Source organism: Dreissena polymorpha, chromosome 9, assembly GCF_020536995.1.
Source record: "Dreissena polymorpha isolate Duluth1 chromosome 9, UMN_Dpol_1.0, whole genome shotgun sequence".
Taxonomy (NCBI): domain Eukaryota; kingdom Metazoa; phylum Mollusca; class Bivalvia; order Myida; family Dreissenidae; genus Dreissena; species Dreissena polymorpha.
Genome location: NC_068363.1, coordinates 14,577,348 through 14,721,526, shown reverse-complemented (window position 1 = coordinate 14,721,526; position 144,179 = coordinate 14,577,348). Strand labels below are relative to the sequence as shown.

General features: G+C 34.5%; 5 protein-coding genes and 2 long non-coding RNA genes across 8 annotated transcripts; 2 read left to right on the top strand and 5 right to left on the bottom strand.

Annotated features, from left to right (window-relative positions):
- The first annotated feature begins 7,664 nt into the window (after nucleotides 1-7,664).
- LOC127846642 (15-hydroxyprostaglandin dehydrogenase [NAD(+)]-like) lies at nucleotides 7,665-32,139 on the top strand. Its single transcript, XM_052378078.1, has 8 exons — nucleotides 7,665-7,731; nucleotides 11,251-11,441; nucleotides 16,681-16,804; nucleotides 17,075-17,187; nucleotides 17,674-17,770; nucleotides 20,842-20,918; nucleotides 30,801-30,964; nucleotides 31,378-32,139. Exons 2-8 carry the CDS (start codon nucleotides 11,349-11,351, stop codon nucleotides 31,499-31,501), a joined length of 792 nt encoding a protein of 263 aa, XP_052234038.1. The 5' UTR covers nucleotides 7,665-7,731; nucleotides 11,251-11,348; the 3' UTR covers nucleotides 31,502-32,139.
- Nucleotides 11,228-40,929, bottom strand: LOC127846643 (uncharacterized). Its single transcript, XR_008033592.1, has 3 exons — nucleotides 40,712-40,929; nucleotides 40,298-40,440; nucleotides 11,228-11,455 (listed from the first exon to the last, which is right to left on the bottom strand). It is a non-coding gene; the product is annotated as an uncharacterized LOC127846643 (long non-coding RNA).
- An 8,518-nt stretch (nucleotides 40,930-49,447) lies between these two features.
- LOC127845460 (low-density lipoprotein receptor-related protein 5-like) lies at nucleotides 49,448-53,233 on the bottom strand. Its single transcript, XM_052376386.1, has 4 exons — nucleotides 52,977-53,233; nucleotides 52,339-52,596; nucleotides 52,031-52,174; nucleotides 49,448-50,252 (listed from the first exon to the last, which is right to left on the bottom strand). Exons 1-4 carry the CDS (start codon nucleotides 53,086-53,088, stop codon nucleotides 49,870-49,872), a joined length of 897 nt encoding a protein of 298 aa, XP_052232346.1. The 5' UTR covers nucleotides 53,089-53,233; the 3' UTR covers nucleotides 49,448-49,869.
- Nucleotides 53,234-61,133: 7,900 nt separating this feature from the next.
- Nucleotides 61,134-125,235, top strand: LOC127845458 (cytochrome b5-like). 2 transcript variants are annotated; one of them, XM_052376383.1, is made up of 3 exons: nucleotides 61,134-61,276; nucleotides 124,420-124,569; nucleotides 124,974-125,235. In XM_052376383.1, exons 1-3 carry the CDS (start codon nucleotides 61,199-61,201, stop codon nucleotides 125,169-125,171), a joined length of 426 nt encoding a protein of 141 aa, XP_052232343.1. In that variant the 5' UTR covers nucleotides 61,134-61,198; the 3' UTR covers nucleotides 125,172-125,235. The 2 variants fall into 2 exon arrangements, with proteins under 2 accessions (XP_052232343.1, XP_052232344.1); XM_052376384.1 differs by lacking the exon at nucleotides 61,134-61,276 and adding an exon at nucleotides 122,067-122,258.
- Nucleotides 91,030-103,871, bottom strand: LOC127845459 (uncharacterized). The gene is made up of 6 exons (XR_008033229.1): nucleotides 103,670-103,871; nucleotides 97,846-98,124; nucleotides 93,673-93,770; nucleotides 92,729-92,805; nucleotides 92,212-92,374; nucleotides 91,030-91,807 (listed from the first exon to the last, which is right to left on the bottom strand). It is a non-coding gene; the product is annotated as an uncharacterized LOC127845459 (long non-coding RNA).
- On the bottom strand, nucleotides 112,614-114,610 carry LOC127845457 (suppressor of tumorigenicity 14 protein-like). Its single transcript, XM_052376382.1, has 4 exons — nucleotides 114,480-114,610; nucleotides 114,038-114,300; nucleotides 113,629-113,772; nucleotides 112,614-113,034 (listed from the first exon to the last, which is right to left on the bottom strand). Exons 2-4 carry the CDS (start codon nucleotides 114,207-114,209, stop codon nucleotides 112,820-112,822), a joined length of 531 nt encoding a protein of 176 aa, XP_052232342.1. The 5' UTR covers nucleotides 114,210-114,300; nucleotides 114,480-114,610; the 3' UTR covers nucleotides 112,614-112,819.
- Nucleotides 117,750-119,317, bottom strand: LOC127845456 (sortilin-related receptor-like). Its single transcript, XM_052376381.1, has 3 exons — nucleotides 119,036-119,317; nucleotides 118,611-118,754; nucleotides 117,750-118,165 (listed from the first exon to the last, which is right to left on the bottom strand). Exons 1-3 carry the CDS (start codon nucleotides 119,286-119,288, stop codon nucleotides 117,783-117,785), a joined length of 780 nt encoding a protein of 259 aa, XP_052232341.1. The 5' UTR covers nucleotides 119,289-119,317; the 3' UTR covers nucleotides 117,750-117,782.
- Nucleotides 125,236-144,179: the final 18,944 nt, after the last annotated feature.

Sequence of the window (144,179 nt, the reverse complement as noted above, 5' to 3'; positions counted from 1 at the left end):
ACAATGTTTAAGTAGTGGTATCAATTCGTATCACTTCCGCCTCATCAAAAATAAAAATACATGTGTATCAAAAGTTTGAAATCAATAAAAGTAACACTAACCTTTTTTTAGGAAGACATTTACGCTATAATAATGGATTATTTCTTGCAACCATTCTAGCAAAATATCTCCATTGTTCCTTAGACACCTTTTAAGAAACGTGTGTTGTTAGTTGCTCTACTAATTATAAAGTTACTTCGATTGCAATGTATAACATATAATGTCCTCAAAATCTGTGTGAAAACACCTTCGAGAATTATGCATTACTGAACCCCCATTGTGCACATTATATATCATGTGCAAATAAAATAAATGTGCCCGTTGTCGCTGTTGGTGAAGTTTTAATATAATTTGCGTACGTGATTATGATGCGTATTCCATGCATCCGTGTCCGCGCTCCGCGTCCGCGTTCCGTGTCCGCGTTCCGTATACGAACACGGAGGATGTATTCCATGCACCCGCTTATTATTTCAGCCTTTCCGTGTAAAAAGCATATTCCGAACGAGGTGGTACTTGAACTTAGATGTCGATATTAGAAGAGCACACATTTTTTATGATGACTGCTGCAGCAGTACTGCATGTTAGTAGACGGAAACGCAGACATATGTACTGGACACGTGCCCATACATTTCTTATATATTTGACAATAGTTTTTTTATTATTTAATTGAAATGAAGTATGAAATTAAAATAGTTAAATATATATATAGTCACTATTCATTTAGATTCCAAAAACCTTATAATTATAATGATAAACATTACTGATTTATTCGTATTAGACAAACTTCAAAACATATATGTGAACTCGCATATACAAAAAAGAGCATAAGTTAAATAGCGACTTCTTTTAGCGTTATATCTTGTTTGAAATATATACTGCATCTTTTGAAAAGCGATTATAGAGTGTACAATATGCAGACGATATATATTCGCATATTACTATTTTCACTTACCTGAAACATCATCAATTGACATTTGTTTGGCTATTCTTTGCCAGATATTTGATGCAATGTCTTTGTCTATGTATTCTTTCATACGTTGGTTGTATATTTCAGGGTGATCCCTGACTAAAGTTTTAAATTTTTCACTAATATCTATGCTTGAAAGTCGACCTTTCATGTTGACTGCCGTCCACGTACTGAATACGTGGACGAAAATGCGGACGCGGAACGCGGAAACATGGAATATCTCCAACACATTTCAACCAGTTCTTTTTTTGCGGAGACGGACACCGAACGCGGACACATGGAAACCCGGCCAACATGTCAAATTTATATTAAACGTATTAGCTGCCCTTACATTTTTAATTGATGATTTGTAGAAGTGTGAGTATTGAACATTTCCTAAGTTGTACCTCTTTGAATTTTTTGTTTCATAAAATCTAGAAAAGCATCGGTAAAAAAAGTATAAATATTAAACTGAAACATCTTTTGGTCCTTTTTGAATACCATCGTCTTCTGTTAGTCCTGTATACCATGCCTTTATAATTTTACTTCAATTAAAGTTAACCCTTCTAGTTCGCATGTAACCTTGTTTTATTTCAATATCAACGCGGGATAGTTATAAGTATATATTTATAAATCGTTTTCAAATGTGTGCACTAATCATGAATGTAAATAACATGCATGCATGCTGAATGTAAATGATGCATAATTTCTGATCAACTTGATGTCAGTTCAAAACAATAATAGTCTCATACATGAACTAAAATAAATGTTTACACAATCTAAGGAAATCACTCATGGACATTTTATAGATACAATCAGAATTGACGCATATTTTGTTGGTCGTGAAAAGCGATGTTAACAGCTTTTAAGTTTTACCGAATATAATTTTGCCATTTTGTGTTTTTATCAGAACTGAACACACACATTTAATGTTTTAATATCTATTTGATGTTATGCATTAAACTAATTTATTAAACTGAGAACATAACGGTACTAAAGTATGACCACAAATGTAAAATTCGATAGTATATATTGATTATAGCGGAAATAATTTATATGCTATTAATGCATTGCATAATATTGAAGTCATTTTATAAATGAATTATAACTGAAGTGCTCATTTAATGTAACACATATACATTGTCGCCATCCAAGTATGTTAAAATTATTGTGTTATTTATAGAGAAAAAATACGGACAATTAAAACGTTAGATTGCGCTGTCTAGCACGATATTCAAATTAATTGCCCGCAGATCCTTTGAAAGAACTCACAGACATTGTCCTCTAAAATCTTTAAATATTATTAAAACACTCTGCTTACCATTTCCTTTTTTATATTAAGAATATGCGGATTATATACTGTTTCATCATCAATAAAAATTAGCGTTGAATATGTATTTATTTTACATGGAAATCTATACAACTTAGTGTTTTTTTATATAAAAATATTATACATTTAAAGAATTTAGTAAATGAAGTGTTAATCTTTTTTTATTGCTAATCGCAAGTGATCGCTTTAAGAAGTATTTGCAAAAAGGTTTTCTAGCATTGGACATATTTGACTACCAACCAAATGGCATCAATGAAACCTATTAAATAAGTTTATGAGTCCTAACTTTGTTTATCTTTCTAATACCTCGTACCAAATTGAACAACAGTAGACGCTTCAGGTTAACAAAGTATTGTGTAGTTCATATAATCATTTCATGCAAAATCAATGCATGCTACTTAGCATCTCGATCTATCTTTTATTTTTACTATTCATAATATTTTACTGCTTGGTCGAATTAAAATGTTAAAATATACACAAATAAAAACATCCTGCTTGAAATTAACTGTATTTATTACTCTCATTTCATTTACTTGTTATTTATCGCATGTAACAAATATACATCTGTGAATTTTGATATTATCATATATGCGAATTTTAAAAAGCAAATGGTACAAACTTGCATTTTATTCAAATATCAACTCTAGTTTTAATGTACTGCATGAACTGAGGTAGAAATAAAATAAAAATGTGGGAACGAAATTGATGTAAAACAGATTCCAAATGACACAGCGAACAATACAAGCTACGGTGTGATTAATTGCATCACATCATAATTCATGAATTTCATATTTCATATCACATGTAAAATCTCCAGGTATATCAGATTGGATGCATGTAATATTAAACGCTAATGTTTGTAAAGTGTTTTTTCTTACTTCATGCATGTCATTAGTTCATTTATGTTTCAAAAGTTGAAAACTTGATTTACGCATCTGTTTAAAAACCATCAAGATATACTGATAAACTGAGTTGGTAGATTGCATTACTGACAGTCATCCAATTATAACATTCTTATTTATGATAGATGCGTCCCATTGCTTGAAAATTACGATATTTACACCAAGCGCAGAATAACAACAATCAGCACACGTTAGTGAATGTATGTCTACAATCCAATTATGGCCTACTGAATAGTATCCTGACTTCAACGACGGTCATAACTGAAGTATTACCTTGCTTTTTTATAAATCGTCTGAACACTTTTTCTGATTGAATCGTATGTGATTGAACTGTATTACCACGTGGAGCTCCGTAAATAAGAAATCTATTTGAATTTTGTATTGCCGTCTTAATCGCATTCAGAATAAATGCACACAATAAGAACTCGGTTGAATGCACGAGTAATGTGTTTGTACCCAATTAATCATATATATTTAATGTCTTTTCTATTGCACAATCTCATGATTTGACATTCCGGAACATTATCAAATGATAGTTGTCAGTATTTGAAATATGCTCATAACAATTAAAAACACATACCAAACAATCAAATAGAAACTAATAACTATTACGCCAAATATATTCAATATAATTAAGACGTATGTGTAAAAGGTGACAACATGAAGTTGCGTTGTTTGCTATAAATCTTTCAGAATAAAAGAAGAAATTGGATGTTTACTGACGTTAAAAACATATTCAACATTAAAGGACCGGATGTGCGAAAAACTAAAGAATGTATCTTGCGATTAACATTCACACCATTGTCAATTGAATGTTAAATGATGTTTCAAATGTTTTTGTTATCAAAATTTTGATTATCATAACATTGGTGTGGAATACATTTTCCCATTTAGGATTATATTTCTAATTGAACGTCCCGCTCTTAAGCCGTATGTTTTTTTCTTAATAATTTGGCTATTTAAATATTCTGAGGATTCCATTGAACATTTTCATAGTCAACCTCCTAAACTGATCTAGTCACCTTTGAGCATAAAACATTGTAATATATATAATGGATAAAAATGTACCAGAAACTTAATTCAACATATAATATATTATTACAGTAATGTCCCAATATCGTCATTACATACTGTGTATGGTCATTTTTATCGATACACCCATGTTATAGTCTATTTTGCAAAACATAGTATCGTGTCGTGGTATATGTCACAGCGAATTCCTGTAAATGATGTAACAAAGCAGTTAGCATGGTAATTACCTTGTAGCTATACAAAGCAGAATGTTAAAATTTTTCGTTGATGTTAGTAATTTCATGCAGACAACAAATGACATGAAAATCGCATACATGGATTAAACAAGTTTTGATACTGTCTTGAATATCTGCACCGTTCGGAAAGCTGTTTCATTATATTCCGAAGTCTTATTGGGATCGCATATTCGAGTTATGGTTTAATGTGTTGATAGTTAATGTTCTTATTTGTTGCACTTAAAAATGTAAATATTTCGAACGGTTTTCTGCAGTAAGATAAAGGGTCGTTTATGAAGTTAGAACTGAAAAGATCGTAGTTAAAAGCAAAGTGCAGATTTTTTAGTATCGCATTAACAATATTGGAATGTTTACTGCCTTCATTTTAGTACATTGGACACACTTAAATGTGTGGAGTATTTGCAGATTCAAAATTCGATTATGTAGGCTGTTCGAGAATGCTTTACTCCAGTGAATTTCATAGTCTAAAGATATTGTGCTTATTCTCGGATGAAGATTAGAATCGTCTTGGTTAACAAAGTTAAAATTTGAAATACTGCTTACTCTCAATGGGAGCATGTGAGATAATAAGATGGAGTATGATGAGTGTGAATTTTGTAAAGAAAAGAGTAAGCAAATGTTTTCGCCTTTTCCTGCATGCTAATGGTCTTTGTCCAATTCGAGCGACTTATTTACCGCATTCAGCGCAGACAAACTACAGCTTGCATGCGTATTGGGAGAATAAGTAAACTTGTTACAAGAATAGCGCATCGGATAGAAAGTAAGATATTAAAATCAATTAAGTTAAAAAGAAACTTGTCATTGCTCGTACCGATAATAAACAGGATGTTTAAAGCACTTCATTTTTCTGTTCAGGAAATGACGTTTCCCGATACGTGGTTATCGCAGAGTCTTAGATAACTTAGAGAGAAGGTTTATAGCACCATTAGAGATACACATGCGTGTTGCGAATGGCCCCTGTACACAATTCCACCGGGCCTAGGTCTTAACTCTCGTTGTGAGGCTTGTTTTCTGAGAACACTACCGAAATATAGTGCTGTACCGTACATTACATAAAGCTCATAGCAATAGAATCAGAGCAGGTTTAAATATATAACAATACAGGATACTAAGAACTTGCTTGTTAGATGCGGGTTATCACTTTCCGACAAGTGGATCTTTTTCGATTATTTGTGTACGGTTAAGGTTAAATTAGCAAAAAGGGATTTTCATCATGAAAATAATTGTTTTAAATCAACAAGGTTTGTACAACATTAATACCGTGACCTTAAGTAATGGCATCAAACGCATATGTATATATGTTATTCCTTAGTTAACTAAAAAAAATATAACTATATTATTGTGTATCAGTATTATTATTTCTAGATGTAATAATTAGATTTATTTTGTTGCTTGCACGTTTTTGTATCTTCGTTACTATTTTTCGTATAAATCGAGGTATTGTTCATTAGGAAATGTTAATGAAAGGCAACAGGAATAATGTACTTTTTGTATATAATATTGTAATATGGCCCGCTTAGGTAAATAATTAAGCTAGTTAAAATGTAAATGACAAAAAAAGAAGAATATCGGTTAACTGAATAAATTCGGGCAAATAATTGTCGACATTGGTATTGAATCAATAACGCTAGCTAAACACCATGAATGATAACCTACCTTTTATTATGGAAACAATGCACTTTGTTTACACAACAGGGTCTTGCCAACGGCATTCAGACAGCTGCCATAATTACTGCAGTTGTTTCCAATAGTACTTTTATCGCTGGCACTATCTTGAAAATTATCCGATGACGATGGTTTCAAAACCTCTTTGTGTACCTAATTCACACATCATAAACGGTAGTTTGCTAGGATATGACGATTCACTTTAAATACGTGTGCTGAGAGAGCAGCACCATAGATGTGTTAGATCTGCAATTGGAATAAACAGACACATCGGTAAAGCGATATTGCTACATTTGATATTGGGAATTCTATTGGTGTTATGAAAGACGACAGAACTTACGAGAACCGTAATATTTTATTTGCATCGGAATTTTGAAAACTTTTCTTATTGCAATTTAAATCCATCGCATACAGAGTTCTTTGCTAATTTTTCATGTGCCAACGACTAACGATGAAACTCCAGACACATTATAATGAGAGAAATCATTGATTACTACTTTCGCAACAGAACACTAACTATATGCATAAAATGATAAAAACTAGAATCGCCGCTTTGGAACAGTCAGTTCAACGCATTGGTTGGTAAACCTGATTTAGAGCGTGTCGAGCCTAAGAAACTTATCCCAGACAGAATAACAAACTAAACGCCTGTATAAAACGATCTCAACCGCAGGTACTACTCCAAACAGACCATGAAAACCCGAACACCAAAACGTAACGCGTGATTCGAATACTAAAACTTTGTGTTAGTACAGCCAGGTCGTAATCTATCGGAAATCTATTAAGCGATTAGAGGGTAGGTTTTAAACTGAATAGTATACAAACAAATATGGTCAATCTAACGAAGACATTAAACTACCAAGCCTTAGTTCATAACTATTGAAGTGATTTAAAGGGATTTGAATGAAACTTCCTCTTTGATAGAAAACTTTAACACGAAGTGCGGAGCATACAAACCATAACAATTTTTTATAAGTATGAAGTTATTGCCGTTTGTATAATGTTATCGTGCTAAGAATAACTATTAGAATACCATTCATGTAAAGAGCATTCCTGAATTAATTGAGGATATGTATTGATATGTTTGTGTGTTTCAATAATAACAAACTTGTTTGTTCTCCCCATCTCTGTACGTCAAGGTCACAGCAATACTTCGGAAGTGTCCTTGTTTCTTGATACAATCCGGAATACCCTTTTGAGCAACAATATAAATAGCTTAATACTGTAAAAACTCTAAAAGACCCCCCCTTATTAGGAATTTAAAATTGTGTTTAAGTCGATACTAAATTAAATACATGTTTTTTTATACTGTTTTGCTGAGTCAAACTTAGATTTTACTAATGCCATTGGGCGCAAATAGTTGTTTGACAGGGATATAGCAAGGAATTGACTGTGCGGTTAATAAGCTGGTTTTTCAAATTATTGGATTTAAACGAAGCGTTTAAATGTGTACGATATAGATAATGTCATAAACTTCCGGACTGCAAATAAAATACCATCCGAGTTCAATCTCAATTTCATAACACCGTCAGTTGTACGGATAAGCGTTTTAAATACAGGTGGTATCGGGATATTGTTTCAGTGAGTGTGTACATTTTCCGTATTTTAATATAGAATAATTTTTTGAGAGTTGTTAAAATAACGTGCTAGATTTTCTACTTCAACTTTTAACTGTTTTAATATATTTTTAATTACCTTTTGTTTATATTCGGATGTTTTAAAAGGTTATACAGATTTTGTGTATGCATGTACAATTTGCTTATTAACATACGACTTAATGTGTTTAGTCTTTGCAGGAGTATTTAAATTGCACGTTTTTGTTCAGAAGTGAACAACAGCAAATAATAATAAGGTCTGTGTTTCAAGATCAATACATTACATGCATCTTAAACATACGAACAGTATGAATGTTTGAAACAAAACGAATTGAACCACGTTATTGTTAGCACTTTTAAATTCTTGCGTTCCTCCTTATTGCAAGGAACAAGAACAATCAGACTGACAAAACAAACGCCGAGTTTGTGAAACTAATAATACTTGTGTTTATGTCTTCACATCGGTAAATGCGTTTCGTTTGATAGAAACGACTATAAGAGATGCCCCTGGTGAGCGCGTTCATTAGACCCTTTACACAATACGCCAAAATTAATAAGAGGGTGAAGTCACGTTACTCGCAGAATTCCAGAACGAGGCTGAACGTGTATCAAATGCTAATAGTGTCACACAACGCCGCATTTGATTTTCAATCATTCATTCTTTAAAACATTCGGCGACGTTATATTATTGTCAACTGAAGATGACATTGTCTGACTTGGAATTAATATATAGTTCCCATTTTAATTGTTTATGCATTAAATAAATGTTTATAATAGATATACTTGTTTTATTTATTTAATTGTTGGTACACAATTAAACACTCTTCGCTTGAGCATTTTTATCGCGGTGTTTTATCAAAGATCAATCAACAATCTTGTTTATTGATAGATCGGTGGTTTTATTGCCACTAGGTCCACTACAATCGAATTATCTCGTTGTGGTCAGATACTGTGCCGTCAAATTCTCAATAACAACAACTTGTCATAAACCACACGTAAAAGATGTATGGTCAATAAACACAATATATAATACCTACATGTCTTCTCCTGATAAAAGTATTGCGAAGTCATTTCTAGGGCTAATTAAACACCAAATATTCAAATTGAAAGTAAGTTTTCCTTACAGATTGCCAGAAACACTAAAAACTGTATAGATATAAGCCTGTTTAATCATAATTAAAAAATGAATGACGGACATTCGTTCCTACGATAATGTTGACACAGATGGACGTTCGTTCCTACGTTGGTTTGACAACACGGAAAATCGTTCGTACGTTATTTTGACGATCCGATCCTACATTATTTTGGCAACCCAGACATCTTTAATGTGTCATTATTAAAATAGTGTGCTATTTTTCATATTTATTTATTATTCTTATTCAGTTCTAAAAATATTTCGTGAGCATGTGCATGATAACGTTTACAATTGTTCGAATATCGACACCACTGATATCTGTAATATGCGAAACCTTGCGGAAATCGGAAAGATTTTAACTGCATGGTCACCGTTTTGTAGACTTAGACTGATATTTCTTGGCGTACGAGTGACCCTCGAGGCATAACACATGCAGGCCGATCGCGTTCGTTCGTCTGAAGTTCCATTTAGTATTTGAATTTGAATGGATGGCGCTTTACTATATATACATGTACGTATTGTTTTCACACTTAAGGTATTGCCTTTAATTGTAGGAATTAATGTCCGGATGTAAAATTATGTAAAAGCGAATGTCCGGGTTGTGAAAATTATGTAGTAAAGAATATTCGTACTGTCAGAATAATGTTAGACCGAGTGTTCGGGTTGTCAGAATAATGTTAGACCGAGTGTTCGGGTTGTCAGAATAATGTTAGACCGAGTGTTCGGGTTGTCAGAATAATGTTAGACCGAGTGTTCGGGTTGTCAGAATAATGTTAGACCGAGTGTTCGGGTTGTCAGAATAATGTTAGACCGAGTGTTCGGGTTGTCAGAATAATGTTAGACCGAGTGTTCGGGTTGTCAGAATAATGTTAGACCGAGTGTTCGGGTTGTCAGAATAATGTTAGACCGAGTGTTCGGGTTGTCAGAATAATGTTAGACCGAGTGTTCGGGTTGTCAGAATAATGTTAGACCGAGTGTTCGGGTTGTCAGAATAATGTTAGACCGAGTGTTCGGGTTGTCAGAATAATGTTAGACCGAGTGTTCGGGTTGTCAGAATAACGTTAGACCGAGTGTTCGGGTTGTCAGAATGATGTTAGACCGAGTGTTCGGGTTGTCAGAATAACGTTTGAACGAATGTCCTGGTAGTCAAAACAACGTAGGAACAAATTAGTGCATTGTCAAAATTAGCTTAAGAACAATTATCCGTGGGAAAGAAAGTCCGGATACCCATTAAAGCGCTTTATTACTGTTCGTTTTAAATATTTAAAAAATGTACTGCTAAACATGAATCGTTGTTAGCGGGTTTCGGTAAAAAAAAAATCCGTCATTAAGTAGGGCCTAGTCCTATAAAGAGTGTACGGTAGCGTACGAAACAACATTTTAATATCAATAATACAAGCACTATCGTTGACTACAACGGGGGTTAATAATGTTTCCGAAAATTAAAACATTAGAGATTGATTATATATGTGTCACTTATATAAACGTATAAAGAGTTATCAATATGCATGCATCGACAGTTAAGTCTGAATCAGGTCCGTTTGTTTTCACTTGTCTATAGAATTCTTCAATATTGTCATTCACTGCAAAGGAAAATTTATTCAATTAAAAACAAACATGTATATAGTGTCATGCACTTCGCCTTTCATAGTGCGTTGTGTTTTTATAATTATTCAACACACCCCTTACACGTTCGATCGATCATACAAAAATATCACACATCAACACACCCATACCGTTGACAAATATAGTTATATACATGTAATGTTATGTATTGTATTGTAACGTAATACATGGTTTATAATGGATCGACGCTTACGGCAAACTGTTCAAATGTTCAGACTTCAAATGTAAAGACAGTTTTGCATGATTAAATTAAACCCCATTGTCGGTATTAAAAAGATCATACGTAAGAGTGCAAGGTACAGTAAAGAAAATCAAATAAAGCTAAAAACCAAACTTTATAACACAATGTTACGATATTGTAGGTCTTTTCCATTATCAACAAGTTTATTGTAGCTACCTTATCCATAGGCAACCATTTAGTATAAAAAGAGAGTCAGATTTTCATTTGTGATATAGATCATAATCCAAAAGAACGCTTGTTTCACCTCCACGTGCCTGCCGTCTGGATTATCGAAGTGCTTTACTGTTTAATATTGATTGAGATTGTGGTTTTAATGTGATTCCTGTGAAAGAGTACTATTACTTTTAATTAATTCGGTTTTTCATTATAATCAATGATTCAATTACCACCGTTCTAAATCATTTTCAGCACAAAAACGAAAAAAGAAGAAACGAAAGGTTATACAACGAGGACACATTCATTATAGGATTGATTGTTTTATTCGTGCTGTCGTCTGCTTGCAGAACCAGGTTAAAACTGTCTCAGAGCGCCTTAATACTGGGTCTGAGACACGAACGTCGTGTGCGGGATCACGTCGTCTGATCTTCAGGTGGACCGCAGAATGCACCTGGTGGGCAAGGTGGCGTTGGTGACGGGCGGTGCCTCGGGAATGGGACGTGGCTTCGCTGAGGCGCTTCTGAAAGCTGCAGCTAAGGTTGACTTTTTTCTCTACAACGTATGCAACGAAACTCATTGAAATTAAGTAACTGTGTTCTGTTCAATCACATGAGTTACATATTAACATGGCATAAATGTTCGGGTTTGTGTTTGTTATTCAGACTAAGTTGACCTAAAATCCATTGAAAAGATGCGAGTAAACGTGTGACATAATGGCATGGCAATAAAGAGTTATGTAAACTCTGGTCTCAGTTAAGTTCGAATTAAATCCATAAAAATATAACTATTAATGCAAAGCTATTCGTGTAGTGTACAAATAAAACGGAATCTTTAATGAAGAATTAAAGCGAGTTCAGATTTTGACCGAAGTTAAGTGAAATTTATGTCGTAGATGTAAAGTTTATAAATATATGTTCATCTTTATTATTATTGTTGACAATTAGTGACTTTGACAAGTGTTACCGCTTCTGTTTAACATAATTATACATATGTAGTGGCATACCGAATTTCTAAACGGGGTTTTTACTTTTGGAAAAATAAGCAAAGTACAAAATTGGTTTGCCTGACATAACATCAGTGAAAACTGCATAGCTTTAACAATATTATCCTATCTGTCAAGGCATTTGAGGTCAGCGTTTTGTATACGTACCACAATATTTTTATTTTTAAGGATAATCTTTTTTCTAATTAAAATAATTTTCTTTAAACAATCGCAGGCCTGGGTCCCCGGAGCTGGCTGTCAAGTTAGGAATGTTCTAATAATGGGCCTACTGCAAATTGTTCTCCCATTAAAGGGCCCACAGTACACATAAGGGTTGATGTGTTTTTTATGTCCCTGATAAACAACGGGATTGGCGCTCGCAAGTGGAGATAGCCCCTATGCAATGTTTTCTTATCGCATTGTTCACACATCCCCAATCACCCGTTGTGATCCTGAATCTATCGATTGTTAATGTAACGCGTCTTTTGATTGGCTAAGGACAGAGAAGCAGCTTATGGAAGCAACTGATACAGGAGGTCGTAAAACACATAATGTTCAAAGTGGAGATGATATTTATAATTGTCATTTTTGAACCGGTAAGATTCTTTGCTCAAGTCCAAGGCCCATAACTTTGCCAAAAATCAATGGACCGGAACGAAACTCATACTCCATCTGTAAGTTATATATGTAGACGTACACACCAAATAGCAGATCAATATCTTAAAGCGTTTTGAGAATAAGTCTGGAAAATGAAATTCCACACAGACGGACGAACAGTCCGACCGCTATATGCCATCCTACCGGGGTCATCAAACTCCAGCTCAATATCGGAAAGAGTTGCGTAAAAAATCTCCGGAAAACGGTTATTATATTAAAACAATAAGTACAAGGCCCATAACTTCGGCAAAAATCAATGGACCGGAACGAATTTCACACTTCTGTAGGTCATGCACGTAGACTCTCATACCAAATTCATCTCAATTTAAAACTTTTGAGGAGGTTTGAATTCAAAGAGAAAAAACGATTATGGTTATATGTCATTCATACTTGATGATACATTTCTGCATAAAATTTTTTGATTGTTAAAATTTGCTTTCCTTATTTACCAAACATAATACCTTTATGAAATCTAAAGCTTTTCACACCAATGTCTAAAGCGTAAGACTTCAGTAAGGTGCTTATTTGCTTGGTATATTACATAAGTTTATATCACAAAATAGGTTTTTAAGCAATACAATTCATATTGAGAAGTGCCAAAACAAAACTCGGGCGGGGAGACAACTCCCGCACCCTTCCCGGAGGAAAATTCCTGCGATCGGCCCTGAATCGTCTGTACATCTTAACTCTTACATTTATTTACAAAATATTGATTGGTCATTTTTGAAAGTATATAAATATGTAAGTAATCGATACCTGATAAACGATAGGACTTAACTCCTATTGACTTTTTATCTGCTGTATTACTTTTAAATAAACATTAAAAGTTGATGAATATTCCTTTAAAGTACGAACATCCAATATTCAATTATAAGCAAAATAAACCCTGAGCACCGTTCCTTTAATCCGATTGAAATTATCGCTGAGTGGGTATTACTGCATACTTAGTACTTTTGCGTATACAAAATTGTGTGTTTCCATTAAACCGAACGACCCTACATTTGATCATAGTCGCACATTTAAGTTTTACATGTAAGGAAGAAACTTAGCATGGACATTTGGAAAGCTTTGTCATTTAACATCCTTATTAAAGTGGGAAATAACTTGCTTACAGAAAATATATATAAATATATATAAATATATAAATATATATATATATATATATATATATATATATATATATATATATATATATATATATATATATATATATTCACACATATGGCCAGTTACGGGGTCTCTGATTTAGAAATAGGTTATGGGGTTCCCACTTTAAATACATGTATCTCCATACCCTTTTTTATCCGATATAAACACGAATTAAGGTATATAGGGGTACCTACTATTATTATTGTATATAAATACGTCATTTATTTAACGTCTTATACAAGGAAATATATAGCGAACTTATTTGCGAGGTATATACAATTTCAATTTCAGACCTGATTGTGGTTTTCGATTTAAGACCTTATTGTGAGATTTGATTGCATTACCTCCCCTACACCCCCCTCATAGTAATTAAAGGAGCCTAGATTGCGGGGTTGTATATAGACCCCGTTTTTTATATTGACCTCGTAAGTACAGTCTGAAAACTACAGAGACCGCGTAACTGGCACTATGTATTGGTATATATATATATATATATATATATATATATATATAAATATATATATATATATATATATATATATATTTTTATATTTTTATATTTATATATATATATATATATATATATATATTCATATATATGCTGAATATTATTTTTTTAGGAATCTACCATGATCAGAAATTCGAAGAATTACACAAGTATGTCCCTATCTATGGTCGACATGTGCTCCTTATTGATTCGCTCAACTCACATGATATTAAAACGAGCGGATAGTTCTGTATATATAACATTACAAATCATATTAACTTCTCTGCTCGATGATCATCATGAATTTGCGGAAGAATATCAATATACTACATGTAAGTGTATCCATGCAAGGCACAGTCAAATATTGAGCGGTGAATGTTGTGAATAGCATTGTTAGTGTGTATCCATGCAAGGCACAGTAAAATATTGAGCGATGAATGTTGTGAATAGCATTGTTAGTGTGTATTCATGCAAGGCACAGTAAAATATTGAGCGATGAATGTTGTGAATAGCATTGTTAGTGTGTATCCATGCAAGGCACAGTAAAATATTGAGCGATGAATGTTGTGAATAGCATTGTTAGTGTGTATGCATGCAAGGCACAGTAAAATATTGAGCGATGAATGTTGTGAATAGCATTGTTAGTGTGTATCCATGCAAGGCACAGTAAAATATTGAGCGATGAATGTTGTGAATAGAATTGTTAGTGTGTATCCATGCAAGGCACAGTAAAATATTGAGCGATGAATGTTGTGAATAGCATTATTAGTGTGTATTCATGCAAGGCACAGTAAAATATTGAGCGATGAATGTTGTGAATAGCATTGTCGGTGTATTCATGCAAGGCACAGTAAAATATTGAGCGATGAATGTTGTGAATAGCATTGTTAGTGTGTATCCATGCAAGGCACAGTAAAATATTGAGCGATGAATGTTGTGAATAGCATTGTTAGTGTGTATCCATGCAAGGCACAGTAAAATATTGAGCGATGAATGTTGTGAATAGCATTGTTAGTGTGTATCCATGCAAGGCACAGTAAAATATTGAGCGATGAATGTTGTGAATAGCATTGTTAGTGTGTATCCATGCAAGGCACAGTAAAATATTGAGCGATGAATGTTGTGAATAGAATTGTAAGTGTGTATCCATGCAAGGCACAGTAAAATATTGAGCGATGAATGTTGTGAATAGCATTGTTAGTGTGTATCCATGCAAGGCACAGTAAAATATTGAGCGATGAATGTTGTGAATAGCATTGTTAGTGTGTATCCATGCAAGGCACAGTAAAATATTGAGCGATGAATGTTGTGAATAGCATTGTCAGTGTGTTTTCATGCAAGGCACAGTAAAATATTGAGCGATAAATGTTGTGAATAGCATTGTTAGTGTGTATCCATGCAATGCACAGTAAAATATTGAGCGATGAATGTTGTGAATAGCATTGTTAGTGTGTATCCATGCAAGGCACAGTAAAATATTGAGCGATGAATGTTGTTAATAGCATTGTTAGTGTGTATCCATGCAAGGCACAGTAAAATATTGAGCGATGAATGTTGTGAATAGCATTGTTAGTGTGTATCCATGCAAGGCACAGTGAAATATTGAGCGATGAATGTTGTGAATAGCATTGTTAGTGTGTATCCATGCAAGGCACAGTAAAATATTGAGCGATGAATGTTTTGAATAGCATTGTTAGTGTGTATCCATGCAAGGCACAGTAAAATATTGAGCGATGAATGTTGTGAATAGCATTGCTAGTGTGTATCCATGCAAGGCACAGTAAAATATTGAGCGATGAATGTTGTGAATAGCATTGTTAGTGTGTATCCATGCAAGGCACAGTAAAATATTGAGCGATGAATGTTGTGAATAGCATTGTTAGTGTGTATCCATGCAAGGCACAGTAAAATATTGAGCGATGAATGTTGTGAATAGCATTGTTAGTGTGTATCCATGCAAGGCACAGTAAAATATTGAGCGATGAATGTTGTGAATAGCATTGTTAGTGTGTATCCATGCAAGGCACAGTAAAATATTGAGCGATGAATGTTGTGAATAGCATTGTTAGTGTATTTTTGTAAATATGTAGAAATGTATTTTCTATTTCATATTTTAACGTCACGGTACTTCATGCTAACGTGTAATGACAAAAACAGGTCATAAATAACCGAGAAAAGTTGTTCTGACCCCGATTCGATCCCGGGGCCTTATAATTAAACGTATATTGCCGTAATCAGTCGACAATTGCATCTGTATCTTGTATCTTGCATAATTGAGGCTTGAGTTAAACAGCATACAAGAAATTCACATGTGGTCATCAAATTGAAAGGAAAAAATAAACAAAAGATAATTTTAAACATTTACATCGGTAACGTCTTTGATGCAGGTCTGTTCCAACATATGTCACCCATTTTACTCAGATATGTTTCCACACGACACGCATTGATAAAGGTCTGTTCCAACATGTCCCGCACTAATACAGGTCTGTTCTATGATCTTAGGTCTGTATTGCTGACATCAACGTCAAGACGGGTGTTGCCACAGAGTCGAATCTCAGACAACAGTACGGACACGAGAACGTCATGTTCTCTAAGTGTAACATCACGTCTGCGACGGAGTTTCAGGGTTTGTCGTGCGTCTATGTTTGCGTAAAAAAAACTGTGTCTATGTAACATTGTTTAACGGGAATGTCAAACGTTACCAGTTCGCATGCATGTTTATTTACATGATAACAACTGCATGCTATGCTGTTGAGGTTGTTTTGCAATTCGTTACAACAAGCTATTTGAACTTTGCCGACATTATCTTCATGTTATTTAACCGAAGAATAATTGAACACAAAAAGACAGACCGTCCCTGTTCTGTATTACTATCGCTGTCTTTCTTATGTTAAAGCTGTGTTCAAACGGACAAAAGAGGCGTTCGGTGGGATCGATATAGTCGTCAATAACGCTGGGATAGGAGGGGAAACGGACGAGAATTGGGAACAAACTGTGGATGTTAAAATGGTGAGATGTTGGGATAGGTTAACTGTTGATTTATCGTTAACTAAATATGCCCCTATACGATGGTGTTTGAAATGTTTTATTAGTATCCTTATATATGTCGGTTGGATCGTGTGAACACAATTTTCTATCTCGCCTTCACGTGGTTTAGCGTATAAACTCATCTGGGATAGCTGGATAACCAGTACAAAGTGCACAAACTAATGTCGGTAACAGACAAGTGCCCTTCTTGAATCAGATGATGGGGAAAAGGGTCTTACATAGGATGTCATGACTTATCCCTCTATAAGTTATATGGCCGGGCCGCGGATCGAGCCCGCAATTCTCGGTTTTGTAGTCCAGCTTAACATAATATGAGCTAGCCAGATAAGTCGAAATGTAATAAATTCTATTTTTGTTATTGGCTAATTGCTTTTGAGCTGTTTCGTGTTGGTAATGCATATGAAACATGACTGATACCAAACTGATTACTCCTTGTACATTCGACAGAAGGGGACCCTACGTGGACTGCGACTCGCCATGTACTACCTCAGTGTGGAGCACGGAGGCCGCGGGGGCTGCATTGTCAACGTGGCCAGTATGGCGGGTAAGCGTGGCCAGAATGGCGGGAAAGCGTGGACTAAGTGGCGGGTATGCGTGGCCAGTATTGCGGGTAGGCATGGCCAGTATTGCAGGTAATGTGACCAGTATGGTGATTAAGCATGGCCAGAATGGCGGGTAAGCATGGCCGGTATGGCGAGTTATCGTGGCCAATATGGCAGGTAAGCGTGGCCAGTATGGCTGGTAAGCATGGCCAGTATGACGGGTAAACGTGATCAATATTGCGGGTAAGCATGCTCAGTTTGGCGGGTAAGCATGGTCAGTATGGCGGGTAGGCGTGGCCAGTATGGCGGGTAAACGTGATCAATATTGCGGGTAAGCATGCTCAGTTTAGCGGGTAAGCATGGTCAGTATGGCGGGTAGGCGTGGCCAGTATGGCGGGTAAACGTGATCAATATTGCGGGTAAGCATGGTCAGTATGGCGGGTAAGCGAAGCCAGTATGGCGGGTAAGCATGGTCAGTATGGCGGGTAAGCGTGGCCAATATGGCGGGTAAGCATGGCCAGTATGGCGGGTAAACGTGACCGATATGGCGGGTAAGCATGGCCAGTATGGCGGGTAAGCATGGTCAGTATGGCGGGTAAGCGTGGTCAGTATGGCGGGTAAGCGTGGCCAGTATGGCGGGTAAGCATGGCCAGTATGGCGGGTAAACGTGACCAATATGGCGGGTAAGCATGGTCAGTATGGCGGGTAAGCGTGGCCAATATGGCGGGTAAGCGTGGTCAGTATGGCGGGTAAACGTGACCAATATGGCGGGTAAGCATGGTCAGTATGGCGGGTAAGCGTGGCCGGTATGGCGGGTAAACGTGGCCAGTAGGGCGGGTAAGCGTGGCCAATATGACGGTTAAGCGTCATAGACATGGCCAGTATTGCGGGTAAGCATGGCAAGTTTGGCGGGAAAGCGTGGCCAGTATGGCGGTTAAGCGTCGTAGACGTGGTCAGTATGGCGGGTAAGCGTGACAAGTATGGTGGATAAACGTTGCAAGTATGGCGGGTAAGCGTCGTCGACATGGCCAGTAGGGCGGGTAAGCGTCGTCAACGTGGCCAGTATGGCGGGTGTGCGTCAAGTTTGCAAGTATGGCGGGTAAGCGCCCAGTATGGCGGTAAGCGCCCGTCAGAACGGGAAGTTATAGAATTGTGATTTACGGCACTTTATGACTTCATTATTCAACAATTTACTTCTCTTGAAGATTTCTCCTTGGTCAAATAATACATAACGAGAGGAAAGTTATTATTTCGTGTATTACGAGTAAATGGATACAGTATCAAAGGTGGCACGAAGGTGAAATATTTCAGAAATGTTCCGTATGTCATTTCAATTCAACCGTAGTACACCTGGGCCCGTATTCACCAACCACCTAAGGGAAAAAAATTACCTAAGGTTGTCATTTTGCCTTAGGTTTTTGCTGTTTTTCCCTTAAATTTAAGGAAATGCCTTAAGTCATATTCACAAACTTCCTAACCTTAGAAATACGCCTACTGCGCCACTTAAAGCCATAAATGTGACCTTAGACATTATGTGATTACATTGACCTTTCACTACTCAAAATGTACAGCTTCTCGAGATATACATGCATGCCAAAATATCAAGTTGCTATTGTCAATATCGCAAAAGTTATGACCAAGGTTAAAGTTGTGGGACAGAATGACAGATAGACAGGCAAACATTTTGAAAAAACAATATACCCCCGATCATTCAATCCGGGGGTATAAAAATCAAATTAGATACAGGGTAATATACTTTATTTTGTGAAACGCATTGCAAGCAAACATTCTAATTGTTAGTTATTGTGCACTCAATGATATTAAAACAATTGTATCAAATGCAATTAGACATTGATAATATTAATGAACTTTCATAAATTGAATAACAACAATGGCTTAATAGTTAATACATAAACGTCAATACAGCCATTTGTCTTCCCCAATTAGGAAAAGTACCTTACCCATTTGGAGAAATTAGTGCGAAAAATCCTGAAATTGGGAAATTTCGCTTCATGAAATCTTCCAATTGGGAATGATAGGGTTTTTTAATTGCTCAATGGTATCAAAAGCAAAGTAATAATTTATTTGTTAACTTGCAGATAATGCTCTTTTATGGAACAAAATTGATGGCATTTGCCTTCCTTTTGGGAAATTTTCAGACAGCAATTGTAGTTTTTCTTCATTTGGGAAAGTACCTTTTACGGGTACATTATAAAGCAGGGGAATAATCGCTGCCATAAAATACTTAATTATGTTCATACTTTAAAAGGCAGTCATATAAAATATCTGCAATTAAAGTGTTTGGATGTTTAGGAATAAACTTATCGAAAGTAATTAATATACCGGTACGATAAAAAAATATAATAACACTTACGGCTGGTAAACCTATGTCTGTCCAGTTTATGCCTGGACATACCGAAGTTCATGTACTCTTCACCCATCAAATGAGCGAGGAGGGTGTTTTCTTGTAATGTAAAGTTGGGCGCTCGTTGTTTCGCCATTTTTTTCCAACTATCGTCTGCATTCACTTCCGTGTTTTTTCCAAATGTGTGTACATGTTTGTTGTTGATTAAGAGATTGACGACAACAGCATAAAATCGATACAGATATGTTGTGACAGCTGTTTCGACAGATGCCGGAAGCGTAAACCTCTTACATTATGCACTTTTTATATTATTTATTCATCATCTACACGCACTATTAAGATTTTTCTTATCAACACCTTTGTGCGCTAATAACATTCCGCCATTTTGCGAGCACTTTTCAACGTCATGTTCTAAATATAGTAATATTTTTGGCTTGACGATTCCAGTTATAAAATTATTTTTAAACGAAAACGCATTTATTTTTCCTAAGTATTTAAGGACAAATCTTACCTTAGGTTCTACCTAAGGGACTTACTTAGTAAGAAAGTTAAGGAAATTTTTGCCTTAGGTAAATTCTTAGATAATTAAGGAAATTTTAGCCTTAATACTTAGGTGGTTGGTGAATACGGGCCCAGAACTGTCAACATGTTCTAGCCATTAAACTGAAAATAGATGGCTGCTTTAATATGTGTACTTTCTGGATACAGGTTTGAATCCGAACCCGTTATCGCCTGTCTACGGCTGCACGAAGGCGGGAATCATTCACGCTACACGATGTTATGCAGTAAGTTGAAAAACACTATTTATATCTATGTTGATAACACGAAACACAAGATATGTGATCAGTTTCATTGTCACGAAGGCAGGGACAAACTGTTTCGATCTAGTTTGAGAAATACTTGACATTAACTCATTGTGGTTCTAAACGTTTTGAGTAAATTAACGTACATTCTGACAGACCCCGCCAACACCTATGCTCGAGTAGAAATGCTTGACATTTTTGTGTAAACAAACGTCAATATAATTATTCGTTTCTCTTAAGATATAAACATACTATGTGGAGCTTCCCCAGTCCACACATAAACAAACATGTTTATGAAGGATGCAAAGCTCACATTAAGAAACATCTTTATTAATGCGAGATTATACGATTTTGTCAAATATTGATTAATTTATATAAAATGTGTAAAAAAACTTATTAAACATATATTTTAATATAAATAAAAATAAAAGTTGAAAAGAACCTGTGTCGATAAATGCGAAATAAGCCAGATGTTTAATACTGAAATCGAAAAAGGCTGTACAGTCGAATTCGCCAGCATGTAAATCATACATGTACGATGTGAATCTAAATTTAGTTTAACGGTTCATTTTAAATTCCTGCAACGATATCTACACTCTGGACCCAACCGGCTTTTATTGCATAAAGTCCACTCTTTACGGAGACTCCGAAGATGGACGAAGTGTTCCGATTGCGATATCTATTCATTCGACACACGAACACTAACTAAAAAGACGAATGCTTCGGTTATTGTAGGAAAATATGTACGAAATATCTTCGTCACAATCGGCTCGGGGCGCTGTTACAACCCGTTTTGCAATAAACCCGTTTTGCAATAAAATTATTGCAAAACGGGTTGGAGTGTCTTATTGCAATTTTTTTTAAACAACCCGTTTTGCAATAAACCCGTTTTGCAATAAAATTATTGCAAAACGGGTTGGAGTGTTTTATTGCATTTTTTTTAACAACCCGTTTTGCAATAAACCCGTTTTGCAATAAAATCACCACACATTTATTTGCAATAATTTCATTGCAAAACGGGTTGGAGTGTCTTATTGCAATGAGAATTTTGTATAACAACCCGTTTTGCAATAAACCCGTTTTGCAATAAAATCATCACTCTTGTATTTATTCAAATGGATTGGAATAGTTAAAAGTGATGTTCACATTTTGTATTTAAATAATATTGTTTTAAAATAGACAAAACTGTGAGTTAAAACTTAAAATTAAAAAGCATGGTAGGTGGTGAATTTCGATATTTAATACGATAAAACAAAACAGAATGTGTGTCGAAACGTGTTGAAGTGTCTTCATGCAACGTCAGTTGTGAGTTACAAACCGTTTCGCAATACAATCATCACATATATACTATTTGTTTCAAATTGATTTGAAACGGCATAAAGGAAGTTTAAAATGTCGCCTGCAAGGTAAATATGATACAACTAAACTGAATGTATATATGAATTGATTTTCACCAATTGGGAAATTAAGTGAAAACAACCCAGAAGTGCAATAACTTTATTGCAAAACGGGTTGGAGTGTTTTATTGCAATTTGTAATTTTTATAACAACCTGTTTAGCAATTAACCCGTTTTTCAAAAATTTTATTGCAAAACGGGTTGGAGCGTCTTATTGCAATTTGATTTTTTTTATAACAACCCATTTTGCAATAATAACATGACACATGCATTAACTAATTCAAAAGGAATGGAAAGATTAAAAAGGAAATTTAAAATATCGTATTGAAATAATATTATTTCCAAATATAGACAAAACTGTTAGTTTCCACTAAAAAGTAAAAAGCATTGAAGGCGATGCATTTCGAGATTGAATGCGATAAAACAATACAAAATGTAAATAGAAAGTGTTTCAACCTATTAAGTACTGAAGTGAAGATAACGCCGAAATGCAATAATTTACTTAAAAAACGTGTTGAAGTGTCTTCATGCAATGTGAGTTGTGTGTAACAAACCGTTTCGCAATAAAATCATCACATATACATGTATACTATTTTTTTCAAATTTCTTTGAAACGGAATAAAGTAAGTTTAAAATGTCGCCTTCAAGGTAAATATGATAAAACTAGAGTGAATGTATATATTTATGAAGTGATTTTCACCAATTGGGGAATTAAATGAAGACAACCCAGAAGTGCAATAATTTTATTGCAAAACGGGTTGGAGTGTTTTATTGCAATTTGTAATTTGTATAACAACCCGTTTTGCAATAAACCCGTTTTGCAATAATTTTATTGCAAAACGGGTTGGAGCGTTTTATTGCAATTTGATTTTTTTTATAACAACCCGTTTTGCAATAAACCCGTTTTGCAATAATACAATGACACGTGCATTAATTAATTCAAATTGATTGTAAACATTAAAAAGGATATTTAAAATATCGTTTGTTTTTTTTTATTTCCAAATATGGACAAAACTGTTAGTTTCCACTAAAAAGTAAAAAGCATTGAAGGCGATGCATTTCGAGATTTAATGCGATAAAACAATACAAAATGTATATAGAAAGTGTTTCAACCTATTTAGTACTGAAGTGAAGATAACGCCGAAATGCAATAATTTACTCAAAAAACGTGTTGAAGTGTCTTCATGCAATGTGAGTTGTGTGTAACAAACCGTTTCGCAATAAAATCATCACATATATACTATTTTTTTCAAATTTCTTTGAAACGGCATAAAGTAAGTTTAAAATGTCGCCTGCAAGGTAAATATGATAAAACTAGGCTGAATGTATATATTTATGAAGTGATTTTCACCAATTGGGGAATTAAATTAAGACAACCCAGAAGTGCAATAATTTTATTGCAAAACGGGTTGGAGTGTTTTATTGCAATTTGTAATTTGTATAACAACCCGTTTTGCAATAAACCCGTTTTGCAATAATTTTATTGCAAATCGGGTTGGAGCGTCTTATTGCAATTTGATTTTTTTATAACAACCCGTTTTGCAATAAACCCGTTTTGCAATAATACAATGACACGTGTATTAATTAATTCAAATTGATTGTAAACATTAAAAAGGAAATTTAAAATATCGTTTTTTTTTTATTTCCAAATATGGACAAAACTGTTAGTTTCCACTAAAAAGTAAAAAGCATTGAAGGCGATGCATTTCGAGATTGAATGCGATAAAATAATACAAAATGTAAATAGAAAGTGTTTCAACCTATTTAGTACTGAAGTGAAGATAACGCCGAAATGCAATAATTTACTGAAAAAACGTGTTGAAGTGTCTTCATGCAATGTGAGTTGTGTGTAACAAACCGTTTCGCAATAAAATCATCACATATATACTATTTTTTTCAAATTTCTTTGAAACGGCATAAAGTAAGTTTAAAATGTCGCCTGCAAGGTAAATATGATAAAACTAGGCTGAATGTATATATTTATGAAGTGATTTTCACCAATTGGGGAATTAAATTAAGACAACCCAGAAGTGCAATAATTTTATTGCAAAACGGGTTGGAGTGTTTTATTGCAATTTGTAATTTGTATAACAACCCGTTTTGCAATAAACCCGTTTTGCAATAATTTTATTGCAAATCGGGTTGGAGCGTCTTATTGCAATTTGATTTTTTTATAACAACCCGTTTTGCAATAAACCCGTTTTGCAATAATACAATGACACGTGTATTAATTAATTCAAATTGATTGTAAACATTAAAAAGGAAATTTAAAATATCGTTTTTTTTTTATTTCCAAATATGGACAAAACTGTTAGTTTCCACTAAAAAGTAAAAAGCATTGAAGGCGATGCATTTCGAGATTGAATGCGATAAAATAATACAAAATGTAAATAGAAAGTGTTTCAACCTATTTAGTACTGAAGTGAAGATAACGCCGAAATGCAATAATTTACTGAAAAAACGTGTTGAAGTGTCTTCATGCAATGTGAGTTGTGTGTAACAAACCGTTTCGCAATAAAATCATCACATATATACTATTTTTTTCAAATTTCTTTGAAACGGCATAAAGTAAGTTTAAAATGTCGCCTTCAAGGTAAATATGATAAAACTAGAGTGAATGTATATATTTATGAAGTGATTTTCACCAATTGGGGAATTAAATGAAGACAATCCAGAAGTGCAATAATTTTATTGCAAAACGGGTTGGAGTGTTTTATTGCAATTTGTAATTTGTATAACAACCCGTTTTGCAATAAACCCGCTTTGCAATAATTTTATTGCAAAACGGGTTGGAGCGTTTTATTGCAATTTGATTTTTTTTATAACAACCCGTTTTGCAATAAACCCGTTTTGCAATAATACAATGACACGTGTATTAATTAATTCAAATTGATTGTAAACATTAAAAAGGAAATTTAAAATATCGTTTTTTTTATATTTCCAAATATGGACAAAACTGTTAGTTTCCACTAAAAAGTAAAAAGCATTGAAGGCGATGCATTTCGAGATTTAATGCGATAAAACAATACAATACTCAAGATTGCACAAGAAGCAAATGTATGGACCGCGCAATAATAAATGAATGTTAATTTTATTTTAACATTCTTTAAATGCGCGTTCTTAGAGTTTGGCCAATTGGTACGTGCGGATAAGTCAATTAAAAAGTAAAAACATTAAGGCATGCCGAATGCCAATCAAAACATTCGATATGTGTTATGCCTTTTATGTTTTGGTCTAATTTTGAAACAGAAAATCCGTATACATTTGAAACTTCCTTAATACTGTTTCTAATCAATTAGTATATCTGTAATGATATTCCTGCAAAACGCGTTGTTATGAAAAAATAACATTGCGAAAACAAACAAATTTAATTCTGGGTTTTCTTCGCATCATTCCCTTTTTTTAAAATCATTTTCTATACACATATTGTGTTATTTATCATATTTTCTCCTGAAATTAATATCTTGCCATGTATTTTATTATTTGGGCAAATCTTAAAACACGGTCTAAATATTTTTTAAACTGAAATCCGTACATACGACATTTGAAATGTTCTTTTCACAGTTTCAGATCAATTCGGATTCAATAACACATGTGTGATGATGTTATTGCAAAACGGGTTGTTATAAAAATTTCAAATTGCAATATGACACGTCAACCCGTTTTGCAAAATACTATTGCAAAACGGGTTGTTGTAAATAAAAAAAAATGCAATAAGACACTCCAACTATTGCATTTCAGGATGTTTTTTTTTCAATTAAATCAATTTTTTCAATGCCTTTTATTTTTAGGTCGAATCTAACACCTCTGTCTTATTTTGGAAACAATCCTTTTAAACGACATTTGAGAATTCTTTTTAAAGTTTTTTAATCAATTGGAATCAATTAGTACACCATGTGTGATTAATGAGTGCAAAACTAGTTTATTGCAAAACGGGCTGTTTTTTTACATTGCAATTAGCTATTGCAAGCCGTTTTGCTATTAAATTATTGAATTTCTGGGTTTAGTTCGCTTGAATATGAAATTGGTTAAGTTCTTTTTATATATACATTCTGTGTTTGTTTATCACATTTACTCATGAAATTGGTCACTTTCAATGTCTGTTAATATTTGGTCGAATCTGACACCTCTGTCTTATTATATACAAACTCCCTGAACACGACATTTGAATATTTCTTTCCAACGTTTCAAATCAATTTGAATCAATAAGTACATGTGTAATGAGTTTATTGCAAAACGGTTTGTTAAAGAGAATGCACATTGCAATAATACACTGCAAACCGATTGGCAATAAAAATATTGTAAAACGGGTTTACATTGTATTGCAAAACGGGTTGTTATAAAAAAGATCCAATTGCAATAAAACACTCCAACCCGTTTTGCAATTAAATTATTGCACTTCTGTCTTCACTCAATTCTCCAATTGGTGAAAATAACTTCATAATATACATTCAGCCTTGTTTTATCCTATTTACCTTGCAGACTACATTTTATACTTCATTAAAACCGTTTAAAATCAATATGAAACAATCAGTATATATGTGATGACTTTATTGCAAAACGGGTTGTTAATCAAAATTCAACTTGCAATAAGACACATCAATACGTTTGTCCATAAATTATTGCATTTTTGCTTTATCTTAACTTGTACTTAATTGTTTGAAATCACGTTCGATACACATTCTGTGTTGTTTTATCGTATTAAATCTCGAAATTCACGACCTTCCATGCTTTTTAATTTTAAGTCTTAACTCCCAGTTTTGTCTATTTTTTAAACAATATCATTTAAATACAACATTTGAACATCCCTTTAAATTAGTCCAATCCATTTGAATAAATACAAGAGTGATGATTTTATTGCAAAACGGGTTTATTGCAAAACGGGTTGTTATACAAATGTCACATTGTAATAAGACACTCCAACCCGTTTTGCAATAAAATTATTGCAGAACGGGTTTATTGCCAAACGGGTTGTTATAAAAATTCAAATTGCAATAAGACAATCCAACCCGTTTTGCAATAAAATCATTGCAAAACGGGTTTACAATTGTATTCCAAAACGGGTTGTTATAAAATATCAAATTGCAATAAAACACTCCAGCCCGTTTTGCAATAAAATAATTGCACTTCTGGGTTGTCTTCATTTAATTCCCCAATTGGTGAATATCACTTCATATATACATTCGGCTTAGTTTTATCATATTAACCTTGCAGACGACATTTTGAACTTCCTTCATACCGTTTCAAATCAATTTGAAACAAATAGTATAAATGTGATTATTTTATTGCGAAACGGTTTGTTACACACGATTCACATTGCATGAAGACACTTCAACACGTTTTTTCAGTAAATTATTGCATTTCTGCGTTATCTTCAGTTTAGTTCTAAATAGGTTGAAACACTTTCTATATACATTTTGTGTTGTTTTATCGTATTAAATCTCGAAATGCATCGCCTTCAATGCTTTTTACTTTTTAGTGGAAACTAACAGTTTTGTCCATATTTGGAAATATAAAAAAAACGATATTTTAAATTTCCTTTTTAATGTTTACAATCAATTTGAATTAATTAATACACGTGTCATTGTATTATTGCAAAACGGGTTTATTGCAAAACGGGTTGTTATAAAAAATTCAAATTGCAATAAGACGCTCCAACCCGTTTTGCAATAAAATTATTGCAAAACGGGTTTATTGCAAAACGGGTTGTTATACAAATTACAAATTGCAATAAAACACTCCAACCCGTTTTGCAATAAAATTATTGCACTTCTGGGTTGTCTTAATTTAATTCCCCAATTGGTGAAAATCACTTCATAAATATATACATTCAGCCTAGTTTTATCATATTTACCTTGCAGGCGACATTTTAAACTTACTTTATGCCGTTTCAAAGAAATTTGAAAAAATTAGTATATATGTGATGATTTTATTGCGAAACGGTTTGTTACACACAACTCACATTGCATGAAGACACTTCAACACGTTTTTTCAGTAAATTATTGCATTTCGGCGTTATCTTCACTTCAGTACTAAATAGGTTGAAACACTTTCTATATACATTTTGTATTGTTTTATCGCATTAAATCTCGAAATGCATCGCCTTCAATGCTTTTTACTTTTTAGTGGAAACTAACAGTTTTGTCCATATTTGGAAATATAAAAAAAAACGATATTTTAAATTTCCTTTTTAATGTTTACAATCAATTTGAATTAATTAATACACGTGTCATTGTATTATTGCAAAACGGGTTTATTGCAAAACGGGTTGTTATAAAAAAAAATCAAATTGCAATAAAACGCTCCAACCCGTTTTGCAATAAAATTATTGCAAAGCGGGTTTATTGCAAAACGGGTTGTTATACAAATTACAAATTGCAATAAAACACTCCAACCCGTTTTGCAATAAAATTATTGCACTTCTGGATTGTCTTCATTTAATTCCCCAATTGGTGAAAATCACTTCATAAATATATACATTCACTCTAGTTTTATCATATTTACCTTGAAGGCGACATTTTAAACTAACTTTATGCCGTTTCAAAGAAATTTGAAAAAAATAGTATATATGTGATGATTTTATTGCGAAACGGTTTGTTACACACAACTCACATTGCATGAAGACACTTCAACACGTTTTTTCAGTAAATTATTGCATTTCGGCGTTATCTTCACTTCAGTACTAAATAGGTTGAAACACTTTCTATTTACATTTTGTATTGTTTTATCGCATTCAATCTCGAAATGCATCGCCTTCAATGCTTTTTACTTTTTAGTGGAAACTAACAGTTTTGTCCATATTTGGAAATATAAAAAAAACGATATTTTAAATTTCCTTTTTAATGTTTACAATCAATTTGAATTAATTAATACACGTGTCATTGTATTATTGCAAAACGGGTTTATTGCAAAACGGGTTGTTATAAAAAATTCAAATTGCAATAAGACGCTCCAACCCGATTTGCAATAAAATTATTGCAAAACGGGTTTATTGCAAAACGGGTTGTTATACAAATTACAAATTGCAATAAAACACTCCAACCCGTTTTGCAATAAAATTATTGCACTTCTGGGTTGTCTTAATTTAATTCCCCAATTGGTGAAAATCACTTCATAAATATATACATTCAGCCTAGTTTTATCATATTTACCTTGCAGGCGACATTTTAAACTTACTTTATGCCGTTTCAAAGAAATTTGAAAAAAATAGTATATATGTGATGATTTTATTGCGAAACGGTTTGTTACACACAACTCACATTGCATGAAGACACTTCAACACGTTTTTTCAGTAAATTATTGCATTTCGGCGTTATCTTCACTTCAGTACTTAATAGGTTGAAACACTTTCTATTTACATTTTGTATTGTTTTATCGCATTCAATCTCGAAATGCATCGCCTTCAATGCTTTTTACTTTTTAGTGGAAACTAACAGTTTTGTCTATATTTGGAAATAATATTATTTCAATACGATATTTTAAATTTCCTTTTTAATCTTTCCATTCCATTTGAATTAGTTAATGCATGTGTCATGTTATTATTGCAAAATGGGTTGTTATAAAAATGTCAAATTGCAATAAAACACTCCAACCCGTTTTGCAATAAAGTTATTGCACTTCTGGGTTGTTTTCACTTAATTTCCCAATTGGTGAAAATCACTTCATATAAACATTCAGTTTAGTTGTATCATATTTACCTTGCAGGCGACATTTTAAACTTCCTTTATGCCGTTTCAAATCAATTTGAAACAAATAGTATATATGTGATGATTGTATTGCGAAACGGTTTGTAACTCACAACTGACGTTGCATGAAGACACTTCAACACGTTTCGACACACATTCTGTTTTGTTTTATCGTATTAAATCTCGAAATTCACCACCTTCCATGCTTTTTAATTTTAAGTTTTAACTCACAGTTTTGTCTATTTTAAAACAATATTATTTAAATACAAAATTTGAACATCACTTTTAACTATTCCAATCCATTTGAATAAATACATGTGTGATGATTTTATTGCAAAACGGGTTTATTGCAAAACGGGTTGTTATACAAAATTCTCATTGCAATAAGACACTCCAACCCGTTTTGCAATGAAATTATTGCAAATAAATGTGTGGTGATTTTATTGCAAAACGGGTTTATTGCAAAACGGGTTGTTAAAAAAAATGCAATAAAACACTCCAACCCGTTTTGCAATAATTTTATTGCAAAACGGGTTTATTGCAAAACGGGTTGTTTAAAAAAAAATTGCAATATGACACTCCAACCCGTTTTGTAATAATTTTATTGCAAAACGGGTTTATTGCAAAACGGGTTGTAACAGGGCGCTTATTTGTCTTTGCTGCATTTTATGAAATTCGTCTTCAATGTATAATTTTTCTTGCCTATTTTGTGTTATTGTAACATATTTTATCAATATATTACAATTTAACACATATACACAATCGTATAATCTCGCTTTAAGGTATCCGAGGCGGCCAAGAAGTCAAATATCCGACTCAACGTGCTGTGTCCGGCATTCGTAGACACGCCCATGTTTAGACGGTTGGCGGCAGGGGACGCTACTCAGACTATCGGCGGGGACCAAACAGCCGTGACGGCTTTCATTGAGCGCATTGGAGTACTCAGGTACTGTTCAAATTCAATTGGTTTGCGCGTCGATTGGTCATTTGCCAAATGACACAAAATGTGTCGCGTCGCTTGATCTGCATATGTTTATTTTATTTTATTTTATTTTTACGAAGTAATTTTGTAACAAACAGTTGTTGCACAAGTGTATAATATCGCAGCATATTGATCTTTCTTTCTTCTTTATTCGGCCCGAAAACGAAAGAAAAAATAGTATCCGCCGTGAACGTCCGTCTGAATTATAATCTTTAGGAAAAGATGTTTCGGGTTTTGTGAAACGAATTGTGTCAATAGATTTTTTGATAATAGCTATCTCATTCCTACTGATGCAGTAAAAACTGTTAAAATTTAGAAAATTGTTTAGAAATAAAACACTATTGTAAATGTGACGGTTGGAAGTTTGCATTATTCAGCACAGAAGAGGTGTCGGTGGCACTAATTGACATGCTCACGGATGAAACGAGAAACGGGTTGATTTTGCGTTGCGCGAAAAAGACTGGAAACGTTTACAGCACGCTTACCGTACAAGACGTGTAACATTATTTCATGCGGAGGAACTTGATAAGAAGGCGAAAAGGTTGAGAAGGATCCACATTTCTATAGTATTACTTACAATATATCTCATTAATTGAACTTAAAGACACACACTATGTGCGAACCGACAGGGCTGAAAAAACTACGAGTGTTAGTGTTAAATATATGATACATTGTATGCAATCTTCTACCATTATTTGTGCGTTTACAGAGTTCAGGAATTCATATTGTACAGAGAGAACATATCGTTTTAGAAAAATCTACCAGTATGTGCAGGTAAAATGTATTGAACAAAAAAAACAAATTGTGAGTCGTGCTTTTATATTTCAGTGTGTTCAATTCATATGTCAGCAGAAAGTCATACTTTATATACCCATTTGATTTGTACATTAATTTTTAAGTTCTCTCATTTTAAACTGTTCATTTAATTACCATTAGTAATTTTTTTGGAATTGATTAATAATTGTATGTGAATATTTAAGTCTTACACATTTGTTAAAAGTAGTAATTTCAAAAACGCACACTCCTATAGAAATGACTGTTTTAAATAAAGAAATAGTTGCATTTAGGATTTTTTAATTTGGAAAAGATTAACTCATGTTCATTCAATTGTTTAACATACCAACAAAATAAATACAAGTAATGAACCAAAGAAATTTTAGATGTTTTGTCTTCTTCACGCAGCCGAGGCGAACTTCGTTATGTCTTAACTTTTAAAGGGATTTGTTCAAATATTTTGGCATTTTTTGTGTAATTTATCATTAACTTTTTTAAGTAGATAAATGTAAACATCAGAATTAATGAGCCCCACCATAGAACACAAATATAATTTAAGAAAAAACAGCAAAAAAAGACAGTTTATTGAGGCTGAGCTTGAACGACGGGCTTTTTGATTGAAAATTCTTTTTTTAATCACACTTCGAGCTTAAACGTGTTATCATGCAGTTTATAATTCTACCAAGCCGAGTATTGTCACAAAGTATAACGAATACCAACAAAAAAAGACCCAAATTACTCAATTTATTCGCTCTTTAAGGACTTTAATACTGATAACTCAAATACCCAATATATGCTTTTGAAAAAAGCCAAACGATTAATTACACCCGCGCGTTGAAAAATGGTCACATTTTTCTGTAACGTCATAACAATTTTACAATTTCCGATGTTGCTTACTCGTGAACAACAATGTATGAAGGCCGAGATTGTACGCTAGAAGTGTTACATCGCTCCCTGATGTACACAATCTTCCTGTATTTCTTGAATTTGTGACAAAAAAGTTCATTTCGACAATCTGTGGAAAAGTCCTTTTAAAGGTTCTCACGTTTTGAAATGCACTGTGCTTTGTGGCACTTCAACGCCCGATGACAAATATCGTAATAGGATTACAAAGTTTGTGTTTGTGAAACACAATGCCCCAACGGCGCTTTGCAGCCACACATTACCTATTATAGAGAAAGTTCAAGGCCCTTTACTTTGTCAAAAATCGATTGACCGGAACGAAAGTCACACTTCATATGTAAGTCATGTAGGTAGACTCGCAAACCAAAAAGCAGGTAAATATCGGAAAGCGTTTCTTTAGATAATCCGGAAAATGGAATATTTTGAAGTCCAAGAGTGCGTTTCACTAAGATGCGTACGCAAATAGTTTCCGTAAATATTTGCGTACGCAAATGTTGTTCTCAAAAAAGCGTTTCACTAAACAGCGTAAATTAACGCTGTGCGTAAATTCTGGCGTACATTTACGTCACATATGTACTTCGCGTAAATCAGAAAAATTGGCGTAAATCCGGAAGTGTCATGGCTGCCGTTGCCGAATCGTTCGCAGTACGCGAGATTCGTCCTCGAATATTCCGAGCACGAATCGACACCTTAAGCTATCTGAGCGAAAAGCAAATCGTTGAGAGGTATCGTCTGTCGCTGGAGGGTATTATTTACCTCGAGGAGTTAATTCGTGCAGACTGCGAGCCTTTGAGTGAAAGGAGTCACTCACTGAACGTCAGATCAAAGGTCGGTGTACGTTGTTTGTTTGTCTTTTCGAACATGAATACCATATTATATATTATAATCCTTTTTTGTGCAATTTAGTACCACATAACCGACACCTGTTTTCGTTGTTATTTCCCTTGAATACACGGACGCCATATTGTTGTGAACGAAAAGCTGATGTGGTATCTCCACAATTTAGTTTGGAATTTTATTCTTGTTTGTTTCTCTATCTAAAAAATATAATTCTTAACATTATATACCGTAGAACATGCACGAAATGCATTGAATCATCTGCTTCTTATGGTACGAGTTTATAGACCTTTAGTTGAATTTTTGTGTGAAGAGTAACTGATTTTGACAGTGACATTTTTAATTCCTCTGAATGGGGTCCTCCACCCGTGCCCCGCTCATACTGCACCCTGGCTCTTTCTTTTTTACGGGCCTTCACCTTCAGGTCGCTAACCTTCTTCTTGCATTCGTCAACAGTTCGGCTTATTAAGCTGGTGCTGTTGACACTAAAAATGCAATTTCAGTCTAGCAAAAATTCATAACATGTTATACTTTTACCACCAGCACCAGTTATAAGCTCTAAAAATGAAAAAAATAATGAAGAATACATACATCTATTCAAATTCAGATTTAATACTGTACAGTAACTTTAATTTAGCAATGACACTACATGCTTAAATTGTACCTTGTATCAGTTTAATGTCAAAACAGGGGCTTCAAATAAATTGATCAATTACCAGTTACTAAATAGTTTATATCTAAATTATTTTCTAAATTGTGTTTTGTTTCTTTAATGTTTGTGACGATATAATTTATCTGGGGCTTTGCATGTTAAAGTTTAAACCACTTACGCGTCCATAACGCTTTCCCATGCTTTCCGTTTGTCCATTCCAGTGAGGGAAATAGACAGACCACCCTCGAGCACGTCATATTTATTTTCGTACTCGCAAACGAGCGTCTCAAACTCGTTTTTGGACCAATTCGCTTTTTTTACCTTCGTTTTCGCGTCCATTGTTTACAGTAGATACTGTTGCAGACGATGACTTTCTCAAGCGTCCGCGCGCACCTGACAGGCTAAACAACACTTACGCGCAGCGTAAATTTTGCGCACATTTTAGTGAAACGGCGTACGCAATAATTTACGTTCGGCGTTAATTCTGTGCGTAAACCTTAAGTTGCGTAAATATACGCTATGTTAGTGAAACGCACTCCAAGTACCACAACTTCACCAAAATAAAATGGACCGGAGCGAAATTCACACTTCATCTGTAAGTCATATTTGTAGACTCACATACCAAAACAAAACAGCTAAATAAGTTTTTCTTAAAAAACGGTCATTAAAATGAAAATGTAAAAGTTAAGGCCCTTAACACCGTGAAAAATCAATGGACCGTAACGAAACCCACACTTCATCAGTCATGTAGGTAGACTCACATACCAACAATCAGGTACAAATCTGAAAGCGTTTTGTAAAACACGCCATAAAACGGGAATTTTCGTAGTCCAAGGCACATGACTTCGCCAAAAAACGATGGACCGAAACGAAACTCACACTTCATCTGTCAGTCAAGTAGGTAGACTCACATGCCAAAAATCAGCTCAATATCTGAAAACGTTGCGTAAAAAGACTCTGGAAATCGGAATGCCCGACGGGCTGACAGATTGTCGGACTGTCGGACGGACAGTGCGGCTGTTATATGCCACCCCTACCGGGAGCATACAAATACCAAACCAACCAAATACCGTATTCTTGGTTTGTTATGTCTTAAGACGCAAGTAAATGGTAATCAAGTAAATCGAAAGATAGTTCGTTAATTTATGTTATATTGATTATAATTCATTGCAGTTATACAAAAAATATGTTCAAGCGGCAAAACTAATTAAATATATATGTTAAAACAATCATCGGTTTCGCATCATAGATCAAATATCAATATTTGTTAAAAAAAACACACTCAAAATGTCATTCATTTCCCTTTTGAAATTCATAAAAGCGATAAGACGAAAGTATATTTTTTCATTGATTTCTTACTTTTATAGTAAAGGTTAAAGGTGCGGTTTATAGTCTGCTTCGATATGCATCTTCAGCCGACTTCGACATTAATCCTCCGATCACTGGGATTTAAGTCGTCCGTTTACATATTGCGCACAAGGCAGCCACGGCACATTGACTTATTTTCCTCACAAGTACCCATTTATACACCTGGGTGGAGAGGAGCAAGCGTGGGATTAATTTTTTGCTCAGAAACATCTGGTGCCCTGGGCGGGATTCGAACCAGGGACCTTTCGATCCCCAGACCAGCATCTTACAACTAGACCACTGTCCCCACAATAGACACAGATAGTGATTGTGAAAAGAGATCATCTGGATCTATCGCCAATACACAAGTTATCAAATGGGTCTGGGCATAAATCTACGGGCTAATATCTGAAGATAGAACATAACCGCTACAAAGGCGAGTTGATGTCTTATTTTTTAATTTGTGGCGCGTAGAAACAACTCTGCAGGAAAGAGAAATCGTTTTATAAAATGTAAAATAAAACAGAATGAAATTGTAAATTTGGTCATTTTTAATGCTCGTTTTGCGAATGATCATGTTACAAATCTGCAATAATTTTAGGGAATGATTTTTAACTTAAAACTGCGCGAGTTCGTCTTATTTCACGTCAATCTCTCTTGACCAACGTTTGCTTTCTTATAGTTGGACTTTCATAGTTTGTATTGATGATTTATAGTTCTAAATAATACACAAGCTTTATAAGAAAGGACATTTTAATAAGACAAAATCACAAACGAAATGAACACGTGTCTGCTATACCTGTGACTATTCAATTGTCGAAGTTTCGACACACTTGTGCATTTTATTAAAACAATATAAATATAGGCACTGAAACGGTCAGTCGGTGTATGTTACAATATGGAATTTACTTTTTCCTGGACAATAACTGACACAATCCTATTCCAGTGTGATATGAGAATGTCCATTCCAGGAGGCGATCGGAAACAAATCTATCTCTCATATGACGACAGAGATAACGCTTAAGGCCATGATTCAGAGACTTTATAAAATTATTTAGCCTACAGTGGAAATTAGACAGGAAATCTAAATTCTCATTAGGCGTGGCAGTATAATAATAATAATAATAATGATGATGATGATGATGATGTTGATGATGATGATGATGATGATGATGATGATGATGATGATGATGATGATGATGATGATGATGATGATGATGATGATGATGATGATGACGACGACGACGACGATGATGATGATGATGATGATGATGATGATGATGATGATGATGATGATGATGATGATGATGATGATGATGATGATGATGATGATGATGATGATGATGATGATGATGATGATGATGATGATGATGATGATGACGATGATGCTGATGATGATATGATGATGATGATGATGATGATGATGATGATGATGATGATGATGATGATGATGATTATTTTTATTATTATTATTATTATTATTATTATTATTATTATTATTATTATTATTATTATATAATTATTATTATTATCCTCCACTTATTAATAATAGTTTAGAATGAATCCACATCTTTTCTATCTCAATCGTGTCGAGGGTTCTCAATCTTTCTAACGGTTTGATTCTCTAATATAAAATCAACATTTGTCGTATGTTGACTCAATAGGATCAACTTATATACAATTGTAAACATAGGAACATAACTTATTGCACTGTAATCATTCTTAAAATATTGTGCTGTAATGCTTTACGTAAGACTATTCATTTCAAGGAACTAAAATGTTAAAAATGTGTTCACCTTTGATAAGAACGCGATTAACAACTGAGGTATTTTAGTAGTTTGACATTGCAGGAGCGCTTGATTTAAACTGTGGAGAGTGAAAGTATGGAAGGGGATATCAGCCAGTACATGCATGATGCTTAATTGCCGTTTGCATTTCCATTCGTCTTTATGCTTTTTCCGTCAATAAGTTCAATATTGCTTGCATAGTGCTTTATATTGTTTACCCGATGAGTGTAAATCTTTTATTCTTGCGAGTAAATGACAAATGCATAATACATGTAAAATTGTTTATGTTATATTCTTGTTGTTTTATTGATCTTTTAATGCATAAACTGCGTTATACATTTCAGGGATCCAATTAGAATCTGGATTTCTAGCGCAAATATGTGTACAGGGAGACAACTGTGGCAAGTGTACGATAATTTCCGAGGTGTAGACTACTTTTGTCTTTACAATAATAGTTGCGTCCAAGATAGCTTTGCTTATATAAGTCTCCGTTTTTTGTATAGAATAGTGAATAAATTAATACAATTTAATTTCAACATGCAAACATACGGACACTCCGACATACGACCACATGGTTAGTGCGCGCGATAGTGACGTGTCTCAGCAACTTATTATTATTAAGCTAGACTCACGAAAGTTGGGGCTTATAAGAATCAGAGCTGCTGTTTGAGCTATTCATTCTTCACTAGAATATGTTCAGTTTTGATATCATGTGCTGTGTTTGGCGGGATCCGAGTACCCGGAAGAAATCTCATCTTTTCGGTATGGCGACCACCAACCAAACTCACATGCTCAATTTATAGTGGGATTTGAATCTGTGTCAACGATGTGAGAATCGATGTAAACATCACTGAGGACTAGCTGTTAAAGCAGCAACTAGCGGAGAATAAACACTATTAATATAATTGCCGTTAGCAATTATATTCCATGCTGACCTTTTTCGGTAACACTTGTGTTCATCGGTCTTGTTATGAAAAGTGACTGGTATACGATAGACTAACGTTCATCGCATGATTCTTTGTCACAGCTGCGGTATGCTTGATATTGAAACGTGCGTTTGACCTGCGGTGAATGAAGGTTGGTAGCAAGTGATTCTATACAGTATGTGCGCCCACTTTCATATTTGATTCAGCCAACACGTCATGTTCATTGCCGGTACATCATAAATCGTAGATATCTGTTTACTGCGTAACTTCGACAAAAATCAACAAAATACACATACACGATTCCAATTTGTTTAGCTCTCTTAATAATTAACTTTGTTTTTTACTTCAAGAAAAGACGGGCATAAGAAAGTACTAACGTATTATACGTATTAAACTTTCATCGATTTGCACGTACATACATAACAGGCCTGCTTCAAGTGTGTGACTGCCTCGCACAGACAGAAGAGTTTCGACAAAACTAGCTAGTGGTTTAATTGCCAACACATAACTTGGAATTGAATAATCCCGATTTTCTGGTTTCCCGCTTAATATGAATTGCACATTACACACGATAAAGCGATAAGATCTTTAATCAGGGTTGGTATATTGACCGGTCAATTGAGTAATACCACCATGCGTGCTTTCTTGGATGAGCAAATTGCTAAGTTTTCCTACGTGTGTGCAACATTCCATTTAATGTGGCTGACAATGAAGTGTTTCGGGATACGTAAAGATGCTGCGCCCTGGCTACGACCCTCCATCTCCCAAGGACATAGGCGGACCCCTCCTAGACAATCTCCATGACATTCTGCAAGTCTTAGTGAAGGAAAAGCTAGAATGGAAAGATGTCCTAATGCAAGATGGGTGGTCGGACATACACAATCCCTGTCATTGCCACCAGTGTTCACTGTGACGGCAAGGCATACTTCTTGTCCGCCAATGATGCTGCCGACAACAAGAAGACAGCAGCATACTGCACGAATCTGGCGAAGGACTGCATAGCAGAGGCTTAAAAAACCTACAATTGTACAGTGGTTGGGGTAGTGACAGATAACGAGAAGAAGATAGAGGCGATGAGAAGAAGTATGGTTGAGCACGACCCATCATTGAAAGTGTATGGGTATTCTGCGAACTGGCTCAACCTCCTCGGGCAAGGCATTACCCCTTCGCAGGTGATGCAACAAGTACTTCAGTAATCACCATGCTCCTGGAGCTCTACTCAGCAACGTCCCGGGATCCGTAAAGCCCCAGCTTCCTGCTGACACCAGGTGGAATAGTCAACTGACATGCTTAGAGACCTATGTTAAGAACAGACCGTATATGATGCTTGTGTTAGCCAATAGTGATGATGTGATCGAACCCAGGATTATAAACCTTATTCAGAATGTGAGACTGTTCAACGAGGTGAAGCACCTGCATAAACAGCTGTCACCAGTAGCCCTGACCTCGGATAAGGTACAGTCAGACACATGTTCTCTTGCGATGCATGTGAGTCCTGGCTGGATATCTTTGAGAATGAAAAGCTTCAACCCTACCGCACCAAGATTGCGGTGGAATTTAATTTTGTAGATAAAACAAATGTATGCTATTTAAAAAAAAACAACAGAGCATACATTACTGTAGCGTGTCTTGTAAAACATGTAACATCAAGAAAATGTTGTTTGATACCATATTAAGTGTGCTCTATATAAATTGTGCGGAATATGGACCAATTTTGATAAAAGAAAAAGATTGTTATAATAGCTTCTCAGAATGATTTATTAAGGTGTTAAACGGAAGATCACTTATACAAGACGTTGTAAAATATGTAAATGGATTATCAGTCAATTCTAATATTGGTTAACAATGACCATGCACATTCCGATGAGGTCCATGTTACAGCTGTTTGCTGTATTTCAACCATTACGACAAAATTTAGTGTTTTAGGCAACGCAATACGACAACTTGAATTTTAGGGTTCCAACCAAAGCTATTAAACATGCACTTTTCTGTTTTTATGTCTTTATAGAAAAGAAAAGCTTTTAATTTATCAGAAGATATGCTCGCACATCGGTGATTTTCCCATACGTACCATTTTTCACAGACGTCAAGACCAGTTCCAGCTCTCCGTGTGTAGCCCGGTCGCGTGTCGTCTGCAGACGAACCGTGATGGCGTTACCGAACGACATGAAAACAGTTTTGGCGGGAAGTTTGCAGCCGCAGATCCCCCTTTGTCTAAAATTCATTTTTTCGTTATCAATTCATATGCAACAAGGCTTAATAAAACGTAGTTTATTAAAACATAGTGATAGAATAACCGCGCCAATAGAATGACTCAGTGCTACCTTAGCAGTTGTTACGTCTTTCATGAACAATGGATAGTCTCTGAACAAATAGTATTAAGAAATAATACCAAAATTAGATAAATATCAAACCCATCTCAATGCATATATATTCAACCCGCCAAGACACATATGAAAGGCAAATATTATTAAATATATCCGACCTGATAACATCTTCGAAATGTCCGAGGAATCACCGTCAAATATATCCAGTCTGTTGGGATAGCATGCAGCGGAAGACAAATTTGAAATCTCCGTCCCGAGTTTGAAGAGCGTGGCGACCAAAAGATGGTAGTCTGCGGTCACTATGGTCACGGAGCCGTTCTTGCATTTTGGTATGATCTTGTTATGATGGCATGAAACGGAAATAACCATAGACCCGTTTAACGATTTCGTCTGCGAGCAGTGTTCCTTGATGTCAACTTAAATTAATATTGACGAGTGTGAGTTAAGTATCATTTCATTATTACAATAATGATGTTGATGATAATATTTAAAATATATATGCAGCATAGAAAAGATTATTAAAAATCTATTTAATGTAAGTATATAAATTCGCGAAATACAGTGTACATGTATATATCTATTCTTTTTAATACACTTACAGCCTCCGAGAATCGCAAGGTATGTTGAATTATCCTGGGTAAAAACTCGTCCTCTTTGCAGACACATGCTCAAAGTAAAAATCAAAATTAACGACCAGACAGAAAACTCCATTGAAATAATATGTGTTTTTAACAATATATAAAATCCTTAACCTTAATGGTTCTCAACGAACGCCTGAACTGGCAATACAGTTTGAGCATACTAATCAGAGTGCAAACATGAGGAAAAATCTGAATTTAACGCGGTTATTTACATATATTTACATAATATGTTAAAGATATTTGCTGTTGATTACCAATAATCGGTTCCGAAATAACAATCTCTTGTTTCCGTTTGCTTTGTTGACGCACCGGATAGTTGTAATTGTTATACGCATTTATCTGCGAGCCTCTGTGAAACACATTGGTTAATAACAAATAATTACCAACAATGCAGTTATTAACGTAATAAATGTGTGCTTAGTGTATGGTATGCCAAATCTAAATGTGTTCGTGATTTTATATTGAGCTGTAACCGTATGTTATAACGTGTTATGTCTGAGAAAGTGCCTCTATCAAACCAAACGTCCCATAGTGGTTTACACAAATAAAAACTTTAATTGTATCTCGTACTTAGCAAAAGTCAAAAAAGCAGATACAATTATGTTTTACCGATCAAAAACCTATCAATAAAACATATCTCGATCGTTTCTACAATACGTATTCTTTGATTTGGCATGCACATGTATTTGTAAATATTTTGAAGTAATTGAAATTCAGTGTTATTCAATTATTTTTTTACACGACATAGAATTTTCAAAAGTTGAACATTACATATATTGCCTTCAATATTATTGTAAAAATATAGATGGGCCGCATATTTTACACGCTTTCCCATCATGGCAATTGAATTTAAGCTATTGTGTCATATTTTAAAATTAATAAAACGTGTTAAATTCCATTCTGGTAATTGCTGATACATTTATACGGTAAGTTGTGTTTCAATTTGTGTTACATTTAACTTCAGCCTCATCAACAATATAAAGAGAAACAGTTTGTAATCCATATTATCACATGCCATACCCTGTTTCCGTTGTAATATAATCATTACATATATTTTTATCTTACACATGTGTAATATACTTTTTAAGCGTTTTCATTCGCTTAGTTATCGTTTATTGACCAATCGCATTTTGTTATTTTGCTAAAATGACGTTGCAACGTCAAATGATGACACGAAATGTAAACAACATTCGGGATTTATCATTATGTTTGCGTAAATATTTATTTAATTTGCTCATTTAAAAGCATTTGATAAAAAAGATCTGACACTAGTTGTCATATCATACCATATTTTATTTAACTCGTCCAGGAAATTCGTTAGTAAGCTCGCCAAAGGCTCGCTTGCTAACCAAATTCCTGAACTCGTTTTTATAAACTATGGTATGATATGACAACTTATGCCAGATCCTATATTTATTTTCACGAACATGTTATATGGTAGACATGTATACTATGATTATAGTTCCTTGTAACACGCGTTGTTCCTTCCCTTAGACGCCTTGGTAGAAACGTGCGTTCATTAATTAGAGTTACATTAATTAAAACGTTACTTCGATTGCGATTTATAGCATCTTATGCCCCAAAATATCTATGCTTAACCCCTAGGTTAATGGTACATTATATACAAATTTTATACGTATTACGACATTCGACATTGTGAGAATATCCTTCGTCCCCATTGCGACAGGCTAGTTATGTCTTGAGGTACATGTATGTGTAATGGAAAAGAAATACGATGATTAAATCGCTTTCATTTAAAACTTAAACATGTATTCCTACTGGGCACATTGACATTGCTGTCGTTTCTACATGTATGAAATAAGTCGAAGTTTCCGCACATTACAGTGTAGGTGTTTTTTTTCACACAAATACAAAACATGAAAAGATTTTTTAAGATTATAGAAAGCACAACAAGTAATACGTATAATCGATTTACAATCATCTTTGTAAATACCAGTCAATATGCATTTTAGAGTTCATGTAATATACTAATATACGTTGGTGATTTGTGTTTTTTTTCTGACTTAATTCTTTTATACAATATATATCCATCTTGAATAACGGGAGACAAGTCATGATTATCGGCCGACAAACATCGTCTACCTTTTTTTTTCTTGACGATAAATGCCATCACGGCGTGTAAAGGTCAAGATAATGCACGTAGGTAATTGTCATAAACAAGTAAATAAACAGCCGGATGGTTTACGTACGCATTTGGAGGTTTGCCTTTCTTAGTGGTTTAAGAAATAGAACAGGACGTCGGTGAGACGATGTACGGCATATACATAAGACAACCGGTCACCGATATCCTGCTCTGTGCTTGTATTATGCTTTTAGAGTTTGATTTATTATATATATTTCGCGATTTTTTGTATCTTTGTTTGGTGGCACTATACTCTAAATTATGATCGTATCATAATTGGAGCACGAAGTCGGCGAGTCGGCGTACGACATACACCTAAAACAGCCGGTCACCGAGAACATGCTCCGTGTTTTTTGTTGTTGTACATGTTGAACGTGATTGTGTCGGCAATATGAGAGAATTATGTAACATGTGTTGTCTGTATGCTCGATGCTATTGTATGTGAGGTTCCTACTTAGCGTAGTCAGTATTATATGTGTGTATATTTTATTATTGGAGCAGGAAGTCGGCGAGTCGGCGTACGGCATACACCTGATACAGCCTGATAATCGAGAACATGCTCTGTGTTTTATTACATATGGTGAACAATTCAGAAATAAAACGCGCGCTTTTATACTTTTACTCATACCCGGACATTTCCAATACTCATATTATATATATTTTCGTAATAGTGATTTGAAGAAATTATGTAACGGACAAATAAGGTTCGTTCTTTATTAACACAATGAAAAAATATTATACAACTGGACATAAAAAACACACACACTGATAATTCTCTAAGTGTGTTTTTCATAAATGAATAAAACCTCGACCACGCTACCGGAACTCTACGGACTATACTACAATATAAATTTAAAAAAAACCAATAGACCCAAAGAAAAAATAAACATAAGTAAAAATCGACAAACTGATATGGTTGTATAGCAAAATGTTATTGTTCTAACACACACATTGTTTATTGTCAAGCTTATTTTCAAGCTGTACTTGTTTGTGTATGCTGAAATATGAAAACGTTTATTAAAAAAAAACTTTTTAAATAATGTACAAGTGATTGATGTGCATGCGATTAAAGGCACATTTGATTTTCATACAGAAATTTCACTCCAATGTCGACGTTCGTGTACATGAGTGCGTGTGTGGGGGCGGGGGGATATATCCTCTAAAGAATATTCATATGTAGAACTCAGCATGTTAAACTGGTGTGTTGAGAACGCGATTAAGGCCAGATGTATGTCTAGTTTCTTAACATGGCAAATAACATGATTCGTAACACGTTGGAAAAGAAAAGTCTGGATAATGTTTGAGCAAATGGGATTTACGCGACCTTACTTACAGATGTTCTTAACCATATATTATTAGTTGACCTTCATTAGATGTCCATAAAGTCGACTATAATGTTAAGTTATTTTGAACTTGTTTTTATGACAATGGTTTGAGCACAATATGCAATAATTTATTGACAATTACAGTCGGTAGTTTGACTGGACTTGCTAATTTAATCGTCAACCTACGATACGATACGTCCCTTACAGCGAAAGTTGTGAACCAAGTATTTTAATATTTTTCTTTAACAGCGTTTTGCTCTTGAGGTAATTTAATAAATGTCGTCTTGAGTTTTATAAGATCAAAAAAAAAAGATCACAAACAAACATAATAGATTATTTAAAAGAACTAAATCCACGAAGACTTCGTGAATGCCGTCATACTGAATAATAAATAGGCCTGCCGCTGTTGCATCGAACTCTTCGAAATGTACATAATCATCGTTTCGTACAACGGTTCGGGAAGATAAATTATATAATAAACAAGACTATTTCCAAGCAATATATGTCCCCTAACAGCTCCTACATTGTCAGAATATTTTTTTGTTGGCAGACGTTTTGACGTAGGAACAAAATAAAATGACGTGCATAATGCCGGTCGATATTGCCATCTATCCATGTTTCAAGTTTCATGAAAAAATATGAAGAACTTGTAAAGTTATCGCAGGATCCAGAACATTTTAGCCATTTTCATCATTTTCAGCAATATTTATAGTCTATTTGTTGCCATAGCAACCATAATTTTTGACGTAGGAACAAAATGAAATGACGTTCATAATGTCCATATTGCCATCTATCCATTTTTCAAATTTCATGAAATAATATGAAGAACATTTAAAGCTATCACATGATCCAGAAAAGTGTGACTGACTGACAGACTGACAGACAGACAGAGCGCAAACCATAAGTCCCCTCCGGTGAAACCGGTAGGGGACAATAAAAGCGACTAATATAAGGAATTGTTATCGATTTATTAAATCTGGATATTCACAGACTTCAAAATAGTTCGCATAAACATAGTGGCTTCGGTTATGTAAATTACTTGTACTCGGTTTTGCGCCAAAAGTAGAACCTGATGCAGACAGAAATCGTAATGAAGATCATGATCACACAAATAATTACAGCGGCCCCGAGCAAAATGATCGCCAGATTCGTCTTGATTCTATGGCAACCGATTTCGTCGGATCCGTCGTGACACTAATCATTGCCGTCGCACACGCCAGTTTTGTTTATGCACTGGCCGCTCTTGCACGTGAACATGTCGAAGCACGTGATGGTGTGCAGCTTGCAGTCGCTCTCGTCTGATTTGTCTTGGCAGACGGCTTTTCCGTCGCAGACGAGATATTTGTCCACTCATTCGCCGCTCGTTTTACACTTAAACTGACCCGCGCAGTCCGTGTGGTTGAATAGTTCTGAGACAAAAAGAGACATATTTTGGTTTAAAAATGATGGATTTGATTTCTTAGTTTAAACAATCCTATTTTAAAAACAGAGCAGCAATACAAGAAACGTGTACAGGAAAACATGTTAGAACCAGAAAACGTCGTTTGATTCTATAGTAAAGGTGCTTTACTTTAATGACTTATAAATACCAAGTTACACGTGCGAATTATGCGGGATATGATTCAATTTTAATCATAGGAAACATTGTAATAAACTCATCTAACTCAAAGAATGATCCAATCACTTACGAACTTGCAAAAGGGAGATCACTTCTACAATACTTTGCTAACCATGTCACTTTATTATCTTCACATTTTGACATAAGTAAACGATGGGCATACATATCCCGATTCCACAGTACACTGATACAGCTTTTTACTGTATTGAAACCATGATAGTATAATTTAATGTTTTACTCTACGCAATATGAAAACGCCAAATACTCCGTTTGAAGCAATGATGTAATAGTGTATGCAAGTTATAAACTGTAATTTCTCCGGAGTTATGCGCGCACATGATCGGTGAGTGTCCAATACGTTCCGTTTTTCACTGACGTTACTACCAGTTCCAGCTCGCCGTGTGTCCTCTGGTCGCATGTCGTCTGCAGACGGAGCGTGATGGCGTTACCAGACGACTTGAAAACAGTATTGGCGGGAAGTTTACAGTCGCAGATGCCAACTTTATCTAAAATGAATTGTTTAATCGTTCACATTAACACATTCGACTTGGCTTCTGGATATAAAAAGTAGTTTCTGTAAAGTATTCTTATTAAATAACAACTCAGTTAGAATGACGCAGTGCTTTTTTACCAGATGTCACGTGTTTCACGCAAAAAATACTTTTTGAATAAATACTATGAAGTAACACAACAAACTAAGATTAATATTAAATCCTTTTCAGTATATATGTCTTCCACCTACCAAGACACATACGAAATGCAACAAAATATATAAAAAAAATACCAGACCTGATAAAATCTTTGACATTTCCGAAGAATTCCCATCAAATATATCCAGTCTGTTTATATCGCATTCAGCAGCAGAGGAGTTCGAAATCTCCGTCCCGAGTTTGTAGAGCGTGGCGACCAAAAGATTGTCGTCTGCGGTAACAATGGTAACGGAGCAGTTCTGGCATTTCGGTATGATCTTGAACTGATGGCTTGAAACAGAAATGACCATAGACCCGTCGATCGATTTCGTCTGCGAGCAGTGCTTCGTCATGTCAAGTTAAATGAATGTTAATGCAGTGACTTAAGTATCACATCTTACGAAAGATAATATAATAATATAATAATAATAATAATAATTATTATTATTATTATTATTATTATTATTATTATTATTAATATTATTATTATTATTATGCTGTGGCTGTTGCTGCTGCTGTTGTTATTGATGATGATGATGATGATGATGATGATGATGATGATGATGATGATGATGATGATGATGATGATGATGATGATGATGATGATGATGATGATGATGATGATGATGATGATGATGATGATGATGATGATGATGATGAACAGGCGTATGACCGTTATCAATGTTTTGAACGGCGTTTTATGATATTTCCATAGCCGCAGCACACAAAATAATATTAAAAAAATAGATGCAAGTATATAATTGTGTCTGAAATTCAGTGTACATGTATATGTGTTTATGAAAATCCACTTACTGCCTCCGAGCATCGCTAAGCATGTTGAATCATCCTGGGCAAAAACTGCTCCACTCTGCAGACGTATGCTCAAAGTCAAAATTAAAATCAGCGACCAGACACACAGCTCCATTGAAAAAATATTTTTTATTAGTTTACACTGTATGAAACCCACGACCTAACTTGTTCTGAGCGAACTCCGGAATAATCAATACATATTCAAATTAGACATCATGAAACGCGGAAAATTCTTTATTGTCGCGGACATGTATATATATCTCGCAACACTTATTTAAAGATCTTTGCTGATGATTACCAACTGTTACAATCGATTTCGAAATGACAGTAATTTGCTTGAGTTTACTGCGTTTGCGGAGCGGAGCTTTATAATTGTTATACGTATCCTTCTGTTTCTATTTTCACTAACGATTAAATACATTAATAAGAACCGATTCTTGTTTTCATATTCAGTTCCTACATTAACAAAATTACTGAATTATTGTAAAGGTATATATTCTATATTTTTCATATTGATAACGTAAAACGGCAAATACGATTATCGTTTAAGACATTTAATTGTTGTTTTTTTCTCAAATCTTGCTTTGCACAATCAAAATCAGAATCCAACTAAATCAGCATTCAAAGCGCTGGGATAGGAGAGCGAAGAAGTCTGTTGTCCGGAAATTGAAAGAAGCCGGAATCTAGAGATGAATAGTGTATAATAATAACATAAATATAAGCCGTGCTCTGTAAAAAAGGGGTTTAATGCGTGCTCGTAAAGTGTCGTCCCAGAATAGCCCGTGGAGTCCGCACAGGCTAATCAGGTACGACACTTTCCGTCTTATTTGAATTTTGCTAAGAAGAGACTTTCTTAAAACGAAAAATATCATAAAAGCGGAAAGTGTGTTCCCTGATTAGCCTGTGCGGACTGCACATGCTAATCTTGGACGACACTTTATGATGCTAACTCATTACGGAAAATGTATTTCCACCACAAGTGTACGCAATTATTTTTATTTCGCTCCCTGATGTACGATGTTTCTTTTACTTTATAAATCTGTGGTAAATTGTCATTTCGACAATCTGTAAACGAGTCCCTTTACAGGTCATCATGTTTTGATATGCTCTGTAAATGTCCATTCCTTGACATTTGTATTGTTTAACTAATCCTCTCTCTGAATCGCCCGATTAAAATGTTTAATACGGTTACAAAATACAAAACAAACCCAACCAACACAGCAATGTATTCCTGGTTGATTTTGTCTTAAGACGCACGTAAAGGGTAATCATTTAAATGGACCGCTAGTTCGTAAAGTTATTATGTAGTGATTACTAGTATCTTTAATTGCAGATATACAAAAATACTTACAAAAGGAAGAACAAATTAATATTTTAAAAATATGGCCATCAGCTCCGCATCATATACAGCATATAACCGATGGATGCTAAAATATACTTCATATTTCATTTTTGAGTCCGTTTCCTAGGTAGGACCAGTACTTGATTTATTTAGGGAATCTAAAGAACGCTTACATTTTATGGGTTAACCCTGATATCTCACAGTCGCTAAGCGAACGCCATATCCACTACGCATCAGCCACATAAAATAGCACAAAGGAACATACCGGTATAATATTAGATCTAACAGCTTGGAGAATGCAAAACAATATTTTAAAAAGAAACGAATAAGATTGTATAGTTGAATTTATTTTGTAATTGAATTAATTATGTTTTTGTACAAAATAATATCCTGATATTTATGGATTCATGACAATATAGTGTTATCAAATAAGCCTTCGTCCGTAAATTAAATAGCACCTATTAACATATTGTAAAACAATTGTGTATGCTTGAAACAGTAGATAACTTTTTTTAGGTAATTGAGTTAACTATACAAACATAGTGAATTGCATAAGTTAGCTTTTCATAAGAACTATAACTAAACAAACATTGTGAATTGCATAAGTTAGTTTTTCATAAGAACAAAATTCACTAAGATAAACTCAATAGTAAATAGGCCCAAAGCTGTACGTAAAGATAAATAATATAATAAATATGTGTTACATGTATTTTCGCGAAAAAAGTTCGCAAAAACAATGCTACTTCGGTTAAGTAAGTGGCTTGTAACCGGAATTGCGTGTATCGTAGAACCTGCAGCAGACGGCAATAATAATGATGAGCATTATGAGGCAAACAAGTCCGGCGACCACGAGCAAAATGATCGCCAGTTTAGCATTGATACCATGGCAACCGATTTCATCGGATCCGTCGTTACACTGCTTCTTTCCGTCGCAGACGCCATTTTTGTTTATGCACTGTCCGCTCCTACACGTGAACATGTCGAAGCACGTGATGTTGTGTGCCTTGCAGTCGCTCTCGTCTGATTTGTCTTTGCAAACGGCTTTTCCGTCGCAGACGAGATTTTTGTCCACACATTCGCTGCTCGTTTTGCACTTGAACTGGCCCGCGCAGTCCGTATGGTTGAACAATTCTGAGTCAATAAGAGACGTACATGTGTATTTGGGTTCGACAAGTGAAGGCTTAGATTTTGTAGTTAAGACTATGCTATTTCAAACAAGAAATATCATTTAACAAGATATACGGCGTTGATTGTGGTCGGTATTAATGAACGATCAAAAGTTATATCTATGAGATCAAAAATAGCGAATGCATTTTTTCTGCGCAGTTTCTAGCTGCATCACACGCAAATCAATTACGGGGTGTTGCGCCAGATTTCGTGGCTTATTTTGATTTATTAGATATTATTACTTAGATATATATATTTACAGAATAGAAAAATACAAGAAGCATGAAAATAAATGAAAGCATATAGGTCAGCCGGAAACAGTCGAATCTTATTTGATTCCATTATTAATAGTATCGTGAATCATCGTGCTCATGCTTAATAAAGTGGTTTTAATGATAAATATTTCTATTAAATTAATCAAAATTTGTTCTTATCATGCAATTGTTGAAACACATTAACAATCTATGATTTACATACCATAATAATATCGCCGAATTTCTTTATTTAGTATCTTTCTGATCAAAATAAACTTCAAGTGCACATAGTTTACGCGATAGCGACTTCTGTAACTGACCGCACACTGACCTTGATACATTGCGGGTTGGAATGAAATGCATTAAAGTGAGGTAACAATTCCATGGCTGGGACGACGGCTTCTTTAAAGCTTTACACATTTACGTGTTTAATGGTCAATTTCAAAAACAATTTCAAATATTTTCGTCAAAGCGTTTATCGGGTTAGTGAACAACAATACTTATATGATCTAAAATGTATGAGTGCACATAATGCAATATCGTAGTAATTACCAAATATGAGAACACAGCCTTTTATTACAAACGCTCTGGCGCTTACATTCTTCTTAATAGAAAGGGGCAAACACACTCTGTTTTAATGTCGAAAATTGAGTGTGAAACTGCTCTATCTCTCAAACCTTATTTTTAGAGATACAATTGTTTCATGCTGAATACGCAGTTAACATCGTTGCTAAACGAACTGTAGTATCCCTTTTCATACTCTATTCGTCCCCAAAAAAGAAAGTCATTGGAATAACATATTAATGTGAAATCTGTTTGTAGATTGCACGTTTTCTATTGCGAAAAGTTTCAGGCCCACCGGCGGGTATATTTTTTATTAAAATTCATTGGTCGCTTACAAAGGACAGGCTAAGGTGAACAGCTGGCGTATACATCTACGCCAAAAAATAGACAATACCTAACTGTAGCGTGCACATGAAAACATGTTGCTTTATGAAAACTTCGTTTTATTCCATATTAAAAGTCCTTGATGTTTATAACGTAATGAGATCCAGTCAAGTGTGCTTATAATTCAACAAAACAAATTATTCCATTTTGAGAAAAGACAACAGTGTAATGAACCCATTAAAAAACTTCTCAGCACATTCTTATTTTCTTAAAGTTGTTCATGGGAGATCACTGTTACAATACTTTGCCAAACAAGTCACTGGATTATCATCCAATTCCAATATATTGGTTGACGATGACCGTGCATATTCCGAAGAGTTCGAAACTACAGCAGCTGCTGTTGTAAATGAAACCATTACAGCAAAAATCGATATTAATATATTTACGTTGATCCTTGGCGCTATTGAACATGCTATTGAACATGCAATGTTCACTCTTTACAAATTAATAGTCTACATAATTATAAAAGATAATTCATCGTGATATTGCATTGAACAACCGTTTGATAAGCTCGCGCATCAATTGGTGTCCAATACGTACCGTTTTTCACTGACGTCACTAACAGCTCCAGCTCGCCGTGTGTCGTCTGGTTGCATGTCGTCTGCAGACGGACCGTGATGGCGTTACCAGACGACTTGAAAACAGTTTTTGTGGGAAGTTTGCAGCCACAGAGGCCTTTCTTGTCTAAAATGCATATTTGAATCGCTTATGTAAAGCATTGTGATTGAAAAACAACTCAGTGAGAATGACGAAGTGCTTCTTTAGCAGATGTCACGTATTTCATGCACAGCATTTATCTACAAATAACTAGGAGCAATATAAATTCAAACATATTAAAAAATCAAGACCTGATAACATCATCGAAACTTCGGAGGAATTCCCATCAAATATATCCAGTCTGTTTATAGCGCATTCAGCAGCAGAGGAGTTCGAAATCTCCGTCCCAAGTTTGAAGAGCGTGGCGACCAAAATATTGTCGTCTGCGGTTACGATGGTAACGGAGCAGTTCTGGCATTTTGCTATGATCTTGAACTGATGGCTAGAAACGGAAAGGACGACAGGCCCGTTGATTGATTTCGTTTGCGAGCAGTGTTTCGTGATGTCAACTAAAACAAAAGTCAACAACCGTGCAATAAGTATTACTGCTTAAGACATATAATAATTATTTTCAATTCCAAAGAGTAAGACTGTTCCATCTTAGAAGATCTCGTCATTTCCCGTTAAGATGTCTTAGTGAAAAGGCCTCAGAGCCGGATCAAATAAATAGCCAATACAAATAAATCGCAGATTAGATTGCAGGTCCACTTTAAAATATGAAACGATGAAATTACTATACATCCATTACGATCGTCACCAATATAAACAACATGTTATTTTATTTATATATACATGTATGCAACATAAACAAGAACAGTAAAAGCCACTGAAATGCAAGTATATACATTTGTGAAAAACAGTGTATATATATTCATGAAAATCCACCTACTGTCCCCGAGAGTCGCTAGGCATGTAGAATTATCCTGGGTAAACACTCGTCCACTTTGCAGGCACATGCTCGAAGCCAAAATCAAAATCACCGACCATAAAGAAAGCTCCATTGATATAATGTTTTATTATTTTCAAATATGTAAAATTAAAGGCTTAACTGGTTTTGACCGAACGCCGAAATTGTCAATACAGTTTGGAATTTTTAATCAGAGTGTTAACATGTACAAGCTACACACTCTGAACCTGACGCGGATATTAATATATATTGCCATATAACGATATTTGGTGGTGATAACGACCTATCAGTTCCGAAATGACAATCAGTCGCTTCCGTCAGCTTCGTTGGCATACGGAAACGTTATAAGTGTGGTACGCATTGATCTGTTTATGTTCGCACTTATGTTTAAATGCATTAATAAGACCCTTTCGATAGTTTGTATTCAGTTCCTCAGTTTCAATATGTAAAATACTATTATTTTTTAGAGGTGTCAGTTTTCTCATTTATCTTGTTTGCACAATCAAAATAAGAAACGAGAAACGAACTAAATCAGGAAATGAAAAGAAGCGGAAATCAAGAGACGAAAATTACACATTTTATTCTAATGTTTTTTAACTGCAAACTCAATAATATACACAAAGTATGCAACCTGACGGCTGACCTACATGTGGTCGAACTAACAGTTAAAAGTGGTAAAGGAAAATATCGAAGGTTTGTTCAATCTAGTCTGCAAAGTAAAATATAGATCATGCAATCAAATCTTTTGAAACCTGTCAAGTTAAGCTTCCGTCAACAGTCTTAAAACAATACAACCGATAATATGCTTTATTTTAACTGACTGACTGATTAATACTTATATATGACGATTATTTAGTTAACAAAAAACGTTTTCTTTTTCAAATACTTTGAAACGCTTTGAGTAAATATCATTCTCACCGACAATGTAAATGTTTCTGAAACAAATGTATAGATACAGGACTTCCAGAAGAGTAATTTCACGTGATTCAAAATTTCGTCATCAATTTAGCAATAATGCAATGATGCCATAAAATATAGCAATCTTCCGGCGAAGCGACACGAAACAGGCGAGGACTTTAAGCTGTTCAAAAGTGATCTACATGCAAGCGACAATAAGAGAAATACAACAATTCCTTTTTCACAGTTCAACAATATCATCAGGTTAAAATAAAAAAATGCAACTAAAAGGTACCATAAAGGTACCTTGTAATATTACAGGTAGCTGCCTAAAATATCATTCATTTTAATTGGCTTATTATTTCACAAGATTTTGCACATCAATAAAATGTGTGTATATGTGCTTTAAACAATGCAATAACTCCCCGACAACCCATTCGGTGCAACGACCTTACAAATTGCACATTTTACCCTATAGGGATACTGCATATAAAGTTACATCATAATCTCGTGATTAGTTCCTAGATCTCTCGAGGAAACTACACAAATTCCTTCAAACATGAATTATGTGTTATCAAATGACAAAAGCCCCCCCCCCCCTGATAAAACACCGACCAGACATAATGCGTATATCCATTATATAGGGATACAACATTTTAAATGTCGTCTCATTTGGGTGATTTTCCTGACAATTCGCGAGAAAACTAACGGTATGACGGATGGATCTAATAATTATAATTAACTACAAATAATCTGTTAATGGTTGACCAACTTTATCATAAAATGGTTGACCATGTCCGCCACAAACAAAATATACTTGTTTAACTTTATTTACATGTGTGATGTATTAGCATGATATTAACTCAGTCAAATGTATTCGTTCAGTAATATAGGTCTAAATTTTGGCTTTGTTTTAATTTAATTGTTTTGAATTTATGGATGAAGTATCTATACCATTAGGGAATACAAACAAGATTGTAACATAAATACTTAACAATGGGCATGATATGTGAGACACATGCATATTGTGTAAACTATGTTCTGTCTTAAACAGTTCTGTTTTTATATTGTAAACAGCCTTAGTTTTAAGCTCTGTTAGGCAGAATAATAAACATCTATAATACACAAAGGGAATATGGTTATTTATTATATTTTAAGGCATAACGAGTTCACGATTTTATTTATCTTTCAGTGTTTATACGTAATATGATGAGCAATGGATTGAAAATGTTCGTTGTGGTGTTATTTAACCGTTTGCGATAGTTTCACCCTTCCTGTAACATTGCCAAAAAGCGACAATACAAACGAGATGAACTAAGTTGTTTGTAGCTTTTCGTTCTTACTTGAGTGGTGACAGTGGTAATATTGAATAAGACATGCATATTTATGACTCAAAAATAAACAAAGGCGCCAACAATATTAGCTTTTTTCTGGTACCACATGAATCGAAAACAAAAACTACATATGCCTTATCCTACATACAGGCAAAATAAGAGGACAATCTGCTAACAAGTTATTTCAGGGTCGCAAAGCTGAATAGAACGTATTTGAAAGGTTCAAGAGCAAGCTATAGTTGCACATGGACATGTTTACAATTTTATTTATCGGAAGACGAACTGAGTATCATCTAACCAAGTTGTGAATACAAAATTACTTAACAGCGCAGACGTGATACTATCTGATTTAAATAAATATGCCACTGTTAAAATTATACGCATGCGTCAATGTATTCATGGGTATGATAGTTATAATGAGCATTCAAGTGACAGGGGGCTAAAACGTGGGTAGTATATGTTTAGTTTGTCGATATTCTGTAAACAAATAAACAGCTATTTCTCTTCAGCTGCAAAGAAAATATGCTGAAATATTGGACGGTGTTGCTTCGCTTCGCTTGTGACAGCACTCAAATTCGATAAAAAGACGGTGTCACTGCAATTATACAGTCTTTAAGTATTGGTTTATTATTTAGTTTCAGACAAAATTGTGAAGCGATCAGGTTAATATGTGTATATTTCATACAATGGTAATAGATATGAATCCCTAGCATCGACTGTTCAGTTGTTACAACTAATGTACGCACTGAACCATAATATGAAGTTTATTCATATTATAAACATAAATTAATTCATGTCTTTACAAATGTCATTTCCAAATTTACTCAGCAAAACGCATTGAATTGTATCTTAATGTGTATTGATCATCTTAGAAACGATAATTTCAGTGCAATATTTTTATTGACCATCTTTACAGAATATCTTCATTTTAAGGTACTCCATTGTACGTTACTGAAGACAAGCCATGTCAGTTGTAAACATTGCATTGTACTTGAACTGCTTTATAAAACAAAATAGGCTGCAAAAGAAACGTGCTCAAAAGCCAGTGCATTTTCCTTAAAGACTTTACATAGCTTTTTTGATAAACAAATATGACAACATACTGTAAGAAGTCGTATTTGAACATCCTCTGCTAACAAATTCAGATTTCCGTTCTATTACCTTGCAAACGTTTTTGGACGGTGTTACATTACATAAATTTGTCTCTGTGATCTCTACTTTGTCTGACATTCTAATGAAATAAATATATCATTAACTATCACTAGTGCAGCAAATAATTGTCGTGTTTTTGACAAATGAAAACAAGACACATATTTTTTTATCAGAATTACGTTATGGTCATGAGCTAAATTAGTAATCATTAAGCTCAAAAATAAATGCTTTTAAATAAAACGAAACCCTATATATTTTCCAGTAATATGTTGAGTTTTCTAAGAAATTGTGATTAGTACAGAACACATTCAAATGTGATGAACACAGCTTGCTTATTCTTTTCCAATCGAAAACAGAGCATGAAAAGCGTTTGCCTCTGAAAATGTTTCATTTACGAAATGAGTATTTTTATACAATATGGCTACATTTACTTATTAAGACTCAATATTTTAATGAAAGAAACAATATTCGTCGTAGTATTTGCGTAGACTGGATATGATTTCGGTAAATTACCGTTTGTTCTTACTTAAATTATGAACTTATTAATATTTACATGTATATTATCTTGTAAATGATAAATAGCAAAGGAAGAAATAAAACGATTAATTTTCAAATACAATTGTTGATAGATATATATTATATTGGCATGTAACCGAATGTAACCGGTAGCCAGTCTATTATATGCTATACAAGATTTATGTCCTTTTTGTACTCTTCGTAATAAAGTAATCAACATGGTAGCAGCGTAGTGGGAATTTTCTCGCCAGAAAACAGGAAAATAGACACTGTTTCCAACCTTCGATCGAATATTGATCAACGCAAGAAGAAAGATGGCAGAATCGTCATTCAGACTGCCTAGTTTGCTGAACGTCACCGACGGCAATGTGACGGAGAACTTCAAGAAGTGGAAGCGGGAATTCGAAGTCTACATGACGGCAACCGGATCTGACAAAAAGGACGCTAAGGTGCGTGTCGCAATACTTATGCACTGTGCAGGACCAAATATCCTTGACATATATGATCAGGCAACATGGGAAGACCCGGATCACAAAAACGATCCCGTCAATGTCCTACAAATGATAGAAATCTATTGTAACCCCCGTAAAAATGAAGTTCTTGAATCGCACAGATTCTGGTCAACGCCTGTCCAAGAGCCATTTGACAATTTCTTAAACAGAGTTAAGAAAACGAGCCTCAACATGCAACTTCAAGGACACTGACAGAATGATCCGTGATAAGATAGTATTTACCACATCAGGTAAATTACAAGAACTATTATTAAGAGAAGACGAGCTTGATTTAAACAAAGCGGTCAAATTATGTCGAGCATATGAACAATCATTGAAACATGTCCAGGAAATAAGAGACAAAGATGTAAACAAAGTACAGCAAAGTACAGCCAGACCAAAAAAGAACACTGTGCGAAGCAAAACAAGCTACCAACCAAAGCCGCAATCACAGCCGTGTGATTACTGCGGTAAACTCCATGCACCGAAAAAGGAAGAATGCCCTGCATGGGGTAAGAAATGTTCCAAATGCGGACACATGAAACATTTCCAAGCTTAATGCAGAACTAACGTTCACATGGTCCAAGATGAAAATGATAAACTTGAAAGTGATGAATTCTGGTTAGCACAATTTGACTCTAGAACCCGAGTAATAGCTACAATGGTAGTAAATGACTGTAATGTGAAATTCAAGTCGACACAGGTGCTGAGATCAACACGATTAACCAGAAATTTGTGAGAAAATCACAGGTCAAAGGTAACGCGTCTACACTAAGAATGTGGAACAAAACGACGATGAAACCACTTGGTGAAGTTACACTTCCTGTAAAAAAACCAAAAACTGACAATATTTATGATGTCAGATTCATCGTTGTCCCGAACGACTTCCAGAACCTGTTAGGGTTGAAAACGGTGCAAGAAATGAACCTTATAAACATTAACACAGATGCCTTTGTGGGGAAAGTTGAAAAAGATCTTGGTGATCTAGGTGAAGCTAAGCTTTACGTAGAAGAAGATGCCAAACCAGTTGTTTTGCCAGCACGAAAGATACCAATCGCCATCCAAGGCCAAGTGAAACAAGAACTTGACAAGCTTGTAGAAAGAGGTATTCTTGTTCCAGTCGAAGAGCCTACTGATTGGGTGAACCAGATGGCCGTGGTACGAAAATCTTCAGGGAGCCTGCGTATCTGCTTAGACCCCCAACCTCTAAACAAAGTGCTGAAAAGAGAGCGGTACATACTTACCACATTTGATGATGTCTTGCCAAATCTCAACCAGGCAAAGTTGTTCACCAAAATGGATGTCAAAGAAGTATTCTGGCATGTGCGATTAGATGAAGAGTCGAGCAAGCTAACAACGATGATAACCCCTTTTGGACGATTCCGATGGTCAAGATTACCATTTGGGCTATGTGTATCAAGTGAGATCTTTGCGAGAAAGCTAAACGAAGCTTTGAACGGTCTCGAAGGCATTTTTGTGATCGCAGATGATATCATCGTCGTTGGCTGCGGTGAAACAGAACAATCGGCAAAGTCGGACAATGACCTCAAACTGAAATCACTTGCAAAACGATGCTCAGAACAGAACATTATTCTGAATGAAGAAAAGACAAAGGTCGGAAAAGAAGTGATCTTTCATGGACACAAAATAACAGACAAAGGTGTTTTGCCCGATGAGAACAAAGTGAAAGCCATCCAAAACATGCCGAAGCCGAAAAATGTTACAGAGGTTCGACAACTCTGCGGACTAGTGCAATACATGAGCAAATTTCTACCTGATCTTGCCTCGACCATAGAGCCCATTCGTCAACGAACGCGCAAAGATGCCAAGTGGGAATGGACAAATGAGTGCAACGAAAGCTTAGAAAAAGTGAAAGCGCAAATCACAAGCGCCCAGTTTTGGCGTACTTTGATCCTGAAAAAGTAGTCGTGCTGCGAGTGGACTCATCGCAACACGGATTGGGTGCATGTCTTCTGCAGGATGGATATCCTGTGGAATTCGCCTCGCGTGCTCTTACCCCCGCTGAGCGAAAATGGGCGCAAATTGAAAAAGAAGCACTAGCAATTCTATATGGACTGACGCGATTTGACCAATACACTTTTGGAATCAAAGTAGTAGTGCAGAACGATCATAAACCATTAGAGACTATTTTGAAAAAGCCTTTGGGATAAGCGCCAAAACGACTACAAGATATAATTATGAAATTCCTGAGGTATGACATCGAGTTCCAGTTTGTGAAGGGCTCAGATCTCGTGATTGCGGATGCTCTGAGTCGTGCATACCCAGAATCAAAGGAAAATGAAACTGCAGATCGGTTGGACATTCGAAATGTCAAAAATGGTGCATTCGACCAGTTTCCAGATGCAAGAATTCTGGAAATCAGACGTGCAACAGAAGAAGATTCGTCAATGCAAGAGCTTCAGCACTTGATAATCACTGGATGGCCGAAAAAAAAGTGACATTAGTGCTGAACTCGGACAATATCACCCTCTCAGAGATACTCTCAGTGTGCAAGATGGAGTGATCTTCAAAGGTGAAGCAATAGTTTTTCCAAAAAGCCTGAGAAAAGAAATGCTGCAAAGACTGCACAAAGCACTATCTAGGTTATGATAGTATGGACAGAAGAGCCCTCGGAACGATCTTCTGGCCTGTTATGAATAGCAGAAATGAAAGAGTTCACGAAAAAATGTGTACAGTGTGAGGACAGAAAACCTCCCTCTCAACAGGAAAAGTTGAAACAACATAGTGATGGACTACGACCTTCGGACAAGGTCGGATCGGACTTGTTCCGAATACAGAACAGGTTATATCTCGTTGTCGTAGACTACCACTCAAGCTTCATCGAAGTGGATTTACTGACAGCGGCAACCAGTCAGCAAGTGATTGACAAAATGAAGAAACACTTTGCTAGATTCGGAATTCCCAGAGAACTGATAACCGACGGTGGACCCCAGTATATGTCCACAGAATTCCGTAACTTTACACAGAAGTGGGGTATAAAGCATCACATCACGTCGCCTCACCACTCAGCATCAAATGGTAAAGCTGAGAGTTCTGTGAAAGCCATGAAGACACTGATCATCAAGTGCCACGAGTCGCGTACGGACCCGATGGAGGCGATCCTGGAACAACGAAACACCCCTCGTGCCGACACCAAGAGGAGTCCAGCTGAGATGATGATGAATCGAAAGCTTCGCACCATGGTACCTTTGCGCGTGAAAGCAAGTTGTAACCGAATGTAACCGGTAGCCAGTCTATTATATGTTATACAAGATTTATGTCCCTTTTGTACTCTTCGTAATAAAGTAATCAACAACAATGATCATGATTTTTCTGTAAACAATGGTTAGTCCAGTAACTGGCTAAATAGCATGCGTAGTTCTCATCGAACATTTCAATAAACACCGTGTATTTATAAAAATATGTAACAATCTAATTATGTTATCTTTAAAGCACTTGTTAAATCTGCTATTATCTTTTCTTCAGGAAAATGTATGATCAGGCGATAAGTGACCGCTTTAAATAGCTGAAGCCACTAAAGAAGCCCAACAAAAAACCTTTTGTTCCACTTATAAACTGTAAACACTTCGCACCAAAATGCGGTCATGTCAATTTAAACACCCTGTAAGCTTACATTCGAAGAAAAGCTATGATAACAAACATATTCAATACTTAATATGCTTAATAGCGGACATATTTAACAATGATTAATGGCAAAATATATTAGTTAATTTGCGAAGTATGTTGTGCCGATATAACCAGCTCATTTAGTTTTTGATTCAAAATCACCATTTGGAATTTTGGAATTTCGCAAATGGATGGATTTACAGGTGTGGATTTCAAGAAAGGGCTCTCGCGATTTGTGCAGACGCTGCTCGATTCCTCGTCGAAGGTTTGTTACATTACCTTATCTATTTCGTGCCAATAATATCACATGTGCACATCATCATCATCATCATCATCATCATCATCATCATCATCATCATCATCATCATCATCATCATCATCATCATCATCATCATCATCATCATCATCATCATCATAATCATCATGATCATCACCACCACCATCATCATCATCATTATCATCATTAGTATCATTATTATTAAACAAACGATCGTTATTATTATTATACAAACTATCGTCGTCATCATCGTCGTCGTAATCGTTTCACCGTCGTCGTCATAATTGTCATCATCGTCATCAGTCGTCATCGCCATCGTCCTTATCATCGGCATCATCATCGGCATCATCATCGGCATCGTCATCGGCATCATCATTATCATCATGAGCACAAGCAACGCCATCAGCACCAGCACAAGCATAATATTCCTTTACGTCCTTTGAACGAGATTCGAACAGTCGTTACTCACATATATGCAGCGATTCCTGTGTGCCCAGGGAGTCACCGCATGAACTTCATCGTTCACTTAACGCATTGAAATACGACACATAAACGTATTCACCTGCTCTCGTTTTCAGAATGACGCGCATTTGCGACGTTAACTTATGAGTATATTTTCTCGTATTTCTTAAATTGTTTTGCATCTTTCACATCGTTAGCGAAAGTATTAAGGGGTGTTGCGGCAGTTTATTTAACCGAGGATATATTTATAGCAACACCGATGATGCTATTATCACAACTCAATATTTTTGTTATAAGTATCATCAGAAATGACCGAGTTGGTTCATAATATAATTGTCAGTGGTTCTATCCCAGGTGGGGTTAACTTTTTGTTTACTTTTTTTTCTTTAATTTCATTATTGTTTTATACTGGAGCATTTTAGTCCTGTTGTTTACCTTTATCAATTTAAAGCATTTAAACACAAATTTCAAAACATGAAGAAATCTGTGAACATGTAAGTTATTAATGATTAAGGTCGAGTTTGATACTGTATGGTATTATGTTCGTGATTAAATTGTTTTTTATTAATGTCTTTTGGTAAGCTGTTGTGATCCCAGTTAAGATTGTAAACAATTTCTAATGTTTATGCATATTTCTAACAATCTATGTACCAGTGCTTGGATTTTGCCTTATTGCTGTATTTTATGAAATATGACGTCTAGACGGTAGGGATAATTAAAACTAAAAATCTCTGTTAAAAGTGCGGTGACCTCCTATTTTTATTTGTGTTTTATGAATTCTATTTGACAGAAAAATATCATTTATGTGGTTACAATAGTAAAAAAATGAAGTTCTTTGGTTAAAATGAAAAATTATAAAAAATAAATTTCTAAAATGTAACTTGTGTACTCCATTTTATTGGTAGTGTGTGATTTAATTAAATGGTTTATGATGTATCTTAGCTTATATAATATCTACATGTTGCCAATTTCATAGGTTATTAATTATTTTTACGCAATTAGAGATTTTTCAGTTTTATTGAAAAAGTACGTGTCATATAATGTTGAATAAAATCAAAACAAGGCCGATGACACTATGTTTTTATTTCATTTTTGCATATAGTATTAGTATATATATCTGAAATATAAATTTCAGACAAAATCTATTTGATTGAAAAAAATCAGCAAAACTGCAACAACACCCCTTAACAATATCAACATATATATATAAATCAACGTATAACAGCTTTTCAACCGAGCATTATTAATCAATATGGTATCGATTATCGAATTATTACCAAAACGTGATCAGCTAAATTAGTTAACTTTATACAATACCGATTAAAAATCACCCTTAAGCTGTTTAAGTAATCCGCTATAGTTATCTTGACATTTAGTCCTTTAAATATGCTAACATTAAGTTGTATAATTTAATTGCATTAAATTATTCATCATTGTGTACAACGTAATGAAGGCATTATAAATAATTTATAATTATTTTAGTTACATATGAGGGTCTAATAATCGATGTGCATATGGAAGTTAGTATAAATACTCACGATAACGCAATAAATGAAAGACGTATCAGTTTGTATAAGCTGTTTAGGATACTACTTTACATTCAGAAAAAAGGGCGTAACACATCGAATAGAAATTATGCCAAGTCTTGCTTCTCATACTTCTGAGACGTGCGAGTTTCAAGTACGCATTCAAAATAATGTATTGCACATTTTTATTCTCAACCTTGCTGTTAGTAGAAGTGGAACCAGTTTTTGAACCAAAACCAGCTCCCGATGTACGTCAGTTTACGTTAGAAGACGTCAGCTGCCACTCCGATGCGTCATCATGTTGGATTGTGACTGCCGATAAAGTATATGACGTCACGGACTTTTTATATACGGTACAATATAAATGCTAGTTTATTTATTTTACATACGATACAATATATATGCTAGTTTATTCATTTACTCAATTAATTCTGGCAGACGAATTTAGTGCAATTCGTTTTGCAGTACATATGTAAACAAGAAATGGTTTTCGCTTAGATCATTAATGGTAGATTTGGCTTAGATCATTAATGGTAGATTTGAATGTTGATTATTGTTTATTGCAACTAACGAGCGAAACCACACTTAATTGCTCAGCATATCGGCTTATTGGTTCTATGCGGGCTTTCAGCCATTGACGAGTTAGTTAAAGTAAAAACGCGTTCTTTATCGACCATGGCGAGTTGGTGCAGGCAAGTAATCGGTTAAAATGTCGACTTGGTTATGGAAAGTAAGCGTGTTATCATGTCACATGCGAGTTGGTTAATGCACATATGCGTGCTATTATGTCATCGATTATGTGGTTAAGCTAGTTTGAGTTCTATAACGGCACTGGCTAGTTAGTTCAAGCAAGTATACATTCTGTACTGAGACTGTCGAGTTTGTTAAGGCAAATATGTAAGCTTTAATGGCACCGGCGAGTTGATGCACGCAAGTGTGCGATGAATGGAGCACCAGCTATGGCGACTAAGTTCAGGCAAATACATGAAGAGCACACAAATACGTGCTATTATGGCACTTGCTAGTTGTTTCAGTCAAGTATGCATTCTAAAATTGAATTGGCGAGTTGGTTCAAGCATATATGATAGCGATAATGGCTTGGCGAATGTGTTCAGGCAAGTGCACCGTGAATAGCTCAACAAATACTCGTGCGCTAAATAGGATATACATGTTGAGCTTTAAAATAAAATACATTTCTAGTCGTCTCCGATTTCGTTCTTGAAACATATCAACACGAAGAGATCAAACTATTTGCTTTTACTACATGTTGGTGCTCCTAAGAAAGTTTGCTTTATGTTTTTCTTGTGAATATTAAAACCCAGGGTACAATTTTGGTACCACGATTCTCGGGTGACAGATGCATATTCGGATATTGGCACTATATGTGAGGTCACATTAGTATGAATAATACTGCAAAAACCCATATGTGTATTAATTTGATATGAATCTCATGCAAATTAGCGAAAGAAAACGTTTCACTGCGTGACAGTTAATAACTATACAATACTTAAGTGCCGTTTACGATATGGATCATAATAATGTGTTAATTTATTCGTGCGTACGCTAAAAGTGTCAACGGAAAAAACTTCTATTACGTTTGACATGAATAAGGTTCAGCAACCATTTAAGAGATACTTTTTACGATTATAATAATATTTTGGAAGTTAATGAATGGGTTAAGGCTCCGATATACAACTTAAAACAACTAGAGATTGTTAGATAGCTAGACAGATATATTTCCGGATTCAATCCATAAAACAGCATGGCAGAGAGTGTATGTAACAATAACACTAGGTCATTTAACATAATAGATCACGGATGACACATTCCATTCCCACTTGTAGTCCTTAAGAATTCCATATTAGAGTGTCAAATTATATGAAAATATAGTGATAATGAAAGGGACCTTTTCACATATTTTGGTATGTATTGAAGTTTGTCATTTAATACTTTATATTGATTAATGTAAACATTGGATCTAAAAAGCTCCAGTAAAAACAATAATCTTACTATACAAGATAGAAAAAACGTAAACCTCAACTTGGCTCGAACCACTCACCCCTAAAAGTCTATCGCTGAGACCACTCGGCCATCCGTGCTCATACAATCAGAAGTGCATTTTATACTTCATATAAGCAATCCTCGTAGTATCACAAAATATCACAACAACAGCAGAACTCTCCAAATTATTCAATAGTTTATCATTGCAACGAATTATAATTTTCGGGTTTTTAAATCGTCAAAAGATGCCTATAATGGATATTTTAGAGCATGGTAAATATACAGTTTTACTGTCTGCTCACAAATATCATGAATACAACAAAAATTGCGAATCTGAAACATTTTTTTTTATTTTGTCAGTTCACCAAAACGTGAAAGGGCACCTTAAACTTACATTTCTTGGAGAAATTTAGATAAGAAAACACCATATGAGATAATTTATCATAAATGTTAGCACACGAATGTAGCCAAAATATTATGCGCACAACGCTGAAATAATACATGTTTGAATTCTATTTACAAACAAAACAAGAAAAGAATAAAAACAAAACTGTACCAGTATCAAACTAAACCAAGGCAATTGTAAACAACGTTGGACAATTGTCCATTGACCAATCAAGTAACAGATCCATTTAAGAACAAGAATATAATATCACTTGCAATCTAACACAGAGTAGCCCGAACCATCAAAGAAGAAAGCTTCCTTTATTCAGAGTCTTGTCCACAAAATTCGTGTTCAGCCGCTCGTGTTTATTTGTGTTTTTTGTAGGGTAAATACATTTGGGCGTGGATCGAAAGCCTATTATATCTTCGAACATTCTGAATAGTAATGCAATGCATGTTTTAAATACGCCAGATTGATATTTTGATATTTTAACAATCAAAACGTAATAGTTTATTTTCAGAAGTTATGTTTTTGAACAAAAAGTATGAAACCGTTATTATATCATTAAAAAGCAAAGTGCGTTTCAACCTTCCATTTTTCTTTCTATTACTGCCATGTACGTATATATTTATTATTGGTTATATAGTAAAGGAATAGCAACTATAAGGTTGTTTTACAGATTTCATCGCGATCGATTTCCATTAAAAATAATCAAGTAGATGTTATCAGTGCATTTCAATTTGTCTTCCATGTGAACGAATAAGCAGTCTTTAATTATGCCTATCGTCGGCTTATGCGCTAGTATCGATAACTCTTTTTTAATTAGATTGAATTGAATCGTTATGAAGTATATATAGGTCTCGTATTTCTAAAGGTTCAGTTAACTGTGTATTTTAAATATGTATAAACAATTGCAATGTGGACACTTCAGGGAGCGGTCATGTAAGTAGCAGAATAAAATTCAATATATCATTGATATCATCACGAAGTACTGCAATACACATTCAATATATCATTGAAATCATCAAGAAGAACTAATATACACATTCAATATATCATTGAAATCATCACGAAGTACTGCTTAACACATATAATATATCATTGAAATCATCACATAGTACTGCTATACACATTCAATATATCGTTGAAATCATCACGTAGTACTGCTACACGCATTCAATATATCATTGAAATCATCACGAAGTACTTCTATACGCATTCAATATATCATTGAAATCACCACGAAGTACTTCTATACGCATTCAATATATCATTGAAATCATCACGAAGTACTGCTATATACATGAGCACATATCCTAGCTTATATGCACTTTTAATAACATTTCAATTGAAGCGCGCGACCGCTGTATGCTATAGTTAGAATATCACTGCAGGCGTAAAGAAAACAAAATTGTTGACAGTGACTTCATATTGTTTTTATAAGTTTATTTAGTTGAATATATTATTGTGTTAAGATTAATATGTGTGTGACAACTTAATCAATTGAGTCAATAATCCTTATTTTATTGTTGTTGATATGACTCTTAAAATATATTAATGGCTTGTTCGAATTAAAAACTAGGTTAGTTCTATTGCTTGAAACAGTGCACACAAATATCGACATAATTCAAGGTTTAAAAGTGTGTGTAAGTATATTATTATTACCTCACCTTGACAGTTACATAATGTATTTGTTTTAGCAGATTTTGCTTTTGTAATTTGATACATTTATCACAAGTTTCACGCGCAAAGTGTGTAAACTAGTAAATACATGTGTGGATCGTAATTATAAGTTGTTATTTTATTTATTTTTGTTTTTATAACAAGGAAGGCAATATTAATTTTCAGACAAACCAGCCTTCAATCGAATGTTTATTGTCAATTTTTTGGATAATGGTCGAACGAATAGCGTACACCGTTAAGTACACCCCAGATTTCACCATGTATGTTTTCAAACGTAACGTTTTTTTATTATATAGTATTGGCAGACAATGTCACAGGGCGGGCTTACTACCGGACAGGTTCCCAGCAGTAAACAAACGCATATAGATGGGACTCAGTTGATAGCCCCCCTCGTCTCTGTTCATTACCCGTCTCTCCAGTCGGCAGTAAGCCCGCCCTGTGACGTTCACTTCCCGCGAAGTCACAGTCTGATGAAGATTCACCAATGATGGATCGAAACTGTCACGGTATGTGAAAATTTTCTTGCAATGTACATATTAACTGTTACAGAATTTACAAAAACATTCCTGATGAATTTCTTTCGAGTTGATTAATTTGGTTTCAGTAATTTATGGTTGCATCAGAATCACGAAATCGATTACATTTGTATTCTAAACCAAAGAAAGAGTACGTGATGTTTACATTCAAACTTGGTTTGAACTTATGCAGTCTCAAAGTAAGCTTAAATATTAGAACATATTTACACACGAATTTTGTTTTTACACTTACTTGAATTTTGTAGTGAAAAGCAGAAAATTGCATTGAATCGATTACGATTGTGTTTGCATTATGTAAAAAGAGGAAGAGAAATATTAAATAATAGTAATGTAAATGATCGTAAGTGCCAAGTGTATTACACTGGTTTAATTAAATCTGCATTTAACGTTATTTGTATTTGTCCAATTTATAGAGATTTTAGTTCAAAATACAACATAAGACTGTCATTTAACACATTTGATTCTTTCGAAAATATATGTCTTCAAATTCTGAAAAACGTATCGGTAAATTAATATATTTTGCAATGTTAAACCCTAAAAGATATAATTTATTCTGCTATTGCTTTCTAATTATTTAAAATTCCTTTACATTATATTCCTATTTTGCCATATTTTCTTTATTTTTGCTTTTTTGTTTTATGTATTCATATCAACTATCGACATTATTTGTATGATACGATTTAATTTTCTACTCTTGTGGTATAACCGTACAATATTAATCAGTATAACATACAACAACTCTCTGTATAGCCAAGCCTCATTTTACTGTGTACATGTATTTATGATATGATTTTTGCCGAAAGCATGTATTGATGATAATGCGAATAAATAAACTGTATACTAGTAAACAGTATTATTGACAAGTCATACAACATATAAGAAACATATAAACACAGTTATTAAATAGAAAAGACAAATAATAGTTCTTGTATGTCAAGAAACAACACGAAACACACAGTATGTATATATACATTAACACTGTTTCAATATTTCTTTATCGAACATACATAGTTTCCTGTGCTTACTTGAATTAAAAGAATCCATGCACAATAAAGACTACAGCTATCATGGAATATTCGTTGTAAGGTCTCGTAAAATATGTTTTATCAATAAAACATCTATCTTAGATCCTTAAGTGCATTACATTCAAGTGAATAATGGAATTCATCGTTAATTTGATTATTGGATTCACATAAAAAACACAGTCTTTGGTTTGATTTATATTGACAGCATACATTTTTCATTCATTGTTTTAGTCCTCATTGTGAAGCTGTTCTCAATTTACTCAGTGATATTTTTTAACTCTTTCAAGCACCATAACCAAACACCAAAATCAATTATAAATACAAATTTTAAACGATCAGCAAACTGCATACCACATGTGCAGATCTATTTAATTATCATGATCTGTTTGTAGAAGTGAGTTTTCTTCGTGACATTGGTGTTGTCAGACTTGTATATTCTGGTCTCTGTTCGGTCATACTCTATCTTCACGGAAACAGTGACGTTCATTCTCCCTCCTCACAAAGCAGGCATACTATCGCGATGAAGGATGTATTCTCTCGGAGTAACATTTTTGGATGTTTGTGTGCTTAGAAAACTTCTCACGTCAGTTGGCAACCTGTGTATATTGCTGCCGCTTTCTAATGCACGGGCGTATAGGAGACGTCTTGTTTCGTTTGTCCATTATTTTTGAATTTGCGCTTGGAAATGTTCAATTTCTTTCATCTCATGGAGAATTATTGATGTGTCGTTGATATTATGTTGAATGTTAAACAAACGCCGAACGACTTCTTGAGGAATGAAGACTTGCCCACCTCCCCCTAGATAATTTTTCAGTTGTCTGCTCAAGCGAATTCCACTGTTTTAGCACACCAGCATCGTATCTATAGGCCTCGTTACCAAGCCTTGGTTCCGTTGTCCAATACTGACCAACAGACGAGGCATTTCCGCCATGTAGTCGATACAATTTGATAACTGAGATTTTTGGGGTTGTCAAGTAGTAACTTCCACCTCTAAAATTGCTAAAATGGTCTCCGCGTATGATGTTCAACGGACCAAAGTAAAGGGGGGGTAAAATTGAAAAGAATGTTCGTTCTACCGGTGAAAGCCATTGTCTTTATTTTATTCCAGAGAGCTTATTTTCACAAGGTAATCTGTCTAATCGAAAATATGCAAGGAGTGAAATGAATATTAATTATGTGCGGCTCTCATTAAAATCGATAGTATACCTGGTAAAAGTTATGTTTTCTATTTAAATAAAACTAGTAAGAAATATGTCATTATTAAAATACCCACTTATGTGAGGTAGAAGCGATTAAGTTTAATTGCGATTTTCAATAATCGATATCACGTTACTTAACAGCATCAATGAATTAAGTGAAATGACAATGCTCCAATACGGTCGGGCGGCTAGATTGTTCGGGTGTAGAATATCATAGTAAAGCATTTATAAATGAGCCAAATGATATAAGATTGCATTTTATAACTCAAAATTCCGTTTGTTGTCACTTTCCATCCGGAGTTGACAAGCAGTCATGAACATTATTGCCAACCTTTTGTCCAAACGAATGACATCTACTGAGCTTAAACAAATTTTCTCTGAAAAGCTAGTTATAGTCTACACAGGAGCCAAACAGTCTTAAGGACACACTTATGCATGCCAAAGATACCATCGGACCAGTGAAAGTGTCTCAGGAGAGTTAGTCTCATACAACAATGCTCGTTGCTAAACATTCCAGAACAAGCAACAGACAAAGCCATTTATAAGCCATTGCGATTATCATGGGTATCTTAAAATGTGAAACAGACAATACAGTATAACTCGTTCCGATGTATTGTCTGCAACATGTAATATGAATGTGAGACAAAAATGGCGTTGAACGAATGTATCAACTTTTCGATTAAACTTACAAAATATAAGTATACGAGCCGAGCTGTAATACATGTCTTTATTTTGCAAAATTTAAAGTGAAGGATATTTAATTATTCTTTCTGAACATTTCTTCTTAGATGGCAACATATTGATTACGATGTGCGGTGAAATATGGAATAAATAGCATTTACGTAAGGTGGATATTTCGTACGTTTATATCCGTATTTAACAACTATTTACGGAACTATACATGCAATATAATATTGTATTCTTGTTAACAGATGTAAGTGGTGAAGAAACCTGAGACGTGTACGTGTTTGGTTATATACACATTTCAGACTTTTAATTGCTTCGATTATTTTTTAACTTAACAATTGATATATTTTAATTTTAAACAAGAGCATACATTCAACAAGCATTTAAATTCGATAAGGGCATATTAAGTATATAAAGTACATTGCAGTTAATGTAATTCTTGTAGAAATTGAACCGTATGAGGAAATAACGCTTTGTACTAGTGGCCAGGCATGTTTGTCAAGTAAAAAGCTATCGAGCGACAATAACCTGTGGGAAATGTGCAAACATGTGTAGGAGATAAAAATATCATGCTTGGCTACACACAGTATTTAACGACGTTATCCTCTAAATATAACTGAATTATAAAAGAATAATGTAACACTTGATAATCCAAAACCAAATACCAAGTGACCTAAAAACCACTCTACCTTCGAAGAGTACTTGCCATTCCCTGCTCCCTATAATACTTTTTCAAACATAAGCAATAGCGTAGAATTAATGTTCGAGCAAACCGTATGTTGAATCTATCGTGCTTTGTAGAATATCGTAACCTACAGATGCATAGTTTTGGCTTTATATGGTCAGATGATTCAACAATCCCCCTTGGAATGGACCCATTTATTTGATTTTAATCATCTTGCATTTGTAGTATTTCCTGTACTATAACTTTATTTATTTTGTATACAGTAATTTTTATTTTGAAAACTTTTCTGCGGAAGAGGTTTCTTAATGCTCTTCCGCCCAGATAAATATAATATAAACATATACATAAACAAATAAAATAATCAACTGTGCAGTCACTTTTTTAGTTAAATTGATATTTATATAATGGTTTATTTTAATTGTTTAACATGAAAGTAAAATGTAACTGAATCTATGGACACTGTCAAATTGTATGGTCTCAAGTTGTATGATTTCTATTATTTAGTATATCTTTATAAGTAACATAAAATCGACGAGTAATTCTATTCACTTTCCCGATCGTAACTACTTTTCTTTTGCTTGGTTAGTCGTCAAGCAGATCACATACGGTGACGCCGGTTCGTCAAAAGTACCGAATAAAGTATGTGTTTGAGTGTGTGTTTTAATTATATGACTGCTGAAATATAGAAATCCGCCATGTCATTGTAAGCATTACGTATTTTTAAAAAACGTTATTAGTTTTAGGTGTTGAAACCCAACACCAAAATAAACTTTATGTATGTTCCAATAATTCAGATAATGCTTGAGTGTTTGGTTCTCGTACTCGGAGTTTGTTCCTTTTGCATCGTTATCTCGCGTCATTTCTCTTGTAAGTCAGAGATAGAAGGTGCGAAACAATGCCTGACCATAACGGAAACCCAGGCGAAAATGATGTTTATAATTAATATGCTAACTAAACGGCGTATACTATTGAGGAAAGTTACAGCCATATATGGCCACTAAAATATCCGAATAAGTAGTCATCATTGGCGTTTTCATTATAGGTAGTCTAAAGGTACCCTAAGAGGTTGTGTTTCAGGTATAAATGTTATTACAGTTCCGATTAAATTATATTCAAGTTTTATTTCAGAAGTTGCAAAAGAGTATGCACAATTTCTTTATTCCACATCGATTAATAAGCGACACTGTAGGTTTAACGCTTTAACATGCTGTTTTTAAATCACAAAATCGTAATATAAGCATGAAGATATTTTTCGAACAGACAGAACATGAATTTATTTATAGCAGTGAGAACATACGAATTATCAAAGACAAACAACAACTCCCAAAGCTATTGTACCGGATACATGTTCAGGTATTAATTGAGTTCAATATTTATCGTAGACTATGTAAAATATCAAACATAGCATTTATATTATATTTTTATTATATTTTAAATAAATATGGTTTATGGTTTATATAATATATACAATATACATACACTCCATGAGTATACATGATCAAAACATAGTAACATATATAAAGGCATGACATGTGATCAGTATTGAATTTCATAAGTTGAACAATAAAGTATCAATAGATTAAAAGGTCTAGGTCAAATATATTTTGGATAATATCATTTAGAGTCTATTCATCAACAGACTCTATAACGATCACTTCAAAAACAACAAAGACGAATCTACAAAAGAGCGAGAAGTCAAGTTTGAGTTATGAATTTTATACAATAATCTTTATAATATTTGTACATGTTTCTTTGACTAAATGCTTTATGTACATACATATCTAAGTTTCTGTTGGTACCTGTATTATCCGATTGCATTAATTAAATAAATATTATCATGTTTGTGCTTTTCCAGTAATATTTATTTATATACAATTTCCTAATAGTACCATATAAAGAACACTCTAATAAAAAATGATATTCATCCTCAAGAACATTGCAATGTCGACATTTTCTATCTTGAAAATGGCATGGCTTCAGGTTTATGCCATCTGCCTTATTCGATTTCTAGTCTATTAGTGGGGTCATATGGTGAAATGATTGTTCACTTTATGACAAAAGCAATCCACTTGGCACATTTGTAGATTTAAGTATTTTATTCAATTTTATCTATGGACCCATCTCCAATTTTAAGATGGCCGCCATTTTCAAGATGGCCGACAAGATGGCCGCCAAAATTTAAGAAATTACATGTTACTGACATATTTGATTTAAATATTCTGTTTTTTGGCATTGACATTAGCTGATTTATGTTATTAATTGATTAAAATATGTTTATACATGATTTTTTTTTTAAATATTGCATATAAGTCAAAATGGCTTCCAAAATGGCCACCTAAAGTACAAAAAATAGGATTTTCCTACTCCAATCTATAATTTCAATATTCATTGAACGTATGTTATGTTAGCAAGTGTTTTTCTTTTTTTGTATTTACAGACACCTTCATTTGTATAATATTCTCAACATATTGTTTCAGTCCTTAAATAAATAAATAACTGCATTCAACGAGTTCACACTTCCAGAAGTTAAAGCTGCCTTAAAATATATCCCCGATCACATCCTCCACCACACAAACAAAGGGCTGTGCAAAACAAGTCAGCTTTTATACACGTGCACATCCCACGACAAACAATCTGGGGACTGCAGCCACGCTTTAGTAACTCCTGGAACGACTCTGATACTTGCGGTAGTGCTGTCCAGAAAGGTACCCAAGTGTTGTCCTCGTCTCTTACCCAACCCCAATTTCTAGGACAAGGGAGTTCTGGTGAGGGCTATAGTGCCTGTCCCCAGCAGTATCCAGTCTGGTATGCGGTACGCTTAGTGTGTTGCAGTAGGGCTGCTTGTGTTGGTGGAATTCCATCTATTGATCTACCTTTGCGTGTGAAGAGGTCCATTCGGGCGTCATTGATACATTCAGCAGCATGCGAACGATCATACATTAAGTATTACAAAATGATCCAACGTTGGCATGATAGTTGCAATGGATTCGTCTGTTGGAGTTTGACCGAGAATCTTGAATGCTTCTGTTGCGGCTCCATATGCATTCAACGTTCCCCGTGCTGTTTTTTTTTACCTTTACCACTGAATGCTGGGGACTGGTCACATCCAGTAAATGCATGGACTGTCAATAGACCGCTCGTGTTATCCTGACCAAGAACAATACACAGTTTATTTACAGGTATATATATATAAACTGTTTTCCTGTGCCAAATGCTATCCAAAGTTCTTTCTACATTCATATGTTGAAAAGCAGCTGTAGCTATGACAACTACATCTGTATAAACTGTACGTATTAGGATTTTCTTATTGTTCTAGGTTGGCAGCATGATTCGCATGGAGTAAGATTCTTGTATCTGCTTCTTCGTGTGTACATGGGGATATGCTACTGCTTTCTTCGATCGGTATATTACTCAGAACGTTTTTACCTTTGGTGGTGATGGTCCGAGAGCCCACTGTTGTTTATTGCAAGTTTGAGGCCAATAATTTGTTTTGTATATTTGAAAAGGGTATTTTATATCCTTCCAGAATACCCATGTTTAAGTGTACACAACTGTGCATATCTATGTATGACTTTGTGGGTAAAATCACTTAATATCGAAAGTTGTCCCTGCTGATTTCTGGAATAATTTAATAAATAGACATTTTCAGTCATTGGAAGTTTACCCAGGGCTTCAGTTTTGAGGTATTAAATAGGTATCAGAAACCTTTCTGATAATTCAGTAAAAAAATAATTTTCCATGTATTTAAAAAAAGGGTCAAAACCCACAAAATTTCGCATTTTTTTAGCAGAATTAGCATATTTTTTACTTTTAATCATGCGAATTTTTTTTACCAAGTTTACAATTTCCAACATATTTGTCTAATAAGTGTTTTAAAAACATACATATGGCCTCCTTGTTTCATTCCAACAACGACTTATTTTAATCACCATCTATTAGTGATTTTGGGTGGTCAGAATAAAATCACACACAAAACTGCTGATTTCTGGAATAATTTGATTTAACTAGATTTACAAGATAAGTATTGATGCAAAGCATCAAAGGGCGTCGGGAATTTCAGTGTAAAAGGCACCCAATGAAGTTACATGGAACGATTTTTTTTCTACTGTAAATACTAACATATTGGCCGATTATTTTTAACAAAATAGAAAAAGATACTGGTATAACCATTATCTATAATTTAGTGTTATAACCCCCAAATAACCATTATTTATGATGTTGTGTTATAACTCCCCAAATAACCATTATCTATGATTTTGTGTTGTAACCCCCAAATATTTCATAGTTCATTTTATTTACATTGGTTTCCTTTTTTACTGGCATCCGTGTGCAGTTTTCGTTAATGGAACAGAACTGTGTAGGTTTTAAAAAATCAACTTCAAGGGGAGATGATTCTGAACTTATTCTTACGTTGCTCATTTACGATAGGGGTTGAGTACTGAATTGATATGAAAACACTGTAAAAGTTTGAAATAACATTGAATGAAAACTGTAAATTGCATAAAGAAGCTGCATTTCACAATACTTTGAAATTCAGTAAAAGATCATAATAGATTTATTGCTCCGATATTCATCATTTTCAATAGGGTTCGAGGAATACTGATATAAAAACACTTAACAAGTTTGGAAAGATTCAGACGAAAATTGTGAAATCTTTTAAACAAGTGGAAATTGTTTATTTTGTCAAATTTAATAGAAAAAAAAATCTGGACTTATTGTCCCGATGTTTCTCATTTTAAATAAGATAAAAATGCTCATTGATATGAAGACACTGTAAGTTTGGAAATAATCTAATGAAAAATGTTGACATAATTACCTAACCAAGCAGTTTTTCACTTTTATTTTAAAATTCAAAGAGACATAATTCTGGACTTATGGTCCGATATTGCTCATATAAAGTTTGGGTTGGGTCCTCATTGATAAAACAAACCTGTGCAAGTTTGGTAACAATCGGATAAAAATTTTGGACTTCGAACAACGATTTCAAAATTTCTCAAATTCTAAGGAAGATAACTATGGACGTAATGTTCGGATAATGCTAAAGGGCTCATACCACCTGGATAGTAATACGTGTCGCGCTTCGCGCTCTATATGTGGTTCTTAAAAAAACTCCCTGGAGTGCTTGACTCTAGGGAAACGGGTTGCTGGGACACAGCTCCTCCTTGATAAGCGGCTGCTTCCTTTATCGCAACTCATTGTTACAATCAATAATACGTGTCGCGCTTCGCGCTCTATATGTGGTAGGGATAGTACTTAGGGCCTATGATAGACAACCATAAAAATACATGGATAATAGATGTGTTGTTTGCATTTATTTGTTAATATAAAAACACGTGTATTTTTTTATAAGATATTAAGTGATTTTAATTTTAATTAACGTTGTCACCACGCGGCATCCATTAATTTTAATAAAAATGTCCAATTGTAGTAAAATGGATTTTAAAATGTCTACATAAAATAAAGCTTTATTATATTTATTAACCTGACTGAAAACAAATTGTCAGCCGCCGAACTGTTCCGTTCGTGCCGGAACCCGGGATTGAACCGGGGGTCCTTTAGATGATTGTTGCGTAAACAACTTCAGTCTAACGCTCTCCCAACTGAGCTAATCCGGCTGACATCATTTATGTACTGCTATTTGGTGAAGTTGTGTATAGCGATCGTTATTATATGTCTATTAATAAACTAGTACATTGTACGTTTTCGTATCACTACGCCTTCCAATAAACTTGCTTGCGCGATAGGTCGTCAAATATCGTACTACATTGATTCTCCACTAAATAAGCAAATTAGAAAAAACCACAAAATAAATATATTTTGATTATGTTTTGTTTTTATACAAAACCAGAAAGTTTCGCGTATTTGCCCAGTCCCTGTGATCTTTCCCCTGTGATCAGTTGTGGATCAGTTATTAATTAAAACAATTAGCTTTGCATTATTGGCAATACATGTTTTAATAAATGTAATAGGCACAAATGCTGTACTTATTTACACTAATTTACACAAAAAATCACCACTATGCAAGATATTCTTAAAACAAAAATATAACATTGATCAATAAAATAACTTCTCCTCCCATAAGCGAAAAAAAAATGCATTACATACTAGTCGCCGCTCTCCAGAACGACGCCAATAAGACATGTGATAATTATAATAATCAAATATTGTTCGCATATATACAATTGCATATAAGATCACTCTAAACTAGAAATGGCGCGGCAGAGGCCGACGCGTATCCCCAAGTTGCATGTTTGACCCAGGGGGCGCCCCAGGGTTGATAATAGGGCCATGCATAGTTGAGATTGACCGTATTGTCATAAGATATGTTCATTATCAATTTGAAGTAAGTCGGTGTAGAAATGAAGAATTTATAGTTAAAGGCAATTTTGGGTGTTTTTGTGGGCATGGTCTATGTGGGCGAGGGAGCCCCAGGGTTGGTAATGGGGCCATGCATAACTGAGATTGACCGTATTGTCATAAAAGATGTTCAGTATCAATTTGAAGTACATCGGTGTAGAAATGAAGAAGTTATAGTAAAAGGCTATTTTGGGTGGGCGTGGTCTATGTGGGCGGGATCTCCCCAGGGTTGGTAATGGGGCCATACATAGTTGAGATTGACCGTATTGTCATAAGAGATGTTCAGTATCAATTTGAAGTAAATCGGTAAAGAAATGAAGAAGTTATAATAAAAGGCAATTTTTGGTGGGTGTGGTCTATGTGGGCGGGGCGCCCCAGGGTTGGTAATGGGACCATGCATAGTTGAGATTGACCGCATTGTCATAAGAGATGTTCAGTATCAATTTAAAGTAAATGGGTGTAGGAATGAGTTAATGTAAAATAACATAATAAAATGAGTGAAAATCTCTGACCTGGCCCCACCCCAACACCCATAACTTTTGACCCAGGGGTAAGATCAAAATTCCAAATAGTGCAGGGTCGCACATATGCTCAAAGCTACCATGTGTGTAAGTTTCAAGGTTCTAGTTCTGGAGGAGATAGTGGCCAGGACGGACGGACAGACAGACGGACGGCGGAGATAACCACAATGTTAGCAGACAGATATCGTACATTTGAAATTGTTCGTATGAAAACCGCACAAATGAATCAGGTGAAATGACTCAAAAAGCAAGAAAATGTAAAAAAAATTAGTGGTTTTAAACCTACAACTACACTGTACTCATTGGAATGTTTTGTTTTGAGCTATGTTATTCGCATATGTACAAAGACGCACAGTTTTAATATGTTCGTGATCACATGTGTTATAAACCTAACTATATCAAATTATTCCATAAATCAGCAGTTTTGTGTTTGATTTCGTATATTGTTCATGAAATCTTACTAAAAGTCGTCATTCAAACATGTTCATGTTTCAATTAAATCAGACGACCCTTTTGTGTTTTAATACAATAGTTAGACTGCTATTTTGAAAATTAATCAGTATAGTAAAAATTCGAGGAACTTAATCCTGAAAATGGACTAAAACAGCTAAACTAGTTTAAATTTAGTGGGTTTTAACCTACATACACTGTAACAAATAGTGGTTTTGACCTAAAATAACACTCATTGCGGTCATTGCATTGTTTGTTTAGAGTGATCTTATATGCAATTGTATATATGCGAATAATATTTGATTATTATAATGATAACATGTCTTATAAATCTTATTATATCAAATTATTCCAGAAATCAGCAGTTTTTGTGTGATTTTATTCATTTCCACCCCAAATAACTAATAGATGTTGATAAAAAAAAACGTTGTTTGAATGAAACAAGGAGGCCATATGTGTGTTTTTAAAACACTAATTAGACAAATATGTTGGAAATTGTTAACTTGGTAAAATAATTGCAGAAATAAATTTGAAAAAATGGGCAAATTTGCAAAAATAAAATGCGAAATTTGGTGGTTTTTAACTTAAAAAAAATACATGGAAAATTAGTTTTTAGAATTAGAAAGGTTTCTGATACCTATTTAATACCCCAAAACTGAAACCCTGGGTAAATTCCCATGACTGAAAATGTCTATTTATTTAATTATTCCAGAAATCAGCTGGAAAACTTTCGATTTTGAGTAATTTTACCCAAAACAAGCAATGTGTTTGTGAAACACTATGTCCCCATATATTTGACCTTTGACCTTGAAGGATGACCTTGACCTTGAACTTTCACCACTCAACATGTGCAGCTCTATAAGATACAAATGCATGCCAAATATCAAGTTGCTATCTTCAATTTTGCAAAAGTGTACAATAAAATGAGCGATTTTGACACATATATATGACCTTTGACCTTGAAGCATGACCTTGACCTTGACCTTTTACCACTCAAAATGTGTAGCTCCATGAGATACACATGCATTGCCAAATATGAAGTGGCTATCTTCAATATAGCAAAAGTTATTGCAAAATGTTAAAGTTGGCGCAAACAAACCAACAGACCAACAGACAGGGCAAAAACAATATGACATAAAAATCATAGATATGAACGGCTGTGACACTTAAGAAATGGGTTTTCTGGAAGGATATAAAATTTTCTTTTCAAATATACAAAAACTATCTTGGCCTCAAAACTTGCGATAATCACGAGTGGGCTCTCGGACCATGATAATCTGCTTTGTGGATTTATTTATTATTTAAGTAAATGAATATTTGCCAAAAAAGCATAATTCCCCCCCCCCCCAAAAAAAAAAAATTGACCTTTTGACCTTACGAAAAGTACAAAATACTTAAAATAAATGTTTTTCTTGCAAACATGTTTGATTATCAGCACAATTATTAATAAAGTATTATAATATTTCATTTGATTTGTAAAAGATCGCAACAAAAAATCAGCACCTCGATATTTTCTGCTTTTTTGATAGGTTGGTGGCCATTTTGAAAATGGCGGCCATTTTGAAAAAAATGAATTGCGTCCATAGCCTATTTCGTCTTAAATACTTTAAACAACAAATGAGCAAAGTGCTGTTGCTTTTATCAAAAAGTGAACAATTCCACTGAATACAAGCACCATATGTGGTGGAGGATGTGACCGCGGATAGATTTTAAGGCAGCTTTAAGGTCTGGAAGTGTGAGCTCGTTGAATACGGTTATTTTGTTTTATTTAAGGACTGAAACAATATGTTGAGAATGTTATACAAATGAATGCATCTGTAAATACAAAAAAAGAAAAACACTTGCTTATATAACATACGTTCAATGAATATTGAAATTATAGATTTGAGTAGGAAAATCCTATTTTTTGTACTTTAGGCGGCCATTTTGGAAGCCATTTTGACTTATATGCAATATTTAATTCATATGTTTTATGTAGAAACATATGTTCATTAATTAATAACATTAAACAGCTAATTTCAATGAAAAGAAAATGAATATTTTAATCAAATATGTCAGTAACATGTAATTTCCTAAATTTTGGCGGCCATCTTGGCGGCCATCTTGAAAATGGCGGCCATCTTGAAAATTGGAGATGGGTCCATAGCTAAAATTGAATAAAATACTTTTATCTATAAATGTGCCAAGTGAGTTGCTTTTATCAAAAAGTGAACAATTCCTCTGAATACAATATAAAGAAGTGAAACTCCAGCTGCTGGAGCAGTATTGAATTCTCATTATAAACATTTAGTTGGTCCTTTATTTAAGGCAAGTATATAAGCACCATATGATCCCGCTATATGGAATGAAACCCTTAATCTACAAAAAGTAGATCTAAACTTATTTATACGTACAGTTTATAAGTAAGGTTGCACTTCAAATTTACAAAACTGTCTGTAATCTATTGCTCTTGAAGATTAAGTTCTGACATCCAATTTTGGATAAATGTATCATTTAATCTAGACATTACCAAGGATAAAAACACATTCCATCACCTACACCTGAGTTTAGCCATGCATATTCAAAGCCTAAGATCTGCAACAGATTACAAACAGATTTTGCCCAAGAATGTTTATTTCGTTTATTTATAAAATTCTCACATATGTGGCTATAAAACACTTTACATAGTTATGATCTTCCTAACTGAATAATTTTCAGCCAATACCGTATTACATTAATGGCACTTTTAGTTATCAAGTATGCTCTTCCAAGTTCCCCATTTACAACATTATTCTGTATTTGAATTTTCACGCCAAGTATTTTTTTTTCACAAATTCAGCTGAACTCTTTCAATTGCGATTGACTCAGTTAAGCACCAGATGTATAACCCATTATTTAAAATTTGTAAAACAAGCTGATCAAACTGCTTTAATTTGGTATGTTTTGAAATTGTTGGATAATTAATTAAATATGAGTTAAGGTTAAAAAAAGCCTTTGAGGCTTGACTTGCAAGTGTTTCAAAGTTATTTGCAAAAGATCCTTCTGTAGTTAATACAATTCCAAAGTATGTAAATTATTAAAAAAATTTCTAACGCTTGGTCTTTGTACACAAATTTAATATCCCTCCTAAGTTGTCTCTCTTTTCAAAACCATAACCTTTGTTTTATTTGGGTTAACACATAATTTCCACCTATCACACTATTTCTATAACGAAGACAAATCTTAAATTAGTTTCATCCTCAGTTTCTGCCATAATTACAATCTCATCTGCATATAACATAGAGGATATTTGTTGGATTCTGTGGATTATCGATTTTAATTCACGCCACTCGTGAAAATATATTTTTTCTATGATCACGAGTGAATTAAAATCGATAATCCACCGAATCCAACAAATTTTCTTTTTATTTAATGCATTTTTCACAGTTTATATACATTGTTTAAGAGTTTTACTAAAGAATTTTGCTGGGATAATGACGTCATTTCGTCAAAAAATGACGTCATTTCACAGTAAACAATGAAAATTATCGATAATTCTCACTGATAATTTTCACTGTTTGAAACAGTGAAATTATCAGTTAAAATTCAATGATATTTCTCTATAAACCACCGGAAAGCATTAAATAAAAAAACATAGTTTTAGCATACCAATATCTATTCCTTTAAAATCATTTAACACATAATGTTCTTCTTAGTCGTTCAAATAAATAGAAAATAGGAATTGTGATAATGATTCTCATTGTCTTACTCCTAAACACCTAAATTAGTTATTGTATTACCTAATTTTATTATTGATTTCAGACATGTATACATTTTATGATATCAAGCATTTTCCCTCTAACGCATAGCTTCAACAGTATATACCAGATGATATCCCTCACCAAATAATCGAACGCTTTGGTGTTATCAACAAATACAGCCTTGTGATACAACAACCTTTTATAGTCCATTGTCCTCACACACAATCGCTTGTGAAATAATGCTTTCCAGGCGGGCGACTTGCACCCGCGGACTTGACTTGTCAACGTCGCCGTAGTACAGAACACAGAACACGCATACGGCGAATACGAGCTTTATTGCATAGATAATCACGATCATATATGTGTCCAGGGCGCGACTTACGTGTTGCCAGGTGATTTTCCTATCTTGAATGTTCGATTTTCCTCGGTCATTTCTGTTGTGCGTTCCATCATTATGCGAGACCATCTCAATATCCTCTTCTGATGAATCCTGTTCTGAAACTTTCTTTGACTCGCAACGCAATCTCTTGGCAAATGTAACTATGGGGTCACAGACAGACGGAACATGCTTTGTTTCCTTCTTCAAACGGAGAGCAGAATCCAACATAACTATGATTACAATGGCCGCATTTGACAAGAACCACACAAACATGCACACGTTGATCAGGGGCATAGGGTCTAAACTGCTTGGCAAACTTCCTGCTACGAGTGACATGTATACAGACACCGCTAATAAACCTGTCACCGCTAAACTCAGACGTTCACCGGACTCCTTTGGTATCAGGAAAACTAGAGGAACCATTGACACCAGAATGAATACCGGTATAATAATTATTAAAAATGTGCTAAGGGGTTTACGTTTCAACTCGAATTCGATAATAAAAACCTGACCAAATCCTATTTTGTTCATTGTTTGAAACTGTTTGAAACTTAAAATTTGCCACTCTCCAGTAGACAAAGTATCTGGATTGATACAATGCGTGAGTGAGATCTCACTGCCAGAATACGATGGTACCGATATCTTTATTTCACAAAACTGTTTGTCGAACGGGAAATGAGTGCTATCAACACTACATCGGGTTTCCACTATTTGCGAGTATGCCCATGTAACATGGCCAAGGAACATAACGTCGATGACTTGACTCTGAAATAGAAAGGCTTCTTACCTATAAAGTTGTCAGATAGTATATATATAATATGATTTCAGCTAATGAAAAATCTATATAAAAAAATCATAATTAATTTTTTTTGTTAATACAATAAATATAAATTATTACAATTATTCACGTTAATTTGTGATAGATAAAAGAACATTAGTTCTATACACAACTTTGTTAATGAAAACATAGCTAATGTCTACCCCTATGTTGTCTGACAGCATGTATCTGGGGCTATGTGGATTAGCGATTGTTATTGACGGTTTCCAAATCAGCTCCTTATCAAGTTCCATGAAGAACGCCTGTCGTGGCAAAGGGGCCGACACGTTTTGATTCACAAGGCACAAGATATCGTTCGTCCAGTCGAGCCGAGTGTCTCTCCAATTGATTGTGAACGACATCACAGACGAAAGTCGCTCCTCCACCTGATCCAGTTGAATCAACGTTTCCAGCCGACAATTAATGGTGATGTTAAACGTCTCCTGACTTCCGAAGTTTGGATGCAAATTCTTTCGATAACGTTCCATAATTTTGTTATAGATATATCCGGTAAAGAGTTAATGTTGTATCCGATGGATAAACATTTCTTTCCAATCTTACTACCGTTTGCATCTTCACCATCCCTTGACACATTTACAATTATTTGATCGACATCTATGATGTCGTTGATTGCAGTGATTGTATCATTCAATGTTTGTACCCGCACCGTAGAGATAAAACTATCATAGAAAACGAATAAGTTAAATATTGAAAAAAGGCCTTTCATCTTCGCGAATTTTGTGTTTGTATTTGCATCATAGCCAAAACACTGATTGTATGTTTCCAAATAAGTTTTAACAGATATATCTCATGTGCTGCGTGTATGACTTCAATCATTAATCTACACACACACACACACACACACATATGTTATTTATATACTATAAAATAGATCTAATTAGTTTTCCGTTCTAACTATATTTATAAGAGTTCGCACGTCACACGAACAATAGATAATGAGTGCCATAAAATCAGATTTGGTCATCCTCATATTTCTTCAAAGTAAAATCTAGATTCTAATTTAGATAAAACTAAACTTGTATTTATACGAGACATCGTAAATCAGTGTGAAATAAAATTCCGTTTTGCGTTGATATGTTGGTAGGTTTATAGGCGTTTCTTTTTTGAAATTATGCGTTGGAAAAAGAGACGTTTCCTATTTCCAATATGATAATGTCGTCTTATCAGATTGGAATATTAGCACGTGAATTTTGTATCAAAACGTTAATTCCTACATATTTAGCGTTATTTCATAGACAACACTTGAACAATACATAATCTTCATAGTTGAAGATAATTTGGATATGCATTCGTCTGCTGAGCAGACTTTGTGCTCTGTGAGTGCTTTGATATTTGTATGTGCCTTTATTTTATTCTAAGCCTCATATTCTTTGTCACAAATCTATAGGGCTGTAACCTGTTATTATCTCTATATATGGGCCGTGCTCTGTGAATAGGGGGTTTAAAAAAATGCATTTGCGTAAAGTATAGTCCCAGATAACTCTGTGCAGTCCGCATAGGCTAATCAGGGACGACACTTGCCGCTTTTATATTTTTCGTTTCAACAAAGTCTCGTTTTAGCAGAATTCAAGGACGACACTTTACGCACATGGCATAAACCCCCTTTTCACAGAGCACGGCTCATATATGCTTAGGGTTATTAACCTCACATAACCGGACTATATGTCGCGTGCAACCTCCATGCTCCTACGTAGAATGTCAACGTCACAATTAAAGATCAAATTTCATTAATTGTAATTTCCGTTCTGTAATTTTAAATAGTACGTTGTCAATTTGGGCGTTCAAAATGTGTGCTTTTATAAAGACAATAGGATATGTCATTTTAATGATTTTTACCTGTGATTATGCTCCTCATTTCTGCGCTGTAACTAATAAAGATTTACTTTTGAACTTTATAAATGTAGTACCCTTTCCCCGACACACATATGGCAGATCCTGTGGCACGCATTGTTTATAATAATAAAAAAAACACTGAGCGATTGTAATTGAGATAAATTAATATTGCTAAATTTATTAAATGCATCAATTAAATAAATATGAATTAAATATAATAATTGAATTGAAAACAAAGTTATCGTAAAAGCCGTCTAAAGTTGTTTATCATTCATCCATTCAGCAAATAAAATCTGAGGATATTATTTATACCCATGTAATGAGATCCAGTCTAAAGATTACATCTAAGCATAAGGGGTAGGTCCGTTTTAAAATATCCAGTCAGACGATACCATGTTAGAACAAAATCAAGATCCATTTTAACAGATCCAGTCACATTGAATTTTAGCATAATTTCTAGATCAATGTCATCCTATCCATTCAGCAGAGAAATATTTCAACATCCTTAAAATGCATTTTTCGCAAAATATTAGTTACACATTGCTGAATCATCGTGAAATATCCTTGCAACTGTTGTTCTAAACATTTATAGGGCGAGTTCGAAAAAAATGGTTTTGGTTCGTTGAAAAACATGGAAGCCAGGTATGCGGTGGTACAGTTCACCTCAGCTGATACCTTGTGAAAACTCTTTATGTCACCAAGTCTGTGCACTAATTATGAAAGTTGCCAAGAGCATTTGATATAATTCTAAAATTATTTTTGCTGGTTGAAAAACATGGCCGCCAGGTGGTGGGGAATTTTTCCGTAGATTGCATGGCTAAAGAGAAACTTCATGAAAATTCTAGAAGTCACATTTTTGCCTAAAAGTCATGACGCTTGATCAAGCTAGTGTTCTCTTTTTCAAAACAATCTAATTGGATGCAACACAGCTTTTAAATTCTTGGAATTGATTTCCATTTTGATCTTACAAAAAAAATTCAAATCAATTAGAATGAAAAAAAGTTAAAATGAACAATATTCTGAAAGATTGGAAAAGAAAATGTTTAACACCAAATGGAAAGATTGTAATAGTGAACAAACTTATTGTGTCATTGATCACTTTTTCATATCATTTCCTTACCCACCCAATACAATTTTAAATGCAAAAAACCTACTTCTAATATTAGTTTTATTTGAGACGGTCAAAGCAAAATCAAGTTTACCACAATAGTAAAAGAATATAGTAAAGAAGGTTTAAAAATGATCGATTAAGATTCATTTATTCCAATATTGAGACTTACTTGGCTCAAAAATATTCAATCAGTCAGGGGGAATTGGATAGATATCACAAAGTTGTATTTTGATACTTATAAACATTTAATCTGCAGTTTTCATTACTCTTTAAATAAATCTACGATAGTTTCAAACCCTTTCTGAAAGATGTTTTTCTCAAAGCTTATCTTTATTGTTTTATATTAGAATTGAACAGAGGAATTCTTGTAAAGTCAACTATTCTGTAACCCAAATATTTTGATAGGAAATACATTTGTTTTTTTTTCTTTTAATCATTAGATGTTGTAATTTATTGTAAAGGTAATATATTAACAAATTGGACCTTTATTGATGATTTAAAATACAATTTACAGTTGGAACATAATTTCATAAATAATACAGGAGTGACAATAGCAATAGCTAAATTTATGATAAAAATATAGTATATCTTGTCCTACCCATAAAATTATGAAACCATTTTCCCCAATTATTACGACTTATATTAAAAAATAATCTGGCGCAAAAAGACTATAAAACATTTTAAATAAAAACAATTAACAATGATCAATTAATGCAAAGCGGTGTATCAAACTTTATGCAACAAATTCTAGTCTGCAATACATGTTCGGTTGCTTACAGACATATAAATATTAACAGTAGCTGAATCATACTACATTTACATCATATTGTAAAACACATATGAAAATATATATCAAGTCACAATGCACACTCTACGGTAATGCATGGTACAAGTTAAAACTCGGCTGATTCTTTGGCAACTATTTGAACTTAGTGCTGTTAATTGTTCCACACATTATTTAATTACTTTATGCCAATTACCGACAACCTTATTCATTAATTCAAAATTGCAAAAAATGCAACCAGCCTTTGTAAAACACATTAGAAAATTATGAATAATTACTGACACATAATATATTGTATCCCATTTTTATACCGACATTGACGGTATAACACCAAATGGACGGACTACTTTTTATTCTACCACTGAATGATTTTTCATAAGAAATTTCTGGAGTCGAGGAAACTTTAGCTTTAAAATTATACGACCTTCAACCTTTAGATCTAGTCAAGGGACATAATTTTTCGCCATCCGTATAATGAATCAGCTGATTGATGCGTCATAAAATGACATACTTATTGCGTCATTTTCCAAAAATATGTGATGTCATCTTTTGGTGTACACGAAACTAGTATACGATGTCTGGGAATAAAACATTGAAGACTCCCATTTTTTCGTGTTAATGTATCCTGGATGTAATTATGAAAAAGTGCATATTCTATGGACCACTTACCTCGGATGGAACCGGTGAGACGAAGGATTTAGATCTACATCTAGATCTAGCTAATTCGTGTTATTGCTTTTCAGAATGTGCGTGCCTATTTGGATGGGAAATTGTGTGTGTAGAACATACTGATAGGTGTGTATTTTGGTTCAGTAGTCTATTCGAATTGTTTTGCTTTTGGATGTTAGTAAACGTAAGGGTATTTTCTTTGATGAATAAACTTTGTCTTTGTTATTTTATTCAAGAAAGTCTATTCAGTTAGAATAACCCGTTTGCAACGTAAGTGTTTCAAAGTTTAATAGAATTATTACGGATTATCTTGTGTTGGGTCACAAACTACAGGGTGTGAAGGCTAGAACTAGACGCCATCATGCAGCGTCCATGAACAAATTATGCGAGTATATTTTTATTGATAATTAATTAAGACATAACAAACGAAGAATACGGTATTTGGTTGGTTGGGTATTTTTATGCCTCCGGTAGGGGCAGGCATATAGCAGCCGCACTGTCCGTCCGACAGTCCGGCATTCCGTTTTCCGGAGTTATTTTACGCACCGTTTTCAGATATTGAGCTGATTTTTGGCATGTGAGTCTACCTACTTTACTTACAGATGAAGTGTTAGTTTCGTTTCGGTCCATCGTTTTTTGGCGAAGTCATGTGCCTTGGACTTCAAAAATTCCCGTTTTCTTGAGGGTTTTTTTTACAAAACGCTTCAGATATTTACCTGATTGTTGGTTTGTGAGTCTACCTACATGACTTGATGAAGTGTGGGTTTCGCCCCGGTCCATTTAGTTTTGGCAAAGTTGTGGTTCTACGACTTCGAAATACTCCGTTTTCTGGATTATTTTAAGAAAAACGCTTTCCGATATTTACCTGTTTTTATGTCCCCGAAGGGTGGCATATAGTTTTTGAACTGTCCGTCAGTCCGTCCGTCAGTCCGAAAACTTTAACATTGGTCGTAACTATTGCAATATTAAAGATAGCAACTTGATATTTGGCATGCATGAGTATCTCATGAAGCTGCACATTTTGAGTGGTGAAAGGTCAAGGTCATCCTTCAAGGTCAAATGTCAAATATATGGCTTCAAAGCGGCGCAGAAGGGGGCATTGTGTTTCTGTCAAACACATCTCTTGTTTGGTATGTGAGTCTACTTACATGACTTACATGCAAAGTGTGACTTTCGTTCTGGTCCATCGATTTTTGACGAAGTAAAGGGTCCTGGACTTTCTCTAAAATAGCTAATGTGTGGCTGCAAAGCGCCTTTGGGGCATTGTGTTTCACAAACGCAGGTCATGGTAATCCTATTACGATATGTGTCTTCGGGCGTTGAAGTGCCACTAAGAGACGTTTGTTTTAATTAATTGAAAATGTCAAGAAACAAAAAACCACAGTGCATTGCAAAACGCGAGAACCTTTAAAAGGACTTTTCCACAGATTGTCGAAATGAACGTTTTTGCCAAAAAATCAAGAAATAGAGGAAGATTGTACATCAGGGAGCGATATAACTCCTCTAGTGTACAATCAAAGCCTACATACATTTTTGTTCACGAATAAGCAACATCGGAAATTATCAAATCGTTAAGACGTTACTGAAAAATGTGACCATTTTTCAACGCGCGAATGTAATAAATCGTTTGACTTTTTTTTCAAAAGCATATATTGGGTACTAGACCTTAAATAGTAAATCGATTGAGTAATTTGGGGATTTGTTTGGTATTCCTTATAATTTGTGACAATACGCGGCTTGGTTATAGAATTATAAACTGCATGATATCACGTTTAAGCTCAAATAGCCGAGTGATTAAGAAGATAATTTTTCAATCAAAAAGCCCGTCATTCAGCCTCAGAGTATTTATTTTTCTTAAATTACATTTATGTTTTATAGTCGGGCTCATTTATTCTGATGTTTACATTTATCAACTTAAAAAAGTTAATGATAATATACACAAAAAATGCCAAAATATGTTAACAAATCCCTTTTTAAGTTAAGACTTAACGAAGTTCGCCTCGGGTTCTTGAAGAAGACATACTATCTTAAATTGCTTTGGTTCATTACTTGTTTTTATTTTGTTGTTGTCTTAAAATTGTATAAACATAAGTTAAGCTTTTCCGAACTAAGAAATCGTTAATGCACCTATTTCTTTCTTTAAAACAGTCATTTATATAGGAGTGTGTACTATTGAAGTTATTTCTTTTAAAGCCACACACCTTGAAATGAAATGCATGTGATTCAATACATTTAGATGCAATTTGAAAGTGTGCAAAACTTTCATTTAATCTATAGCCTAGTTAGAAATTATTTTTATTATTATGGTTAAACCGAAAGTAGGATTTCTATACGTATACGTATATTTCGACAAACGCGATTATTTTTAAGTTTTAAAGCACAAATAGACTGATTTCTACCTTGTGACTACAATATATATTCTAATTGGCATAGATAAAATTAAATATATAGCCTTGTTAGCAAGTAATTTATTATTTTTCAAACGGTTCCGCTTTTAAAACCGAAAGCATGATTTCTAGACGTATACGTCCATTTCGACAAACGCGATTATTTTTAAGTTTTAAAGGGCAAAATAGACGGATATCTACATTGTAACCACCCGATATATTCTAATTGGCATAGCGACAATATGTTTCTATTTTATACTTAAATTTACTCTGCCATGTAGTTTATTTCAAGATGTGTGGCTTTAACAAATGTGTAAGAATACAATATTCACATACAATGATTAATCAATTCCAAAACAATTACTTATAACTAATGGCAATTAAATGAACAGTTTAAAAACGAGAGAACTTATACATTAATGTACAAATCAAAAGGGTATATAAAGTTACTTACTGTTGACATTTGCATTGAACACATTGAAATATAAAAGCAAGACTCGCAAATTGTTATGTTTTGTTCAATACATTTTACATGCACATACCGGTAGATTTTCATAAAACGCTATGTTCTTTCTGTACAATATGAATTCATGAACTCTGTAAACACACAAATAATGGTCAAAGGCTACATACAATATATCATATATTAAAAACTAACACTCGTATTTTATTCAGCCCTGCCGGTTGGCACATAGTGTGTGCTTTTACTTTCAATTAACGAGATATTGATAGTAATACTTTAACAATGTGGATCCTTCTCAACCTTCTCGCCTACTTGTCAAGTTTCTGTTTTTGGATTTGAGTGCATGTTGTGACCTGGTTTTATGGACGCCATCTTGGATTTCGCGGTCATAACGGTCATCATATGCGAGCTGTCATTATTCGCTTAAGTTGAATGACTTCCCCTGTACACGAATGTTATACACATGTACAAATTAACAGCAATGGCAGAATGTTATTATATTCCCCAACGACTGTAGAACCGATGTTTTGAATACGTCCGGTTTTCAATTGCCTTCTTATCTCATTTGTTCTGTTACACGTCCACTTTGCAGTTGTACGCAACAATAGGTTCTGTCTCATAAACGGTACGTAAATCCGCTGCTCGATTGCACTGCCGCTGTTTAGTATGCGATTTGTTCCGTTACACGATCGTGAAATTATGTTACACGTCTTGTACGGTAAGCGGGCTGTAAAAGTTCTTCGCGTTCAATGCAAAATCAACCCGTTTCTCGTTTCATCCGTGAGAATGTCAATTAATGCCGCCGACACATCTTCTGTGCTGAAACATGAAAACTAACAACCGTCACATTTACAATAAGTGTTTTATTCATAAGCAATTTTCTAAATGTTAGCAGTGTTTACTGCATCAGTAGGAATGAGATAGATATTACCAAAAAAACTATCGACGAAATTCGTTTCACAAAACCCGAAACATCTGTTCCTGAAGATTATAATTCAGACGGACGTACACAGCGGATAACATTTTTTCTTTCGTCTTTGGGCCGTAGAAAAATATGCAGATCAATTTGCTGTGATATTATACACATGTGCAAAAACTGTTTGCCACAAAATTACTCTCGTCAAAATAAAATAACATAAACATATGCAGATCTCTCTCACACTTTTTATGTAATTTGGCAAAATGCCAAATCGGCGCGCAAACCAATTTCATGTGAACAGTACCTGAGTACTCAAATGCGCTCAATGAACGCGTTCAACGCTGTCTGGTCCCCGCCGATAGTCTGGGAAGCGTCCTTTCCGCCATCCGTCTAAACATGGGCGTGTCTACGAACGCCGGACACAGCACGTTGAGTCGGATGTTTGACTTCTTGGCCGCCTCGGATACCTTAGTAAAGATGTTTCTTTATTTGTGCGTTGCATCCTTAATAAAGATGTTTGTTTATTCGTGCACTGGGGAAACTCAAAATAGTATGCTAATATCTTAAGAGAAACAAAAAGTTATATTTACGTTTGTTTACACAAAATTTTCAAATATTTCTACTCGACAATAAATGTTGGCGGGATCTATCCGAATGTACGTTAATTTACACAAAAACGTTTTGAACTACAATTGGTTGATGTCACGTATTCCTCAAACTAGATCGAAATAGTTTGTCCCTTTCCTCAGGACAATGAAACTGGTAACATATTTTGTGTTTTGTGTTATCAAAATAGATATAAATAGTGTTTTTTGACTTACTGCATAACATCGCGTAACGTGAATGATTCCTGCCTTCGTGCAGCCGTACACAGGCGAGAATGGGTTCGAATTCAAACCTGTATCAAAAAAGAACACGTATCAAAGCAGTCATCAATTGTTCTCAGTGTAATGGCTAAAACCTGTTGACATTTCTGGTGTACTACGGTACCATTGAAGTGACATACGGAATATTTGATTTTCCACCGTTGATACTGTATTAAGTATCCATTTACTCGTAATAAAACGAAATAATAACTTTCCTCTCGTTATTTTTTATTTGACCAAGGAGAAATCTCCAAATATAGGTAAATTGTTGCAAAATGAAGTCATAGTGTGCAGTAAATCATAATCATGTAATTTCCCGTTCATGTCCACTGACGGGCGCTTACCGCCATACTGGTCGCTTACCCGCCATACTGGCACAGTTGACGCATACCCGCCATACTGGCCACGTTGACGACGCATACCCGCCCTACTGGCCACGCTTACCCGCCCTACTGGTCACGTTGACGACACTTAACCGCCATACTTGCCACGTGTTTCCACCATACTGGTCACGCTTACCCGCCATACTGGCCATGTCTACGACGCTTAACCACCATACTGGCCACGCTAACCGCCATACTGGCCACGCTTTCCCGCCATACTGACCACGCTTACCCTGCATACTGGCCACGCTTACCCGCCATACTGGCCACGCTTTCCCGCCATACTGGCCGAGCTTAACCGCCATACTGGCCACGCTAACCGCCATACTGGCCACGCTTTCCAGCCATACTGGCCACGCTTACCCTCCATATTGGCCACGCTTACCCGCCATACTGGCCACGCTAACCGCCATACTGGCCACCCTTTCCCGCCATACTGGCCACGCTTACCCTCCATATTGGCCATGCTTACCCGCCATACTAGCCACGCTTTCCCGCCATTCTGGCCACGCTTACCCGCCATGCTGGCCACGTTGACAATGCAGCCCCCCGCGGCCTTCGTGATCCACACTGAGGTAGTACATGGCGAGTCGCAGTCCACGTAGGGTCCCCTTCTGTCGGATGTACAAGGAGTAATCAGTTTGGTGTCAACCATGTTTCATAATCATTGTCAAAAGCTTAATAGTGTTTAAAGCTATTAGCCGAAGTAAAAATATAATTTTTTACATTTCGACTCCTCTGGCTAGGTCTTATCATGTAACGCTGGACTAGAAAACCGAACAGTGCAGGTTCGATCTCATGCCCGGCCATATAACTTATGAAGGGATAAGTCATGAAATCCTATATAAGACCCCCCTACATCAGATTCAAGAGGGGCACTTGCCAGTTACCGACATTAGTGTTTGCATTGTGTACTGGTTATCCAGCTGTCCTAGATGTGTTTGTACACTCGACAACGTAAGGGCGAGATAGAAAATTGTGTACACACGATCCAACCGACAGATATAAGGATAGCAATAAACAAGTTCCAACAACATCTTATAATAGCATGTTTAGTTATCAATAAATCAAGAGTCAACCATCACAACATCTCACCATGTTAACATCCACAGTTTATTCCCACTTTTCGTCCGTTTCCACATTTTGGAACAGACCTGCATCAAAGACCTTACAGATGTAAATGTTTGATTTTTTTTCCTTTCAATTTGATGGCAACGTGTGAATTTCTTGTATGCTGTTTAACGCAAGCCTCAAATATGCAAGAATCAATGGCCGATTGATTACAGCAATATACGTTTGATCATTAGGCCCCGGGAACGATTCGGGGTCAGAAAAAAACGTTTCACGATTATTTATGACCTTTTTATGTCTTTACACGTTAGCATGAAGTACCGTGAAGTTAAAATATATAATAGAAAATAAATTTCTACATATTTACAAAACTACACTAACAATGTTATTCACAACATTCATCGCTCAATATTTTACTGTGCCTTGCATGGATACACTTACATAAAGTATATTGATATTCTTCCGCAAATTCATGATGATCATCGAGCGGAGAAGTTAATATGATTTTATAATGTTATTTATACAGAGCTATCCGCTCGCGGCAATATCCTGTGAATTGAGCGAATCAATAATGAACACATGTCGACTCTAGATAGTGACATACATGTGCAATTCATCGAATTTCTGCTCACGGAAGACAAATGTATAAAAAAAAATCCTGAAAAAATATATTCAGTAGATAACTAATGTACAATAAATGAGTAAAAGAGTAATAATTACAGAATGTAAACTTACGAAAGCCTACAACCAGTACTTTGTGTCTTGGGGGGGGGGGGGGGATCTAAAGAACGCTCCCACGTTGGAGATCGAACCCGAGACCTCCAGGTAAATCAATGTAAATCAATTGTTCTCGTAGTTTATCTCTGAAGATGTGTTTACATAAAGCTTAATCTTTCTGTTTATAAATTGTTAAAGCGTCTTTTGTTCAGTTTTGTGATTTATTATTCTCAAAGACTAAACCCGAAGTTAAAATAAGACCGCAATAAATGTATCTTACTTCAAAGCTTGTAATATAAAAGCTAACTAAGGCCAAACAAAAGCTTTTTTTCACTAACATTTAAAAAAAACTCGGAATTTCGGGCATTTTTTCGTTGCCTTTTATACTATACTGTAAGCAAGTTATTTCCCACCTTAATTAGGATGTTTAATGACAAAACTTTCCAAAAGGCCATGCTAAATTTCTTCCTTACATGTAAGACTTTATTTTGCGAAGTACTGTGATCAATTGTAGGGTCGTTCGTTTTAATGGAAACACACAATTTTGTATACGCCAAAGTACGAAGTATGCAGTAATACCCAATCAGCGATAATTTCAATCGGATTAAAGGAACGGTGCTTATGGTGTATTTTGCTTATAATTGAATATTGGACTTTCGTACTTTAAAGAAGTATTCATCAACTATTTATGTTTATTCAAAAGTAACATAGCAGATAAAAAGTCAAGGAGTTAAGTCCTATCGTTTATCAGGTATCGAGTTTTCACATATGGATATAATTTCTAAAATGACCAATCAATATTTTGTAAATAAACTTAAGAGTTAAGATGAACAAACGATTCAGGGCCGTTTGCAGGAATTTTTGACCGGGAAGGGTGCGAGATGTGTTTTTTTTTTTAATTTGGAACTTTTAAAAATGAATTGTATTGCTTAAAAAACTATTTTGTGATATAAATGTATGGAATATACCAAGTAATTAAGCACCTTACTGAAGTCTAAAGCTTTAAAGATTGGTGTGAAATTCACACCAATGTTTAAAGCTTTAGATTTCATAAAGGTATTATCTTTGGTGAAGAAGAAAGGCAAACTTTGACAATCAAAAACTTTTATTCAGAAATGTATCATCAAGTATGACTGACAAATAACCATAATAGTATCTTCTCTTTGAATTCAAACCTCCTCAAACGTTTTAAATTGAGATGATCTTGGTTTGAAAGTCAACCTACATGACCTACAGATGAAGGGTGAAATTCGTTCCGGGCCATTGATTTTTGACGAAGTTATGAGCCTTGTACTTTTTTTTATTATAATCGTTTTTCGGAGTATATTTTATGCAACTCCGTCCGATATCGAGCTGGAATTTGATGACCCCGGTAGGGTGGCATATAGCGGTCGGACTGTCCGTCTGTCTGTCCGGATTTCATTTCCCAGACTTATTTTCAAAACGCTTGAAGATAATTATTGACCTGCTATTTGGTGTGTGAGTCTACCTACTTTACTTACCGATGTAGTATTAGTTGCGTTCCGGTCCATTGATATTTCGCGAAGTTATGGGCTTTGTACTTATTTTTTATGTAACAACCATTATCCGGAGTTTTTGTACGCAACTTTTAAGATATTGAGCTGGTGTTGATGACCCCCGGTAGTGTTGCATATAGCAGTAAGACTGTCCGTCCGTCTATCCGTCTGTCCTTCTGGCATTGATTTTCCAGACTAATTTTCAAAACGCTTTAAGATATTGATCTGCTATTTTGTGTGTTAGTCTACCTACATAACTAGCAGATGGAGTATGAGTTGCGTTCCGGTCCCTTGATTTTGGCGAAGTTATGGGCCTTGGACTTGAACAAAGAAACTTACCGGTTCAAATAATGGCGATTATCAATATCACTTATCACTTTGAACATTATTTGTTTTACGACCTCCTGTATCAGTTGCTTCTATGAGCTGCTTCTCTTTCCTTAGCCAATCAATTAAAGATCTCAATGGGTAATTGACTGATTTGGGATGTGTGTACAATGCGATAAGAAAACATTGCATAGGGGCTTATCTCCACTTGGCGAGCGCCAATCCCCTTGTTTATCAGGGACATAAAAAACACGTCAGCCCTTATGTATTGAGGAAATGTGTACCGTGGGCCCTTTCATGAGAGAACAATTTGCAGGCCCATTATTTAAAACATCCTTACTCGACAGCCAGCTGCGGGGGCCCGGGCATGCGATTGTTGAAAGAACATTATTTTAATCAGAAAACAAATTAACCTAAAACATAAAATATTATGGTATATACACACAAGCTTACCTCAAATGCCTTGACAGAAAGGATAATATTGTTTAAACTATGCAGTTTTTGCTGATGTTATGCCAGGCAAACCAATTCTATATTTTGCTTATTTTTCCAAAAGTAAACACCCGTTTAGAAATTCTGTATATCACACTGTATATTTATCATTATGTTAAACAGGAGCGGTAACACTTGTCAAAGTCACTAGATATCAACAATAATAATAAAGATGAACATATATTATTCAACTTTCTACAAGATAAAACTCGACATCAACGACTTACATTTCACCTAACTTCTGTCAAAAATAATATTGCTTTAATTTGTTATTTAATATTCCATTTAATTTATACACTACACGAATAGCTTTGGATTAATAGTTATATTTTGATAGATATAATTCGAACTGAACTGAAACCAGGGTAAACATAACAGTTTATTGCCATGCCAGTGTGTTACACGGTAACTCGCATCTCCTCAATAGATTTTGGGTCAACTTAGTCTGAATAACACACATAAACCCGTAGATTTATTTCATGTTTATATGTACCTCATGTGATTGAACAAAAAAACTAAATTTTAATGAGTACCGTTAAATACGTTGTAAAGAAAAAAAGTAAACCTTAGCTGCAGCTTTTAGAAGCGCCTCAGCGAAGCCACGCCCCATTCCCGAGGCACCGCCCGTCACCAACGCCACCTTGCCCACCAGGTGCATTCTGCGGTCCACCGGAATAGCAGACGACGTGATCCCGCACGTGACTTTCGTGTCTCAGACCCAGTTGTAAGGCGCTCTGAGACAGTTTCAACCTGGTTCTGCAAGCAAACGACAGCGCGGATAGAAAATCCGTATATGACTGTATCCTCGTCGAATATCCTTTCGTTCCGATTTTACGTATTTGCGCTGAAAATGATTTAGAACGGTGGTCATTGATTCATTTATTATCATGAGAAAAAAACACGAATTAATTAAAAGTAATAGTATTCTTCTACACGAATCTCATTAAAACCACAATATCAATCAATATTAAACAGCCAAGAACTTCAGCACTTCCAGACGGCAGGCGCGCGGATGTGAAACTAGCGTTCTTTCGGATTCTGTTCTATATCACAATTGAACGCGCTCTCCAGGAAGCATCTCTCATAGTCGTGTCTATCAAACGAAAAGCATTGGCCGATGTGAAGACATGAAAACAAGTATTATTACTTTCATAAACTCGGCGTTTGTTCCGTTAGTCTGATTGTTCTTGTTCCTTTCAATAAGACGGAACGTAAGAATTTAAAAGTGTGATCAATTCGTTTTCTTTCAAACGTTCATACCATTTGTATGTTTAAGATGCATGTAACGTATTGATCTTGATACACATACATTATTATTATTTGCTGTAAGCTGTATAGTTTGTTATAAATATTTATATATTCTCTGTGTTAAAATATTAATAAAGAAACCTTCTTCAATGTAGGGCAAAAAAGTTGAGAAACTTCTGAACGAAAAAGTGCAATTTAAATACTCATACAAAGACTAAACATATTAAGTTGTATGTTAATAAGCAAATTACATGTAAACGCAAAATCTGTATTACCTTTTAAAACATCCGAAAATAAATAAAAGGTTATTAAAAATATATTAAAATAATTAAACATTGAAGTAAAATATCTAGCACGTTATTTTAACAAATCTCTCAAATTTGTTCTATATTACAATACGGGAAATGAACACACACACTGAAACAATATCCCGATATCACCTGTATTTAAAACGCTTATCTGTACAACTGGCCGTGTTATGAGATTGAAATCGGATGGTATTTAATTTGCACAAGTTCCTAACATTATCTATATCATACAAATTAAACGCTTCGTCTAAATCCAATAATTTGAATAACCAGCTTGTTAACCGCACAGTCAAGTGCTTGCTATATACCTGTCAAACAACCATTTGCGGTCTATGGCATTAGTAAAATCTTAGTGTGACTCAGCGAAAACGGTCCCACAGAAACATGATTTTAAACTAGCATAGACTTAAACACAATTTTTAATTCCTAATAAGTGGTTAAACAGAGTTTTTACAGTGTTTAGCTATTTATAGTTTTGCTCAAAAGTTTCTTCCGGATTGTATCAAAAACAAGGACACGCCCGAAGTATTGCTTTGACACTATGACCTTTACGTACGGAGTTGGGGAGAACAAAGAAGTTTGTTTTTATATTGAAACACACAAACATATCAATATATATGCTAAATTGATTAAGGAATTCTCATAAACATGAATGTTATTCTAATAGTTATGCTTAGCACAATAACATTATACACACGGAAAAAAACTTATAAAAAAGAGTTATGTTTTTTATGCCCCACACTTTGTCTAAAAATTCTGTAACATAGAGGAAGTTTCATTTAAATCCCTTGAAATCACTTCAATACGTATGAATTAAGGCTTGATAGTTTAATGTCTTCTTTAGATGGACCATATTTGTTTGTATACTATTCAATTTAAATCTTACCCTTTAATAGATTTCCGATATATTACGACCTGGCTGTACTAATACAAGGTTTTAGTATTCGAATCACGCGTTAAATTTTCGTATTTGTGTTTTCATCGACTATTTGGATTGGATTGGATTGGTACATTTGGTTGAGGTCGTTTTATACGCGCGTTTAGTTTGTTATTCCGTATGGGATAAGTTTGAGGTTCGACTAGGCCTCAAACAGGTTAAACAACCAATGCGTTGAATTGACTGTTCCAAAGCGGCGATTCCAGTTTTGATCATTTAATGCATATATATGTTCTGTTGCGAAAGAAGTAACCAATGATTTCTCTTATAATAAGGTGCCTGGAGTTTCTTCGTTAGCCGTAAGCACATGAAAAATTAGCTAAGAACTCTGTATGCAATGGATTTAAATTGCAATTAAAAAAGTTTTCAAAAATTCCGATGCAAATAAAATATTACGGTTCTCGTAAGTTCTGTCGTCTTTCATAACACCAATAGAATTCCCAATTGCAAATGTAGCAATATCGCTTTACCGGTATGTCTGTTTATTCCAATGGCAGATCTAACACAGTTATGTTGCTGCTCTCTCAGCACACGTATTACAAGTGTTTAAAGTGTTTCGTCATATCCTAGCAAACTACCGTTTATGATGTGTGAATTGGGTACCACAAAGAGGTTTTGAAACCCCTTTTCGTCATCGGATAATTTTCAAGTTATTGTTAGCTAAACAAGTACCATTGGAAACAACTGTCGTAATTATGGCAGATGTCTGAATGCCGTTGGCAAGACCATGTTGTGTAAACAAAGTGCATTGTTTCCATAAATACCGGTAGATATTCATTCATAGTGTTTAGATAGCGTTATTGATTCAATACAAAGGTCGACAATTATTTGCCCGAATTTATTCAGTTAACCGAATTTTTTATTTGCCAGTTACATTTTAACTAGCTCAATTATTTACCTTAGCGGGCCATATATTACAAACACAACGTACATTATTTCCCGTTGCCTTTCATTAATATTTGTAAATGAACAATAACTCGATTTTTACGAAAAATAGTAACAAAGATACAAAAACGTGCAAGCAACAAAATAAATATAATTATTACTTCTAGAAATAATCATAATGATACATAATAATATACAATGTAGTTATACGTTTAATTCACTAAGAAATACCATATATACATATGGGGTTGATGTCATTGCTTATGGTATTAATGTTGTACAAACCTTGTAGATTTAAGATAATTATTATCATGATTTAAGTAAAGCTACAAGGTAATTACCATGCTAACTGCTTTTGTTACATCATTTACAGGAGTTCGCTGTGACATACACCACGATACTATGTTTTGCAAAATAGACTACAACATGGGTGTATCCATAAAAATGACCATACATAGTATGTTATGACGATCTTGGGACATTACTGTAATAATATATTATATGTTTAATTAGGTGTCTGGTACATTTTATCCAGTGTATATATTACAATGTTTTATGCTCAAAGTTGACTAGACCAGTTTCGGAGGTTGACTATGAAAATGTTCAATGGAATCTTCAGAATATTTAAAAAGTCAAATTATTAAGAAAAAACATACGGCTTAAGAGCGGGACGTTCAATTAAAAACATAATCCTAAATGGGAAAATGTATGCCACGCCAATGTTATCATAATCAAAAAGTTAATAACAAGAATCATTTAAAACTTCATTTAACATACAATTGACAATGGTGTGAATGTTAATCGCAAGATACATTAATTCGTCAGTTTTTCGCTCCGACAAGTCATTCGATTTCATATATCGTTTTTTTTGTGTGAAAGTGGTTAGCATTCGATGCAATCGTTAAAAAAGTGTGATTTAAAATCAATATAAAATAACAGATGGAATAACAAAAAGGACGGAATAGCTTCATCGTTGTTATTTTGTTATTATAAACATCGGATTTAAGTTGTCGAGGTAAGTGTTTCTTCAACTATACATTTTGCTGTTAATTATACGTGTATATATGACGTGTTAATTATATTAAAACTTCACCAACAGCGACAACAGGCACATTTATTTTATTTGCACATGATTTATAATGTGTACAATTGGGTTTCAGTAATGCATAATTCTCGGAGGTGTTTTCACACATATATGGTGGACATAATATGTTATACATTGCAATCGAAGTAACTTTATAATTAGTAGAGCAACTAACAACACACGTTTCTAAAAACTCAAAAAACGTGTATAAAGAACAATGGAGCTATCTTGCTAGAATTGTTGCAAGAAATAATCCATTATCATAGCGTAAATTTCTTCCATATAAAGTGTAAGTGTAACTTTTACTGATTCAAAATGTTGATATTTATATTATTGATGAGGCGGAAGTGATATGTACCACGAATTGATACCACTACTTAAACATTATTGATTGGTGCAAAAGACAAAGTTTAAGCATTTATTTTAACTGCGAATAATATAAAGTAATTGAACAGGTTAATGCACAATTGCACACCGCCAATTCAGTATTCGAAACTCGCCAAACCACTAAGCGAAAAGTTCTCGTCTGTTTATTTACGTATTGGCGTGACATTGCATGAACATATGTGAATATCTTGACAGGAAAGGTACCGGGTTAACAAACAAACGTTATTCTGTAGACCTTTCCCCGCCACGATGGCATTAATTGTCAAGAATAATTTAAAGTTTTTTAAGATGATACTAAGCCGGCAATCCCGTTAAATGAAGGATACATGTAGATGGACTTACACCAAAACAGAAACTAGAAAGAAACCAAATTACACTTTCTCATATATGACACGTAATAACGGCTACATTTGCATATGAAATGAGATAAACTCAATCTGAACCAACATAAATCACGAACACATTTGAGTTGGTATATAATACAATTAGCACGCATTAAGAGCGCTAATAACCAATTTGTCGGTATTTATTCACAATATAAACCAATATATTTCCTCAAGACTCGCTGCAGTTTTTCAATTTTGAATAAATTAACAAAGACGTCGGAAATGGTAATAATGTAATTGCATAACTTGTGGAACAATTCACAACACTAAGTTCAACTTGTTTCCTAAGAATCCGGCGAGAATTTAGATGTTCCATGCATTATCAGATATTGTGCATTGTGGTATATTACAATATATAAGTGAGAGTAGAATTAAAAAACTGTAAATTTTTATATTTCTCTTTGTACACGAACATATATTGAAGACTAGAATTGAGAGAAAAAGAATCAATTATTTCTTTAAATGACCCCCTAATACTGTTTTATAAGCTATGTTAACATGATATATGTATTTGGAATAAGTCGCATTATTTAGAATTCTTATTTTAAACCATTTTGTCCACGGATAATATTAAAGTAAGTGTTAGCGATTGAGAAACTACGGAAAAACAAGTTTCGTACTTATGGCAGCTGTCTGAATGTTGTTGACACGACACTGTTTCGACACAGAGATAAGATATTGAGATGTGGTAAAGATATTGTATATATATATATAATTATGCTCTTCCATAATTATCGGTAGGTAATCAGTATTAGAGTCCATCTAAAGTAATTGATAGAAATTTTAAAAGTAAATAATTATTTGACAGGAACTATTCAGTAAAAATATTTTCAGTTGCTATTGACTTTTAAACTGACATAATGATTTACTGGAGGGAACCATGCAACTTAATGATTTACCGAAGTGAACCATGCAATAAAATATACAAGCACATTACTTGCTTGCATTTCATACAAAATTATGAAAAATAAATTTATTTTTGAGAATAAGATTGACGCGTACACGTGCATTCAACAAAATAAAACATGTAAATAGTATTTATATAAATGATCATGAAAATACATATTTTTAATTTTTAATTACTTAGAAAGAAAAGATATACATATGCGATGTTTGGCAATTCTCATGCCCGATGATATTAATGCAGTACAAACCTTGGTATATTAAAACCTTATTTTCATTATTAAAATCCGTTTCTGTTGATTTTAAATTTAGCAGTACACAAAAAGTCCAAAGTAAAACACCGCTTGTCGATTAATAAACATTAGATAACCAGCATCTAATAAGCAAGTTCTTAGTATCCTGTAGTGATATATTTGCAGAGATATATTTGCAGACTTGCTCATATTTTTTCGCCATGAGGTTTATCTACAAAACAGCACTAAACATCGGTAGGGTTCTCAGAAAACAAGTCTTACAACTAGAGATAAGACACAAACGCCTTTGGAATTGTGTACAAAGGCCATCACACATGCGTATCTATAAGGGTGTTATAAACATTCTCTCTAAAGTATCTGATACTCTGCGATAACCTCGTATCTGGAAACTTCATTCCCATGAATTTGTCACATACACTGGTATACGGGTTTACAGAACGCACATTTCAGAATATTTCACCAATCAGATATTTTGAGATGTTTGAAATGTATGTCTCTAAACCTGTTTACCCTAAAATCGTGAAAGACATCAATTGTTAATTTCACTAATATACCTAATGCATAATTGAATCCATACATTTATTATGCACAGCAAACTGTGCCGCTAACGATTTGCTCACTAAACGTAACTAAATCTTGAGACGAAACGATGTTTTATATAATGTGTAATTTTTTTCCTGTATAAATACATATTATACAGTTAAGGCTTGTATTTAAATAAAAAAAAAGAAAATGCACTGAGCGCCAGAGACAAACATCAACTTCCTATTTAACGTGAATTTAATTTGATAGCATCATCTGATTTCAACATTTATTTAATAAACTTTAATGGTATTAACGAATTATGATGCGATTCATTTATTCAAAACTTAAATTGTATTGTTATTCGCCTCCTTCGGTATCTGAAATATGAGTGATAATATGTGTTTGAAACATAATCACTTAAATTTTGTTAAAACGCCAGTGCCTCCTAGCCGACGAAGAATAACACAAGTTTGACATGAATGTACGATCGCTTCAAATAAATTTACAAGCTCCCATATTACACAGGTACATGCCAAACTTATAAGAACTAAAATATATACGGGATCTTCTTTGTGACGCATATCAACCTAAGTCAGTATTAATCTTTCTTCGACCAACTTGACAAATAATTTAAGGAATTATTGTTTCACATTTCCCATCTGTACAAAGCATGCCGAAACCCAAGAACCCGTGAAAGTGAGTCGATAAAACAGATGCGTATGTATAAATGCAATACAGAAATTTTATAAGATATTGGTCCGAGCAATAGCGGGTCTTTTTTAATCCATCAAAACCTTCATTTGTGTTATATCTAATTTACTATCTGATGCGATGTGATGTGTTTTCAAAATAATTTTTGCCACCGTCTGATAATCATAAACATATAGGAGATTTAAGATCAAATGCAAAATGGTAAATACACTTAGCGCTGTATACAGTAAATGTAAATGTTCTGAAACACTAATTATCTACAAAAACTTACTCTCTAAATGCCGTACATTTATTCTTACAGTATTTGAATACACGCGTGAGCTATGGGGCGTCTGCGATGAATATGACAGCAAGCTCGAAGTAGTTCGAATTGCTTGTCGGTTACGTTAATTCTTAAGAAAAAAGTGTCAACAACCACGGCAATGATCATTATTATTTATGAGAGAGCGAAAATCAACTGGTAAGTTTATACAAAATTCGTACCCAACTAAGTCCGTCATATTAATGATTCCATAGAGAGTGCTGTAGAATATCAATTTGTCCACATTATAAACCAAACCAATTATCATAATGTTTCTTCTTAAGAGATTGAGAACTTGTAATTTATCTTTTTTTCCAACAGCGAATCGACTGTGGAATTCACTGGAGAACAACATCCACGAGCAGCCTTAATTAGCATATTTTAAATATAAATGTACTCCTCACATTCTAAAGTGTCTAAAATACTATATTATGGGCAATGGGCAAGCTCATATTCGTTATTAGTTACTTAGAAACATGTGTTGTACTTTCAACCTCGATCTTTTCTGATCTAACTTAATAAACGACCCGTCCTCTTCTTAGAAGCACCGTTCGCCACCTCATAGTATCTCTGTCTTGATATTCCCCAAATAAGAGCATTAACAATTAAAACATCAAACCATCACTCGAATATAAAATATGTATGTGCCGCGCTCTTTGAAAAGGGGGTTTAATGCATGTGCGTAAAGTGTCGTCTTAGATAAGCATGTGTTGTCCGCACAGGAAGAAAGAAAGTGAGTAAAAACTCCATTGTCACAGAGCATGGCTCACATACGTAGTTATCGGGATCCGATGTGTCTTTGAAATTTAATAAATCAGTTTTCCTAACAGTGCAGCAATTTCTTGGTCATATGATAACCGGATGTAATTAATTTCATCAACGGTATGTATTACCATGCTTACAGCTGCATTACGTCTTTTCCAGGTAATGCTATCTGTGACATACACCACGATATTAATTAACAGCACGCGCATTTCAATACTTTTCGTGACAGATACTACGATATATTTTTAAGAACATTTTATCATATGTTAATATTAATTTGTGAAAATAACACATATACCAACTATGATATGCAACATTACATGTATATGGGACTGTCAATGTAATGCATTTAAATGTTTTGTATAAATTTTGAGCTTAATAACCATGAAGTAAATCAAAATTGTATCAATCTAGAAATGACTATAGGTAATATGGCATGACGCCATTTGGACATTACTATGCTTTTTTTCTTTAAACGTAGCTAGAACATCTTTATTCACTACATAAATATAATGTTTTATGTCATAAGGCGACTAGATGATATTTACTATGAAAATGTTCGACGAAATGCTCAGCATACTAGTTTATTAATAGCCATATTATTTAGGAAAGAAACATACAGCATAAGATCGCAAAATGTTAAAGTGGATCATGTTAATCACACAGGTGTAATGAAAATCAAAATTTGGTAGCAAGGATCCTTTACAGCATCATTTAACATTCAATCGACAATATCGTCAGTGTTCTATCGCAAGATGAACTAATTGGCAAGTGTTTGCACGGACGATCAAATAATACTGAAAAAAATCTTCATCATTAAACATTCAGTTTATTCTATTTATGTATGTTTTATATAACAAAAAAGAGACGTCGTTTAGCTTTTTGCACATACGTGTAAATACTATCGAATACACCTTTTGTAACTGTAAATAATTGTTATATAATTGTTTGGAATATGTATTAAGTATTTCTCATTTTTATTACGTTCCAGATTGTCTAATGCATGAGATTGCGCAATAGAATAGACATTGAATATGGATAATTTATTGGATACAAACAATTTCCTCCAGCAATTATCTGGGTGCTACTTGAAATAATTTCATTCTGAGTGCGGTTAAGACGGTAAACGTACACAAATGGATTTTGTTATTTACAAAGATCCACTGGATATGAAAGATTAATGAAATTTGACGGTTTATAAAAAAAGCTATATGACTGCTACCAACGTTGTTAAATGCAGAATTCGATAATTCCAAATCCACTTACGAGTGCAGATTTGTTATATTCTGCACTTGATTTGAATAGTTTTTTTCCAGCACTTGGAAACATCGACAATAAACAAGAATGTTATAATTTGATGACAGTAAATGCAATCCGTTTAAAATTCGTTTATCAGTAAATTTGGAATGTTAGCGAAAAGAAACGTGAAACAAGTGTACAAAATCTGGAAGATAAATAAAATAATAAAATGCATGAGGTTAGAAATAAACATGTAATATTAAGCGCATTAAATCTGATATCTCAGGAATGTTCACATGCTATTTAAATGCTATTCATCAAATATGATGTGATTTAATTAATCACAGCGCAGCTTGCATTTTCGCTGTGTCTTTCGTTGCTGTTATTAATAATTTTCGTTAAAGTTTCACACATTTTGTTTCAGGCTCCGATCATGCGTAATATTGAAACGTGCGCTGATATAAGAAGAAAATGCATGTTTCTTCTTTTTTAGTACTATTAGCATAAAGCAGTATGAATAATCTCACAGAATAGATGTAAAGTGATAAAATGTGATAAGTAACACATCAGTACAAATTTTAAACGCGTACATGACATTAAAATTTGATAAATAGTTTACATGCTAGTAATAAAATCAGTTTAGTTAAATTGACCGGTAGGCAGTGAATAATTTAGCTACTTTTAGATGATAATTAATTCCTCGTGTGTACTCAGTTTACTAAACTCATACATAAAATACATATTTAAACACGTAATCTTTGTATTCATCGCTGATAAATTCATAATATGGATTTGCATAATTATCTGAATAAACTAGAATCTGTAAAAAGACTCGATTTTATCAGGTTAATCTATGAATTATTCATCAACTTTGATAATATCTCATTAATTTTCATGAGTAATATCCGTAGACTGTATAAACGTCAAATTTAATTTTAATTTCATATATGAGGCTATATTATTGGTTTGATCTGAAATTGAGTTGCAAGTATAAGAAATTGTGCATCGTTTACATTCAACATACATGCACGTTGTTTACATTTATAATTAGTGTGACATTTTTAAACGATTCCTAAATATATAGTTCTCACTCAACCACTTTTATCTTAAAAGAAAACTCTATAGCATGCGAATAAAAATAATATATGCATGTACTCAAATTGAAAAAGAAAGTAAATTGAGAAAGGCACCATATACAGGACAAACATAAGACGTTGGTATTTAAAAACGACCAAACGACGTTTAATTTTCATTTGTATAATTCTTTGAGAAATACATGACAAGATATTTTGTCACAAAATATTAATAAAATGTACAGCATACGATATTTTCAATACCTTTAACCACCATCGTTTTTCAAACCTCTATAAATCCTAAATTTACGATATGAAAGCTGCTAATAATTTTAGTAAGAATTTGACGAATTAGTCATGCACGTGAAATATATAAAAGCAACAACGGAATTTCATGACAGAAAAGGTACACGGCTTTATAAACAAATCTTATCCATACATGCATACATACATACATACATACATACATGCATACATACATACATATAGGATCTGGCACGAGTCGTCATATCATACCACATTTTATTAAACGAGTTCAGGAATTTTGTTAGTAAGCGAGCCTTTGGCCAGATTACTAACGATTTTCCTGGACGAGTTTTATAAAATATGGTATGATATGACAACGAGTGCCAGATCTTTTTTATCACATGCTTTTAAATGAGAAAATTATATAAATATTTACGCAAACATAATGATAAATCCCGAATGTTGTTTGGTTGCAACGTCATTTCAGCAAAATAGCAAAATGCGATTGGTCAATAAACGAAAACTAAGCCAATGAACACGCTTAAAAAGTAAATTACACATGTGTAAGATAAAAAATATATGTAACGGTTACTTTACATGGGAAACAGGGTATGGCATGTGATAAATAAATACATACATACATACATGCATGCATGCATGCATACATACATACATGCATACATACATACATACAAACATACATGCAGGCATGCAGGCATGCATGCATGCAAGAAGGCATGCATGCATGCATGCATTATGTATGTAGTTATGCATGCATGCATGCATGCATACATACATACATACATACATACATACATACATACATACATACAGACATACAGACAGACAGACAGACAGACATACAGACAACAACATACAGACAGACAAACATACAGCACAATCAGACAGTACAGACAGACATACAGACAGACACAGACAGAGACAGACAGACAACATACAGACAGACAGACAATACATACAGACACAGACAGACAGACAGACAGCATACAGACATACATACAGACAACAGAACACACACACACACAACACACACACACACACACACCACACACACACACACACACACACACACCCACACCACACACACACACACACACACACACACACACACACACACACACACACACACACACACACACACACACACACACACACACACACACACACACACACACACACACACAACACACACACACACACACGCACGCACGCACGCACGCACGCACGCACGCACGCACGCACGCACGCACGCACGCACGCACGCACGCACGCACGCACGCACGCACGCACGCACGCACGCACACACACACACACACACACACACACACACACACACACACACACACACACACACACACACACACACACACACACACACACACACACACACACACACACACACACACACACACACACACACACACACACACACACACACACACACACACACACACACACACACACACACACACACACACATACATACATACATACATACATACATACACAAATAAATAAATAATAAAAAATAAAAATAAAAACCGTGATATTTAAGTCAATTCAAGCTTTTACCCTTATTGCGGTGTAGGTTTTTACTTTAGGTGCTTAATGCAAACAAGTATTGTAGAGGACGACTTTACCATGTTACTGACTAAATATTTTACCAGTGAACACTATAGGGATAATACACGTTTTCGAGGGCATGATCATCTGCGGGCGCTCTCAAAATCCTGATTTTGAGAGCGCCCGCAGATGATTATGTCCGAAAAATGTGTATTTTCGCTATAATTGCATAAACAAATCACACATACCAAAATAAATAAAAATAAAATTGAAAACAATAAGTCCTGTCCATTCGACATCGACAAAATAATTCGATTATTTCATATGACGTAATACAGTTCAAGGTTGTTTTTTACACATGCCTCACTCGTTCATCATCAGAAATGACGAGGCTTTACCTTCGGATAGGCAGGTATCGATTTACAATGTGTTTAAACAGTGGATTAATGCAAATTTAAAATGCAGCCGCGCAAAGTAAGAAATGATGAAATATTTTGGAATTTACTGGTCGTGACGGATAAATATAACGTCAGAGTAAGTCATTGTTTTCAGTAGATGTTTCTTTTGTACAGGTCTATCTTATTTCATTCCAACTTAATTTTCTAAAAATTAATACTGCCAACATATTGTCACTGAAGTATTTAAAGCATACAGCAGGAACATTGAAGGTACATAAACACTTACTTAAACAGCATAGTCCTTTGAAAGTGTTGAGTAAATAACCTTAACTTCATTGACGTTCAACTTGCCAATAAAATAAAGCTGTTGTCAAGAGAGTGCAGATAGTATTATTTGCAAAGTGGATTGAAATATTAATTGTCTTTATCCCTGCATGCATGAGGAAACTTGTGTTAATTTAATTCAGTTCCCCATTTATGCTTGGAAAGTCGTCGAAGGCTGAAGTTAATAACCACGGTGCCTATACCACGTGACTTCCGGATCTGAGTTGGGATAATAAAGCGCGACCTTGTTAACATTTTTAAGGATCTCTTTTTAAATATTTCCCCATTTTTAATGGGATAAAGTGGAGAGCCCGCTCATTCGTAAGAGTTTTCTATAAGTATCATGATCTTTTGAAACAAATAAGTATTTTTTGTGTAAAGTGCAACCGCGCGTTTGAACGGTTAGAAAAATGTCGGATCAGTGTGGGGACTTCATATCACAAATGCGCGGTTGCACTTTACTGAAAAAAAATACTTATTTGTTGAAAAAGATCATGATACCTATAGATAACTTCAACGAATGAACGGGCTCTCCCCTTTATTCCATTAAAAATGGTGAAATATTTAAAAAAAAAAAAAAAGAGAGATCCTTAAAAATGTTAACTGGGTCGCGCTTTATTATCCCAACAGAGATCCGGAAGTCACGTGGTATAGGCACCGTGTGAACGTAGGCACTGAAGCGGTCAGTCGATGTCTGTTACAATATGGATATTACTTTTTTTAGTTATTACAACCCTATTCCAGTGTGATGTGAATATGTCTGTTCTAGGAGGCGATCGGAAACAAATCTCTCATCTAGCGACAGTCAAAACGAATTATGCCAAGATTCAGAGACTTTATAAAATTATTTAGCCTACAGTGGAATTTTGACAGGAAATCTTAGTTCGCATTAATAATAATAATTATAATAATAATAATAATAATAATAATAATAACAATTAATCACATTCATCACATTACAAACGATAAAGCGATAAGACCTTTAATACGGATGGTGCCAAATGGGTGTATTTTTATTTATATTCTAGAAAATATGTCATTTACACTAATCAAATAACGACAATGCAATGAAGTTCCTAGTATATGTAACTAGCGATGTAAAGAAGCACAAAGGCGCACGGAAGTTGCAGTATGTTGGTAACGAATAGTACAATGCCAAAAAGCATGTGTCATATACCGACATGTAATTCAGCAACTTGAATGGACTTGCGGACATTCCCTTCCATATGAAAGTATGGATTATTCCAGCGTTTGAGTAAACGGGATTTTCGTGACCTTAAGTACAGCTGTTTTTCACCATCACTCTTAGTTGTCGTATCATCGAGTTCACTAATATTTTATGTTATTTTGAATTTTTTGTTTTTTGTGACAATTGTTGTGCAACATTGTGCAAAAGTATTTTGACAACAACAGTCTGAGTATCAAATGCATGTGCACATTAAATCTTAATTTACGATACCCTGCATTCAGTTGTGAAAGTTGTTAAGTAAGTATTTTAATAGTTCTATGTAACAGTGTTGTGCTCTTATGGCATATAAATTTATTTTTGAATTTATTGAGATCACACACAAACAGAATGGATTGTTTAAGTTTTTTTACAACAACTTAATCCACTAAGACTTCGTGAATGAAAATATACTGAATGATAAAAAGGCCTACAGCTGTAGCATTGCATTCTTTGGAATGTGAGAGACCGTCGTTACGCACAGCTATACGAGAAGAACAATATTACGATAAATAAAAGCAACCAAAACAAAGAAATGGCCATCGATTTATTAAATCAGGATAGTTCTGATAAACATAGTGACTTCCGTCATGTAAATTGCTTGTATGCGGAATTGCGCGCAAAGTAAAATCTGCAGCAGACAACAATCATAATCCAGAGCATAATGACGCAAGCAAGTCCGGCAAGCCCGAGCAAAATTAGCATTAGGTTCGTCGTGATACCATGGCAATCGATTTCGTCGGACCCGTCGTAACACTAATCACGGCCATCGCAGACGCCATTTTTGTTGATGCATTGTCCATTCATGCACGTAAACATGTCGAAGCATGTGAGGTTGTGCATCTTGCAGTTGCTCTCGTCTGATTTGTCTTGGCATTCGGCTTTTCCGTCGCAGATGAGATTTTTGTCCACGCATTCGCCGCTCGTTTTGCACTTGAACTGGCCCGAGCAGTCCGCACGGTGGAAAAATTCTGATACAATTAGACATATTTGGGTTTGATAAGTGATGATTTTGATTTTGTAGATTAAACAAATTTATGCTATTTAAACAAAAAACCAGAGCATACATTACTGTAGCGTGTCCTGTAAAACATGTAAAATCAAGAAAACGTTGTTTGATACCATATCAAATGTGCTCAATATAAATGACTTAAAAAGACCCAGTCTTACGTGCAAATTATGCGGAATATTTACCAATTTTGATCAAAAAAAATATTGTTATCAACTCATATAATAACTTCTCGGAATGATTTATTAAGCTGTAACACGGGAGATCACTTATACAAGACGTTGTAAAACATGTCACTGTATTATCATCCAATTCTGATATTGGTTAACGATGACCATGCACATTCCGAAGAGTTCCATGCTACAGCTGTTTGCTGTGTTTCAACCATTACGACAAAATTTAGTGTTTTAGGCAACGCAATACGAAAACTTGAATGTTAGGTTTTCAATCAAAGCTATTTAACATGCACTTTTCTGTCTGTGTGTCTTAATAGAAAATAAAAGCTTTTAATTTATCAGGAGATATGCGCGCACATCGGTGATTTTCTAATACGTACCATTTTTCACAGACGTCAAGACCAGTTCCAACTCTCCGTGTGTAGTCCGGTCGCGTGTCGTCTGCAGACGAACCGTGATGGCGTTACCGGACGACATGAAAACAGTTTTGGCGGGAAGTTTGCAGCCGCAGATGCCCCCTTTGTCTAAAATGTATTTTTTCGTTTGCTATTCATATGCAACAAGGCTTAACAAAACGTAGTTTATTTAAGCATAGTGATAGAATAACCGCGCCAATAGAATGCTACCTTAGCAGATGTTACGTCTTTCATGCACAATGGATAGTCTCTGAACAAATAGTATTAAGAAATAATACCAAAATTAGATAAATATCAAATCCATCTCAATACATATATATTCAACCTGCCAAAACACATATCAAAGACAAATATTTTTTTAAATATACCCGACCTGATAACATCTTCGAAATGTCCGACGAATTCCCGTCAAATATATCCAGTCTGTTGAGATGAGATAGCATGCAGCGGACGACAAATTTGAAATCTCCGTCCCGAGTTTGAAGAGAGTGGCGACCAAAAGACAGTCGTCTGCGGTCACTATGGTAACGGAGCAGTTCTGGCATTTCGGTATGATCTTGTGCTGATGGCTTGAAACGGAAATAACCATAGACCCGTTTAACGATTTCGTCTGCGAGCAGTGTTTCGTGATGTCAACTGAAATGAATATCGACGAGGTGAGTTAAGTATCATTTCCTTATTACAATAATGATGATGATGATATAAAAACAATATATGCAGCATGAACAAGAATATTAAAAATCAATTAAATGTAAGTATATAAATTCGCGAAATACAGTGTTTATGCATATATATATTCTTTTTATTCCACTTACAGCCTCCAAGAATCGCTAGGCATGTCGAATCATCCTGGGAAAATACTCGTCCACTCTGCAGACACATGCTCAAAGTAAAAATCAAAATAAGCGACCAAACAGAAAGCTCCATTGAAATAATATGTTTTTACAGTATATAAAATCCTAGTTCTAAATGGTTCTCAGCACACGCCTGAACTGGCAATACAGTTTTGGTATAATAATAAGAGTGTAAACATGTAAATGCGGCAAAATCTGAATTTGACGAGATTATTTACATATATTTGCATATTATTTTAAAGATATTTTCTGATGATTACCAACAATCAGTTCCGAAATAACAATCTCTTGTTTCAGTTTGCTTTGTTGGCGCACCGGAACGTTGTAATTGTTATACGCATTTATCTGCGAGCCGTTGTGAAACACATTGGTTAATAACGAATAATTACCGACAATTCAGTTGTTAACGCAATAAATGTGTGCTAAGTGTATGGTATGCCAAATCTAAATGTGTTCATGATTTGATATTGAGATGTTACCGTATGTCATAACGTGTTATGTCTGAGAAAGTGCTACTATCAAACCAAACGTCACATAGTGGTTTATATAAATTAAATTTATATCTCGTTCTTAGCAAAAGTCTAAAGCGCAGATAAAATCATGTTTTACCGATTATAAAACTATCAATAAAACATATCTCGTTCGTTTCTACAATACGTATTCTTTTATTTGGCATGCACATGTTTTTATAAATATTTTGAAGTAATGGAAATTTAGTGTTATGCAATTTATTTATACCACACAGAATTTTTAATAGTTGAACATTTCATATATTGCCTTCAATATCATTGTAAACATATGCATGAGCCGCATATTGCATAGGCTTTCCCATCGTGGCAAATGAATTTAAGCTATTTTGTCATATTTTAAAATTAATAAAACTTGTTAAATCCCATTCTGGTGATTGCTGATACATTTATACGGTAAGTTGTTGTTTCATTTTGTGTTACCTTTAACCTCAGCCTCATCAAAAATATAAAGAGTAACAGTTTGTTATCCATATTATTTTCACGAACATCTTTTATGGTAGACTATTATACTATAATTATAGTTCATTGTAACACGTGTTGTTCCTTCCCTTAGACGCCTTGGTAGAAACGTGTGTTCATAGTAGTTCCATTAATTAAAAGGTTACTTCGATTGCGATTTATAGCATCTTATGCCCCAAAATATCTATGCTTAACCCCTAGGTTAATGATACATTATATACAAATTTTATACGTATAACGACATTCGACATTGTGAGAATATCCTTCGACCCCATTGCGACAGGCACTAGTTATGTCTTAAAGTATGTGTAGTGGAATAGATATACGATGAGTAAATCGCTCTCATTTCAAACTTATACATGTATTTATACTGGGCACATTGACATTGCTGTCGTTTCCACGTGTATGGAATAAGTCGAAGTTGCCGCACATTACAGTGTGTTTGTTGTTTTTCACACAAATACAAAACATGAAAAGTTTTTTTATATATTATAGATAGCACAAAAAGTAATGCGTATAATCGATTTACAGTCATCTTTGTAAATACCAGTCGATATGCCTTTTAGAATTCATGTAATATACTAATCTACGTTGGTGATATATGTGTTTTTCTGACTTAATACTTTTATACAATATATCCATCTTGAATACCGGTAACAAATCATGTTTATCGGCCGACAATCATCGTCTACCAGTTATTTGTTTGTTCTTGACCATAAATGCCATCACGGCGTGTATAGGTGAAGAGATTGCACGTACGTAATTGTCATAAACAAGTCAATAAACAGCCGAATGGTTAACGTACTCATGTGGAAGTTTGCATGTTTGAATTAATCCGAGAAATCATTTTAAAACAGCTTTTTTGTTATAAAGATAGAGTAGAGAACATCCATGGTGGGAGTACGGCAATCGGTATTCGTATTTCAGAAAATATACCCTTCCGTCATTTTAATGTTTTTTAGATGATTTGTATGGTATGGAAAGAGGTGTTGTTTACTTTTGTATTTGTTTTAGACATAATTTTATGTTGAAAGCAAGACATTTGTGACAGTGGATTCGGCCTTGATATACCTAAATCCAATGCCTTGCTAAAGTGGTTTAAGAAATAGAACATGACGTCGGTGAGGCGATGTACGGCATACACATAAGTCAACCGGTCGACGAAATCATCCTGCTCTATGCTTGTATTGTGGTTTGAGAGTTTGATTTATTAGATATATATTTTGTGTATCTTTGTTTGATTGTGCTATACTATTGTGGTCGTTTTATAATTGGAGCATAAAGTCGGCGAGTCGCCGTACGACATACACCTAAGACAACCGGTCACCGTCGGCAATATGAGATAATATGTAACATTTGTGGTTTGCTAAAATGTGGGAATCGTTTAGTTTAAACAAAATCCTTTTTTTTAATAATGATCCAGTAATTTATGTTCCTGCGATTAAATGCACATTTGATTTTCATACAGAAATTTCACTTTAATGTCGACGTTCGTGTACATTAGTGTGTGTGGGGGGTGGGGGGATATATCCTCTCAAGAATATTTAATGTTGAAATCAGCATGTTTAAATGGTTTGTTGAGAACGCGATTAGGGTCGGATGTATGTCTAGTATATTGACATGGAAAGTAGCATGATTCGTAATAAGTTGGAGAGGAAAAGTCTCGATAATGTTTGAGCAAATGGGATTAACGCGAATTTAATTACACCTGTTTTCCGCCATATATTATTAGTTGTCCTTCATTAGTTGTCCATCAAGTCCACAATTATGTTAAGTTATTTTGAACTTGTTTTTGTGACAATGATTTCAACACAATATGCAATAATTAATTGACAATAACAGTCTGTAATTTTACTGGATTTGCTAATTTAATCGTCAACCTACGATACGCCGCTTGTAGCGAAAGTTGTAAAGCAAGTATTTTAATAGTTATCTTTAACAGTGTTTTGTTCTTGAGACAATTTAATAAAAAAAATTCTTGAGTTTTATGAGATCACAAAAGATGACAAACAAACATAATATATTATTTAAATTAGAACTAAATCCACGAAGTCCCCGTGAATGCCGTCATACTGAATAATAAATAGGCCTGCCGCTGTTGCATCGAACTCTTCGAAATGTACATAATCATCGTTTCGTATAACGGTTCGGGAAGATACATTATATAAAAGTAATATAATAAATAAAAGTGACTTATATAATGAATTGTTATCGATTTATTAAATCTGGATATTCACTGACTTCAAAAAAGTTCGCATAAACATAGTAACTTTGGCTATGTAAATTGCTTGTACTCGGATTTGCGCGCAGTGTAGAACTTGCAACCGACAGCAATCGTTATGAAGAGCATGATCAGGCAAATAATTGCAGCGACCCCGAGCAAAATGATCGCCAGATTCGCCTTGATTCTATGGCAACCGATTTCGTCGGATCCGTCGTGACACTGATCATTGCCGTCGCATACGCCATTTTTGTTTATGCACTGGCCGCTCTTGCACGTGAACATGTCGAGGCACGTGATGTTTTTCATCTTGCAGTCGTTCTCGTCTGATTCGTCGCGGCAGCCGGCTTTTCCGTCGCAGACGAGATATTTGTCCACGCATTCACCGCTCGTTTTGCACTTGAACTGGCCCGCGCAGTCCGTGTGGTTGAACAGTTCTGAGACAATAAGAGACATATTTTGGTTTAAAATTGATGGATTTGATTTCTTAGTTTTAACAATCCTATTTGAACAACAGAACAGCACTAACGTAAGCGTGTACAGGAAAACATGTTACATCCAGAAAACGTCGTTTGATTCTATAGTAAAGGCGCTTTACTTTAATGACTTAAAATACCAAGTTACAAAAGCGAAGTGTTCGGAATATGAATCAATTTTAATCAAAGGAAACGTTGTAATACACTCATATAACTCTCAGAATGATCTAATCACTTATTAACTTGTAAACGGGAGATCCGTGATAGCAAAATTTAATGTTTTACTGTACGCAATATGAAAACGCCAAATACTCCGTTTGAAGCAATGATGTGATAGTGTATGTACGTTATTAATTGTAATTTCTTCGGAGATATGCGCGCACATCAGCGATTGTCCAATACGTACCGCTTTTTACTGACGTAACTACCAGTTCCAGCTCGCCGTGTGTCGTCTGGTCGCATGTCGTCTGCAGACGGACCGTGATGGCGTTACCAGACGACTTGAAAACAGTATTGTCGGGAAGTTTACAGCCGCAGATGCCAACTTCATCTAAAATGAACTTTTTAATCGTTTGCGAATACCATTCGACTTAGCTTCTGAATATAAAAAGTAGTTTCTGTAAAGTATTCTTATTGAATAACAACTCCGTTAGAATGTCGCAGTGCTTTTTTACCAGATGTCACGTGTTTCACGCAAAAATACTTTCTGTATTAATACTATGAAGTAACAATACAAACTTAAATGAATATTAAATCCTGTTTCAGTATATATGTCTTCAACCTGCCAAGACACATACGAAATGCAAAAATTTATATAAAAATATACCAGACCTGATAAAATCTTTGAAATTTCCGAAGAATTCCCGTCAAATATATCCAGTCTGTTTATATCGCATTCAGCAGCAGAGGAGTTTGAAATCTCCGTCCCAAGTTTGTAGAGCGTGGCGACCAAATTATTGTCGTCTGCGGTAACAATGGTAACGGAGCAGTTCTGGCATTTCGGTATGACCTTGTACTGATGGCTTGAAACGGAAATGACCAAAGACCCGTTGATCGATTTCGTCTGCGAGCAGTGATTCGTCATGTCAACTTAAATAAATGTAAATTCAGTGACTTAAGTATCACATCTAACGAAAGAAAATAATAATAATAATAATAATAATAATAATAATAATAATATTAATGATAATAATGATGATAATGATAATAATGATGATAATGATAATGATGATGATGATGATGATGATGATGGTGCTGCTGCTGCTGCTGCTGCTGCTGCTGATGATGATGATGATGATGATGATGATGATGATGATGATGATGATGATGATGATGATGATGATGATGATGATGATGATGAACATACGTTACGACCGTTATCAAAGTTTTGAACGGTGTTGTATGTTATTTCCATAGCTGCAGCACACACAAGAATATAAAAATAAGATTCAAGTATATAATTGTGTCTGAAGTTCAGTGTGCATGTATATATGTTAATGAAAATCCACTTACTGCCTCCGAGCATCGCTAGGCATGTTGAGTCATCCTGGGCAAAAACTCCTCCACTCTGCAGACGTATGCTCAAAGTCAAAATTAAAATCAGCGACCAGACACACAGCTCCATTGAAATAATATTTGTATTAGTTTACACTGTATGAAACCCACGACCTAACTGGTTCAGAGCGAACACCGGAATAATCAATACAGATTCAAATTAGAGAATATACATCATGAAACGCGGAAAATTATTGATTGTCGCGGACATGCATATATATCTCGCAACATTAATTTAAATATCTTTGCTGTTGATTACCAACTGTTACAATCGATTTCAAAATGACAGTAATTTGCTTGCGTTTACTGCGTTTGCGGAGCGGAACTATATAAATGATATACGTATCCTTCTGTTTCTATATTCACTAACGTTTAAATACATTAATAAGAATCGATTCTTGTTTTCATATTCTGTTCCTACGTTAACAAAATTACTGACTTTTTTTAAGGTATATATTCTATATATTTCATATTGATAACGTAAAACGTCAAATACGATTATCGTTTAAGACACTTAATTGCTTTTATTTTTCAAATCTCGCTTTGCAGAATCAAAATAAGTATCTAACTAAATCAGCATTCAAAGCGCTGGAATAGGAGAGCGAAGAAAGATTGTTTTTAGGAAATGGAATGAAGACGGAATCTAGAGATGGGTAGTATAATAATAATAACATAAATATCAGCCATTCTCTGTTAAAAGGGGGTTTAATGTATGTGCGTAAAGTGTCGTCACAGATTAGCCTGTGTAGTCCGCAAAGGCTAATCAGGGATGACACTTTCCGCCTTCATTACAATAAAGAGGTTTCAAATAAGCATTTGTCCGTAAATTAAATAGCACCTTCTAACATATTATTTAACAATGATGTGTGCTTGAAACAGTTACATAACTTGTTTATTGAGTTTATTGAGTAAACTAAACAAACACATTGAATTTCATAAGTTAGCTTTTCATAAGAAATAAATCCACGAAGATAAACTAAATAGTAAATATTCCCACAGCTGTACGAGAAGATAAATAATATAATAAATAGGTGTGACTAATATAGTTTCGCGAACTTCAAAAAGGTCGCTAAAAATTGCTACTTCGGTTAAGCTAGTGGCTTGTAACCGGAATTGCGTGAATTATAGAACCTGCAGCAGACGGCAATTATAATACATAGCATTATGATGCAAACAAGTCCGGCGACCACGAGCAAAATGATCGCCAGTTTAGCCTTGATACCATGGCAACCGATTTCGTCGGATCCGTCGTTACACTGTTTCAGGCCGTCGCAGACACCATTTTTGTTGATGCACTGTCCGTTCCTACACGTTAACATGTCGAAGCACGTGATGCAGTCGCTCTCGTCTGATTTGTCGCGGCAGACGGCTTTTCCGTCGCAGACAAGATTTTTGTCCGCGCATTCTTTGCTCGTTTTGCACTTGAACTGGCCATAACTCGTGTTATTGAAAAATGAAAACCAGACACATAAATTGTTTATCAGAATTACGTTATGGTCATGAGCTAGGTTAGTAATCATTAAGCTAAGAAATAAATGCTTAACGAAACCCTATATATTTTCCAGTAATATGTTGAGTTTTCTAAGAAATTGGGATTAGTGCAGAACACATTCAAATGTGATGAGCCCAGCTTGCTTATTCCAATCGAAAACATTGCATGAAAAGCGTTTTCCTTTGAAAAATGTTTCATTTACAAAATGAGTATTTTTATACAATATGGCTACATTTACTTATTAAGACTCAATATTCTAATGAAAGAAACAATATTCGTCGTAGTATTTGCGTAGACTGGATATGATTTCGGTTAATTACCGTTTGTTCTTACTTAAATTATGAACTTATTAATATTTATATGTATATTATCTTGTAAATGATAAATAGCAAAGGAATTAATAACTGTAATGAAACGATTAATTTTCAAATACAATGATCATGATTTTTCTGTAAACAATGGTTAGTCCAGTAACTGGCTCAATAGCGTGCGTAGTTCTCATCGAATATTTCAATTAACCCCGTGTATTTATAAAAATATTTAACAATCTAATTATGTTATCTTTAAAGCACTTGTTTAATCTGCGATTATCTTTTCTTCAGGATAATGTATGATCAGGCGATAAGTAACCGCTTTAAATAGCTGAAGCCACAAAAGAAGCGCAACTTAAAACCTTTTGTTCCACTTATAAACTGTAAACACATCGCACCAAAATGCGGTCATATCAAATTAAACAGCCTGTAAGCTTACATTGGAAGAAAAGCTATGATAACAAACATATTCAATATATCGTTTCTTTATAGCGGACATATTTAACAATGATTTATGGCAAAAATATAATAGTTAATTGGCGAAGTATGTTGTGCCGATATAACCAGCTCATTTAGTGTTTGATTCAAAATCACCATTTGGAATTTCGGAAGTTCGCAAATGGATGGATTTACAGGTGTGGATTTCAAGAAAGGGCTCTCGCGATTTGTGCAGACGCTGCTCGATTCCTCGTCGAAGGTTTGTTACATTACCTTATCAATTTCGTGCCAATAATATCACATGTGCACATCATCATCATCATCATCATCATCAACATCATCATCATCATCGTCATCATCATCATCATCATCATCATCATCACCACCACCACCACCACCATTATCATCATTAGTATCATTATTATTATACAAATGATCGTTATTATTATTATACAAACTATCGTCGTCATCATCGTCGTCGTAATCGTTTCGCCGTCGTCGTCATAATTGTCATCATCGTCATCGTCGTCATCGAAATCGTCCTTATCATCGGTATCATCGGCATCATCATCGGCATCATCGGCTTCATCATTGGCATCATCATTATCATCATGAGCACAAGCAACGCCATCAGCACTAGCACAAGCATAATATTCCTTTACGTCCTTTGAACGAGATTCGAACAGTCGTTTCTCACCTATATGCAGCGATTCCTTTGTGCCCAGGGAGTCACCGCACGAACTTCATCGTTCACTTAACGCATTGAAATACGACCCATAAACTTATTCACTTGCTCTCGTTTTCAGAATTTCGCGCATTTGCGACGTTAACTTATTAGTTTATTTTCTCGTATTTCTTAAATTGTTTTGCATCTTTCACATCGTTAGCGAAAGTATTAAGGGGTGTTGCAGCAGTTTATTTAACCGAGGATATATTTATAGCAATACCGATGATGCTATTATCACAACTCAATATTTTTGTTATAAGTATCATCAGAAATGACCGAGTTGGTTCATAATATAATTGTCAGTGGTTCGATCCCAGGTGGGGTTAACTTTTTTTTACTTTTTTTTCTTTAATTTCATTTTTGTTTTATACTGGAGCTCTTTAGTCCTGTTGTTTACATTTATCAATTTAAAGCATTTAAACACAAATTTCAAAACATGAAGAAATCTGTGAACATGTAAGTTATTAATGATTAAGGTCGAGTTTGATACTGTATGGTATTATGTTCGTGATTAAATTGTTTTTTTATTAATGTCTTTTGGTAAGCTGGTGTGATCCCAGTTAAGATTGTAAACAATTTCTAATGTTTATGCATATTTCTAACAATCTATGTACCAGTACTTGGATTTTGCCTTATTGCTGTATTTTATGAAATATGACGTCTAGACGGTAGGGATAATTAAAACTAAAAATCTCTGTTAAAAGTGCGGTGACCTCCTATTTTTATTTGTGTTTTATGAATTCTATTTGACAGAAAAAATTAAATTTCATTTATGTGGCTACAATAGTAAAAAAATGAAGTTTTTTTGGTTGACATAAAAATTATAAAAAATAAATTTCTTAAAATGTAACTTGTGTACTCCATTTTATTGGTAGTGTGTGGTTTAATTAAATGGTTTATGATGTATCTTAGCTTATATAATATCTACATGTTGCCAATTTCATAGGTTATTAATTATTTTAACGCAATTAGAGATTTTTCAGTTTTATTGAAAAAGTACGTGTCATATAATGTTGAATAAAATCAAAACAATGCCGGTGACCCTATGTTTTTATTTCATTTTTCATATAGTATTTGTATATATCTGAAATATAAATTTCGGACAAAATCTATTTGATGGAAAAAAATCAGCAAAACTGCAACAACACCCCTTAACAGTATCAAAATATATTTAAATCAACGTATAACAGTTATTCCACCGAGCATTATTAAGCAATATGGTATCGATTATTGAATTATTACCAAAACGTAATCAGCTAAATTAGTTAACTTTAGACAATACCGATTAAAAATCACTCTTAAGCTGTTTAAGTAATCCGCTATAATTATCTTGACCTTTAGTCCTTTAAATATGTTACATTAAGTTGTATAATTTAATTGCATTAAATTATTCATCATTGTGTACAACGTAATGAAGGAATTATAAATGATGTGTTATTATTTTAGTTACATATTAGGGTGTAATAATCGATGTGCATATGAAAGTTAGTATAAGTACTCACGATAACACAATAAATAAAAAACGTATCTGTATGTATAACTGTTTAGGAATATTACTTTACATTCAGAAAAAAGTGCGTAACACATCGAATAGAAATTATGCATAGTCTTGCTTCATATACTTCTAAGACGTGCGAATTTCAAGTACGCATTCAAAATAATGTATTGCCAATTTTTATTCTCAACCTTGCAGTTAGTAGAAGTGGAACCAGTTTTTGAACCAAAACCAGCTCCCGATGTAGGTCAGTTTACGTTAGAAGACGTCAGCTTCCACTCCGATGCGTCATCATGTTGGATTGTGATTGCCGATAAAGTATATGACGTCACGGACTTTTTGCATACGGTACACTATAAATGCTAGTTTATTTATTTTACATACGATACAATATATATGCTAGTTTATTCATTTACTCAATTGATTCTGGCAGACGAATTAAGTGCAATTCGTTTTGCAGTACATATGTTAACAAGAAATGGTTTTCGCTTATATCATAAATGGTAGATTTGAATGTTGATTATTGTTTATGGCAATTAACGAGCGAAACCGCTCTTAATTGCTCAGTATATCCACACAATGTTAGTTTTGGACCCGTGGTGTTTTTCTGCTTAATATCTTAATATTTTAAATGCATGATCGTAAAAATGAGTTTTGTGTGAGCGATTTATTTATTACAGACGCCATATTTTCCATTCTACTCAACAAAATATTATTGTAAAATTATTTCGCTTATTTCTTAACTTTCCCAGCATCCAGGAGGCGAGGAAATAATTCTGGAGAACGCAGGATCGGACGCGACCATTTCATTCCAGTCAAAGGGCCACTCCGCGTCTGCGGTCGACACGATGGCGAAATACTGCATAGGCGAGTTGGTTCAGGCAAGTACGCGTGCAATAAATCATAATGTAAACGGCTTATTGGTTCTATGCGGGCTTTCACGCCAATGACGAGTTAGTTAAAGTAAAAACGCGTTCTTTATCGACCATGGCGAGTTGGTGCAGGCAAGTAATCGGTTAAAATGTCGACTTGGTTATGGAAAGTAAGCGTGTTATTATGTCACAGGCGAGTTGGTTAATGCACATATGCGTGCTATTATGTCATCGATTATGTGGTTAAGCTAGTTTGAGTTCTATAACGGCACTGGCTAGTTAGTTCAAGCAAGTATACATTCTGTACTGAGACTGTCGAGTTTGTTAAGGCAAATATGTAAGCTTTAATGGCACCGGCGAGTTGATGCACGCAAGTGTGTGCGATGAATGGAGCACCAGCTATGGCGACTAAGTTTAGGCAAATACATGAAGTGCACACAAATACGTGCTATTATGGCACTTGCTAGTTGTTTCAGTCAAGTATGCATTCTAAAATTGAATTGGCGAGTTTGTTCAAGAATATATGAGAGCGATAATGGTTTGTCGAATGTGTCTAGGCAAGTGCACGGTGAATAGCTATAATAAAAACTCGTGTAATACTAGAATCGGCGAGTTGTTTCAAGCAAATATGATAGCGATAATGGCTTGGCGACGAATGTGTTCAGGCAAGTGCGCGGTGAATAGCTCAACAAATACTCGTGTAATAATAGCATTGGCGAGTTTGGTGAAGCATATATAATTGCGATAATGGGTTGGCGAATGTGTTCAGGCAAGTGCGCGGTGAATTGTTCTAATACATTCTCGTGGTATAATAGCATTGGCGGGTTAGTTCGGTGCGGATGCATTTTATTATGACATCGACGAAAGGGATCTAATAAGCGTGTTAGTTCAGTTACATTATAATATGTGTGTTATAGAATGGGCGAGTAACTTGGAAGGGTTTTTATCGCATTGGCGACTTGATTATTGCTGTCACGAGCACGAAAAACCTTGCATACGTTCATTAATTATCCGCTTGAATCAGTTATACCAATGTTTATGTTAAAGAGATAATACTTGCTTGATCGCGTTTATCCGCCGCATTTTACTAGATATATATAATTTCTTTAATTGTCGGAACTTCTTTCACAGTTAAATGCTTCTTTTTGTAAAATATTCCGCACTGATTTGTCTTCTTTGCCTGCAGAAAAACAACTCGCAAGTCGTAGTAGAATAAGTTAACGGTTACATGTTAGTGGTGTTTTGTTTCTCTTTTAGGTCGGAAAGATGTAACAAAATAACGATCGATTGTTTTCTTTCAGCAAGATCGCAGGTACAAAACGACACGTCCACCGTTTTGAGATGACACCAGATACGATAAATGTGTTACCTGTGTGCTAATTTTTATAATTTATTATTGTTATTTTTAATTATTATTTTAATTATTATTATCATTATTATTGTACAATTACCGGTAATATCTTACAAAAAACGTATTTTATCTGTTTAACTATTGTTGATATCGCGTTTATTAACAGAACAATTCATATTTGCAGCTACGTTGTTCCCTGAAAAGTATGTTATTTGCCTGAGTTAATATACATGCACACGTGCATATGTACAGTATTGTTCTATTCACTGCAAATAATTCAAACATATATGCAATCGTTGTGTGTTCAACTTTGTATTGTAATATATCTTGAAGTTCTTATTCAGTGTTATTTTATCATATAACGATAGTTTCGTTTAACATACAAATATTAACCTGCATCTTTTAGGATGATAACGTTTGCGATGTAAATAAAAACGGTTTACTGGGGGGAGGGCCCAACCAGGGAGGGGTCCCCCCTCCCTATATATATATTTATTATTTTTTGGAATTTGGCACTTTGTAAGGTGAATTTTAATGCTTATAAATCCTTATTTTGTGATAAAAATTCATTGAATATAACGAGTAAATTAGCACCTTTCGGAATTCTTAAGCTTTAAACATTGGTGTGAATTCACAATAATATTAAAGGTTTTAGATTTCTGAAACTTACAGGTTTAAACTAATGACGATTATCCTTATCACCTCTCTAATTGCTTCCACCATTTTTTTTCACAAATTAATAACGTCACAGCTTTTTTTTATCTGATTTTGGGAAAGACCTTGCCTTTTTAGGAGAAAAAATGTGCGAAACGCCTATTTTTGGGGTGAAATAATGAAAGTCTTAAATAATCAATTTAACATATTTTACTGTTTTCAAACAAATTCAAGGCAACAAATAATTTAATTATACACCATTTTTATACACTTGATCAGGTTAACTTATATAATGAGATCGATTTGTTGTTTCAATTTTACTTATTTTTTTACCAATTAACCATTAATTTAGAAGTTGACATTACTCAATTCTCGGTACTCAATTATTTTAAATACTGAATTCTGCCAAATTCTTATCTGTTGCTCGGCAAATTTATGAATCTGTTTTTCTTTTCAACAAACATGTTAACTATCTCTTCGTAGCCCTTTTCAGTGATTTCCTTTCAAAACTTATAAATACTAAGTTTTAATAGCTTTGTCAGTAATTTTGTACCCGTTCAAATCCAGGGCCCCATTCCCAAAGTACAAAAAGTACCGTTATTACTCTATGTTTTCGGACACTCTAAGTTTTCGGACTCCCCCTTTTTTAGCAAAAATAATTATTTTTCGTGACTCTTTATTTTCGGACACACGAGTTTTCGTTCGTTATTTATGTCTCAAAATTTTGTTAATATTTTTCTTATCTAAGTGTTCGGACACGAATTTTCTTTATTATTTTTAAGTGTCCGAAAACATAGAGTAATTACGGTATATATTATTCCCAATTGGGACCTGAAAATGCCCAATTAAAGGTTTAAAAAAAATCAAACTTTTAGAGGGGAAAAATATGTCTAGGGGTAAGGGCCTTCTCAAAGAAGGAGAAAAAACTTGCGTCAGCAATTATCAGGCCATAGTCTACGACCTCCTGTAGCAGTTGCTTCCATTCGCTGCTATTCTTTCCTTGACTAGTCAAAATACAGACAGACAGACAGACAGACAGACAGACATAGTTTATTCAGACTTATACAATAGTACATCGTCTTAATACTAAAAATACACATCATATTCTGTCACGTGAATGCGAATAATAACATAACATTATATAACATAAAATCAATACAAATAAACATAATATATGGTAAGAACACATAAGTTCTAACGAGGGGTGGTAAAATCTATTCAACAGTATTATTTAGGATTGTATTTCTTACAACTAGAGCTTCTTTTATATATTTGCATACATTGGAAATTACTAATCTATCACAAGAAACTAATAATTTGTGAAATTTATACACAGATGGATTAATATAATATGTATTACTTATATATTTTTTTCTTAAATCGATGTAACATCGGCATATACATATAAAATGATATTCGTCTTCTAAATCAGTGTCATTACAACATAAACAATAACGTTCATTGCGTGGAATATTGTGTTGGGCATATCTGATGGGGAGTGATCGCCCCTGCTATGATGGCGGATTTTTTCAAACCGGACAATAAAAGTTAATAAAAATAAATGTTTTCATGTGTTAAAAGCTGTTAAAATTCGTGGATAGTGCAAAAAGGATGGTAATATAAATATATAAACTCATCGGAAGATTGTACGCCGTAAAAAATGTGTCTGTATGGCTACTTTTTATTTCTTTGATTTTTTCACTGTGCGCGAACAAAGGAATATGGATTATCATATGTGCATCGTGATGTGTTATTGAAAACCGGTTTACTACCTCGTCAAATTGATTGGACTATATATAAAGGTAAATAAACTTTACAAGCGTCGCTTACAAACATGGATAATCAAGACTTTTGTCTACCAATTCAAAACAGATATGGTGTTTTGTCCGATCCGCCTAATTATGTGGGCTGTAATCAAACTGGTCAAACTGGTCAAATGTTGTCCCAAGTGTCCAGACAAGATTTTGCACAGAGTTCACTAGACAATAAAATGGTACACATGTTCGACGAGCTGCGATTTATTCGAAACGAACAAGTGAACTGTAGCCGAGAATTATCACGCTTGCATGACACTGTTGCAAATGTAACGGATAAATTGTGCCAGGTCGTCAGTACTACGAATGCTCAGACGAGATTCCTCAAGACATTAGCTTACAAATCTATTGACATGGAAGCTAGAGCACGGCGAAATAACCTCATATTCCGTGGGTTTATTGAAAATTATGGTGAGAATTGCACGAAAATACTGCAGGATTTCCTTAAGAATCATCTTGACATAGATAGCCAGTGCGTGTACATCGCTCGAGCACACAGACTCGGCCAGAGAAACTCTCTGCGGCAGCATCAGCACAGGCCAATAATTGCTAATTTTCGGGATTTTGGTGACGTAGAACATATTATGAGTAACGTCAGACGCCTGAAAAACACACCATTCTCCGTTGACCATGATTTCCCAAGAGAAATACAAGAGGCGCGCGGACGCCTGTGGCCAAAGTTCAAAGAGCTGAAAAATCGGGATCCTCGGTCGAGGGTCCAACTTATTTACCCCGCCAAGCTAATCCAGGACGGCAATCTAATACAAGATGAGTTGCCAGAGTGGAGCCAATTCATAGGAGCAAACAGACTAGCCAAGCTCGATCATATAACACCAATAAGGCCACATCACCCACAAGTACATGAACTACCCCTGACCTCTGCTGAGAGAAAGTTGAGCCAGTCCGTCACACAAGTTGTCGTCCCGCCAAACGTACCCAGCTCACAGGATCGAGCCCCGATGGAGACATGCGACCCTGTCCCCACAGGTTTCCGGGAGACGGCACCGTCGAGCACGAATAGCGAAGTCGACACAAACAGTACAGCAATTCCCGTCAGCACAACTGATCAGGGCGCAATGGGCAGCAAAATGCTAAGCATTACTAACCAACCCACAAGCTTTACATCGTTTAAGACCCCAAATATCACACAATATTTGAAACAGCCAACTCTAATTTTAAGCACCAAGCCAGCAAATACGCAAGACGAGACGGCGATCAAATCCATCGCTGCTGACAACGACAACCCAACATTAAGTCGCGACGAGACAACGCCTACAAGGGGCCGGACGAGAATCGCAAATAGGTCCACTGATAGGGCCGAGCGCAGGTCACAGTCATCTGTTCCGTACAGGCGTCAGGGCAGCGCTAGTAAAAATAAAATAAAAAGTGACAAAACGGTTTTCCCCGACAATAAAAATAGCGCTGTAGGTTTGACCAGCGCTATAAATAGCATAGTAAACTTAACACCAGCTAGCGAAAATACACCTACAAACGGGAATCACGTGGAAAATAGAAAATGTGTGCCAGTTGCAACCGACGATGCGCGACAGGTGAAAATCTAGGACGTTTTACAGGAGGCCAATCTGCGAATAGCATTATTGAATGTCCAAGGATTATCGACAAGACGTGTAAATAAATTACAATCGAGTGAGCTGATTAATGTGTTTTCATCGCATGATATTGTTTTGCTTACTGAAACTTGGACGAACGAGTTCTCAGATTTAAATGTAAATGGTTTTGATCATTATGTTTTAAATAGAACACAATTATTAAAATCAAGCAAACGGGCATCCGGTGGAATTATTGTTTACATTCGAAATGAACTCACTAGCAAAGATACTTTAGTGTTTACAAGCGAAGATGACATTCTGTGTATTAAGATATCTGAATCTAAAATTTGTTTACAACATGACTTGTATATATTTTTATGCTACGGTATACCTGAGAATAGTTCGAGACAGGCTATGGTGGAACGCCATACACTTGATAGAGTACTTGATTATATACAGAATCTTAATTCCAAACATGGTGAAAATTTAAATGTTTTATTATGTGGTGATATGAATGCACATACATCTGATTTACCCGATTTTGTGTCAGATGAAAATATTACTCATATTGATTTTTTACCCGATGGTTATGTAGCTGATACTGCATGCACCGTGCGGTGTTCCCAGGACAAAGGTCGTATTAATAATAACGGAATCGTGTTACTAGATTTATGTAAACAAACCGGAATGCGTATTTTAAATGGAAGGTGTGATAGGGATCAGGATGGAAAGTACACTTTCATTGGCAGAACAGGTTCTAGTGTAGTCGATTATGTCATAGCAACGCCAGGTATTTTTAATTGTGTTCACTCTTTCCGAGTTGAGGATCCAAATATTTTATCCGACCATTGCTTAATTGATTTTTCTTTTGCGTTTAAAGATAGTAAGCCGCCAATCAATAATTGTATTGACCGAAATGGTATCGCGGGGGGATTAAATTATAAATATGTTTGGGACAATGACCATAAGCAATTATATCAGGAAGCTTTACACTCAAGTGATGTTATTGACAATTTAAATACATGGACAAATGCTGTTAGCAACAGCGCGTCATCACATGACATAGACTGTTGCATTGTTAAACTAAATGAAATATTAGATGGAGTTGCCTCCCCTTTATTTAAACATAAAATTAGAAATAACTTAAGCTATGTTAGCTCACAGCAAAATACACATGAAAAACCCTGGTTTTCTACCGAATGTGCTGAAAAAAGGGATCTTTTTTACAGTCATCTGAATAAATTTAGAAATAATAAAACAGACGAAAACAAAATGGTACTTAATAAAACTAGGTCAGATTATAAGCAATGTATACGGAAACAAAAATTACAGTACGATAGGTCACAAACCCGAAAGCTCGAACATTCAAGATTTAAAAATGCTAAAATGTACTGGAATATGCTCAAACAATCTGCAGGAATTCAACAGTCCAATATTTCCCTGAGTACTTTTGAACAATATTTCAAAAGCGTTAATAATCCAAACAGTATGTTTTTTACGCCTGATGAGGATGTTATCTACTTCTTGGAACGGTATGAGAGAAACGAATTTAGTGTAATGTTTGATGAATTAAATGAGCCCATTTCAACAGAACTAATCAATAAAGCTATTAAGGAATTGAAATCTAATAAAAGTGGAGGACCTGATATGCATATAAATGAGTTTTTTATCCATGGTAGAGACACCCTTTTGCCTTATCTACATACACTGTTTAACAAAATATTTGATAGTGGTTATTTTCCAACTTCCTGGTCTGAGGGTTTTGTTGTTCCTCTGCATAAGAAGGGTAGCATAAATGACGAAACTAACTATAGAGGTATAACATTATTGAGTACGTTAGGAAAACTGTTTACTCGCATTTTAAACATTAGACTCTCACATTGGGCGGAACATTATTATGTATACGTTGAAGCACAGGCGGGTTTTAGACAAAATATGAGCACGCTTGATAATATTTTTGTACTGCATGGTCTTCTGACACACTTACTTAATAAAGGAAAACAGCTTTATTGTGTATTTGTGGATTTTAGTAAAGCATTTGATTATGTAGTCCGAGAAAACCTTTGGAGCAAACTCATTAAACTAGGGTTACGAGGCAAAATTTTTAATATTGTAAAATCGATATACTCGTCTGTTAAATCTAGAGTTAAATATTGTAATCAATTAAGTGAAGATTTCGAATGTATGCTAGGGGTCCGACAAGGAGAATGCTTATCGCCGTTTCTGTTTTCTATGTTTTTAAATGATTTAGAATCAGTGTTAGCTGAAAGTGGCATAAATGGTATAGATGTAGATAATTTCAAACTATTTCTTGTGTTGTATGCAGATGATATCATTATTTTTGCAAATAACGCTGAGGAATTGCAACACAATCTAAATGTGTTTCATGAATATTGTAAACGCTGGAAGTTAGTAGTGAATGTCGATAAAACTAAAGTCATGATATTCAGAAAAGGGGGACGGTTGCCAAACAATATTTCGTTCCACTACAATGATATTGCAATTGAGATTGTTTCTAAGTTCAATTATCTTGGTGTCGTATTCACGACTGGTGGCTCGTTCTCTGATGCACAAAGAACATTAGCTGGCCAATCCTTGAAGGCCATTTTTAAGATGAACAAATACCTTTACAAATATACTGACATTACTGTGAAACACAGATTAGACTTGTTTGATAAACTTATATCACCTATTCTTAATTACGGAAGTGAAGTTTGGGGTTTTGTCAAGGGCGATGCTATAGAACGTATTCATATGCAATTTTGTAAAAGTCTTCTTGGTGTTAAAAGAAGTACTCAAAACGATTTTATATACGGCGAACTTGGGCGCCTTAACTGTCAAACAAGTAGATATTTTAATATTATAAAATATTGGGTTAAAATATTACATACTAATAGTAATAAATTCAATAAAAAAGTTTACCTTACATTGTTGAGTGACTGCGAAAGATACCCTAATAAAAAAAGTTGGTGTTCCCTACTACGTGATTTGCTAAGCACAATTGGCTTTTACGATGCCTGGTATTTTCAGGATGTCGGTCACGATACTGTATTTCTTGCAGCTATTAAACAGCGACTTACAGATAATTTTATCCAAAATTGGAACGGCCGATTGGTTAACTCGAGTAGAGCTCTTTTTTATAGGAATATAGCATCCTTTCAACTTCAACCTTATTTAGAATTATGTAATATTAAAAAATACAGATTCAACATTACTAGGTTACGAGTATCCTCTCATAGATTGAGAATAGAAAGTGGCAGATGGTCTAAGCCCAACCCAACACCTGTTGAGCAAAGGACATGTATTGTTTGTAATCGTCTAGAAGACGAATATCATTTTGTGATTGAATGCAACTTATATACAGATTTAAGAGTTAAATATATACCTTCATATTACAGAAACCGACCAAATATGCAAAAATTTATAGAATTGATGTCTTCCGAAAATGAATCTGTATTAAGAAAACTGAGTGCTTTTGTCCATGCCGCATTTTTAGTTAGATCTGCGAACATGTATGTTCCCTTTTGATGTATCTTTGCCCATAAACTAGTTGAAATATTTAAAATGCTGCTGTTCCTGATTTTGTATGTGAATGTATAATGAGTGTTTTGTGCGTTCTTGTTTACGCCTTATAAGCTTTGTTTGTGGAGTCAGTGTTTATTACAAATAACGCATTATGTACTGATTAGTATGAGAACTCCTCTTAAATTAAATGTATTTCATGTTTGTCATCTATCTATGTATGCTGCCGACTATGTGACTTGGCTGTACACTCAGAATTTTGAGTGAGTTTCTTGTTTTACTCTCTTTAGGTTTTGTTATGTAGAGTACTTGAACGATAACATTAATGCAATATGTATTGATAAGTATGAGTACTCCTCTTAAACATTATTATTACGGTTAATATGTATTTCTTGCTGTAAAATACTTATTGACAATACTTATGAAATTATTATAATTTCATGTGCTTGAATTAATTATGTGCATATGTTTATTACTGTAAATATTATATTGTTTGTACTAAAATGTGTCCACATGGGCCATTGGCCTTCTGGAAATGATGTAAATAAAATCTATGAAATCTATGAAATCTATCTGCCAGTTTGAATTCTCAACGGGTGTGCAGAGACTCTTATTCTTACAAAAAATAAACGCAGACGCCTAGGAAGTAAGTCCAAATATTCTTCATATTCATAAGAGGTTTTAAAAACTTTATACATATCTAATACAGGACTGCTATTCAGTTTACCATACCACTCTTGTCTAAAATTGTCAACAAGTCTACATTTGAATTCTCTAATAAAACTATTTATTTGCACAACATTTGGATTTTCAAATACATAACCAAATCCATAATTATTTAACATGTTTTTTACATGTGAGACCCAATTTGTAAAACCTTTATTACAATCGTTTAAAGCTTGTTTGTAAACAATTTGCATAATAATATTTTCACTGGTTAAAATTTTAAACCAATATTTTATAATTTTTACAAACCTGTTTACATACAATGGATATCTACCTAATTCTCCATAAACAGCAACATTACATGTATTTATTTTAACTTGAAGTAATCGTTTGCAAAATTTTAAATGTATGCGTTCAATGCCATCTGACTTGTTAAAACCCCATACTTCTGCGGAATAATTTAATATATACATGTAACATCAACCATCGATAGATGAAGCATTCAGGATCACAATGGGGGACTGATCGCGGATGTGTGTACAAGGCGATAAGAAAACATTGCCTAGGGGCTTATCTCCAATGACGAGCGCTAATCCCCTTGTTTATCAGGGACAATAAAACATAGCTGCTCTTTTGTATTGAGTGAAAGTGTACCGTGGGCCCTTTCACGAGAGAAAAAATTGCAGTGGACCAATTATTTTAAAAAAAATCATAATTCGACAGCCGTCTGGGGGGGGGCGGGTTCCTGGGCCCATGGCCTGGTAACGGGCCTGCATGTTGTTTATATAATTAAGGCTATGAGCTTGTTTAAGCTTTACTGCTGAATAAATATTGTTGTTGTTGTTTATAAACTCACTACATGGACAGTGTAGTATATTTTATATTAATATGATGTTATTCGCATGTTCGCTCATTATAAATGTATAAACTACCCATTATTTCACGCATGTATAGAAATTTGTAATCATATAAACTTGTTATCACAATGAACTACAATATGCTTAACCGAATAAAATATTTGTTCTGTTCTTGTTCTGTTGTTCGGTAATAGACAACGGCTTCAATCGATAATTATTTCATTAGTATCAATCCACTATTCAATTATCGACAGCTTTATGCTCCTGCTTACCGGCAAGTGTTACAAATTGAAACACATCATGTGCCACCGTTTGTGTGGGTGCCAATTAAAAACTTCTTAATATAGTGTACCAAATGCGTATCAACGTACTATGTTGTACAAAAAAAAAAAATTATAAAGCTGCATTATGACCCTGCTCCCCCAGGGTGAATTTTAAAGGTTATGTTTTTCTTAACCCTCTATGTAGTTGGCATTCCCTGGCAAAAGTTTGCAAAATTCTGTTGGGGCTTTACAGAGTTATGGGACTTTGAAAGGCATACACCTTATTTTGCCTTTTTACTCTTTTCAATTTGCAATACTGCTGCTATTTATTCTTTTAAAGCAATATTGTTGCTAAATAACTGCTGCACAAACATATTCTATCGATTTTAGACATTGTGAATGACAAATCTACCTTCATAGTGTATCTTTGATACTCACAAATTGTAAATATCAACTATTTTTATACAAGAGTAACGTTCCTTTGATTGGATCATTTCATTTGATTGAATATCTACAGGCGAAACCAAAGTTTTGACTCTCAAAATGTCAGGAAATAGTAAATGGAGTTTATTTCTTAATCATTTGATCAGTTTTGGTAAATCAGAAATACATCTTAATGTATTTTTCAAAAATGAGTTATAATTTAGCCGAAATATGATGCTCTATCAACTGTTATGTTTTCATACTGCAAGGGTCGTACTGCAAGGAATGCAAGATAATTTATCACACCTAAGGCCCTGTTGATAAATGTGCTTAATTGGCTCTATATATTTGTTCCAATGGTTATTTTTATATTCACATTTATATATCTCTTTCTGTTTATTATATATCCAAGAAAATGCTGTGTCTCCTTGAAATAATACGGACAATCGCTCCTACGCTAAATTTAACAGGGCGGACAGTCGCTCCTACGATGTTTTGACAGGGCGGACAGTCGCTCCTACGATGTTTTGACAGAGCGGACAATCGCTCCTACATTCTTTTGTCAACCCGGACAGTCGCTCCTACATTATTTTGACTCCACGGCAAAACGTAGTATAGGCCGATCAAAGGCTAACACCTATAATTAACCGACAATTAAAATTACCGACTTGTTAAGTAAGCCGATTCAACATGGAACATTCGTTCCTACATTACATTTATTGGAATAAATGCCATTTTGCGAATGGAATAAACATGAAAACCGCATAGGTGAAATGTTGTTCTTTATTTCATTTGTATTAATGATATGACATTTATATGGCATTTATAATCATATATACCCACAAAATACGCAAACGAAAGCGCATACAAACGAAAGAAAACTCATGTGTACATTTATACACACAGCTCGATTTATTTCACATATTTACATTAATAAACATATTTCATATCGTAATTTGTTCGCCTCAATCATGTGATGATCTGCTTCGTGCGAATGAGGATCTGTACCGTTAACTTGTGTTACCTGAAATCAGAAGTTATATTTATATAATAGCAAAGAAATAGTATTTATATAACAATGAAATTTAATTTAAATCATGTGGTTCTGGCAAATTAGGTTGCAACAATAAAAAAGTCTTAATAATACGCAAACATCCTTTTGAAGTACAATCTTTCAATAAATATCATAACTTCAATAATTGCTATATCAACAATGGTAGTATCATGACCACTTTGACACCTATGATGTGCGAACCGTGCATAAAGATTACAGACTTGCGTCACATTTAAGTTAATTAATGTAAGTAAACACTTGGTTAGGTCATTGTAATCACATTTGACCCATTGATATATGACACGTACTGAACGATTTCTTAATCGGCATTTCTATTATTATTAGTGTGTTCAAGTGTTACTGCACGATTTTTATATGTGTTAAATTGTAATATATTTATAAAATGTGATATGTATAAATTATAAAATTATTTTTATATGTCGACTTACACTGAGATCTGTTATGAATGAACCCGTGCAGGAATCGGAACGACTTTTACTGCATACCCATCGTATTGTAGACTTTGACGTGTGCTTCATTGAATACGAGTGACCGTCTAAGCATAGCACAGACTGACCGCGTTTGTTCGTTAGTTCCATGTTGGAAGTGAATTTGAAGGTGTGGGACATTACAATATAAACATATTGTTTTTACAGTTTGCTTAATTACATTTAAACAATAGACAAACTCTAACATAGTTTCTAAATAAGTAAATTAATTCATTAAAATCACATTGGTCGGCTCATGTTAAATCTGCTTACTTTTAACAAGTCGGTAATTTTAATTGTCGGTTAATTATAGGTGATAGCCTTTGATCGGCGCATACTAAATTTTGCCGTGGAGTCAAAATAATGTTGGAGCGACTGTCCGGGTTGACAAAAGAATGTTGGAGCGATTGTCCGGGTTGGCAAAATAATGTAGGAGCGACTGTCCGCCCTGTCAAAACATCGTAGGAGCGACTGTCCGCCCTGTCAAAACATCGTAGGAGCGACTGTCCGCCCTGTCAAATTTAGCGTAGGAGCGATTGTCTGTAGGAGCGATTGTCCGGACACCGCAGCTCTCTAAGATTCACATGTATGCCAAATATCAAGTTGCTATCTTCAATATTGCAAAACTGATCGCAAAACGTTAACCATGGTTAAAGTTTTGGGACAGAAGGACAGACAGTCAGGCCAAAAACAATATACCCCCGATCATTCGATCCGGGGCATAAAAAGTTGTTTTCTATATATAATTATTCTTGCGAGTAAATTATATACAGTCAGAAGACTAATTCTACTAGAACTAGTGAAATCCTTGCTACATGAACTTTTTTTATTGTTTATACGGCGTTCAATTAAGAAAATGTTCAATGAAATAAAACTAGGTTTCTATGTATATTGTTCTTTTTAAAAATGAAGTGTAATAGTATTCAAATAGTACTAGTGCCTTTAAAGTGGCAGAAAATCTCTAAATTGTCTCTTTTCATAAACGTATTATGGGAAAGCCTATTTACCTAAAACTATCACATAACTTGAAATCTAGCCATAAGGGGGAACAATGTATTATTCATTTTGAAAGTACACTAAAGTAAGAGGTGCATTTATTAACAGATTATAGTTTACAAAATAATAAAGATGTAGCAGAAACAAGGTCGACAAACAACTCCACAAAACATAGACCAGAATACTTTTCTAGTAATCTGCCCGCACAATTGGATTTTGAAAAACATGGAATACACAGGTGAAGTTACCAGTTGTTCACCAATCCACGTCATGTTCTAAAGCGGGTACATTCATTACCTGATGATGATGACAATCAGCCCTCTACATAAAAGTACATGCGCACATCCTTAGATGCTACCCAAAGCTCTGTTCTGTTTCCAGTCGATAGTTGCATTTGTTTGGGACAAAAGTATTATCAAAGTTAAGAGCGTCAAGCAAAATTTAAGTAAATCTGTTACAAAATGTGCTGAAGAATCAGGTAAGCTATCAGCGATTCAAAAAATTGATAAACGGATGCTTTGTGAAGTTCAGGATCAAAACGTTATTTCGATTGAAGCAATGTACCAAAATGCTTGCAGAACAAATTATACGAGATCTTGGACTCGCCATGCAAGTCATGAAGGCTCTGAAGCAAGCATTATTCAATCATCGGACACTGAAGCTTTCAAGTACATATGCAATTATGCTGAAGAGCATATTGTACTCTGACATCATGTGGAACGGCTCACAATGATAAAGGAAATATACCTTATCTACATTCTCAAACACCAATCTTCTTGATACAATGAAAAATATAAAACCTTTAAACTTACAGATTAGCTGTCAAACATTTTCCAAACCCATTTGATGTGGAGGATCGAATGGATGAGTTGTATTGTCTATCATCTGGTGTTCCTGCTGAACCTCAAGCAGCTGCCAACATTCTTAAGGCAGTATATATTGGTTGTGCTGCTATTGAAGCCTTTATCATTGGTTGTCTCATTGAAAAGAATGTATTGTTACATGATCCTGTAAAGCGAAACAAACTTAAGACATTTGCTACATCCTAAGTGAGTAAGACAATTAGAAGTTCTAGTAACAAAATTGCACAAGTTAAAGCTGAACGCAACATATGGGCACAATTGATCCTTCTTTCAATTCAGAATGCTATAAATCTTAAACGGAAACTTTCTTATTCACTTTCTCCAGTACCTTGGTCTTTGGAAACAGCTGGTGCAAGTGAAACCGGATAAAGCAAAGCTTTCACATTATATGGAGACAAATTGAACCAATACCAAATGGTGTTGTTACCAGTATCATTGATGGCAACGCAGTAATACACAGCCTGGTATCAGTGCCTGATACCTTTGAAGAAGTAGCCAAGATGGTTTTTGGTCACCTTCCAAAGTGTGGTCGTGATTTTGTAACAGATACATATCATGAAACTGCAGCCAAATCATCAGCATCATTTCTATTGTCAGGTGCAAAAACCAAAACGCACAGGGAGTTGAAAAGTTTTCTTTCACACTATTGTAACAAAACACAGCTTCCAAAATTATTATTTGGACAATGGAGCACTGACAAATAAGCAGAACAACTTTACGATCGCCAAACAATCTCGGGTTTCGTCTCAAGAGGAAGCAGATACAAGAATTATTTTGCACTCCATGCACATTAACGAATTTAAACCTGACACCAAAACCATAATTGTGAGATCACCCGATACAGATGTATAAGTGCTTCTTATTGGGTATTGGAGACAAATTGGGTGTTCAATCTTAATTGACATGGAAACTGGAAATAAACAAAGAAAATAATGTAAAAGCAAAGAGAAATAACTTTTATTTCCTGTTACACGCAATTCACAGCTTTACTGGTTGCGATACTGTGAGCGCATTTGTGAGAAGGGGGAAAGTAAGTCCAGTAAAGCTTCTCAAGAAAAATACAGACTTAATGCGTGCCTATGCCAAGTTTGGTGAAATACAGGTGTAGTGTAGTGATGACTTGTTAGTGGAAATAAAGTATTTTGTATGTTATATGTATGGGAAGCCAAATTACTCAGATGTAAATAAGCTCCGGTCTGAAACTTTCTGTAAGTGAGATCAACGGTAATACTCTGAACTCATGCGACGCTTTAGACTTAAGTTTGCTATTTCAATGTGAAGCAGCACTTATCATGAAAACCAGACACGCAAATGACCAAACATATATTTGGTTACACGCCCATGAAAGATATCCCTGCATGCCTGATGTTCAAAATAGTGACTGGAAACTTGGTGAAAACGGAATCAAAATTATTCATATGTGGACTGATAGTGACATTTTCCCCCAGTGAGCTAATGGACATATTCTGTACAAAGTTGCAAGAGGATAAAACCAATTAGGATGAGGATGAAAATGATGATAGTATTGATATTGACAATTTGCATGATGAAGTGTTTGATGATCAGTGATATAACTCCTGTGACCTAACACTTACACTTTGATTTGAAAGTATAAAATAATTATAATTATTATTTTTATTATTATTATGGTTATTGTTATTATTATAACAACAAGAGCACCGCATAGCGGGTGCCAACGCTCGACTGTGGGTGCAGTTTGTAAGTGGAAGCACTTTGATTTAAGAGCCTATGTTAAAGTTTTATATTAGAGGTCACAGTGACCTTGACCTTTGACCTAGTGACCCAAGAAGGAGTGTTGCGTGTCGAACTCACAAAGGTGCATCTACATATGAAGTTTCAAAGTTGTAATTGGAAGCACTTTAATTTTAGAGCAATTTTAAGGTTTTAGAGCCAATTTTAAGGTTTTAGCACGATGTGGACGACCGACGCCGGACGGCGGACGACGAACTGGCTATGACAATACCTCGCGTTTTCTCCATAAATAGCGGAGCTAATAATAATTATCATCATAATAATAATAGTAACTTTATTTAAGATGATACCATTATCAGGTTTTATCCCACTTTTGCAGCGAATTCGGTTGATTAAAGCCCTGTTGATTAAATATCATCTATAATCAACGGCAGAAAATGACGTCAATATTTCGACGAAATGACGTCATAAATCCAGCGAAATTATCCAGTCAAACTAATTTTGTTTAAACAATAAGATTAACAAAATAAAAAGTGGGATAAATAGAATAATAGATTAGTGTTGATTATAGATCAGGTTTATCATGCTCGGCACGAAGACGAAAAAGCACTCGCCAAGGCTCGTGCTTTTTGTTTTCTAAGCCTCGCATGATAAACCTGATCTATAATAAACACTAACCTATTATTCTCTTTATAATACTTATTCTAAATTGTGTATTTAAAGGTCTATTATGCCTGAGAGATGAATTGCTATGTATGCTATCTCTTTATCATCATTATTATTATCATCACTATTATTGGTATTATTATAATCATGATTAATAAGTGTTACATTGATTATTGTCATTATTTTACCAAGCTTGTTCGCATATTGTTTGATAGAATAATGTGATTATGATCTGAAATAATATGTTTGACACAAAATATGTTAAAGGAATATGTATGTGAATCATATACAAATATGTGTAAAATATAAATGTGTCACATATATTGTAATAGAAAATATTATTAAATAAACATAAGAGGAAGACTTTGAATGATTACAATCTTTTTTTATTAAAGAATGTTAAAATAAGCTGTTTTCGTACAAACTTTGCATTTTTTATAAAAGGTTATCTAACAAAAAAAAAAAAGTCTTACACTCATATATGTTAAAGTTAAATCGCTCCGTAACGCCCCGCTAGCCAATTGCAAACAATGTGTCATGAGACTCAGAGGATATAGAGGATTTAAAAAATAGGGTCTACAAAATTCCCCCAGGGGGGGGGGGGCAAAAGTGTTTTTGGCTCACGGCCAATTAGCAATATCTTTCAGCAAACACAATGCAATCTTTTCAAAACATATCCTTCAGTAATTAATACTAAAGGGTTTGGTATATAAAAGCACATGATATTACTCGCATATGACGTAATGCACGTGAATATACAGACAGACAGACAGACACTTAATTCAAACTTTCAAAAAAGTACATAGTCTTAAATCACAAATATACACATTATACTCTGTCACGTGACTACGAATAAAAATACAGCATGATATAACGTAAACAGTAAATTTAAATTTAAATATAAATGAACACAATCGATTGTGAGAACAATAGATTTCTATCTAGGGGGTGATGAAAACTATTAAACGATATTATTAAGGATGGCATTTCTTACAACCAAAGCTTCCTTTATATATTTACATAAATAAGAAATAACTAATCTATTACACGAAACCAGTAACTTGTGGAATTTAAATACCGATGGCTTAACATAAAATGTACGGCTGGTATATTTTTTTCTTAAATCAGTGTAACAGCGGCATATACATATAAACTGATATTCATCTTCTAAATCTAATTCGTTACAACATAAGCAATAACGTTCATTTCGTGGGATGTTGTTATTCGCATATCTGCCAGTTTGGATGCCCAACGGGTGTGCAGAAACTCTTAATCTTACGAAATATAAACGCAGACGTCTAGGTAGTAAGTCCAAGTATGCTTCATATTCCAAAGAGGTTTTACATAGTTTATACATATCTAATACGGGACTGTTATTTATTTTACCGAACCACTCTTGTTTAAAATTGTCTACAAGTCTACATTTGAATTCACTTACAAAACTATTTATTTGCACACTGTTTGGATTTTCAAATACATAACCAAATCCATAATTATTTAACATATTCTAGACATTTGTGAGCCAATTTTTATAACCTTTATTACAATCGTTTAAGGCTTGTTCGTATACAGTTTGCATAATAATATTGCTATTGTTTATAACTTTAAACCAATATTTTATAATTTTAACAAACCTATTTATATACAATGGATATTTTCCTCGTTCACCATAAACAGCAACATTACATGTATTCATTTTAACCTGAAGCAATCGTTTGCAAAATTTTAAATGTATGCGTTCAATATCATCTGACTTCGTGAAACCCCATAATTCTGAAGCATAATTTAATATAGAACCCACAAAGGAGTCACACAACTGGCAGAAAATTTTTGGTTTTATATCATAGTCGTGGCATTTTGTCGATAATGTATTCATGGCTTAAAGGGCTTTACTAACCAAATGTTCTTGATTTGGGTTAAAACTACCAGTATAATTAAGCACTCTACCTAAATAGTTAAAATTATTAACAACTTCAATAACATTACCATTGTATGTCCATTTTTCATTTTCTTGTAATCCTCATCTCTTCCTTAATACCATTATTTTCGTTTTTGTAGTGTTAACACTAAGACCCCAAGAGTAACAGTATACATATAAAATATCTAGGTGGGATTGGACTTCAGCAGGTGACTTGCCTAAAATAGCTATGTCGTCAGCAAATAATTGTAAAATCAACACAATATCATCTATACTAAACCCAGAGTT

Bases quoted from the DNA above. Each gene is read 5' to 3' on its own strand.
- LOC127845458 (XM_052376383.1), top strand. From the start codon at position 61,199: ATGGATGGATTTACAGGTGTGGATTTCAAGAAAGGGCTCTCGCGATTT. The intron at 61,277-124,419 runs GTTTGTTACATT...TCAACCTTGCAG, and splicing joins TGCTCGATTCCTCGTCGAAG to TTAGTAGAAGTGGAACCAGT. The intron at 124,570-124,973 runs GTACACTATAAA...TAACTTTCCCAG, and splicing joins TCACGGACTTTTTGCATACG to CATCCAGGAGGCGAGGAAAT.
- LOC127845457 (XM_052376382.1), bottom strand. From the start codon at position 114,209: ATGCCAGAACTGCTCCGTTACCATAGTGACCGCAGACGACTGTCTTTT. The intron at 113,773-114,037 runs GTCGGGTATATT...AATACATTTTAG, and splicing joins CATTTCGAAGATGTTATCAG to ACAAAGGGGGCATCTGCGGC. The intron at 113,035-113,628 runs GTACGTATTAGA...TAATTGTATCAG, and splicing joins CTTGACGTCTGTGAAAAATG to AATTTTTCCACCGTGCGGAC.
- LOC127845456 (XM_052376381.1), bottom strand. From the start codon at position 119,288: ATGACGAATCACTGCTCGCAGACGAAATCGATCAACGGGTCTTTGGTC. The intron at 118,755-119,035 runs GTCTGGTATATT...AGTTCATTTTAG, and splicing joins AATTTCAAAGATTTTATCAG to ATGAAGTTGGCATCTGCGGC. The intron at 118,166-118,610 runs GTACGTATTGGA...TTATTGTCTCAG, and splicing joins AGTTACGTCAGTAAAAAGCG to AACTGTTCAACCACACGGAC.
- LOC127845460 (XM_052376386.1), bottom strand. From the start codon at position 53,088: ATGGAGCTTTCTTTATGGTCGGTGATTTTGATTTTGGCTTCGAGCATG. The intron at 52,175-52,338 runs GTCTTGATTTTT...TATGCATTTTAG, and splicing joins AGTTTCGATGATGTTATCAG to ACAAGAAAGGCCTCTGTGGC. The intron at 50,253-52,030 runs GTACGTATTGGA...TTATTGACTCAG, and splicing joins AGTGACGTCAGTGAAAAACG to AATTGTTCAACCATACGGAC.
- LOC127846642 (XM_052378078.1), top strand. From the start codon at position 11,349: ATGCACCTGGTGGGCAAGGTGGCGTTGGTGACGGGCGGTGCCTCGGGA. The intron at 16,805-17,074 runs GTTTGTCGTGCG...CTTATGTTAAAG, and splicing joins GTCTGCGACGGAGTTTCAGG to CTGTGTTCAAACGGACAAAA. The intron at 17,188-17,673 runs GTGAGATGTTGG...TACATTCGACAG, and splicing joins AAACTGTGGATGTTAAAATG to AAGGGGACCCTACGTGGACT.